The sequence below is a fragment of the Monomorium pharaonis genome, chromosome 11, assembly GCF_013373865.1.
Source record: "Monomorium pharaonis isolate MP-MQ-018 chromosome 11, ASM1337386v2, whole genome shotgun sequence".
Taxonomy (NCBI): Eukaryota; Metazoa; Arthropoda; class Insecta; order Hymenoptera; family Formicidae; genus Monomorium; species Monomorium pharaonis.
In genome coordinates, this window is record NC_050477.1 from 16,692,986 (window position 1) to 16,837,164 (window position 144,179).

Genomic DNA, 144,179 nt, shown 5'->3' on the forward strand with positions numbered 1-144,179 from the left:
CGATGCCCTTTGGTTTTGCAATAGAAACACATTGCTTCTCCGCGACACTCGTTATGCGTATGCCCTCTCTTGCCACAGTTCCTGCATGTGTCCGGATCTCGTGGCCTTGAGCCGTTTTTGCTCGGAGTTTTCTTTGTTGTTTGTGATGTTTTTGGTAAGCGGTCTCATTTTTTCGAGAAAATCTTCGATCGAGTCAGTATCCAAGGACAAAGCCGTATATCTGAAAGAATCTAGCGTGATTCATGCTGCCAACAGACTAATAGAGTCTCTTTCCGAGATATCCAGATTGTTCATTAGATCGAGTTTATCCATCGCGTATTGCACAAATGATTCGCGATTGCACTTCCACGTACAAGCTTCTATTTTTTGCATTGCTCCGTAAAACGAAATTTTGCTGTCGAATGCCTTAATCAATTTCTGCTGAAGTGCAGTCCACGAATTTGGGCCACACTGTTCACCCTCCGGATCCAAATTCGCACATTTTCGTCCTCCGTTCCTCCGAATTCCGGGATTTGGGTCACGAGCGTAGACACTTTAACCGTTGAAGAGCCCGTCTCCGCCATCCTTGATGTCCCGTTGAGATTCGGCGGCGAGTGATGTATCGAAGTCAAGTACTGCAAATTCACTTCCATTGCGAATTCCTGTTCGCGCGGCGCGTCCCGCTGTTCGGTGAGCATCTGGGCCAGCATTGTAAATTGTTGTTGCTGCCTTTGCAGTTCGAGTTGTTTAGCCGTGAAATCGGCGGTCATTGCCGCAAGAAGCTGTTTAACTTCATTCGGGAGAGAGGCAGTTTCCATTCCCCTATGTAACGTCGTCGAGTCCGTACTTTCTTCCGTACCTTCGAGAACCGAGTTCGCAGATTCGAGATTGGGGTCAGGCGGATTCTCCGCGTTTCTTTGCGCGAGAATCATCTCGATGAGTTTCTTGCGATCGACCGGTATTTTAATTTGATCAGCGAGTCCGGTGCGCGTAGCCTTCTTCTTCAGGGCTTCCGTCGATAGTTTCGATAATTTTTCGCGGTCCATAATCAGGGTTTTTCTTCTTTTTCAGACCAATTCGGAGTACACGGCACTGAGCACGAGGCGTGCGGCTGATACGCGTAATAGCGGGCCGGCGATATGCTTTGGAGCCGACACGTAGCTCGGAGCGAGACGAGATGTTTGAGAGACAATACGTAGTTACTGCAAACGTGGAGCGCGAGACGAGACCGGAGCGAAACTGATTCCGTCGAGATTCGCGAGGTATTCGAGATTTTCCCACCTACACCGAGGCCAAGGCGAAGTCCGAGAAGGCACGTGATCTAAAAGGCGGTCGAGGCACACGAGACGAGAATAGCCGAAAAGCCGGAGCACGATTCCACTTCTGATGCTGTAAGAGTCTTCTTATTCACTCTAGGAAGGTGTATCTAGGATATAGGCGGGTTTCAATAAACTACTAGAGTCACTAAAGGTAAGTATATTCAGTTTTCTCTTTTACAGTTACTACAACCACGTCTGAGGCTCACAACCGAGTGCTTGGAGTGCGCGTCTACATCGGAGTCGGAGCTTGGTCCAGCTGCGCACAGTAATAAACGGATACCACCAATCAGATTGCTGGGTTGGTTAGGGTTAGGATGAATTTATAGAGTTTGATTGGTGATGTCCGTTTGTTACTGTGCGCATCTGGGATTCACTCTCAACAGCGCCGCGCACTAACTAGCGGGCAAGTCTATATATCTAATTGTATATAATTGTATGTGGCGCCATATATAATGCTGTGTGAGTAGTGCACCCTATATATAATTATATACAGCATTATATACAACTATATACCCAGTGAACACGAGTGAGTCCCAGATGCGCACAGTAATAAACGGACACAGCAAGCTGAGTGAAACGGACACAGTAACAAACGGACACAGACCAAACGGATACAGTAATAAACGGACACAGTGCGAAACGGACACAGTAACAAACGGACACAGTGCGAAACGGACACAGTAACAAACGGACACAGACCAAATGCGCACAGAGCGAAACGGACACAGTGCGAAACGGACACAGACCAAATGCGCACAGAGCGAAACGGACACAGTGCGAAACGGACACAGACCAAATGCGCACACTGCACATGCGCACAGACCAAATGCATACACGGAAAGTCGCAAACCCATGTGATGCAGTGAATGCTTTGCACGCACACACACACACACACACACACACACACGGGGGGGTGCAAAGGGGGCCTTCGGCCCCCCTCCCGCACCTACCCCGTCCAAGTCGCTAACCTATGTGGACTTTACTCTGCTTGCAATGTACATGGATTACATTTGGTCCGTGCGCACGTGCAGTGTGCGCATGTGCAGTGTGCGCATTTGGTCCGTGTGCATTTGGTCCGTGCGCATTTGGTCTGTGTCCGTTTCGCACTGTGTCCGTTTCGCTCTGTGCGCATTTGGTCTGTGTCCGTTTGTTACTGTGTCCGTTTTGCACTGTGTCCGTTTCGCTCTGTGCGCATTTGGTCTGTGTCCGTTTGTTACTGTGTCCGTTTGTTACTGTGTCCGTTTATTACTGTGTCCGTTTGTTACTGTGTCCGTTTCACTCAGCTTGCTGTGTCCGTTTATTACTGTGCGCATCTGGGACGCTCCCGTGAACACGTTTTATAGCGGCAATATAACATGGAAGTTACATGTAATGTAACATTGTTATTCTTGTGATATGTAGGTGCTATATAACATAGAAATAACCTGTGTTGTAACATTTGTTATACGCAAGTAATATAACTGTTATACATTGTTTTGGCGTTACAGTTATGTAACAAAAATTGTATAATCGTAACATAACACGCTTGTATCAATGTTATTACGGATCGATGCGTCGTAGTTGACTGAGAAATCAGACAACACTATTACATCCTGAATGAGAGATCCATTTGATATTTAAAAAAATTATCATAAAGATGTTTTTAAAAATAACACGGTTTTGTCTACAATTTCTGCGCACAAAAAAATGCACAAAATCTAAATTTATCATATACTGAACAAAAACAGGATAATAAATGTACTATTCAATTTTTCTTAGAATATATGATCTATATAGTTAACCATCTAATTAACCATTTGAACGCTTCAAAGTATTAGTGCTAAATAGATCGCAATTTCCATCAAATTATTAAAATTATGGGAAAAGATAAATTTAACAATAAAATTAATAAGTAAATAAATTAATGCTATTTATTTTTAATGTTTTGCAAAATTTGATTGCTTTTATAAAAAATAATATAATTGCGTCAGTTTATAACATATAAGTATATGTAGACAATAACGGGAGAGGTTCAATGGCGCACAGTACAATTGGACAAGTTGCAATTGCCCACCGTGCTATAAGACACGAAACATTGCGCACCGTTTAATTGCGCATTGTTCAATTGGACACCGTTCGATTGGACACCGTTTGATTGGACACCGTTCGATTGGACACCGTTCGATTGGACACTGTTCGATTGGACACAGTTCGATTGCGCACCGTTCGATTGCGCAACGTTTAATTGCACACCGTTCAGTGGCACACCGTTCAATTGCACACTGTTCAATTGCACACCGTTCAATTACGCACCATTCAATTGCAAACCATTTAATCAAACGCATATTAAATATTCATACATTATGGTTGCGTTTGCAATGTGTACATAGGTTAGCGACTTGGACGAGGTGGGTGCGGGAGGAGTGAGGCCCGATTGCGCACATAAGCGATTGGACACAGTAGTATTTTCCGATTGCACACCGATCCGATTGCACACGGACCCGATTGTACACGGAGCCAATTGCGCACCGACCCGATTGCGCACCGACCCGTTTGCACATAGATCCGATTGCACACGATACGATTCCGCATCGCAGAATGATGCAAAAACAGCCTAGATAGCACAGAAAATTTAGAATAAATTTTTATAAATATTTTACGAATTTATTTTTAAAAAACATTTTTTAAGTTATATAATCGTTTTCATAAATTATTTAGAAATTATTATTAACAATATATAAAATATATTTTTAAAATGTACTAAAAAATATTCATGGTATATTAACTCGAAATATTTTTGTATTTTTGAATTATAATAGGATAAATATTTATTTTTAATATTTTCATAAATATTTATCCCAATTATTTTATACTTGGCAAACTCAGATATAAAAATACGTACAAAATATTTATTATAATATTTTTCTTTCTTATACATATTTTATAGTCGCAAACCTATGTGGTGCAGAAAATGCTTTGCGCGCGCGCGCACCCACACACACACACACACACAGGGAAGTGCAAGGAAAGCTTCGCCCCCTCCCGCACCCACCCCGTCTAAATCGCTAACCCACTATATGAAATGCGGAATCGTATCGTGTGCAATCGGGTTCGTGTGCAAACGGGTCGGTGCGCAATTGGGTCCGTGTGCAATCAGGTCGGTGCGCAATCGGGTCCTTGTGCAAACGGGTCGGTGCGCAATCGGGTCTGTGTGCAATCGGCTCGATGTGCAATTGGGTCCGTGTCCAATCGGGTCCGTGTCCAATCGGGGCTGTGTCCAATCGGGAAATACTACCGTGTCCAATTGCTTATGTGCGCAATGGGAACAGTCTCGTGCGGGAGGGAGGCCGAAAGCTCTCCCGTGTGTGTGTGTGTGTGATTGTGTGTGTGTGTGTGTGTGTGTGTGTGTGTGTGTAAAGCATTCACTGCACCACATGGGTTTGCGACTTAAATGGTGTGCAATTGAACGGTGCGCAATTGAGCGGTGTGCAATTGGACGGTGTGCAATTGAACGGTGCGCAATTGAACGGTGCGTAACTAAACGGTGCGCAACTGAACGGTACGCAATTAAACGGTGCGCAATCAAACGGTGCACAATCAAACGGTGTCCAATCGAACTGTGTCCAAACGAACTGTGCGCAATTGAACGGTGTGCAATGTTTCGTGTTTAATAGCACGGTGGGCAATTGCAACGTGTTCAATTGTATTGTGCGCAAATAAAGACCTTTTGACAATAACAAGTACCCATATTAATGAGTCAAATTGGCGTAGTAGGTAGAATACAAGGTTCGTCATCCTAAAGTCCCGGGTTCAAAACCTACCAGCGGCAAGTAAAAATAAAATAAAATAATATAATTTAAATTTAATTAATTAATAAAAATTTGTCCTAAGTTTAGTATGTACTGTTGATAAAAATAATTTTAAAAAATGAAATTTTTATTTTATTTTATTTTTTTCTAGTTGCAGTTTAAAGATATCCGATTTAAGAAATCTTTTAGATATCAGTTTCATGATATCTTTCTATCCCTACCGTAAATTCGGTATATGACTCATATATTAATAGTATATGAAAGACGTACGAATCATATCTGATCGTATACGAAGTATATGCAATTCTTATATGAATCGTATGCGATCATATGCCAATTGTGATATATTAGACATATGAACGTATACGACCGCATACGAATTACATATCGCTTCCAAAAATTTATGTCGGAATCATATGTGACATGTTTGACATGCAAATCAAATCGTATAAGATTGCATACACACCCAGATAGCGCAAAGACATCCACTGTATGTCCAATGGATATCCGCTTTTGGACATTCGGACGTCCATTAAGAGTCCAAAGGTCCGTCGGACATTCGATGGACGTCCATAGGATATACGTTTGGCACAACTTTGTACATTCATAGAAAGTCCTATAATGGACGTCCATGGGATATACGTTTGTCACAATTTCGGACATTCATAGAAAGTTTGAAATAAACCAAATTTTGGACCTATTATGGTTTGATTATTTCTTTTGGGCCTTTTTTAATTAAAGGGCTTGCTGCAATAGTGGATTAATCTACATTTTGTAAAAATCATCGACATAAAGCATGGACTGCGCATTTCCTGCAAAAAGCTCTTGAAAAGTGTCCGACGTAAAGACAAAGAGGAGATGTGGTCCGGGTCCATTTCTTTCTCTGTCTAGCGACCATTATGCTACTGGTTAGACAGAGACAGCTCTTGACCCGGACCAATTGCTGTGTTCCTTTTTTGGTCAGAAAAAAAAACAAAAAAACGAAAAAAAAACGAAAAAGAAAAAGAAAAAGAAACAAAAAAAAACAAAACAATAAAAAACGAAAAAGAAACAATAATATATTACAACAAACATAAAAAAAATACCAATAATTAATAATGTTAATAATAAATAAAAAAATAATACGTATTATTTTATATTATTTCATATTATATCTAAAAATAGAACAATTAAAATAAATCTTTTAAAAATTAAAAATAATATAATTTATTATTATTTATAAATTAATGTTAATTATAAATATTGTAAATAATATATATATATGTATATATATAATAAAAATAATAAAGATAAATTATATAAAAGTAAGATACAAGTGCGGACATAAATCAAATATCCAGCATAGGACGTTCTGAATAGAACATCCGTTTAAATTCCAATAATGGACATCCAATGAATGTCCATTTTATGTCCCTGGACATGCGGATTTGAATCGGACTTAAAATGAACGTCCTTGAAACATTCAGTGCTATTTGGGCAGTACATGCGGTTCTTATACGGTTCGTATGCGATCACATGGCAATAGCATTATTAGACATACAATCGTATACGATCGCATATGAATTACATATGACAGCCGGAAATTGGTAACAGAATCACATATATGATATATGTCATGCATGTTTGATTTGCGTATTTATCGTGTAAGAATCATATATGATCCTGTACAAAGAACATTCATTATGTACGATCTACGATGCGCGCACGCGTGTGTACACACAACATTCATAATTTTCTTTTTTACAAACATATGTATAAATATATGTATTACATATATATTTAATAAATATTATATATTGTTCTTATACACAAACATATTAAGAATATCGTTTAGCAAGCATTATAATTTTAATTGAAAATATAATAATCAAATACAAACTTATATAGTCATGTAGCCGCGAGTAGTTCGCAAGATCGCCACTAGGCGAAGGCACGGCGCTCCTCCTTCTTATGAGACAATTTACTTCAAAAGGCTTATAAAAGAAAACCATCACTCACGGCTTACCTAGCAGTTAGTACTTCACTTGCAGCAAAGTGTAATATATATTGTTTTTGTTACACGAAGAGAGTTTGTGGGCCTTCGCAACTCAGAGAGTTTCCGAAAATTGAGAAAATATAAAAATAAAATTTTATATAATTATATAAAATACTCACGCTTATATAAATCGTATATGACTCATCAGCATCACATGCGATTTTGTCATATATGACTCATATATGAATCGTATATCAGGCGTATACGATCGTATCCCAAAAACACATATGCCATTATCGTATACGATCACATACGATTTTGTCATATACAACTTTTACGGTAGGGTATTCTCAAAAAACGGCGCATTGGTTAACATTCTAACATCATTATGTTATCTTTTAGAAATCTCTTTGTGTTTTCATTTTCAGAAACAGGATATGCGTATCATGCGTGAAACGAAACGCATGTAACTGTTATGTGACGGTTAGATAACATGTTATACAACATGTTATATTGCTGAGTCGGAAATTGTAACTTACATGTAAGTTACGTGTAACATCAGAGTGATGTAACTTGTTATATTCGGTTACATTGCTGTTACATTGCTACTGTGTATAGCTTCACTGGGTATACAATCTGGGTATTTTATGACCAGACCGTTTTATTTATATATTTTGTTATCAGAAAAATCTGAAAAAATTCTTATATATTCTTACAATATTTTAGAACACTATCTAACAGTTTGTTTTTTATTTTATTAAATTTTAATTTTGTTACATTGAGTTAAACAAATAAAAATTTGAAAAAATGGGAAAATAGTAAAAAATTGATATCTCAGCCATAAATAAATATTAAGGAAAAATATTTTGCAATTGTATAGTACTAGTATAGACCTTAAAAAAATAGTTTGACCCTCGCAGTTTCAAAAAGTATAATTATTTCAACTATCGAAAATGCCCGAATTTTAAAGGTAGTCGCGAGTATACGCAATAATAAGCAAAAAAACGAAGTTTGATGTTATATTTTTGTTTTATTGCAAAAATACAAATATTTTAAGTTACATTACGATAGTACAGATCATTTTTATTATAAAAAATGACAAATTATTGAATTATTTGCGCAAACAATCGTGACAAAAGTGATAAAAATGATAAAAATTTATAACCTACCCAGATAGCACACGGACGTCCTTAAGACGTCCTCAGGACGTCCAGGACGGACTTCGTGGATATCCTGAGGACGTCCTGATTTTATCCCGGGACGTCCTCAGGACATTCTGAGGAATAGCAAACGAGCGCCACTTTTTAGTCCTCAGGACATCCTGAGGACAGTCTATCGGACATCCTGAGGACAGTCCATCGGACGTCCTGAGGATACCATAGGATTTCCTCAGGACATCCTCAGGAATAGCAAACAATGACCACTTTTTGTCAGATTTTTTAGATTCTTTTTTTTAGGATTTTTGATAAATATATCGATTTTTTATAAGAATTGAAACGTTTCTCAGAAAAATTTAAAAAATAAAAAATTCCGATTAATTTAGAAAATTTTTTAAATATTTCTAAGTATTTTTAACAGTTTTTGAGAATTGAAAAAAAACTTTAACAAAAAATTAAAAGTTCTAATTATTTCTACGATAATTTTGTAAGAGGAAGAAGACTATACATGTTTCAGTGACAGTTGTACCTGTTAAAGCATGTTTAATCTCTGTACCCGAGAAAACGGTCACCCATCCAAGTATCAACCATCGCCGACGATGCTTGACTTCGAAGACCATACGCATCCTAACGCTTCGTGATGATCCATGAGTACTTCTTGTTTATGCATACATATTTGTTATAGATCATTACAATAGATGTTGTCATAAGAATGAAACATATATAGTTAACTTATATTTTTATAAATAAATATAAAGTTTTACAGTTTTTTAAAATCATTTTTACATATGCGCGCGAAATAGCATGTGGAATAACTTATTAAAAAACTGTTTTTGCGCCGTTTGTATAAAATAAAATTAAAAAATTATTTAATGTCATTTTTTATAATTTTTTAGTATTGTTAATATGCCATATTGTTTCAATAAGTGTAGACATTCAATCTGACTTTAAAGTCAACATTTTTACACATTTGATTTTGCAATACATTCTAGAAATACGTACGATATTCAAAGATTTCTCATTTGCTATATTAATTTACGTTTTTTTAAAAAATTACTATACGTCCAGGATGTCCCTGAATACTATTTTAGGATGTCCTGAGGACTTTCGTAGGATGTCCTGAGGACTCTCTTAGGACGTCCTAAGGACTGTCTTGGGATGTCCTGAGGATTGTTTTAGAATGTCCTGAGGATTGTTTTAGAACGTCCTGAGGACTTTCAGGATATCATATTCTTAGAACATTCTGTGTTATCTAGAATGTCTGGTATTTATACAGTCATTATATTTAAGTTTATCTTTAGACATTTTGTAGCTAATGAAACTCTTTATACAATATTTTAAGAATAACGTTTTCAGCTAGAATACATATATCCTCAGGACATCCCAAGGATGTCCTCAAGACATGAGTAAAATTTCAATTTATATTAATACTATTACAGAATTTAACATTCTAAACTTACTTTAGAAGTCAAATTTATACATAAAATATTTACAATAATACAACTATTATATCCTGACAAGATCCCAGGACATCCCGGGACATATTCAGGATGATCCTGAGGACGTCCTGTGCTATCTGGGTAATGATCAAAAAAGACTTTTACTACATAAAAAAGTTGAAAAATTATCGAAAAAACGTTTGATATTGAAAAGTCATTACATATCAAAATACTGACACCGCAGACTGGTGTTTTCTTCTATCTAGGTCTTTGAGAACTCAAGTCAAACTTTCTTTTGCTACAGTTCAAGAGTTGACTGCCGTACACGGGCGCTACTTTGCTACTGGAACCTTAGTAAGTTTAAAATTTTTTACGTAAAAGTCTCGGCACTAGTCGCAACCTCTATTAGAAAATACACGTGCATACTATAAAACAGGCCTGTGCCATAAAGGACCCAGTGAAGGGTTTTAGAATTTATTTATGCAAATTACAAACTTTAGAGCTTTTTATGTAAGAAGACTATAATATACTATTCCATTACTATGGTCTTAAAATTTTCGCCATTAATTTTGTCATTATCTGGGAAAAAATTTTTTATAAAAAAAAATATATAAACATATATGGACATATTATATGTGTATATTTATATATGTTTTATATGAAAAATTTTTCCTAAATAAAGATTTCCGAATATGCTGTATATTGAAGCAGCGTTGTGTCGACGTTTCGCCTGTAATGTAGCTTATATCATTAGAACTGGAAGATCTGAAGATTTGATCTGATTGTAGTTGTCTTTAATCTCTTTTTTAATAATGAGAAAAGTGTGAGAAAAGAGATGTTTTTCAATCAGTTGATACTCATTCTACTATTCTATTATATGTTAACTATTCTTTTATATTTTAAACTTGATTTGTAATGTTAGTAGTTGCAAAATAAAGGAAGAATAAACCCATATAGCACAGAAGCTTTCAGCAACATTGCTGCAATGTTACAATATTACGAGTTGCAATGTAATATTGCAGAGACGTTTCAGAAACAGGCAATATCAATATTACGCTGAAATGTTCCAGTAATGTTGCAGAAATATAATAAAATTCTGAAAATATACATATTCAAAAATATGCATTAAGTGTTCCAATATACGTGCAACTTCGTGTAAGAAGACATTTGTAACATTTGTGGCATTTTTAAATAGTTTTGTGAGATTTAAATATTTGGATTTGTGTGCAATATTTATAGCAAAGATTATAATCTTTTTGAGATTTATAATAGAACAGTAAATTAAACAATTTTTTAAATAAAAAATAAAATTATCATACGTAATAATTTTATGTTTTTATTTGAAAAATTGTTCAATTTACTGTTCTATTATAAACCTCTATTATAACCGTAAATAATTGGCTATAAATATATTAATGCTAGGAAATTTATATATATGTATTCATTAATATTATTTGCTTTTGACAATAAGTAAAATAATACTACTTAATAAAAACGATGCTACTTAGATAATAGAATATTGTGTAAGTTTTTATTTCTATATAAAATGTAATAATAATTTTCTAATTTTTTACTATGCTTCTAATATATTTTAGATTTTAATATATAAACTTTGAGAATATATAAAAATATTCAAGAGAAATAAGAAAAAAATTCATTGCAATTGCGTAAATTCACAATTTTTTATCCGAATTTTAGATGTAAAAAGATTATAAAGTTACACAAATTGCAACGAATTTCTTTTTATCTCTTTTGTCTTTATATATTCTCAAAGTTTATCTACTAAATTTGAAGCATTATGGATATTTATAGCCAATGTTGGGTAGTATCTCTATACATGTATCTAGATACATGTATAGAGATACATTTTGTGTATCTAAACCTGTATCTGAGATACATTTGAATTAGAGTATTTGTATCTGTATCTAGATACAAAACACAGTATCTAGATAATGAACTGCTTTTCAGATACATTTTCAGATACATTTTTAAATACATTTTCACGTACTTTTTGTCTTTATTGGGAAAAAATGTTTTTTAAGGTCATTTTTGATTTGCTATTACTGTCGATAGCGTCATTTAGATTTGCGCAAATAGTACTTATGTATGAAATAACTTTGCTAATCTAGTCTATAGAATCATTAGATTTTGTGCATATTACATACATTATTAATATTATTATTATTATTACAATAAAATATAATTTAAAAAAAGACGAAAAACGCAAGTTTACTCAACAACTCAACAAACAAATAAAAAATTCGGAAAAGACAGTAAGAGTTCAGCGACAGGTATTTATGCGCCACACAAAAATGTAATTATTTATTTTATAATGCGCTTTTCGTGTTGCGCACAAACATTTAAATTTTTCAGATTTTTTTATTTGAATAATTTAAGAGTATCTGATACGTATCTGAGATACTTTTAAAGTATCTGAGTATCTATATACATTTTGATTTGTGTATCTGTATCTAGATACATTTTTTTATAAGTATCTGTATCTGTATCGAGATACATTTTAAAAGTATCTTACCCAACACTGTTTATAGCACTGCGTTTTAATGCATCAAATACATTGCATTGTAACATTGCAGTAGTTTTACATTGTTATATTTTTCAGGGCGGACATTTCAGCGTTGCCGCAAGCTTGCAGTAACATTGCAGAAACATTTCGCAATGTCCATGCAATGTTACAATATTTCAATATAAGGTTTCTGCAATGTTTTTGTAATCTTTTGGTGCTGTATGGGAAGGAAGATAAACTATGGGCTATATGAAATAAGGAAATCAAAGATATAATACTTTTGAGAAAATAATTTTTCATTAAAAGAAAAAACGTTATGGCGCGTTATATTCAATTTGGTATTTACATTTTCATCCATAAAATTTGGTAAGAGAAATTTCGGAATAAAGACGCGCTATCTCAACCAGCGAGGATTCTTCCATCTCTTTCAGCGAGTGTGATGTCTGTGGTGTAGTTGACGATGATAACTCTCAGACTTCTGACTCTCGACGGTAAGATGCACCAAGAAATGCTATCTATCGTTTCGCTTAACTTTTTTTTTGCCAGGGATCGTCAGAGGTCAGATACTCGGCGTATAATCGTCCGCGTCTCGGACGCATACGAAAACGCGAAGTTGATGCCGCGAGTTTTAATGCAATTTATTGCGTTACATTACTGGAAATAAGATCGAGAATTACGAGAGTGCAGCTCGTTTCCGGCTCAAGACTCTCGCGCATTGTTTGATAATTAGTGAAAATTGTGTCGGCAAGTTTATAGGTCATGGTCGATATCGTTATTTCTCCGATGGTGAATCTCGGCTTCAGTTTTGCGCTGACGTCATTCTTGGTACCTCTTTTTCTTGTCGCGTACGTAGGTAATTATCTCTATTCCAAATGCATTTTCGAACTCTCTATCAATCTTTTACATACATCTCTCTTGCGCGATATAGCGTTTTTGCGCAGTTTTTTGCAATCCTTGGATTTGATTGTTGTACCGATTCTTCTCGTGCGTTACGCACATTATTTTATTTTGGACTATATTGCAATATGTATATATTTGGTATTTTTAAGTGATGACATGGACAAGAAAATGTTGGATACGTTTCGTCAAGTGGAGATATCCACGTTACGTTGTCGTGGAGGAGAATAGTGTTCGGAGCATTTTGGACCAGGGACGTAATCACGTGAGTATCACAATGAATTTTAATGGATCGAAATGTCAATTGGGCCATAACACAATCATAATTAATTAAATCGATCGTTATGGTCTTATGGTACACATTCACGGTATGCACGTAGGGCATATGTACCCTTCTCGTACAAGGACGTTCGATCGTCAGGAATGTGAGCAGCCACTTAGTACATCTGACTTCGACAAAAAAATTACTTAAATCGGTTCTCTCAACGCGATGGGGCGTATACGTATGGGAAGAGCTCGATTACTTTTCCGTGGACAACCATCTCGCAAATTCACCTTGTTCTTTTCGAGGTCGTCCCATCACCGAGAACAATATACAGGTCGGTGCTTTGTTCTATTATTTCAGACAGATCGGCTTTCTCCATCGAATCGTTGTTTTCACGTCGTTTGACGTAGAGATTTATTTGTTTTGTCGTAGGATTATATAAGCGATGTGACATCCAAGTTTCTTCCAAGGAAATTACCGCCTTGGCAGGTACACATAGTCAACTGTTTCGTGCGAGGAGAGGAACGTCAGATATGTTTGGTGCGAGCGCATCACTTGCTTTTGCGACAGGAGCATCTAACGTTGGCGGATTTTTTGCCCTTGAGATATTCGACAGACAATTGGACTTGTCAAGAAAGCGATTCGCCTTTTACGAATCTGTACGCCCAACCATCCGCTCTCCCGCGTCTTCGACAGATGCTAATCGAGAGTTTCAGCAATTACTGGAATGACTTTCTTTACAATAATGATCCTATCGAGCGACCTGAGATTCTCAAGAAGCGTATTGGAGTATTTCAGTGCGTCAAGATCGCAGCTATAGTGCTAGTTTGCACTCTGAAAGAATTGGTCAGGTATTTAGTTGATGGTCATCTTTTCTTTTTCATTCATTTGTGCATGTAGGATTGTTGAAACGTAACGCGATAATAATGTCAAGCATGCTTAATCTCATGCCTAAATTGAGTAAGTTGATTTTGCAACTTTCTTTAGACAGTGGCGAAAATCAGAGGGAGCAATGTTTCTGTCGTTCCTGGAACTCCCATCAATCATCCACCGCGAGTCGACCAAGAGAAATTTCACTAGTCGCTTGATGTTGGATTCGGTTGCAAAATCTTTCAACCCGATCGACGTTCTCTATACGTGCGTTGCTCTAGTTTGGTATATGACGATTACGTCTCTTTTAAAAACACCTCTCTTGCTCGCCCGAGAATTGCGAGCTTTGCAGTCGCGTAAACATAGACATTGCTATCCGGATACCTTGACGTATACGCTGTCATGTTATCTTCCCCTGATGTTCCAAGCGTTTTGGGAGGCGTTATCCATTAGCTGGATCGCCGTAACCGCGCCGAAGATCATTATCGAGGAACTATTTCTCAAGCATCCGCAATCGAATCGACTGCAGACTATCTCACCGTGCGGTAGAAAGGTAGTTGCTTGGTCAGAGAAGGTTGACGTCGAGCTCATACGAAAAATCGCCAACGTGACTGGCGCAACGGAGACGGAGATTCTTTTAGCGGCTACTGTTGACGCTTTAAAAGAATACTTTAGGCACTCGGCTGTCAATGTTCCGGACGATGTATTCGCGACCATCAAGTATGTGAGTCAACGAGCGGTATTTCTACGAAATCACGAGGCCAGGGGGATTCTCTGTATCGCCTTACCCACCAAAACACCTTTGTTTGACGATGATCTCATTGAGATATTGCAGGTATGTATACAATATATAGTATTTTCCATAAGTTTGGAAAGTCTAAGAAATTCTGTAGCAAGAAACATATCTCAACTGAAAATTAATTTAGCGCTTGTTTAAAATATGCAAAGCAATTTTTATTGAGAAATTTAAATTTTAATGGAAATCATTTTCTTCTAAGAGATTATTTGATAAGGTACACATATACGCATATTTTTATTTTTGTTTTCTTTAGTTAAATAAACATTTAAAAATTAAAATTAATCGTTTTTTTTTGTATTGCATTTGTCATTATATTACGTTATGTTTTCTTTTATACACGGAGAGAATTTTTTCTTAAAAATTATCCTGAAAATCGTGGTAATTGTGAAACAACGTGAATCTCGAAGAATTTTACTATATTTCTAATACAATTTATTAAAATTTTAGTAAATTTTACTATACTTCTTACAAAATTTACTAAAACTTTGCCAAATTTTATTAAAATTTTAGTAAATTTTGTTAAAAATATAGTAAAATTCTTCGAGATTGTCTCACAATTATGACGATTTTCAGGGTAATTTTTAAGAGACAATTCTCTTCGTGTATTACTTTTATACAGTGTTTCTAAACTTATGAAGGGTACTGTACGATATATACAATTTACTCGACATGATCAGATCTCTTCAACATTTCTCAAGATTATTCAACGAAACGTGCAAGACGCTAGATCTCGACAGAGTGCAATTTACGCCATCACGGCAGCGGAAACGTCCTACGGATTGATTTCCTCTTGCGTACCGTCCATCGTTTTGAAATTACTTTTAAATCAACTATCGAAAAGATACTCTTTATGTTTAACGCACGTCGACGGGGATTTACCTGTGGAGGGCATAGACGGAGCAGTTTATTGGCGACCACCGCAAGGAAACTGCAGTACATGTCATGCGCTTCGCTTTTGTGATATCTGCTTTATTTTATTATATCGCGTCTGTTACTAGAACTGTTTTTTAAATGTATATGTATCATGCTTTTAGACATGTCTATGACTCTGCACAGGCATGGTAATGGAGTACGCCTTGGTATAATGGGAGACGCTTTGATCGGCCCTCAGCATTTTGTCGTTGCGAGAACATTCCCAAAAAGTATACGAAATCTTGCCGGTGTTTTAGGCGTGCCGGGAGGATCCAGTCGAAGTCCAAGTCCTAATCCGTTCAATCCGACTACATCTCCAGGATACTAAGATGATCAGGATGCTTTAGATTCATCATAAAAATACCATAAAATTGCAATTTTCCTTCAATCTCGTATGCTATGTGCTATTTTTTTACAAAATATGTAATAGATTATCTTTGAAACAGTGATTAATATAATTGATATCATCATATTTATAAAAAGGAATACGGTTTCATTTTAGCTCGAAAGTGGGGATGACTGATGGTAGACCGTTAACTAGACCACTAGCTATATAGACCGCTTGTTAAGTAATAATTCCAATAATTTAAGAATTTCTTCATTTATTCTTCAAATATTCACAGGTATCTTCTAAATGAGAACCGAAATTAAAAATTTAATGCGCGCATCGTAGATGGGATGGAACATCATGGGACGCGTATATATATATTTATGGAGGGACGTTGATTTATATATTTATCGTGAAGATGTTTTATGTTACATCACTATGAAATGACACAAATAAAATCGAATAAAGCTAATTTTTCCTGCGAAATTACACAAATTTGTTCTTATATGTTTTTAACAAAAATATTAATGTATATGTTATTATTCAATTGTCTATGTATCTAATCTTTGAATTAGTGCCGTTAATAAAAATTTTTTGACAAAAAAACTTGATTTGTGCAATGGGTGTAAAAATTATATTTTATAATATACAGTGTAGTTGAATCGCATGTAAGGATATCTTTAAACTTATCGCTTATTATTTGCAAAATTTGTTATACAAATGTTACTACTTTACTACTTTGTAGAACAATGTAAATGTTTGAAGTTGTAAATATATTTAAGTATTTCAAATAAAATCTATCGGAAGTACATTTTTCTATACTTCTAAATTTCTCATTTTTTGTTATAAGACTTTTTGTTATAAAATATATCTTTGATTTGATTTTATTTTATTTTATAAAAAAAAGCTATATTGGCAAACTTTTTTGTTTGATCATGTTATTTTATTCAATTAATTATTTAAAATTAAATCTATTACATAGAATTTTTTTGCAAGACGTGCTTTTAGAAAGACATTTATAAATGTCGTGCGTGTATTGATATACGCACGTACATATAAATTATTACATTTAAAACCAACGTATAATTATTATTATATAAGTAGAATTTGTTAATAACGAATAAGTTAAGTACAGAGAAAAAGTACGTGTGCAAATAGGAAATTTAAAATTTCTTTGTTGCATATATTCTGTAAAAAAGGTACTTGAAATTTGTCATTTAAAAATTCCATGATGAAGGTGACGAAAAAATTTTTTGTGTGCAAGCTGGTAGCACTGTACTTAATTGCCACGCATAGTTTGGACACGATCTGTCAGTTTGTTTATAGCAGTTGTTTACATTAGTCTAATTCAAGAGCGTTTTGTGATTTTCATTAATAAATAAATTTGTCAAGCAAAGAATTTGTCTCAAATTTTGTGTTGTCAATGAAATTTCTTGCATAGTTGAAAATGCTACAAAAAATGAGTCATATCCGTCGAAAAGCATATGCATGGCGCTTCAAAAATGAACCAAAACCCCAAAAACCACTCCAAAGTCACTTAAAAACCTTCATTGTTTTCTTCAAAAATTCGCAAAAAGAGCTCAAAGCAATTTCAAAGTATTGTATTTCGAGGACTAGGTTAAGTATTGACACATGTGTATTGCATTTGATGTGATCTACTTTGAATTAATATTGATAAATTTAATGGATACTTTTTTTACAGAAAATATATTGTACGATAAACATAGGTCACGTTCCAAAATTTACTGTCAGTACTGAAAATCAATCAAATCAACATAACATAAATTATAAATTTGCAATACTGACAATAAATTTTGGAATATAGCCATAATTGTACACTACATCTTCAACATTGCAGTGAGATTCGTTTGATTAATACGTTGTTAAATTTTTTTTCTGCAATTAAATTCATTTGTTCTATTTTGTTCTATTTAGCGTCAGTGCGCACATTATATAAACGCAATAAGTACATTTTATTCTCTATGCCAAACAATCATCGTCATTTATTCGTTCCATCTCGACTGGTCCGTTACCGAAAATCTTACGATTTTTCGTATACGGTATAATACCTACCAAGATTCCAGAGACAATAATCCAACCGCCAGCCATAAAGAAAGAAAGTTCCCAAGAACCTGTTACATCGAAGAACCAACCAGCTAGCGGAGGTCCTAAAAGATTCCCTATTCCTTGACACAATAAGCTAAGACCATAAGCAGTAGTGAATTTTTCCAAAGGTATCAGTTCCACTAATATAACGGGAGTAAAACTAAAATTACTGGCAAAGAAAAGGCCGAAAGCTGCCGAGCTTATTGATAGAAGTATGTAATGGTTAGTGAATACAGTCATTAATATAGTAGCCACTCCACATGCTATCAGGCACCAAGTGTACGTCTTGCTGACATTTATCCAAGGTTGATCGCCAGCCCAGCCTAAAACAATCTGAAAAACGATAATAATGGACGTGACAAAATGCCATTCGAGGATCAAATGTTACTCCGTCTTAAAATAAAGTTTGATATTACCATTCCGATAGTGTTCGTTATACCGATGATGCTGAGGAGATTTGCCGCGTCAGACTCGGCGTAATTGTTTCTAGTCAGATGTTCCGCCAGATAAAAGTACGGTACGATAAACCATGTAAATAGCAATATCGTTGCTAATGACATCAGTAGGAAATGCAATTCAAAAAACATGGAGAAATTCAATATACTCTTTAATAAGTCTACCAACTCGACGTACCATTTCTGTCAAAGGAAACAAAGAAAGGAAATCGAGAAACACATCTCTGACAAATCTCTTTATCCCTCCTAGAAAATAGAAAAGTTCTGCAAAATACCTGCTCATTCTCTTTCGCCAAAGTAGTCATACTATTTCGATAGATATCGGGACAACTGCTCGCTCTCAATCTGTATTTGTGCAAATTTAGAACAGCGCCGCGATACATAACAGAATTTCTGTGCACTCTGATATCCTTGAAATAATGGGTATTAGTGCTGAACTGTCGTCTGAGCCAAGGAATGGAATCCGTCCTGATTACATTCATCTGTGGTTCGACGTAGCGTCTAGACACGGATTTCTTTTTTTCAGTCGGTGCGACCTAACAAGAAAGTATTTGTTTGATGCATTACATTTTATTGTACTATATAATATGAATACGAAATCCGTAATCGAGTGAACCACTGGTTAATTACCGTATGCGTAACATCTTTTGATAGCAAGGAATTAGTTTCCTCTATCTCTTTCTTGGACATCTTTCTAGCACAAACGAGTTTCGTCGGAGCATGAACGGAAGTCGAATCTTTTTTTTGTTCGGTCGCTTTTGATTCCGTTGCTCGTTTAAGCCTTTGGAAAATTAATAGATATTAATACCATTGCATATTGTAATACAAAATGTATTTGACGCAAAAGCGTGGTGCGCAACGAAAGTATACGCCGTAAGAATTTAAGAGTATATGAAAATTTAATTTGAGAAAGAGATTTGTTAGAACCCGCATTGTAATTGTGCGTAGCAAATGCGTAGCAAATTAACCTCATTGACATCGTGACGCCGCTTTTATTACAAATCTCTCCCATCGAGTCTTGCAGCTGCTTATCGGATAAACTTCTGTGTAACAGAAGACTGGGATAATTTTCCAGAATGACAGTATACAGTCTAGAATTGGACAGTAATAACTCCAGTACTTCTAAAGGCACCTGAAATCTCACATTTAAATTTATTTATTTAAAAAATTATTTGTCGAAATTGAGTGGCTTGTCGTCTTATATTATGTCTTTCCCCCCTCATTCTCTCGTCCTTTCTTTTTCATTTTTTGTTTTTTTCTTACCTTTTCGCTTCGCTTCACAAAAGTTGGTAAATTAACTACACTCGTCGTTTGCCTTTTGGTGCCATCAATCGTTTTGGTGCTCGTGCTTAGATCTTGTAAAAAATATTGAGGCGCTTGGTCGTTTCTAAGCAGCTTTCTGAGCTCCTCGACGCCTGGAAATTCAGCCGATGAATTTCTGTCCAAGTGACCGTGCGATTTTTTCGACAGAGCTTGATCCTGCTTGTTTTGCTCAAGAATCCACCATTCTGGATCTCTCATAACGGTACCCGCGACGATCATATTAAAAAAAGTGCCAGCTAAAAGTAAACAAGCGCCTCGCCATCCGTACTCCTCGATAAAATACGTTGTCATCGGAGCGTAAACAAATGTACCGATACCAGTGCCGCACGCTCCGAGACCTACGGCTAGGGTTCGTTTCTTGTCAAACCAGAAGGCGATACTGACAACTGCGGTAACATAGCACATGCCTAGACCGAGACCTGCGATTACGCCGAAAGTTAAGTACATTATCTCGATGGTATTACTAAAAATACTGAGGATGAAGCCCAGGCCTGATATCAGACCACCGGCAATTGTCATGTTCCTGCATCCATAACGGTCGACAAGGGCGGACATAATCGGTCCGGATAAGAGAGGTACAGCCATAAAGAGCGAACCAATCCAGGCGGTCTTGGACTTTGAGGCCCCAAACTCGTGAAGAAATTCGATATAAAGCAGGCCAAAGCTGAAGGAAACCCCATCGGCTATCATAGAAATGACTAGAGAAGCTAGAACGACTATCCAGCCCCAACCGCCGTCAGGTACTTTCGGTTTCTCCCTGTCGCCGCTTTTTGCTTCTCTCGTGATAAAACTTGACAAATCCTCTCGTTCCGAAATGCTCAGGGAATCGATGGAATCTTTGATTCGTTGATTCGTCTTTATATCGACCGATACAGAATCGGTGACCGATTCCTCTTGAATCTTGTTCGGAGCACCGCTTCGTTCCATTGGTTCGATTGGCTCGATCGTGACTATTGCTCTTTCGGTCGTATCATCGGTTGAATCCAGAATAGTCTCACTGATGTCGGGTAAATCATTTTGCTTCGGGATGGAATCCGAACAAATCCGAATGGGACTTACATTGTACCAGCCAACCAACGAAGCACCAGGCGGCTGCTGGTTGTAGTTGCTCTGATTCTTCTTTGCTATGCACGGATTTTCCTTTCTGATACTCGCGGCATTCGTGGAACCATTTTGATCGTTATTGTTATCATGCTTCCTGCTTTCATCACTATTTCTCTCGTTTCTGCAACTGTTCTCGCATTCCGTTTCAATTCCTTGTAGGATGGTATCATTCTTGCTCATGATTTCTCTAAATATAGGTAATAGCCGAATGAATCCAACGACGTCGCCAGCCTTTCAGCCCTTGGAATTCAGTGCGAAGGTAACCACTTTGTCTTCCGGTTACCATAAGGACCCTCGGGACAATCTTGGACGATACACAGAAAGTCGGTCGCGCCGAATTCAGCATGCACGTACCGTCAAGTCGCTCGTTCTGTAAAAAAACAATTTTTTTTTCATGCGTTATATCCAAGGAAAATCTTTAGATTTAAAGGTCATTTGTGCCGAATTAGTAGAAATGATATTAAATAAGAAAAATACTCGTAAATCTCTCGAAACTAGGAAAATGAAGTAATAATATAATTTTCTTAATGATTCTCTTTTAAATTATTAATTATCGTATTCGAGTAACAAAAACAAAACAGAATTTAGATTACAATGCTCGTCGACACTGTGATTTGTTTCACTACTGTGTTTAATAAAGTTACATTTGTGGGAATCTTCCGGTTAAACAATAAACGTAGCCTAACGTATCTCATAGCTTGCTTTTTGTAACGAAATTTTGTCAACGCAATTGCACATGTTATCACACGTTCACGTTATTATACGTTCACATGTAATCATACATGTATAAGTGTGCTTGTGAAAGAACGTCTTGAGCAGGAACTCGGAATGCACCGGAACCAGAACCAATAACCGTTTCATAATTGGTTTTTTAGCTGGATCGAAACCGTAAACCGCAAACATATTCTGTTAAATTTATTAAATTTACAGCACCAGTTGTAGGAAAAAATTATTCAAAAATTACTGCACAGAAAATTGTCTATTTTTGTGCACAAATTTCTGTAGTTTTTACAGATTTTTGTACAAAGTTTTCGCCTTCAGAATTTTTCAGCAAAAAATTTTGCAGAATTTTATGTACATTTTTCTGAAGGCAAAAAACTTCAGAAAACATAAAATTCTGCAAAATATTCTGCAGAAAAATTCTGAAGGCGAAAACTTTGTATAAAAAACTGTAAAAACTGCAGAAATTCATGCACAAAAATATATAATTTTTGGCAAGAATCGCTTATTGTTGCCAGTAATTAAATCTAAAGGAAAGCAATTATGTAGTTGACTAACTGGCTAAGTTTCTTTATTATTCCGTTTCGATCATGGGGTTTGGTCCTTCTCAAATAATTATAAAATTAAAAATTTTTGCGAGACTACAACCATTAAAAGTCTGTGGCAGCGGATTTACAACCAATTACCGTGGCCTTTATTACCGTGTTGTAAATACTGTCAACCTTGACAGTATTTACAACACGGTAATAATAAAGGCCACATAATGTTTACTTGTAGCATTTAGATATGTATTGATGTATAGAAATATTCAGACGTTTGTCTGCGCTCATACACTATTGACAACATGTTTAATCTTGTTTGACTTCTCGTTTTAAATAATTTGACTTATCTTCAGTATATTCATCGTTTTATCCGATTAACAATAAAACTCAATTGGTTGTAAATCTGTTGCCACGGACTTTTAATGGTTGTAGTCTCGCAAAAACTTTTAATTTTGTAATTACTTGAGAAGGACCAAATCCCATGGTCGAAACGTCAGAATAAAGAAACTTAGTCAGTTAGTCAACTACATAACTACTTTCCTTTGTATATTTGTAATTTTTTGTGCAGTAATTCTTGCATAATTTTTTCCTACGGACGGAATCATAATCGAAACCATTAAATTATTTTTGGTTTATGTTTGGTACATTTTTTCGGTTCTTACAATTTATTTCTACATAATATTTTTGAATTTTATATTAGAAATTGTTTGTTAAAGCTAATAAGATATTCTGTCGTGAAGAAACAGTGTTATTTATTGTCTTTTATTTTTATTTGTTCTATATTTTATTCTTTTTATTACATTTAATTGCATTTTAAAATTTTCTTTTCTGTTTTCTCTTAATTCTTGTAATATAAATGTTTTAGGATGCTAGAAATGGAAAAAATCAGAAAGATCGGAAGAAAGTAAACATATTTTATAAAAGTATGTTTAAAAAGTCGAAAAAAGATAATTAAAAAATAGAAGAACTGTCACTATTTAAAAATAATAATTAAACAAGTATTATTTAATAAATAATATTTTACAAGTTTGTTTTTTTATTAAATTTTGTAAGAAATTACATCCATTAAATTGATTAAATTAACAATGTCATAAAAATTTATGTTCCACTATGAATAGAAGACACTATGCCAATATGGTAAAACAGTACGTAATATCCACAATGCTACGTGGATCGGCAACGTGAAATCTACGTGAATATTCGAGTGGACATTCGCTCAAAAACGGTACTAGAATCTATGTGGATGCGATCATAGATTCGATGTAGTAACTACGTAAAAATTTTACAAACTGTAAAAACATCCTCGTAATATACACGTACTTTTTAAATTTCTTGGAGTGAAACGTCACTCCAGAAGAATGAAATTTTACTCTAAGCGATAATGAAATATACGGCCACTCGACATGGAGTGACATCTCACTTCTTATAAGAATGAATTTTTCGCTCAATAAGTTATCTCTTCATTTGAACACTGGAGTGAAGATCACTTTTCTTGTACCGAATCGTTCACTCAATTAAGATGAATAAATCAAAAGTATTATGTGGCGGTCCTCTTCCACGTCGGGCAGGAAGCTAATTATTGCTTATCTTAATCGTGCTGCAAGTGAGCTTTACATAGCGCGTGGAGTGTACCTTACTCCCGAGAGAGTTACGCCGCCTATCGACGGCGCCAGGCACTGACGGACGAGCGCACAACGTTTCTCGAAATATCCATGTAAATTCCCTATAAATATTTCTTAACAGATATATCCACATAAAATCTAATAGATATTTTGAAGATAAAAGAATTCGATGCAATGATGAAAAAAGAACATTGCATCCACGTGGATAACTTGTGGAAAATCCTGCGTCTACGTAATCCATGTAAATCACGTGGATTCCACGTGGATGTCACGTAACTGTTTTATTCGGGTAATAGTACATAAACAATTTATATATAATATAGAAGATAAACACATACTTACCTGATAGATAAATTTACCAAGAAATTGAAACGACCGACTCTAAATTTTTGCAGGTAAATTATTAATCTTCCTTTTATTTTTTTATTTTCATTTGTGTTAAGATTTTCATTATTTTAAAATAAATAACTATAATACCTCACAATTATTAAAAAATTCTAAATACATGTTTTCAGGGTAATTAAAAATAATATTACTTATTAAATAATGTTTATTAAATAATGCATTATTTCTTTTTTTATTTTTGTTATATAGCTGTAAGTTTTCTTTACATGTAATCTAGATATAAAGAACTATTGTACACATTTTTCTTACTTTTTATTTGCAATTTTATGAATATTGTCTAACTACTCCTACTTTTTTCCTTTTTCCTCTTTCGTTTCTTTTATTTATTTGATCTTTTTTTGAAGCAATGGATTTATTGGTGGGATCATAAAAATTGATTCCTTTCCCCATACTTCACTATTTATAAACATTATTAAATACTAATTAATAATTAATTACTGTTACATAATTACTTAATTATGTAATAGTAATTAATTAGTATTTAATAATATTTATAAATAGTTAAGTATAAGGAAAGGAATCAATTTTTATGATCCCACCAATAAATCCATTGCTTCAAAAAAAGATTAAATAAATAAGAGAAATGAGAGAGGAAAAAGAAAAAAAGCAGGAGTAATTACACAATAGTCCATGAAATTGCAAATAAAGAGTAAGAAAAATGTGTACAATAGTTCTTTATATCTAGATTATATATAAAGAAAACTTACAGCTATATAACAAAAATAAAATTAATAATTATAATTATAGCTGTAATATATAGCTGTAATATATAGCTGTAAGTTTTCTTTATATATATAATCTAGATATAAAAAACTATTGTACACATTTTTCTTACTCTTTATTTGCAATTTCATGGACTATTGTCTAACTACTCCTGCTTTTTTCCTTTTTCCTCTCTCATTTCTTTTATTTATTTGATCTTTTTTTGAAGCAATGGATTTATTGGTGGGATCATAAAAATTGATTCCTTTCCTCATACTTAACTATTTATAAATATTATTAAATACTAATAATTAATTACTATTATATAATTAAGTAATTATGTAACAGTAATTAATTATTAATTAGTATTTAATAATGTTTATAAATAGTGAAGTATGGGGAAAGGAATCAATTTTTATGATCCCACCAATAAATCCATTGCTTCAAAAAAGGTCGAATAAATAAGAGAAGAACCCAAAACCGTTTAAATAACGGATTTTTTGGTTACAGTTTCGATTTTTAATTCTAATAATATTATTTCATAAGTATGCATTAGAATTAAAAACCGGAGCCATAACCGAAAAATCCGTTATTTAAACGGTCTTGAGTTTTTGTATTTGTCAAGAAACTGAAACTGAAACTAGAACCGTTTTCAAATATTTAATTAAACTGTAACCGAAACCGAACCGTAATTTGATTCGGTCTGGGTCCCTGCCTGAAAGAGATTCCTTTTTCATATAATTTAGCATTTATATCATTTTATAACAATTTGAATCGATAAAGAGAAAATCATACTTACGAGAGAATCATATCGAGAGAACCAAATAACATATATTTGTTGACTCGCGTGTATGTGCACAAGTGTAAGAAAGTACGACATTCGTTGACGTGAGCAATTACAATACAGCCGCCAAAAGAAGAAATTAGATTAGATAATTAGTTAGCCTTTTAATAAGTAAAACAAAATGTGCGATTGATTGTGTTCAATTTTGATTAATGAATCAAATATCAAGCCGCTAAGTTGCGAAACAACAAGTTATCAATGACAGAAAAAAATGCGTGCGTTTTGTATCAATGCACAAAAGATATTTGAAATCAATAGTATCTGACGTATTATAAAATCAGAAAAAATGTCCTAATAGCTATATACATAATCGATATATAATTATTGAGGCATTATGTGTATTTAACTATGGTATGATGGTCGTAGACTATAATTTTTCTAATAATTGCTAAATAATGTGTGTTCTTGTGATCATTCTCAAAGATAATCAATAATTACAGTAATTTGTATGCCCACATTATTTGAAATAACAATATTGTAAATATTATATCATATTTTTATTTTAAAATGTCTGCAAAGTTTTCCATGTATTCATTAAAAATTACTATAATGTCGCATAATTTATACCTAAATAGATATATTTCTTCATATTGTCTACATAGTGACAAAATTTGAAAATTAAAAATGATGGCATATATACTCAAAGATGCGTCCTCACACAACATGAGTGCTGTCAACAAAAGAAACAGATTTTCTGATGCTATAAAAATATGGCAATATGCTGCTTATTTTGCCAAAAGCAGAATGCAATCAATTCATTATTATTAAGGCAATAATTCAAATAGACATTGCTTGGTAGTTGAGCATAATCAATGTTAAACACATAACAAATATGTAAATTATATATAATGTGTGATTATATCTTTTCCCTTTTTTATTTTTTATAAATACTATGACTATCTTTCCCTCAGTTTAGGTAAAATTTTTTAAATTAAAAAAAAATTAAAATTAAACTTGGTAACAAGTTTCTTGTTTATTTACATGTTAAGACATATATTTTATTTATTTATAATTGAAAATTCTATTTTAAAAACAATTTTTTATAGTTTAAAGAAGTCAAATTTTAGGTGAAATTAACACTAAATCTAGTAATAATGCAAATAAATGTAATGTGCCAATAAAACTAAATATGTTAAATTATAATTTTTTAATTATTTTATAAATAAGTACATAAAATATGATTAAATTAATGTCCTAGTAGGGTGGCACCAGGATGGCCATCGATTGGATAATTTAAAATACAATGTTTTAATTGGTGGATACAAGAGAAAAGCTATAGCAGCAATCATCTATGGCCGGAATTCATAGTCGAATCTTATTCAAGTTCCAGCTTAAGCACGATCTTGAGACGTCAATGCTGTTATTTCATTGGTTAAGTAAGTCTCAAGTCGAAGCTAGACTTAAGACAATGCTTGAGCTTAAGATCGGTCTATGAATCCCGTCCTATGAATGGCTGTGGTTAATCCGGACGTAGCCGGATGCTCCTGTCCTAGTATCATGGCCATCTTTCATTAAAAGTTATAGAAGATGACTAATCTATGTTTTAATATTTTAATAATATAAAATTTTTATTGAATATTTTTTTAAATGTTGATTGCGTACTTTAAGTTTCAATCAAGTAATATACCAAACGCTATTAAAAAATAATATAAATAAAATTATATTTTTTGCATTTTAAGGGGATGCTGGAGTCGTCTGTTTTACCGATTAAACGCTCATTATTTTCTGACAAAGCTTGGCTCTTAATTGATTTCATAAAATTGTAAATTCTTTTCCAGAATTAAAATATAGATAATAACAAATCCTGATAGATACAATTTTCCTTAAAAAAAAAAAAAAACTTTTGTGCAGTCGTCTTGTAATTTTCACCCGTAGCACAAAGTTTTAAAGATTCTATACGTACAAAATGTAACTGTTATGCAAGGTTGTCACTATGGGAAAGAATAATAATGTGCTTTCAGAAGTGCTAGAAATTTTTGGTATAAGAGAAAAATTTATCTGAAAATTTTATATGTGTGAGTACGGATTCGGAAAAAGTTGATAAGTAGACTAATATGAAAAAAATTTTTTTGTTCTCGATATAAAATTCAATTCACAGATTGATATTAATATGTGTACTTTAATTCTAAAAAAAAAGAATTTCTAAATCTATAAAAAAAATATATACAAAATCTCATTAATGATGTGCACGAATGACTTTACATTATCGACTCCGATCAAGTTTGAGAGGCAGTCCAGCATTCCCTTAAGAAACTATGACTATCATACTCAAATTTATCTTACAACCACACATTAATTTTATAAATTATTTTCCATGTTTTTGTTTCTCTCTACTTTTTCTCATTTTATGTATGACTTTCTATCACCAAATCAAAAATCGGTTGTTTTTAATTTAAGCCATCATACAATAATATATGAAAACACATCTTCTTGATTTATGTCTCATGGCACAACACGTTTTATCCTTATTCTTACCTGTTCCTACTAGCATAGGAAATAATACTTTATTCAAAATATGTAACATATTTATATGATTTGTATTTAGATTACACTTCGAAATATATAAATATCAAATATACACAGAGAAAACTGTTTCTTTGAATTTAATATATGTATTTGTTTGAATTATATTTGTTTCGCTGGAAAAAATTTATTTCTTACAAAACATTGTTTTATTGAATAAAAATTTGATTGTTTCGTTACAATAAATCATATTGTTTAACAGAATAATCACTATTATTTGAAACAATATTTGATTTAAATAAAAACATTATTTGATTCAAATAAAATTCAATCTTATATGGTCGCAGGAGCCGCGATGTAATTCGCGGACCGCCACTAGGCGACCACGTACGTAGCACCTTTCTCGTAATGCAATTTACACTCCAAAAGTTATATAAGCAGACCACCTACGGCGACAGAAAATGTATCAACCTATGATATCGTGGTGGGCTCTCGAGGCCTACGTATTTTTTATTACGTCTTAAAGGCACATCCATTGATCTCATTAAAGTGGATATGGCATAGGACGAAATGGTGTGATCAATTGAAGGTTGTAGTCTCTGTACACAATGTGGCGGTGTATACGAATACGAACACAGTATACTGTGACAATAATATGAAGTTCCATGTAATTAATAATTATCTGTAGTACGCAGATGTGTAGCAGTTTATTCAAAATATTACTTTTTTAATAATAGAAATAGTAAAAATAGTGAGAGACTTCCAAAATGAAAAAATGTGTTTATTGTGGAAAAGGAAATGAAAATAAACAACAAACGTTTTATAATTGAATAAGGTTAAGTCTGAAAAGTTTAATAATAATATGTTTAATTTATATTAATAAAATGTTTTTTTACAGATTCCCAATAAGAAAAAATATTCACAATTATTTGAAAAATGGATTGAAAATATGAACCTGGATTCAAATATATATAAAAATATCAAAAGATTCAAGACTATGTTCAGATCATTTTGAGAAAAAACATTTTTATGTAGAAAATAAAAGTACATATTTAAAATCAGAAAGTGTTCCAACAATATTCAACAAATAAAAATCGAAATGTGCAATATGTAAAGTAAAGAAAGGGACAAATCTTCGATCTTTTCACAAGTAAGCTGTATAACTTTTTCTTTATAATTTAAAAAGTTTGTATAATTTATAAGACATTTAATTGTAAAAATAAAATTTAAATATGTAATTACAGTTATACCCTGGTGAAAATGTAAAATCGGAACGAATGTAAGTCGAATGTAAAGGGAGAGTAATTAGAAGCGTTAACAAACCTTCTACGAAGCGTAAATTGAAACAATGAAATGTAAAAGAGTATTTCTACTATACTTTTTTCTAAAAAACGCGATAAAAAAATTATCTTATTTTCTATTTGCTTCTATGCTGTGCATGTATATAGTTCTATACTTTCTTATATCCCAGTGAACACATTTTATAGCGACAATATAACATGGAAGTTATATGTAATTTAACATTGTTATTCTTGTGATATGTAGGTGCTATATGACATGGAAATAACCTGTTACGTAATATTTGTTATACGCAAGTGATATAGCTGTTATACATCGTTTTGGTGTTACAGTTATTCAACAAAAATTGTATAATCGTAACATAACACGTTCGTATCAATGTTATTACGGAACGATGCGTCGTAGTTGACTCAGAAATCAGACATTATAACATCCTGAATAACAGATCTATTTGATAATAAAAAAAATTATTATAAAGATAATGTTTTCAAAAATAACGGTTTGTCTACAATTACTGCGCACAAAAAATGCACAAAATCGAAATTCATCATGTGCTGAACAAAAACAGAATAATAAATGTATACTATTCAATTTTTTTTTAGAATTACGATCTATATAGTTAACCATCTAATTAATCATTTGAACGCTTCAAAGATTAGTGCTAAATAGATCGCAATTTCCATTAAATCAATTATTAAAGTTATGGAAAAAGATAAATTTAACAATGAAATTAATCAGTAAATAAATTAATGCTACTTATTTTTAATATGTTTTGCAAAATTTAATTGCTTTTATAAAAAATAATATAGTTGCGTCAGTTTATAACATATAAGTATATGTAGACAATAACAAGTACCCATATCGATGAGTCAAATTGGCGTAGCAGGTAGAGTACAAGGTTCGTCATCCTAAGGTCCCGGGTTCAAACCTAGCAGCGGCAAGTAAGAATAAAATAAAAACTTACATAATTTAAATTTAATTAATTAATAAAAATTTATTTTAAATGTAGTATGTGCTGTTGATAAAAATAATTTTTAAAAAATAAAATTTTTATTTTATTTTATTTTTCTTTGTAACTGTTGTGTAACGGTTAGATAACATGTAATTATAACATGTTATATTGCTGAGTCGGAAATTGTAACTTACATGTAAGTTACGTGTAATTTCAGAGTAACATAACCTGTTATATTCGATTACATTGCTGTTACACTGCTGCTATATTACTGTGTTCACTGGGATTAATACATTTTATTATGTACATTATAATATTTATACTTAAATATTAAATAAATCGATGCTAATCTATGTCTAATAGTTATCTTTTTTTACAAGCTGCAAGTATGGATTACTACAACACAAGGACGCGAGGGCAAAAGCTAACAATATTCTTTAAACTTATTTATGAGTTTATTAGTAGTATTATTTATTAGCAGGATTATTCAACAAGATGATCATAAATAAAAATTTTCGATTTTTAGACACCTGTAAAATTTTATTTTTTAATCTTTTATTTATCTTCTTATTTAATAAAATATTTATATCTTTTTGACTCAAATTATACATAAATATGTTATATATTATCAAATATTTTTTAAAATATTTTATTACAAAATATTTGTTGTAATGTCAAATTTCACTACAATTATAAAAGAATACATAATATTAAATGTTATATGTATGACATAAAACAATATTATAAAAATTCAAATAAACACAATCCAGATTAATATTTTAGAATATTTCTAATTACTAAACGTATACATTTTAATATATTTTGTAAATTAATTAATTTTTTAACTCATTTTTACTGGTTACATTGTAATCATATTTTATATTTTCACAATATATCTTATTTAATACATATATTTTGTGTTAGTGATTCAAATTTTCCGCCAAAAGCGTGTACGCTGACTACAACTTTAATGGCTTTCGGTGTTCTATTGGTCATACTTCATCACCTCAGATTATTAGGGTATGCCATATTCACTTTAATGAAATCAGTGGGCACATCTCAGTTGTCATGGCTAAATTTTTAGTTTCGGTAACGAATATTTTTTCTGCGTGATAATCACGTATTCTGTCACGAGCTTCTGTCTCCTTGAAAGAAAAATATGTGCTCAAATAGTGTTTTATGAGTTGAATAACATTAAAATTTGAATCAAAGAAAATTAAATTCTTAAAAAAAATATTTTATTTAAAAGAAACAATTACTTTGTTTAAAAATTCAAATAATAGTATTTGTTAGTTTAAACATCAGTTTCATTGGCGTATACCAATAATCAAATTCGTTTGATTTAAAGAAAATTTATTAGATCCAAAGAAACTTTTCTCTTTGTGTACAAATAAAATTTTTTTATTGCACGGCATATTTTTCGTAACTTGTATAAACTTTTAGAAAAATGAGAAATGAAAGATATTGAAGGAAATTATCGCTTTTAGTTAGCGCAATTTTTGTAATTTCTCAATAACATGTGTATATGTTTAATGTTAAATGTCTGTATATGTTTAACATTTCGAAATTCTAAAAATTTCCTACTAGTTTACTCATTATAGTTTTTGATTGTGTGTGTGTGTGCGTGTGCGCGCGCGCGCGCGTGCGTGCGTGTACGAGAGAGAAAGAGAGATTTATCGTATAAAATATGGAAATAGAATGTTTCAAACGTTTAAAAGTAACGCATTTATTATTAGAAATCTTTCGCGTCAGACAGTAATCTAATAATACTTTGATATTGCACAACTGTTGACTTGTGATGTAAGCTGAAAAATTTTTTGGCAAATGTCAATTATGTGTATTTATAAGTGTGTTTGTTCTAATGAAATATTTAATTAAATTTGTCTCAAATTTTATAAAAATACTGTTGCTGTACTAAAAAAATTAACTCGTAATTTTGTTTTATTGTAAATGTCATAATAAAATCGTTAGAACAAGTTAACAATGCCACATTTTTATATGTATATCTGTATATATAAAAATATATAAAAATAATATAAAAAATTTTCGCTTTAATATCATAACATTAATAACATACGAAAAACATAAGCAAAACTTAACTTACAAAAGTTAACTATACATATAGTAAATGTGGTTTTGTACTTATCTCGATTTGTTAATCAGACACTTTATCAAAAGCTTTCACAAGCTTTCACAAGCTTTTCTCGTGAAAAATACATAAATGGTTTTATTCATTTCAAATGGATAAAAGCATTTATGTATTTATCAATATTTGATCAATATTTGATAATCAGGATCAGCGAAAAATACATGTAAATCATGAAACATGATTTGCTTCTTCGTTAAAAATTTTCGGAGTAATGTGCAAATTTATAATCGGTATGCGTATTAAAAATTTATTGCGTAAATTTAAAAAAAGGATTAGTAGAAAAAAGGAACGTATCTTACTATTATTAACGAATTTTATGATTATATTTATCATATGTCTATTGTATGTGAAACAAGGCAGATAAATCGAGTCGTTAAAATATATCTAGTACATGCGTACAATATATGAAAATAATTGAGGGATTATAAACAAAATAATTTTATATTTCTGACATGGCATACCAAATGATTTATACTTTTTATACATTTACGCCTAAAGTAAAGCAAAAGGTTGGAAAATAAGTAGTTTGAGTAATACAAGTGTCGCCACAGGGGTGCGATCACCATGGAGACCGACCGGTCGATTTCTCTACATGGAAATATCCATCTTTACTATACATAGAGATAATTAAATTTCCAATATATAAACTTAATTTGGTAAAATCAAGGTATGTTTAGAAATTTATGTTAAAACGATTAATAATAAAAATAATAAATATTAGAAATAATTTGTGCTATTGCATAAGCTCAGCTAAAAAAATTTTTCTAGCTTTCCTTATAATAAAAAATGATACAATGTTGAAAAATTTATATTTCTCATTTGTCGCACAAAAGAAATAATAGCGTAATATTTCTAACTAATATTTTCTACAAACTTGTAAAATTTACAGAAAATGTTATTTTCATATTTGCAATTCATAATATTGCTTTTATCTTGAATATACATATATTTGTGTGTGTGTGTGTGTGTGTGTGTGTGTGTGTGTGTGTGTGTGGGTGTGTGTGTGTATTTACAGGCACGTTGAGTCATCGATTAAACATCATATCAATATTTCGATACGACGGGACATTGTCCGTGAATTTAATACTGGTGATTATGTACACTTAAGCAAGATTATATTGCAGATCAATGCATCTTGTAGAATGTGTGTACAAACATTCAAAATCTTATTTAAGTATCTTCTACTTAATTATTCTTTAAATGTTCAAAGTACATTTTACTTTTAATGCACGTAAAAGCGAGAGAGAGAGAGAGAGAGAGAGAGAGAGAGAGAGAAATAATAATAGGAGAAACAAAATGATAAAAATATATAATCCTATATATATATGTGTATATGTATATATATATATATATATATATTTAAATATGAAAAAAAATATCATTAGTTAATATTTACTGTATAATAATAATTACATATATAACTTGTTAAACGTAAAATTTAAACTATAGAACATTTTCGATAAAAATACTAATATTCTCTTCACGTTTATCGTAAATATTAATTAATCATAAATATTCTTTTTCTTATATTTACAAAAAAATTGCAACGTATCTACATCGTATCGTTCATAATGAATACACTTATGGTATATAATCACATTTCGTGCACGTAAAATTAAGTATATATTTAACAATGATTATAGCGTGTAAACAAAGATATAATTAAAAAATAATTAGAAAATATTTTATAATTTTCAAATAAAGATATTTAACTTTACAATATTAATAAATACTAAATAACGTGTTTAATCTTCTAAAAATTCGCAACAATGAGAGTGCCCTTGTTTTATTTTAAAGATGATTCATATATACGCGACGATAAATTTTGAATCGTATATCGTCGATTCGGTTCTCAACCTGTATCGTGTTACGGCATTAGAAAATATAGAATTGTTCGAGAATAACTAAAATAACTAGAATAACTAAAATAAACATGACACGCGTAATTATCAATATAGTTAAATTTATTTTATATAGATATAGCTATATATCTCGATGTTTATTAAATGAATAAACAAGTTTATTCATTATTTCAATAAACAAAAAACATGTAATTTTAGTTTAACTAAAATTTAGAATTTCCGGACTCGGTGAATCATGCGTCCGTTCAGAACAATGATAAGTGGCAGAATGCACATTTTGAGCGAATGATAAACGAGACAAGTGTCAAGAATTTAAAAGATCTATTTTTATTAGCTCAACTTCTTGCACAGTTTATCTTTTCTTTTTTTATCTTCAACAAGGAAATGAAAAGAAAGAAATTGAATCGTGCGAAAAGTTAAAAAACCTGGTCTATAGTTTTTCCAAATTAATATATACAGTATCGAGAAAGAGTATAGCTTGAAACACAAAACATTTTTAAATCGAGGCAAAATAAAAAATTCGTGGTTGTTATTAGAAATATTAATAAAGACACGATAATTGGCAATTATAGTGAAAATAAAAGCAATTAGTGAAATATTAGTAAAAGTTTATTATTAGATAATAAAAGAAAATATACAAACTTGTTTTTATACAAAAGTTGTCATTATCTTGCTCGATGCGTGCTGTTGGAGGTAAATTGACAAATTTCTGTTTTAAATGGTAAAAAAGAAATAGAAAAAAGAAGGGTGAAAGAACCAAAAAAATTAGCATACGTAAAATATTGGCAAGCTATACCGCGTCACATTGAGCTTACCAACAACGAACTCGCGCAGATCGTTATAGTCGAAGACTTAGAGTAGACTAGCACAATTTTCGCTGAAAAGAACGTCGTTTTACGTCTTTTTATCGCAACGACAAATTCGTGCATTCGCTCGCGGCCCGGCGTGTGCGTTGTCCCAGTGATATCACGCGACTGCCTTGGCTGAGGACACCCGGTACACTGCGGCGACTGCGGTTCAGAAGCCTCGAAATCCACGTCATAGGAAAGGTTCTCGCTGCCGCACCTGACTTGAACAGAGCACGCGTGGCGTCGGCTTCATCTCGCCTCGTTTCGTCTCGCTTCGTCTCACCCACCCCCCCTCCTTCCCGCCTCGTTAAGCCAGGCCAAGCTAAACTTTGCTGAGCCAAGCTTCACCTCGCGTCTCACTTCGTCTCACCCCGCCTTACCCCACCATGTTAAGTTTTGCCCCCACCAATATACCACGATTTGCCTTGACTCGTCTCTCTCGATCACTTCCCAATGCCCAAAACACAATGTCGACGATAAATTGATAAACTACGGCCAATTGATTTTAGATATCGTGACTATAAAGTTTATGCAAACCGCAATGTCAGCACAATACCCCATTGTGACAATCACATTGCAACTCTCTTCCAAAATTCATCATAGAGGATTTTACGTGTTTTTATATTAAATAATATTAAATTTCTTATAGACCATTTCTACTAACGTAGATTAACTTTAATTTCGTTTAATTTACTTGTTATCTTATTCTAGTTCTAAAAATTAGAAAAAAATTTTAAACCGAGATTAAAGTTACCCAAACAAAATTGATCATAAACATTCATAAATATTTTATAAATTTATTTAAAAAAAATATTTTTAAAAGATTATATAATTATTTTTCACAAACCATTTAGAAATGATACAAAAATTATTATCAACAATGTATAGAATATATTTCTAAAATGTACTGAAAAATATTTATGGTATATGAACTCGAAATTTTTTTTATATTCTTTCATAATAATAGTATAAATATTTATTTTAAATATTTTAATAAATATTTATCATAGTTTTTTTTATACCTGGCAAACTCGGACATAAAAATATGTACAAAATATTTATCATAAATATTTTTTCTTATAAATATTTTATAAATATTTTGTGCTATCTGGGTAATCTACATTGATAGAAACGTGCTATAATTAATTTCATAATAGTAGAGAAAAACCAGAGAGGTTTTTCTCTGATTAACACATTTTGCGAATATATATTGTTGAAAGTTTAGGAATAAAATTATAATTTAATGTACCCCATTTTAGCACTAACAAATTTGAGGATTTGTTTTACCGCATTTCTATAGCTGTTTTAATTTTATATCAATCGAGTTGTATTGCTAGAAAACGCGAGTATGCAAATAAATACAACAAAGTGATTCTACTACTCTCGTGCGAGTGTTTAAAAACGGAATTCAGGAACATAATTTTTTTATTTTGGATTTATAATTGCTGGGATTAGAGTATTTTACACGAAAATTCTTTTTTAAATTTACGAATTATTTAGGTTCCACCAAACAGTTTAATCTTTTTTTATATAAAACAAATTTTTCTATTAAATAATATGGTTAATTAAACTCCGGTTAAACTGTGGAATTGGACCTTAGTGCTCTCATAAAAGTTTGTCGGCAATGATGAGAATAGCTTTTTATGCGAGCGCAAAAATATATTTGAAAATAAATGAGCGTTCGATAAAATTATCTTCTGTGTTAACAGACGCGACGCAATATGAAGTCATTCAACGCCATCCGACATCAACCAATGCTATTCCGATACGAAATTATATTTTTACCTGTCGGTAATTCAGCAAATTTTATCTAGTCTGCGTTCTGAAAGAGCGACCGCAAAAATAGCCATTTTTTTCACCCTTGAATTTAGACTTCTATTTGATACTAAATGACTGTTTATGATGAGGTATTAATCCTCAGAAAGTTTCAAATAGAGCCGGCTTCTTATTTTTGAGATATGAAGGGTCAAAGTTGCTAATTTTACCAATTTCCCAGGTAGCAAGGTGTCGTCTAATTGACGGCATTTTTTGGTCATTTTATGACGAACCAGACGTCATAATGTCGAGATAAATTGACGTCTAAATGTCGTAAAACTGACGTACATTTATCTCATCTTAACGACGTCATATATTGACGTCAAAAATACATTATTTTCATATTATTGACGTCATTTTCAAGAAGCTAATATCGTACATTTGACGATATTTTATTGCTATTTTTATGACAAAACATAGGTTTTTAGATTACATACATTTAATAAAGACGACATTTTAACGTCATTTTTATGACTATCCCAGGTAGTAAAAGCCGTTATTTTGACGTTTTAGAAAATATTTTGGGTACATGTCCTATATATGCAGTACTTGCATTATGAAAATATTGAAATAACATAATTATAATGTAAAAAAAAAAATTTACGTTGTTTCTCAACAAGCATTGTGACCCACCCCACACCATAGTCACATTTGGAATTGCCTAACTTCCGCGGTCACCTATCCAACTCTGAACCGCCGTCGACGTTGCTTGACTTCGAAGATCGTACGCTACCTAGCACTTTGTGATGATCCATGAACACTTGATGCTCATGAATACATATTTATTATAGATCAGTTCAATAGATGCAAGAAACATGAAACTTGTAGTTAACTAATATTTTTATAAATAAATATAAATTTACAGTTTTCTTCCTGATTTTTACATATGCGAAATAACATGTGGAATAACTTATAAAAATATGTTTTTGCTCTGTTCTTTTAATAAAGCTAAATTATACATGACCTCAGACAGAACGCAATATTTATTCAAATATTTTATTTTTGTGGTCTTAGATTTGACAAATCATAAAGATTTACCATAAATATTATAAAAATATTTATGAAATATTTATAAATATTTACAAAATATTACTTATACAAATCTTTATCTTTTATTTACCATAAATATTATATAAAATATTTAGTCTATATTTTAATAATATGTTGAATAAAAATTTTTTTCTTCGTATATATAAAATATGTGTAAAATATTTATATAATATTTTAAAAAAATAAATATTAACATATATATTAATAAATATTTATCATAAATATTATGTGCTGTCTGGGATGATTCTAAAATATTGATAATATTAATTATATAAAATATTATATTAATTTTAATAATGTTGTTTATTAACCAATCTTTAAATAATATTATGATTAATAGTTATAGGTAGTAAGGTGTCGTCCACTAGACCTCAATAATTCGCCATTTGAAGTCAAATCGTCAATTATTACAAAAAATTATAGTTAACGTCAGTAATTAGTCACTAATAAAACCTTATTAATACGTCGTAAAATGATCAATTACCCACCTAGCAAAATGACGCAAACTTTGCGTGAAGTTTGCCACAAACTCGAGCAAACCTTTACAGCAAAATTATGACAAGGTGTGTCCGCATTAAGCTTAGCTTTTGCTGGCAAGGCTTGTTGTAAATAGTATGACGCATATTTTATGCAAATAACAGGGTAAAATTTGCTAGAAAAGCATAACAACAAATTTGCAGCAAGAACAAGGCAAACCTTGCTGTACACAATATGATAGCAAATTTGTGACAAGAATAGAGCAAACCTTGCTGTACATAGCATGATAGCAAATTTGTGGCAAAAACAAGACAAACCTTGCCATGCACAATATGATAGCAAATTTGTGCCAAGAACAGGACAAATCTTGTCGAAATTAAGATCAACAAAAATGAAATATTGGACTGATTAGTCCAATATCATATGTGAATGGTGCAATCGTACTTGATTCTCTGTTCTCGACGAGCCCCTTTTATTAATCCAGTAGATAAATCTTTTTCACGAGAAATGCGCTATCTCGAGATAGATAGTAAAGTCACCCAGAAATAAAGTTTAAAACCCGATAATCCAGCCCTGTTTTGCATAAAATATGCGTTATACTATTTGCGACAAGCCTTGCCAGCAAAAACTAAGCTGTTTACGGACACACCTTGTCGCAATTTTGTTGCAAAAATGTGCTTGGCAAGTTTTATTTGTTCTTGCTACTAATTTGCCGTTATTCTGTGCTTAACAAGATTTCCTGTTCCTGCCATAAATTTATTGTCATGTCGTGTAGCAAGGTCTGCTGTTATTTGCTTAAATTTTGCATTTTATCGTGTCGGAGCAAATCTTGTAAATTCTCTACGTAATATTTATGTACAAGTCTCTGTCTGTTATTTGCAGCATCGTGTGACGAAAACTTTTGCCGTAAATTTGCTCGAAACTTTTAGAAAACAAAGCAACAGACAATTACTTGTCATAAAATTGTTGTCAAAATCGAAACAATCCTTGCTGTAAAGCTTTCACGATATATGATTTTAACAGGCCTGGCTAGCTGGATTAACTGACGTTATTAATTAGTCAAGAATATGACGTCGGAAATACGTTGTAGGATAGATGAATGACTGACGTAATTAATAGGTCAAAAAATGACGTTACTATTATGTCTTAATTTGGTAGAGTGAGTCCCAGATGCGCACAGTAATAAACGGACACAGCAAGCTGAGTGAAACGGACACAGTAATAAACGGACACAGACCAAACGGACACAGTAATAAACGGACACAGTGCGAAACGGACACAGTGCAAAACGGACACAGTGCAAAACGGACACAGGATGTGCACAGCAAAAGGATACACTACGTTCTATTATTGTAAAATAGGACATTTTTAGGCACGATAGTTATACAGAATATCGAAAAATAGTTTCTCCGTTGCAAAAAGTGTCGCATAAGAAAAAACATATTAGCATTAGCAACTGTGCAATCAAAATTTAATTCACTTTGATTGTTTTTCGCAGAGCGAGAAAATTAATTGTACAATTTTAATGCTACTATGTAGAGCTATTAAAAACAAAATTTTACTTAAAACGCAGGTATACTAAACGCAGGTATACTACATTAACATAAAATAAGACTTTTTTGGACGCAGTTCTACAAAACTTCGGCAGTTTCTCCGTCGCAAAAGATGTTGTATAAGGAAAAAAACACAGCAGCAGTTTTCTCGGCTTGCAAAAAAGTACACAAGTAACACAAAGGCATTAAATTGTGATTGCAGTTTTGCCGGTACAATGTAGAGCCTATTAAAAATAAAATTTTATCAAAAAACAAGGATTCACTACACCACTACATTATAAAATATTTGCGCGACAACTGCACAAAATGTCGACAGCTTTTACGACGCAAAAAGTGTTGCACAAGAAAAAAAACATCGCATTACTCGCGAACTTTTCGTTTGTTGTAAATATTTGCGACCAAATCTCACAATATTTCAAAATGTATGCATTAGTCCTCGCTAATCTTTTTGTTTGCTTTTTCTCGCATGATTTATTCATAAATTCAATCGCAAAAATTTAGATGCCGTGAGATAAAATTCAAAAAGTAAGAAAACCATAATATAATAACGAAAATATATTTTGTAAATTTAATCGTAATACAGAAATACTTTGATAAATCAAAATAATTCCACAGATGTGAAATCCGCCATTCATGGATAGCAATCCCAACACCTACCAATTCGTCTCGAAAAGACTACCGGTGCGGACTTTGTCATCCACGGATGATGGTCCCAGCACCCACCGGTTCATCTCAAAGAGACTCTATCGATGCAGATTTTGCTATCTATAAATGGCACTTACTGCATTAATCGATATAGCAAGTACAATCTATTTGATTTACTATCTAAGAATCAAAAAAATGTATTACTAAGATTTGTTAAACGTTGGACATGCATACTTTTTGAAATATTGTAAGATTTTTCTTTACAGTCTGTTAGCTACTGAGCAGGTACTCTTCGTCAAAAAGTATTTCCTTCAAATTTATTCCTAAATAATACGTTCTTCAGCTTTTCTATTTGTTTGTTCAGTTTCTCTGCTTTTAAGTTGTTTAGCAAAACGCAGCCATTCTGCTACGATATTATCAAAATCCGATTCTGTTAAAGTGACATATTGTGAAGTCACCTATCCTAAAACAAGGACACATAAACTAGATTATTATAAATATCTTGTAGAAATACTTAAATTTATTAGTGTTAATAACTTACTTCTCATAACTTTAATGAAGTGTAAAGTACAAATTCGAAAATTTTAATTTATTGCAGTTAATCAATGTAAAATGCGTGGTACATTTTATATGCGGAATATATGCATATTGTAGGATTGCAAAGCCATTACTTTCACTTCTACGGAATGTTTAGAAATACTTTTCATTATCAATCATATTTATAGTATATTAGTAATAGTGTTTTGTATATCTGATAATAGTAAATATTTTTAAATGTTCTGCAGAAGTAAAAATGAGAATAATTTGTATTCTCGCAATGCAGGAATTTATATTTAAAAAAAATGGACTATGAATATTGGCTTTAATTAATAAATAATTTATAATAAAAGATTAATATAATACTTACAATATATATTGTGCACAATACTTCAACTTTGTGATAATAAATGTAGTGATAGCGTCGCTGCAGTATCAGTAATCAATTCAGTATAAGTCCTGAGTTCAGTATAAGTTTGAGATTAACTCAATAATAGTATACCCTTCACAAGAAAATCTGAAAATTTAAATATATATTGTATTAAAAAATTTACATAATTGTTATATATATATATGTATATTCTGTTACCGAATACCTTTTCATGATCATACAAATGAGTGTTCGGTAATATTAAGAAATGATTCTAGACATCTGATGACGAAAATCAAGATCGAGTAATAAAAAGCGAGTCTTTTAATTCATCGTTTGATCAATTGTATTATGCACAAGCATGCAGCTTTTACACAGCATAATCAAATAATATTTCTCCTTGTGTGAATTTTTATTCTTTCCTCAACTTGATAAATTGCTCGTTGCTGGAGTTTGTCAAACTTATAATAGTTTTTTCATTAGAATATTAAATTTACTCTATTAAAAATTGACAATTTTTTAATTACTTAATGTTGATAAGTATTTATTTAGAATCGTTGCAGAAAATTAATTGGTTACAAAAAAATCACATTAGCCAGTATTCGAATCTGAATAATAACAAAGGAAGAACTGTATTTGTATGTATAAGTCTGAGAAAATCCCGTCGGCTCACAATTTTTTAAGTTAAAAAAAGTATACAAATTTACACAAACAGAAATATTATTAATATCTGAGTACCAAGATTTGACAGTAGAAAAAATAATTTGTTACTACTGTTATCTAATACGAGCTATAACGCATTATGATTGCTTAGGAAAATTTTAATTTATTGCAGTTAATCAATGTAAATTGCGTGGTACATTCTACATGCAGAAGCCGTATGCAGAATACAGTCGGACCTCCCATTTAGTATACTCTCATTTAGCATAACCTCCCATTTAGCATACCAAAAACCTCCGTTTTAGTATACCACGTGATCACAGTCGCTGCGTGTACTTCAGGCGCAGTCGTCTGTATCAGGTCCGTACATACGTACTTGCCAATGCAAGAATCACATTCTGGGTGCGTTCGAAAATAGCTTTCGCTGGTGCTGGGAGAAAAAGTTAAGTTGGTAGTATTGAGAATTTCCAACGCTGCGTTTGTTATTTTCTCCCAGCTGGGAGCTGGGAGTAGTTGGAGACCGATCAAATGGGTGCATTTAGTGCAAATAGCAATAAAATATTAGGCCTGTTCTTTTTCGCTGCACTGCTGCACTGGTGCAATAAGTTAGAATGAGAAAAAAAATATTTGTCTTACTCTACCCTGTTGCACCAGTGCAGCAGTGTAGCGAAAAAGAACAAGCCAATTATGTCAGGCGCGATAACGTATGCATATATTTTATATAACCAAAATTTATCAGTCAATTCAAGATAATGTTTTTTCTTTGTTTAATAATACCCACACAGCACACTTTATTCTGAGGATATCTTAAATTATCCCAGACAGACGAAGGCGATCCCATGGATATTTCAATGAGTAGCTCCCGGGATATCCTACAAAAATATTTTAAAATATCGTAAAATATCTTAAGATATCATATGATGTCCCATTAATATATTTCGACATCCCCCAAAAATATCTTAAAATATTATAAGATATTGTAAGATATTCTATAATATCTTACAATATTCTATTACATCCAGATAATATCCCATCATATCTTTTATCTCTACAATTAATAGAGCGTAAATCAAGTGTAAAGGAAAAGTGAATTATAGGGTACGTTCGGGGAGACTATGCTCTAGTTTACACCGAGCACTTGGTACGCGTATCAAAAAGTAAATAACTAGTGAATGTGTTTAATCATTGGCTGATCAGCTTAAATTCACTACTTGATACGCGTACCAAGTGCTCGGTGTAAACTAGAACACTATTAACGCTACAAACGCTAACGCTATCTGAACTGGGGCTCGATTCTTGAATTCATTCGCAAGAAAACGTATGCGCAAATACCCGCTCTAACAGAAAAGTTGCAAGTTTATTGGTTAAAAGTCATACGATAGCCAATAAATTTTCAACTTTTCTGTAAGAACAGAATTTGCGAATACGTTTCTCTTGCAAATGAATTCAAGAATCGAGCCCCTGTTCGTGGAGCCAATGCCCTAGTTTACACCGAGTACTTGATACGCGTATCAAGTAGTGAATTTAAGCTGATCAGCCAATGATTAAACACATTCACTAGTTATTTACTATTTGATACGCGAATAGCATATGCGATAAATGCCATAATGCCACAATTAATGTATAAAGTTTCCTGTGCAAGCTAATGAAATTGAAGCAATCCAACAACAGTTAGTAGCTTACAATTTATTATCAATTTAAACTAATATTAAATTAATATTAACAAACTTATTTTTTATTTTGTAAACATTAAAACAGTTTTTTATTCTTTGTTGTTCAATTTTTATTATGATTATTTATAACTTCAGAAATGTCTTATATTATAAACATTAAAATATATGATTATATTTCAGATTCTGGATTAATTCCAATTTCCCAAATGTAATAGGAGCCATTGATGGAACACATATTGCGATATGGCCACCTGATAAGAGAGGAGAACATTTATATATAAACCGAAAACTATATCATTCTTTAAATGTCATGATAGTAAGTAAAAATTTAATTAAATAACATTAATAAAAAATAAACACAGCAAGGAGCGACATAACATTGTAGCATGGAAAGATACAATTTTAATAATATATAAAATAATTGGAAACATCCCAGTGAACACATTTTATAGTGGCAATATAACATGGAAGTTACATGTAATTTAACATTGTTATTCTTGTGATATGTAGGTGCTATGACATGGAAATAACCTGTTACGTAATATTTGTTATACGCAAGTGATATAGCTGTTATACATCGTTTTGGCGTTACAGTTATTCAACAAAAATTGTATAATCGTAACATAACACGTTCGTATCAATGTTATTACGGAACGATGCGTCGTAGTTGACTCAGAAATCAGACATTATAACATCCTGAATGACAGATCTATTTAATAATAAAAAAAATTATTATAAAGATAATGTTTCCAAAAATAACGGTTTGTCTACAATTTATACTGCGCACAAAAAATGCACAAAATCTAAATTCATCATGTGCTGAACAAAAACAGAATAATAAATGTATATTATTCAATTTTTCTTAGAATTATGATCTATATAGTTAACCATCTAATTAATCATTTGAACGCTTCAAAGATTAATGCTAAATAGATCGCAATTTCCATCAAATTATTAAGGTTATGGAAAAAGATAAATTTAACAATGAAATTAATAAGTAAATAAATTAATGCTATTTATTTTTAATATGTTTTGCAAAATTTAATTGCTTTTATAAAAAATAATATAGTCGCGTCAGTTTACATATAGGTATATGTAGACAATAACAAGTACCCATATCGAGGGATGTCCCTGGGATGTCATTTTGGGATATCGCAATATCGTTGGATATCCGTGGACCATCTGCGATATCCAAGGGATATCCAAGGGATGCACAAATGTCCACCGATTTGACATCCTGTAGATATCTTAAACGATATCCAGAGGATGTCCAAGGGATTTCCTGAGATATCATAATATATCTAGTGAAAAAATTTGTCAGAATTAAAAAAATTTTTTTCAGGATTTCTGATAAATATTCCGATTTTTTATAAGAATTGCAACGTTTCTCGGAAAAACTTTAAAAATGAAAAATTTTGATTAATTTAGAAAATTTTTGAATATTTCTAAGTATTTTTGAGAGTTTCTAAGAATTGAAAAAAACTTTAACAAAAAATAAAAAATTCTAATTATTTTTACGGTAATCTTGTAAGAGGAAAAATAACAATATGTTTCAGTCAAGCCATAGTGGTATCCGTTAAAGCATGTTTAATCTTTATATCTGAAAAAACGGTCACCCATCCAAGTGTCAACCATCGCCGACGTTGCTTGACTTCGAAGACCGTACGCATCCTAACGCCACGTGATAATCCATGAACACTTCTTGTCTATGCATACATATTTGTTATAGATCATTACAATAGATGTTATAAAAAGGATGAAATATGTATAGTTAACTTATATTTTTATGAATAAATATGAAGATTTAGTTTTTTATTCATTTTTACATATGCGTGCAAAATAGCATGTGGAATAATTTATTAAAAAGTTTGGTTTTGCTTTGTTTGTATAAAGTCACAAAAATGTTTTAATGTCATTTTTTATAATTTTTTAGTATTATTAATATATACCACATTGTTTCGATAAGTGTACTTTCTTTATGTTTTGTTTTAATTTACGTTTCTTAGAGATTTAATTAATGCTTTTGTCACTTTTTTATTACATTATAATTCACTTTTCCTTTACACTTGATTTACGCTCTATTAATTGTAGAGATAAAAGATATGATAGAATATTATCTGGATGTAATAGGATATCGTAAGATATTATAGAATATCTTACAATATTTTATAATATTTTAAGATATTTTTGAGGGATATCGAAATATATTAATGGGATATCATATGATATCTTAAGATATTTTACGATATTTTAAAATATTTTTGTGGGATATCCGGGGAGCTACTCATTGAGATATCCGTGAGATCACCTTCGTCTGTCTGGGATAATTTGGGATATCCTCAGGATAAAGTGTGCTGTGTGGGGATGAGTCAAATTGGCGTAGCAGGTAGAGTACAAGGTTCGTAATCTTAAAGTCCCGGGTTTAAACCTAGCAGCGGCAAGTAAGAATAAAATAAAAAATAACAATTTAAATTTAATTAATTAATAAAAATTTATTCTAAATGTAGTATGTGCTGTTGATAAAAATAATTTCAAAAAAATGAAATTTTTATTTTATTTTATTTTTCTTTGTAACTGTTGTGTAACGGTTAGATAACATGTAATTATAACATATATGTTATATTGCTGAGTCGGAAATTGTAACTTACATGTAAGTTACGTGTAATTTCAGAGTAACGTAACCTGTTATATTCGGTTACATTGCTGTTACACTGCTGCTATATTACTGTGTTCACTGGGATCTTTACAACTCCAAAGTAATAATCTATAATAAATCCTCCAAATATTATCTATATAATATATTATTTAAATGTAAAAGATCTTTTATAATAGAGAGCAAGTAAAGCCTCACACAATTTTCTTGTTTATTTAAGATATATATAAATATAAATATTAAAAATTTCTATTGTTAATTTTTAAAATTTTACATTTTAGGTTAGTGATTACAATGGCATAATATTAGCAGTAGTAGCAAATCATGGAGGTCGGACACATGATGCCAGGGTTTGGAATTCAGCTCGGTTATCAAGACACATGTTAGACCAATATAAAAATGGAAGGAGAAATGTATGGTTGTTGGGTAAGGCCTCTCCATCAACACACACACACACGCGCACGCGCGCGTACGCGTATACATATAGTTTATATAATTTTTCACAAATTTTTTACTGACATAAGATTTATATTTATTATGTAGGTATATAGATATTTCTTAATTTTTGAACTTGTTTTCTTTTTTAGGAGATTCAGGATATCCATTGTTACCTTTTTTAATGACGCCAAAGTTAAATCAATTGCCAAGGTCTCCAGGAGCGTCATATACAGATGCTCATATGTTAGAGCGCGATGCTCTGTAGAGAGAACAATAGGAGTATTGAAAGGGCGCTGGAGATGTTTACGTAAAGAAAGAGGTTTACATTATTCTCCAGAATTTGCAGGTAATGTTATTTGTTTATATAATTTATTTATAAAAAAATATCTTTAAAATTACTATAGAAATTTATTATTATCTTTATTTCAGCACTTATAGTAAATGTGGCTTGTGTACTACATAACATTGCCAAACAGTATAACGTTCCTGATGCTGAAATATATAGAGATGATTTCGAAGAGGAAAATATTGAAGATGACAACATGCTTGCAAGAGATATGCGTGCAAGAGGAAATCTCGTACGAGAGACAATAATCCAAAGATATTTTACATAAGCACTATTTTATTCAATTTTATTATTTTATATATTATTTTACATATTATAAAATAAAAACTTAAAATAATATCACACATATTTTATTAAAAACTAATATCACATTTTATTTATGTGTGTAATCAAAATATCTTTAATAAAATAATAAAAAATAAAACAAAAATAATATAAGTAACTCAAAATTAGATTAATATTGCATATATAAAATATATATATCAATATGTGCAAACTGTTGCAAAATAACTTTAAATTCTTATCTAAATATTTCGGAATCTTAAAGTATTTCATGTTTTTCATATTAAAGTCTCAGTTCCAGCCCATGATTTCAAAGCTGTTTTGATTTCTATTAGCTCGGATAAAATATTTTTTTGTACCTTTAATTTCTTTTTCTTAAGTTTTACTTCCTTTTTATTTAATCTTACTTTTATTTCTTGTAATTTTAACATATCATGTGACATTTTTTGCATTATATTTCCTATAATTTAAAGTTAATATTTATTAAATTAGAATTTATTATAAGATTTTTTAAGTAAGATATATACATATATGTATTAATATGTATAAGAACATTTTTATAACATATATTACCTCGTGTTATATTATTTATTTTAGGTGTATTAACTTTTCCTCTTTTTTCTATATTGTGTGATGGTATATTTTCAGAATTCTCTTCATTTCTATTGTCTTCATTTATCATGTTATGATTATTTTGCATGTCTTGTTCCGCTTCATTATTTTCTATTTGTATTGTGTCTTCTAAAATAGGATTTTCTTCTGTATAAATTCCACCTTCTGGAATGTTTTCTAGTCCGGCTGCCTCCGGTGTCAACAATTGTAAAACTTCCTCTTCAAAAGGTGAGAAAGCTATTTTAGGAGATGGACCACCACCAGTTCCTTGCACGTAACTGCGTCTCTTTGCTTCTTTTTTTAAAATATAGTTTTTCATATCTTTCCATGTCTATAAAAGTATATTAACAAAATTATGTTTTATAATAAATATATTTGTTATTTAATGTTATAAAACTAAATAATACAAATATTATATACCTTTGCCCATTCTTTACCACTTTTTTGAGGACTTTCGTGAATTGAATTAATGCCTTGTGCAATTTCATCCCACAATTTAGCCTAAAAATGTTTTTAATCGTTATTATTTCTGTAGAATTAATTATTTTGATAACTGAGTGTATTATAATTTGTATTGATCTATGTCGATCTATGATTGCATTCAAAATGATGTTAACTATTGTCATCTATCTTCGAATAACTGTCTACTACTTCAGATTGTTAATGTCCTTTAAATAAATTAAACCACGGACTTTTAAAACACGTTATTCATATATAAATATATATTAAAAACCAACAATTTCTTAAATAATTCATATTTATTTTTTAACATAATTATTTATTATTTCTTAAATAATTATTTATATGATATATATATTTTAATAACATTACCAATTTTAGTCGACTCTCGCATTTTCTATCTATTCTATCCGTTACTAATTCGGGATTGTGTTTTAAGTAATTCAATAAAGCTTCCTCCCAGGTAGCAAGCCCACGTCATTTTGACGTCCCAAAATGGTCCCAGCTAGCAAAATGATGCAAACTTTGCGCGAAGTTTGCCGCAAACTCGAGCAAACCTTTGCAACAAAATTACGACAAGGTGTGTCCGCATTAAGCTTAGCTTTTGCTGGCAAGGCTTGTTGTAAATAGTATGACGCATATTTTATGCAAATAACAGGGTAAAATTTACTAGTAAAGCATAACAAATTTGCAGCAAGAACAAGGCAAACCTTGCTGTACACAATATGATAGCAAATTTGTGGCAAGAATAGAGTAAACCTTGCTGTACATAGCATGATAGCAAATTTGTGGCAAAAACAAGGCAAACCTTGCTATGTACAATATGATAGCAAATTTGTGGCAAGTACAGGACAAATATTGTCGAAATTTAGATCAACAAAAATGATTATTGGACTGAAATATTAGACTGATTAGTCCAAAATCAAATGTGAATGGTGCAATCGTACTTGATTCTCTGTTCTCGACGAGCCCCTTTTATTAATCCAGTAGTTAATCTTTTTCACGAGAAATGCGCCATCTCGAGATAGATAGTAAAGTCAGAAGAAGTCATAGAAATAAAGTTTAAAACTCGATAATGCAACCCTGTTATTTGCATAAAATGTGCGTCATACTATTTGCGACAAGCCTTGCCAACAAAAACTATAAGCTGTTTATGGACACACCTTGTCGCAATTTTTGTTGCGAAAGTATGCTCGGCAAGTTTTATTTTGTTCTTGCTACTAATTTGCCGTTATTCTGTGCTTAACAAGATTTCCTGTTTCTGCCATAAATTTATTGTCATGTCGTGTAGCAAGGTTTGTTCTGTTATTTGCTTAAATTTTGCATTTTATCATGTCGGAACAAATTTTGTAATTTCTATACGTAATATTTATGTACAAGTCTTTCTCTGTTATTTGCAGCATCGTGTGATGAAAATTTTTGCCGTAAATTTGCTCGAAACTTTTAGAAAACAAACAACAGACAATTACTTGTCATAAAATTGTTGTCAAAATTGAAACAATCCTTGCTGTAAAGCTTTCACAATATGTGATTTTAACAGGCCTGGCTAGCTGGGGTCATATCTGGTCATATGTCGTCAAAATGACCATTTTTTTACATGGCCTAAAATTGACGTCATGATGTGACGTCATTTCGAAATCATATTTCAGTCATGATCTGACGATTATTTTCCCAGACAGCACGCATCCAAGATCGGGACATAAAGACGTCATTAAGACGTATTTTAGACATGGTCTAAAGTGGTGTCTACAATGAGATTTAAGGCGTAAGGCATAAGTATATTATATAAGCATATTATATTCAACTTTAAGAGAACTTTTTTAAGAAAACATTTAGATATCTTGGAAATGATGTCAAAATGATAACATTTATCAGAGACGTCTACTAAGAGCGGTCTTTGAGATATCTCATTGAAAATGTTATCCTTATGATATCAGCTAAACGATATCAGCTTATTGTCTCATAAAAGATATCACAATGCTGTTCGATTTTTGAGTCGTCCATGCGCGTCGTAGTTGACTCAGAAATCAGACAACACTATGGCTGCGTTCCGTTATTCACTGCCAGTACTGAAATCTATAGTTTACGTCACATATACTGTAGATTTTCAGTACTGACAGTAAATATCGGAACGCAGCATATAACATCCTGAATGAGAGATATTAAAAAAAATTATCATAAAGATAATGCCCAGTGAACACATTTTATAGCGGCAATATAACATAGAAGTTACATGTAATTTAACATTGTTATTCTTGTGATATGTAGGTGCTATATGACATGAAAATAACCTGTTACGTAATATTTGTTATACGCAAGTGATATAGCTGTTATACATCGTTTTGGCGTTACAGTTATTCAACAAAAATTGTATAATCGTAACATAACACGTTCGTATCAATGTTATTAAGGAACGATGCGTCGTAGTTGACTCAGAAATCAGACAACATTACAACATCCTGAATGATAGATCTATTTGATAATAACAAAAATTATTATAAAAATAATGTTTTCAAAAATAACGGTTTGTCTACAATTACTGCGCACAAAAAATGCACAAAATCGAAATTCATTATGTGCTGAACAAAAACAGAATAATAAATGTATACTATTCAATTTTTCTTAGAATTATGATCTATATAGTTAACCATTTAATTAATCATTTGAACGCTTCAAAGATTAGTGCTAAATAGATCGCAATTTCCATCAAATTATTAAGGTTATGGAAAAAGATAAATTTAACAATGAAATTAATAAGTAAATAAATTAATGCTATTTATTTTTAATATGTTTTGTAAAATTTAATTGCTTTTATAAAAAATAATATAGTTGCGTCAGTTTATAACATATAAGTATATGTAGACAATAACAAGTACCCATATAGATGAGTCAAATTGGCGTAGCAGGTAGAGTACAAGGTTCGTCATCCTAAGGTCCTGGGTTCAAACCTAGTAGCGACAAGTAAGAATAAAATAAAAAATTACACAATTTAAATTTAATTAATTAATAAAAATTTATTCTAAATGTAGTATGTGCTGTTGATAAAAATAATTTAAAAAAAATGAAATTTTTATTTTATTTTATTTTTCTTTGTAACTGTTGTGTAACGGTTAGATAACATGTAATTATAACATGTTATATTGCTGAGTCGGAAATTGTAACTTACATGTAAGTTACGTGTAATTTCAGAGTAACGTAACCTGTTATATTCGGTTACATTGCTGTTACACTGTTGCTATATTACTGTGTTCACTGGGTGTTTTCAAAAATAACGGTTTGTCTACAATTACTGCGCACAAAAAATGCACAAAATCTAAATTCATCATGTACTATACAAAAACAGGATAATGAATGTACTATAATTTTTCTTAGAATGTATGATCTATATAGTTAACTATCTAATTAACCATTTGGACGCTTCGAAGTGCTAAATAGATCGCAATTTCCATCAAATTATTAAGGTTATGGGATAAATTTAACAATGAAATTAATAAGTAAATAAATTAATGCTATTTATTTTTAATGTTTTGCAAAATTTAATTGCTTTTATAAAAAATAATATAATTGCGTCAGTTTATAACATATAGGTATATGTAGACAATAACAAGTACCCATATCGATGAGTCAAATTGGCGTAGCAGATAGAGAACAAGGTTCGTAATCCTAAGGTCTTGGGTTCAAACCTACCAGCGGCAAGTAAGAATAAAATAAAAAAATATAATTTAAATTTAATTAATTAATAAAAATTTGTCTTAAATTTGGTATGTGCTGTTGATAAAAATAATTTAAAAAAATTGAAAATTTTATTTTATTTTATTTTTCTCTACTTGCAGTTTAAAGATATCCGATTTAAGAAATCTTTTAGATATCAGTTTCATGATATCTTTCTTTTCTCAAAAAACGACCCACACAGCATACTTTATCCTAGGGATGTCCCTGGGATGTCATTTTGGGATATCGCAATATCGTTGGATATCCGTGGACCGTCTGCGATATCCGAGGGATATCCAAGGGATGCACAAATGTCCACCGATTTGACATCCTGTAGATATCTCAAACGATATCTAGAGGATGTCCAAGGGATTTCCTGAGATATCGTAATATACCCTAGTGAAAAAATTTGTCAGAATTAAAAAAATTTTTTTCAGGATTTCTGATAAATGTTTCGATTTTTTATAATTAAAACGTTTCTCGGAAAAACTTTAAAAATAAAAAATTTTGATTAATTTAAAAAATTTTTGAATATTTCTAAGTATTTTTGAGAGTTTCTAAGAATTGAAAAAAACTTGAATAAAAAATAAAAAATTTTAATTATTTTTACGGCAATTTTGTAAGAGAATGAAGACTATAATATAACATGTTTTAGCCAAGCCGTCGTACCTGTTAAAGTATGTTTAATAGTTTAATATCTCTATACCTGAAAAAACGGTCACCCATCCAAGTGTCAACCATCGCCGATGTCGCTTGACTTCGAAGACCGTACGCATTCTAACGCTTCGTGGTGATCCATAAACACTTCTTGTTTATGGATTCATATTTGTTACAGATCATTACAATAGATGTTGTCAGAAGGATGAAACATGTATAGTTAACTTATATTTTTATAAATAAATATTAAGTTTTACCATTTTTTTTACTTTTTTTACTATTTTTATATATGCGCGCAAAATAGTATGTAGACTAACTTATTAAAAAATTTGTTTTTGCTCTGTTTGTATAAAATAAAAAAATTTTTTTAATGTCATTTTTTATAATTTTTTAGTATATGTGGCATATTATTAATATGCCACATTGTTTCCATAAGTGTATTTTCTTTATGTTCTGACGTTTTAATCTACGTTTCTTAAAGATTTAATTTACACTTCTGTCACTCTTTTGTTACATTATAATTAACTTTCCCTTTCCACTTGATTTATGCTCCATTAATTGTAGAGATAAAAAAGATGTGATGGGATATTATTTTGATGTAATAGGATATTGTAAGATATTAATGAATATCTTACAATATCTTATAATATTTTAAGATATTTTTTGGGATATCGAAATATATTAATAAGATATCATATGATATCTTAAGATATTTTACGATATTTTAAGATATTTTTGTAGGATATCCCGGGAGCTACTCATTGAGATATCCGTGGGATCGCCTTCGTCTGTCTGGGATAATTTGGGATATCCTCAGGATAAAGTGTGCTGTGTGGGAATTTCCTCTTTTACTACAATGTAATTATGTTTTATAACTGTTTTATGGTCGTGTTATTCACTAGTTATTATTACTATAACAGCAATATAACTTAAGCGTGACACGTAATATAAGACATTTTATGTTAGTGTTATCTTGCTGTTATACAACGTGTTATGTAGAGATGTTATATTTATGTTATATTATAAATATAATAACATGAATATAACATTTACAATTCAAATGCTTCGTGCCTGCCGCGTACATCCGTGCTTTGTGCCGTGTGCTCCGTGCAATCTTCGAAACGTTCAATCTTTTCATCGAAGGTAAATATTTTTAATATTAATATTAATTGCAAATATTTCAAATAAGTGTTACTTGGAATGTATTATTATCAATATATTTTTTGGATTCTTTAATTTGTAGCAATTTGTATGTACATGCGAATGGTAGTTTGTAGATTATGCTGCATGCAAAAATTGCATTGCGAGAATACAAATGCGAGAATACAAATTATTCTCATTTTCACTTCTGCAGAACATTTAGAAATATTTACTATTATCAGATATACAAAACACTATTACTAATATACTATTATGATTGATAATAAAAAGCATTTCTAAACATTCCGTAGAAGTGGAAGTAATGGCTTTGCAATCTTAGGCTAATATTTCATGTGTTGTACGACAAGTTAATTAGACTTTTTGATTGGCAATAAGATAGAGCATTTCTAGAGACTCGAAAATCTCTCTAGTCTATGACCAATCAAGAACGTTCAAACAGCTTGTCATACACATGAAATATTAGCCTTACAATATGCGTATACAGTCGGACCTCTCATTTAGCATAGCCACGGGACCAAATATGATAAATGAGAGGTTCGTGTTAAGATTCTCACACATGAATTGACATAATCATAACGTAAGGTTTTGACGCATCGGATTGAGCGACCATAACCGTAACCTGCCGTAACCGGCTAATTCAAGTACGTGATTGGTTGAAACCTTACTGTTACGGTTATGTCAATTCATGTGTGAGGGTCTTTACCGCCGCCCAAAATAGGAGCGTACGTACATGTCGTCAGGGTATTGATCATGAACTTTCACGTGAACCTTTTCACTTTTCACTTTTCATTTTTCACTTTTCACTTTTCATTTTTCCTTTTCCCTTTTCATTTTTCACTTATCTAGATTTCGCGTGAAACTTTTCACGCATAGCAATTACGTATGTGGCTTGGATGCGTGGAAAGCATATACATAACCTATTTTCCGGTTTATTTAATCTGTAACAGGATAATATTTTATTCTATTATAATTAAACATGAATGTGACAATAAAACAAAAGCCCAGGTAGTAAGCTCACGTTATTTTGACGTCCCAAAATGGTCATTTACTGACTATTCTTGACGTCACGAAATAACGTCCTTATGACGTTAAAATGACGGTCGAATGTCACAAATTTCTGACGTCATAAAATGTACCGTATTTTGACGTCATGGAACAATATGTAGTCAAAAAAATCTCTTAAATTATCCTGTTTCTGAATATAATAACATAAAGAGACTTCTAAAAGATAATATTATAATGTCAGAATGTTAACTAATGAGTCCCCACACAGCACACTTTATCCTGAGGATATCCCAAATTATCCCAGACAGACGAAGGCGATCCCACGGATATCTCAATGAGTAGCTCCCGGGATATCCTACAAAAATATCTTAAAATATCGTAAAATATCTTAAGATATCATATGATATCTTATTAATATATTTCGATATCCCAAAAAATATCTTAAAATATTATAAGATATTGTAAGATATTCATTAATATCTTACGATATCCTATTACATCAAAATAATATCCCATCATATCTTTTTTATCTCTACAATTAATGGAGCATAAATCAAGTGTAAAGGGAAAGTTAATTATAATGTAAACAAAAGAGTGACAGAAGTGTAACAAAAGAGTGACAGAAGTGTAAATTAAATCTTTAAGAAACGTAGATTAAAACGTCAGAACATAAAGAAAATACACTTATGGAAACAATGTGGCATATTAATAATATGCCACATATACTAAAAAATTATAAAAAATGACATTAAAAAAATTTTTTTATTTTATACAAACAGAGCAAAAACAGATTTTTTAATAAGTTAGTCTACATACTATTTTGCGCGCATATATAAAAATAGTAAAAAAAGTAAAAAAAATGGTAAAACTTCATATTTATTTATAAAAATATAAATTAACTATACATGTTTCATCCTTCTGACAACATCTATTGTAATGATCTGTAACAAATATGAATCCATAAACAAGAAGTGTTTATGGATCACCACGAAGCGTTAGAATGCGTACGGTCTTCGAAGTCAAGCGACATCGGCGAGGGTTGACACTTGGATGGGTGACCGTTTTTTCAGGTATAGAGATATTAAACTATTAAACATACTTTAACAGGTACGACGGCTTGGCTAAAACATGTTATATTATAGTCTTCATTCTCTTACAAAATTGCCGTAAAAATAATTAAAATTTTTTATTTTTTATTCAAGTTTTTTTCAATTCTTAGAAACTCTCAAAAATACTTAGAAATATTCAAAAATTTTTTAAATTAATCAAAATTTTTTATTTTTAAAGTTTTTTCGAGAAACGTTTCAATTATAAAAAAATCGAAACATTTATCAGAAATCCTGAAAAAAATTTTTTTAATTCTGACAAATTTTTTCACTAGGGTATATTACGATATCTCAGGAAATCCCTTGGACATCCTCTGGATATCGTTTGAGATATCTACAGGATGTCAAATCGGTGGACATTTGTGCATCCCTTGGATATCCCTCGGATATCGCAGAAGGTCCACGGATATCCAACGATATTGCGATATCCCAAAATGACATCCCAGGGACATCCCTAGGATAAAGTGTGCTGTGTGGGTTATATCGTTTTAACATTAATAATATATAATAGGCGTAATATTGCCTGTTACTCTTGTGTTGCATAACATTTATATTCTGTGTTTGCTGGAAAAGAAATTCTTGAAGAGAATGCTTGCAAAGTTGACCTGAAAAAAAAAAAAAGTAATAGTTATATATTATAACCTTAAGAAAGGCTGGTTGAAAAAAATTTCCTGGAAAAAATAATAAAAAACGTCAAAAAAAATAAAATCCTATAACTGTATATATTTACCTGGAAAAAATCACATAATAGCGAACGAATACGTTTATTTGAGTGAGTCCCAGATGCGTACAGTAATAAACGGACACAGCAAGCTGTGTAAAATGGACACAGACCAAACGGACACAGTAATAAACGGACACAGTGCGAAACGGACACAGTAACAAACAGACACAGACCAATTGCGCACAGAGCGAAAGGGACGCAGTACGAAACGGACACAGACCAAATGCGCACACTGTACATGCGCACGGACCAAATGCACACACGGAAAGTCGCAAACCCATGTGATGCAGTGAATGCTTTGCACACACACACACACACGCACGCACGCACGCACGCACGCACGCACGCACGCACGCACGCACGCACGCACGCACGCACGCACGCACGCACGCACGCACGCACGCACACGCACACGCACACGCACACGCACACGCACACGCACACGGGGGAGGTGCAAAGGGGGCCTTCGGTCCCCCTCCCGCACCCATCCCGTTCAAGTCACTAACCTATGTGGACTTTGCTTGCAATGTACATACATGGATTGCATTTGGTCCGTGCGCACGTGCAATGTGCGCATGTGCAGTGTGCGCATTTGGTCCGTGTGCATTTGGTCCGTGCGCATTTGGTCTGTGTCCGTTTGTTACTGTATCCATTTGTTACTGTGTCCGTTTGTTACTGTGTCCGTTTATTACTGTGTCTGTTTTACTCAGCCTGCTGTGTCCGTTTATTACTGTGAGCATCTGGAACGCTCCCGCTTATTTAACCCTTTGAGTCACGAATTTTTAGACACTTTCATGAAATATAAACCATATACAGGGAGTCCCAGAGCATACTGGTCACTGTTTATAAAAAGGTAGATGGGATCGAGATGAACATAAAAGTTCAATATTGTTGTGGGTTTGGTCTGCTAATAATCGAGATATAAATTTTTTAAATTATGCGAATGAGAGCGCGCCTTGCGCGCCGAAGGAAGGGCTCGAGCCGCTCGAGCCGTAGCACGGCCTACTGTTTCAAGCATTGGCTGCCGGCGGCGGCGGGGGAAAGAAGGAGAAGCGTGGCGTCGTCGTCGTTCCCACGTCTCGCCGCACCGCGCCTAAGCTTGCGTCGATGGCTGCTACGCACACTTGCGATTACATGACGAGATTATGAATTATTAATAAAAATAGAACAAATTTAAATCGTAACAAACTTTTGTAAATAAGAAAGTCGAAAGAGAGAAAGCGATGGAAACGTATGGAACCTGCAAATAATATAATATTTGCCGCATCAAATTCTCTCATCGTTTTTTATGGAATATTAAATTAACAAAGATTTATCACGATTGAATCTTTATACATTCTCTTTTCGTAACCATCTTATTAGAAAATTACGAAATGCACGAAATACTATCTCTAATATGCACTTTTTGTAAAATAACACGATAGAAAAATATTCACGTTTGATCTAACGACTTCAGGATAAATTATTCGATACAATTTCTACGGTAATTATAGGTAATTAGAGATCAATGTTATGTCAAGTATCGTTAGTATGGTTAACTAGAAATGATTTTCTCTTGTATATGATAGAGAACTTCGAATTTCTTCTATCGTTAATACATTATAAGTCACTGAAAATCTGTCGTAATTAAATAACGCAATTAAAGGTAGAAGAAACTCTGAATTCTTTTATTCATTATTAAATTTTTTATTTACTCTTGATTCGTATGTAAAATTGAACTTTGTACTTTTATACTTTGTAATTTAGCAGGAATATCTTTTCCTTTAAAGTATTTACAGAAACACGATAAACGTCATTTTTAACAACAGTTCCAATCAATATTATTAGAGTTTCATTAAATGTCATAAAATTTTTTTAACAAGATTACTATTTTTTAACATTTTTAACATTAAACACGATACGACACTCAGAAAGAAAGTATTGTGCTGATTATTTATCGCAGTTTTAGTGATAATTTTTGATAATTTTTTTTTTGATCGTGTGTAACACTAAAAATATAAAGAAATGATAATTGTTAAAATTTTATTCAAATTACACATAATGAAAGTAGAATAGTACAAACTAAAGATGTTGTTAAACGTGGTAATATTTATTGTATTTGTGTACTACGTAGTGCTTGAGAGGGAAAGAGAGAGAGAGAGAGAGAGAGAGAAAGAGAGAGAGAGAGAGAGAGAGAGAGAGAGAGAGAGAGAGAGAGAGAGAGAGAGAGAGAGAGAGAGAGAGAGAGAGAGAGAGAGAGAGAGAGAGAGAGAGAGAGAGAGAAAGAGAGAGAGAGAGAGAGAGGGAGAGAGGGAGAGAGAGGTGTCATATTAAAATGCGCGAAATACTTATCCATAGTATGTTATACTCTTTGTAATAACACAAAAAAATATTCCCTCTTGATGTAACGATTTCACAATAGCTTAGGCGCGATGCTACGATAATTATGCTTAAAAATTAATGTTCAATATTATGTATTGTTAACATAACGAAAGATTTTCTTTTATAACCATAGAAAACTTACAGTTTCTTCTACCTTTAATTGCATTATTAATTACGACAGATTTTCAGTGACTTATAACCCAGCAAACACAAAGTTACATGTAACGTGCTTGTTAGTTGTAATTTCCCACTCAATAATATAATTGCAATATAACACACATGTTATATTACAATTACATTGTTGAGTGGGAAATTACAACTAACAGGTACGTTACATGTAACTTGGTGTTTGGTGGGAATGTATTAACAATAGAAGAAATTCGAAGTTCTCTATCATATACAAGAGAAAATCATTTCTACTTAACCATACTAACGATACTTGACATAACATTAATCTCTAATTATCTATAATTACCGTAGAAGTTGCATCGAATAATTTATCCTGAAGTCGTTAGATCAAACGTGAATATTTTTTTATCGTGTTATTTTAAAAAGAGTGCATATTAGGGATAGTATTTCGTGCATTTCGTAATTTTCTAATAAGATGGTTACGAAAGAAGAATGTATAAAGAATCAATCGTTATAAATTTTCGTTAATTTAATATTCCATAAAAAACGATGAGAGAATTTGATGCGGAAAATATTATATTATTTGCAGGTTCCATACGTTTCCATCGCTTTCTCTCTTTCGACTTTCTTATTTACAAAAGTTTATTACAATTTAAATTTGTCCTATTTTTATTAATAATTTATAATCTCGTCATGTAATCGCGAGTGTGCGTAGCAGCCATCGACGCAAGCTTAGGTGCGGTGCGGCGAGATGTGGGAACGGCGACGACGCCACGCTTCTCCCGCCGGCAGCCAATGCTTGAGACAGTAGGTCGTGCTATGGCTCGAGCGGCGCGCAAGGCGCGCTCTCATTCGCATAATTTAAAAAATTTATATCTCGATTATTAGCAGACCAAACCCACAACAATATTGAACTTTTATGTTCATCTCGATCCCATCTACCTTTTTATCAACAGTGACCAGTATGCTCTGGGACTCCCTGTATACATGGAGGAGGAATGCCAGCACTGAAAGTGTGTCCAAGATCTGTGCGAGAGAGAAAGGTATATAATGATACTTGCTCTCTCTGCGCATGCGTCAAACGCTATATGTACAATGGCTGGCATTGTATGTTTCACACACACATACAATTCGTAATTAAGTACAAAAGTGCACAAGAAGTGTTGAAATTGCGGTGCAGATAATGACGCATGCGCAGAGAGAGCAAGTATCATAATATATGATATCTCTCGCACAGATCTTGAACACACTTTCGGTCTACATGAAATCATAGCAATTCCTCCTCCATGTATATATACTCAAAGGTCATAGTGGATCCGCCATTTTGAATTTTGAAATTCTGATGTCGGATTCGTAATCAACGACCCCTAAAAACTTGTCGATTACAATTGTCATATCAATATTAATGTTAGTTCTGACATGAATTTTTTCTGCATGAATGCCCTAAATAGTAAAAAAAGGAATTTGAAAAAATGGGATTCTATCAGAGTTCCGCTGTGATTCAAAGGGTTAACCTGTTATTTTTTATTCCAATGTCTTAAAACAGCGCCCAGCTAGCAAAATGACGCAAACTTTGCGCGAAGTTTGCCGCAAACTCGAGCAAACCTTTGCAACAAAATTACGACAAGGTGTGTCCGCATTAAGCTTAGCTTTTGCTGGCAAGGCTTGTTGTAAATAGTATGACACATATTTTATGCAAATAACAGGGTAAAATTTGCTAGTAAAGCATAACAACAAATTTGCAGCAAGAACAAGGCAAACCTTGCTGTACACAATATGATAACAAATTTGTGGCAAGAACAGAACAAATATTGTCGAAATTTAGATCAACAAAAATAAAATATTAGACTGATTAGTCCAACATCAAATGTGAATGGTGCAATCGTACTTGGTTCTCTGTTCTCGATGAGCCCCCTTTCATTAATCCAGTAGGTAAATCTTTTTCACGAGAAATGCGCCATCTCGAGATAGATAGTAAAGTCAGAAATAAAGTTTAAAACCCGATAATGCAACCCTGTTATTTGCATAAAATGTGCGTCATACTATTTGCGACAAGCCTTGCCAACAAAAACTAAGCTGTTTACGGACACACCTTGTCGCAATTTTGTTGCGCAAGTATGCTCGGCAAGTTTTATTTTGTTCTTGCTATCAATTTGCCGTTATTCTGTGCTTAACAAGATTTCCTGTTTCTGCCATAAATTTATTGTCATGTCGTGTAGCAAGGTTTGCTCTGTTATTTGCTTAAATTTTGCATTTTATCGTGTCGAAACAAATCTTGTAATTTCTATACGTAATATTTATGTACAAGTCTTTCTCTGTTATTTGCAGCATCGTGTGATGAAAACTTTTGCCGTAAATTTGCTCGAAACTTTTAGAAAACAAAGCAACAGACAATTACTTGTCATAAAATTGTTGTCAAAATTGAAACAATCCTTGCTGTAAAGCTTTCACGATATGTGATTTTAAGAGGCCTGGCTAGCTGGGCGAATACGCAAGTTGGTAAAATTAGCAAATATGACTCTCTATATCTCGGGATTAAAAAACTGGCTTAGTTTAAAACTTTTTAAGGATTAATGTCTCAATGACCTAGTTTACACCCTGCCGTCCAATCCCGATTCACTCCCAAGTGAACTGTTTTTTTAGAAAACGTTTATACTGGATTGATCTTACTCATAGTAAGAGCGGAATGAAAGTAAGAAGTAACCCACACAGCACACTTTATCCTGAGGATATTCTGATGGTTATCGAGATATCCAATTGGACATATTGCAATCCCATGGATGTCCTACGGTTATTGCAATATCCCTCGGATATCTGATGGATATTGTGATATCTTGTGCTGTGTGAGAAGATAATCCATTTACACCTAAAAAATTTCACTTCTCTCCAGAGTGAATCGGGACTGGAAGGCTGGGTGTAAACTAAGTCATTATAAACAATCGTTAGTACCAGGTAGAAATCTAAATTCAAGGGTGAAAAAATGGGCTACTTTTGGGTTATTTTCGCGGTTGTTCTTTACTGCCAGTACTAAAAATCTATAGTATACATAACATACATAAATCATATATGTAGATTTCTAGTACTGGCAATGAATTTCGGGATACAGTTCTATTGTGATAACTAAATTATAATAGTCTCTCCCTCTCTAAAATTTTAAACAAGTTCTCAATCTCTTCTTTATCTCATTTTATTATTCTTTATCTTATTTATAATCAAAAAATTATATTGGAAGGTAAAATGTAATACGATACAAGTTTTTTCATTTAAACGTATCTAAGCAATTAAGTGTAAAATAAAAGCTAAAAGAAATCTAATAAGAAATTCAGGAAAAGTTGAACCTTCAAATACTTGTTTGTTTCCTATTATAAACGCATAGACAAAACTTAAAATTTGGTACAATAAACGTGAAATTTGTTGTTATGAAATATAAATTGTGAGGTGTTGAGTAAATTGTGTTGAGTATGTGACCGAGATATCATTGTGATGTACATATTTATTCGAATATCTGTTTGAAACTAATTGTAAATCTATATGCTATCAAAATGACATAAATTTTGCGCAAAGTTTGCAGCAAACTTTGAACAAACCTTTACAGCAAAATTACGACAAGGTGTGTCTGTATAAACCCTTGTCTACAGAAGTCGCAAGCAGCCAGTTGCGACTTGCGACAGCCAATGAGCGCCTAGTTTCTAGTTAAAGCTCGACAATCATTGACTGTCGCAAGACTGGCTGCTTGTGACTTCTGTAGACGAAGCTTAAAGCTTAGCTTTTGCTGGCAAGGCTTGTCGTAAATAGCGTGACGCATATTTTATGCAAATAACAGGGTAAAACTTGTTAGTAAAGCATAACAGCAAAAAGCGAGACCAAAAATATTTTTCACCACCTTTGAATTCCGACTTACATTTGGTGCTAAACAATAGTTGTATATAAGATATTAATCCCTTAGAAATTTCAGATTGACCCCATTTTTTATCTTCAAGATATGAGAGGTTAAAGTTTACATTCTGCAACGCTATACACAAAAAAAGAAAAGTGGTCTGTCTCTGGGACTCCACTAGTCAATCTTTATGTATTTTGACATGCTGAATACGAATTCGGTATCAGAATTGCTTCATCACCTATCTTTAAAAAAAAAAGACCTAAAAATTTGAAAATCGTAATAATTTCGCTGCACGCGAAAAATAGTGGGTGATGGTGCAATTCTGACACCGAATTTACCCAGCTAGCCAGGTCTGTTAAAATCACATATCGTGAAAGCTTTACAGCAAAGATTGTTCCAATTTTGACAACAATTTTATGATAAGTAATTGTCTGTTGCTTTGTCTTCTAAAAGTTTCGAGCAAATTTACAGCAAAAGTTTTTATCACACGATACTGCAAATAACAGAGAAAGACTTGTACATAAATATTACGTAGAGAAATTACAAGATTTGCCCTGACACGTTAAAATGCAAAATTTAAGCAAATAACGCGTTTTAAACTTTATTTCTGACTTTACTATCTATCTCGAGATGGCGCATTTCTCGTGAAAAAGATTTACCTACTGAATTAATAAAAGGAGCTCGTCGAGATTGTCGAGAACAGAGAACCAAGTACGATTGCACCATTCACATATGATATTGGACTAATCAGTCCAATATTTCATTTTTGTTGATCTTAATTTCGACAAGATTTGTCCTGTTCTTGCCACAAATTTGCTATCATATTGTGCATGGCAAGGTTTGCCTTGTTTTTGCCACAAATTTGCTATCATGCTGTGTACAGCAAGGTTTGCTCTATTCTTGCCACAAATTTGCTATTATATTGTGTACAGCAAGGTTTGCCTTGTTCTTGTTTCAAATTTGTTGTTATGCTTTACTAGAAAATTTTATCCTGTTATTTGCATAAAATACGCGTCATACTATTTACAACAAGCCTTGCCAGCAAAAGCTAAGCTTAATGCGGACACACCTTGTCGTAATTTTGCTGCAAAGGTTTGCTCGAGTTTGCGGCAAACTTCGCGCAAAGTTTGCGTCATTTTGCTAGCTGGGTATGTTCAGCAGCTCAAAATACATGAAGATATCATGGTCTGGTCTGTTAAACAGGTCAATTTTTGTTTGATGCGGCAGTGCGGCACAGCTATCCATAAAAAAATGGTTTGTATTACGGACCAGATCATGATGATATTTTTATGTATTTTGAGCTGTTTTTTGCGTGTAGCAAAATTATTACAATTTTCAAATTTTTTAGGCCCTTTTTTATTAAAAAAAAAGGTAGGTGATGGACCAATTCTGATACTGGATTCATGTTCAGCACGTCAAAATACACAGAGATTGATTAGTGCGGTTCCAGAGACAGACCACTTTTTTTTGTGTGCCTGTGTAGAGTTGCAGAATGCAAACTTTGACCTCTCATATTTTGCAGATAAAGAGTAGGCTCAATCTGAAACTTCTAAGAGATTAATGTCTTATATATAACTATTGTTTAGCACCAAATTCAAGTCAAAATTCAAGGGTGGCAAAAGAGGTGATTTTTGGCTTGTTTTTGGCCTCGCTCTTTGTAGCAAGAACAAGGCAAACCTTGCCGTACACAATATGATAGCAAATTTGTGGCAAGAACGGAGCAAATCTTGCTGTACATAGCATGATAGCAAATTTATGGCAAAAACAAGGCAAACCTTGCCATACACAATATGATAGCAAATTTGTCACAAGAACAGGAAAGACTCTTGTCGAAATTAAGATTGACAAAAATGAAATATTGGACTGATCAGGCCAATATTATAATATATGTAAATAGTGCAATCGTACTTGGTTCTCTGTTCTCGGCGAGCTCCTTTTATTTACCTAGTAGGTGAAATCTTTTTCACGAGAAATTCGCCATCTCGGGGTAGACAGTGAAGTCACTCAGAAATGAAGTGGTCCTTATTAAAACCCGATAATGCAACCTATTATTTGCATAAAATATGCGTCATACTATTTGCGACAAGCCTTGCCAGCAAAAGCTAAACTGTTTGCGGACATACCTTGTCGCAATTTTGTGGCAAAAGTGTGTTCAGCAAATTTTGTTTTGTTTTTGTTACTAATTTGCCTTTATTCCGTGATTGGCAAAATTTGTTCTGTTCCTGCCATAAATTTATTGTCATGTGATGTGGCAACCCCTTACGGAAAAAACACTCTAATTTTGAGAGTTTACACTCAAAATTGAGTGTTAGTACTCGATTTTGGGAGTTTACTCCCAAATTTAGGTGTATACGCTTAAATCTTGAGTATTTACACTAAAGATTGAGTGTTTATACTCGAACATTGAGTGTGTACACCCAATGATTGAGTGTTTATACTAAAGTTTGAATTTAAATACTGAATATTTAAAAGTATACTCTCAAAATTTGGATATAACACACAATAAATGAGTGTATACTTCCAACATAAAGTGTAAACACTGAAACGTTGGGGATGTACACTTAACATCTATCGGTTGAAGGTATAAATTTAATATTGAGTGTGCACTCTCAAACATTAAATTAAAAAATATTAAATAAAAACAAAAGCAAAAAAGCAACTCCAACCGAGATTAAAATTAATCTGCATTGATAGAAATGGACATAAAACAAATATCTAAAATAAACATTCAACTAGAGTGTTCAGCTGGCTTTGAGTATTAATTTGAGTATTACTTTCAACTTGGATGTTTGCCATCTAATTGAATGTTAATTTCAGTGTTATTCTTAAATTTAGGATTAACATTGAAATTAACACTCAATTAGATGGCGAACATTTAAGTTGAGAGTAATAACACTCTAATTAAAAGTAAATTAAAGAGCAAACACTCAAGTTGAGTATTTACACTGAATTGAGTGTTTACCCCTTGTCTCAAATTATACTCAACTTGAGTATTTTTTTCCGTAAGGGAAGGTTTGCTCTATTATTTGCGTAAATTTTGCATTTTATTCTGTCGGAACAAACCTTGTGATTTCACTACGTAATATTTAGTCAAGTCTTTCTCTATTATTTACAGCATCGTGTAATGAAAACTTTTGTCGTAAATTTGCTCAAAACTTTTAGAAGATAAAGCAAAAGACAAATGCTTGTCATAAAATTGTTGTCAAAATTGAAACAATTCTTGCTGTAAAGCTTTCACGATATGTGATTTTAGCAGGCCTGGCTAGCTGGAAAGGATTGGTATTGGCTAAGAATTTATAAATACATATAAAAGACTAATTACAGGGGTTCATTCTTTTAATATTTAAGAGTCAACAAAAAAATTTAAATTTGTAATGTTTTGCGTCAATATTATAGGTGTATTAGATTACATATAGGTAATACAAGGATATGGAATGCATTAGGGACGCGCTAGATCGATCTGTCATAATATTCTAATTAATAATTACAATCGTTAGAAATGTAGCTAAAGGTTGAAAAATTTTTTAAATTTTTCAGCAAAATGCCAAAATTTTTATGACTTGGCATATGAATTTCACATAATATAAGCGAAACGCTAATCATCACTTAAAACATCAATGTTTGTTGTGAATGTGTGTGCGCGCGTGTATGCGTTTCTTTCTTTTTTACACACATACGCACACACACACACACACACACACACACACACACACACACACACACACACACACACACACACACACACACACACACACACACACACACACACACACACACACACACACACACACACACACACACACACACACACACACACACATATATATATATATATATTTAAATTCTCTTTTCTACTGGAAGGAATCACTTTAAAATTTTCACTTCATTGATATTCTATTAAAAGTCCTCATTTATCTTTTCACAAGTTATTTGCGTCCCATTCTTCGTCTTAAAAACTATCGCTTAATACTACTGTTGAAAGTTGTCAAACCCCTGTGAAGGCGGCAACTTGATATCGTAAATATATGAAATACACAATTTTTCATTTTATTTAATATTAAAATATTGCTTTATACTCATTTTGTAGATGCCATGTAAGGCTGCGTCCGATGTAAAATGCGAGCGTATATATGTTGGAAAACAAATTATTGCACTCTTAGAATTTGGACTTGGGAAGTCTGGTAACCGAACATTAGTTACAAGACATAGATCGATTGTATGTAATCGGAAATATGTTTAGTCAGAATTGAAACTTTCGATCCATTATACTTTCAGATATCAATTAAATCATCTTCTATCAGTTTGATATTCTACAAATCTACAACAAAGAATATTCAAAACTCGTTATGCTGCCTAAATATTCTCTGCTTTTAATATCTGTGAAAGCAGTAAATATCTTTCGTATTTTGTTTCTCTGTATAAAGGCCTCATAATGTTATATATACGTACGTTCCTACAACTATGTAAGAGATATCTTCGAAATATAAAACTTTTTCCATGGAATCGGCAAAACCTAAAATATTGTAGAATAATTTGACTAGTAAGAACCTCTATCTCATACAACGTTGATACTCATTGCAATACATAACATTTTCGCAAACTAATATATTTACACTTAACTTAAAATCTTTTAGAATGAATATAAATTTTTCAATATTCTTTCGCGTTCACATTAACACTTTACGTTATTATCCCTACAAGCACGAAATATTGCTGAAATATTACAATATTGCAATATATTACAAACCTTGCAGAAATATTTCAAAAATATTGTAATATTTTATAAAAAATATTGCATAATGTTAAAATGTTATTTTGGCGTCATGTATTTCCAATATTCCAGAAATATTGCAAAAATATTTGGTATTCCCTATACAGCACATTGCATTTATAATTATAAATTTAAACATAATCAAAACATTACATATAAAAACAAAAACTTCCAGAAACTATTGATCATTATTTAAAGATTGACTAAACAACACTATTAATAATTAATATAATATTTTAAATAGTTAATACTATTAATATTTTATAATTATATAATTTAGCTTTATCAGAATAACAGAGCAAAAACAGATGTTTTTATAAATTATTTTACATGTCATTTTGCATATATAAAAATTAGTAAAAAATTGTAAATTTATATTTTTTAATAAAATTATTTAACTATACATATTTCATCTTTCTGACATTTATTGAAGTGATCTATAACAAATATGTATTCATAAATATCAAGTGTTCATGGATCATCACAAAGTGTTAGGTTGCGTACGAGCTTCGAAGTCAAGCAGTGTCGACAGTGGTTCACAGTTGAATGGGTGACCATTTTTCTGATCGCAGAAGTTAAGCAATGCCAGATGTAACTATGGTGTGAGGGAGCTTGCAGAGTAATAACAGAAATTGGATTTTTTAATTTTTATAAAATCTTATAGAAATATTTTATACGTTATACATTCGGCTTGTTATACCCGAGAAAAAATAATATATATAATCATATATGATTATATATAATTGACATTATATACGTATAAAAAAATGGCATTATACAATCGTATACGATTGTATGTAACCATATATAAATATATATAACCACATAACCATATATAATTATATATAATTATATATGATTATATATATAATTAACATTATATACAATCGTATCAGCTTGTATGTAACCATATATACATATATATAAATATATATAAATAACCATATATAGATATTTCTAATAAGTAAATTATAAAAGTAGTGGCAGTCCTCTTCCACATCGGACAGGAACAAGAAGCTAATTTTTGCTTGCCTTAACCACGCTACGGGTGGTCTTTATGTAGCCGATCGGCTGCACTTGGCTCCCGAGAGAGTACGCTGCCTATCGACGGCGCCGCGCACTAACTAGAGGGCAAGTCTGCATACCTAATTGTATATAATTGTATGTGGCGCCATATATAATGCTGTGTGAGCAGTGATGAGCATTAGATATAGCACTATATCTAATTGTATATAATTGTATGTGACGCCAGATATAATGCTATGTGAGCAGTGCACCCTATATATAATTATATATAGCATTATATACAACTATACAGGGTGTTTGGTAAAGATTTATGCAATTTTTATAAGCAGGTAGAGCGCATTAAGCTGAACATAAAATCTTCATCGTTTTTCCATTTTCACAATAGTTAACAAGTTATAGACTTGTAAAATTTTTTGTATTAGCCCGGCCTACCGGCAAATGCAAGCACGCCGAGCGCCCGACCGCGGCGGCCGCCCCTCCCTAGCGCTTGAACCTTGAGATTGCTAGGCGCGCGGAGGGAGTTGTTACAACAAGCGGCAATGGCTACGCACAATGTGTACGTGTACATACATGTGTACAAAAAAATATCAGTTCTAATGCTTAAAGAAGCAATTACTAAATTTATTTTTTTTAATAAATAATGATTATTTTTAATAAAAAAATTTTTTTGGTGATAGTCTTAAATGTCGTAAACTGTCATAAATTTTAAAAGAAGCTATTATCATGTGCTCAAAAACAAATTTATCCTTCTTTAAACAACATTAGAAAATTTTATCGATTAAAATGGAAATAACAACCAAATAAAATGTTTCAACTTTATATTCTTAATTTGTTTCAACTTTATATTCTTAATTAAAAATTAAATAACGAGGATATTTATATTTTTAATAAAATTAATCCTTGTGATAGACTTATAATACACGGAAAAAACTTTGTGATAAAAATTACTATGGTAAGTAGTAAACGCGTGCTAAGGAGGAATTATGAAAATTTTTATTATGTTCTTCATCAAATTACGATAATATTTACACTACTTATATGATATAATTCTCTGAAATTTCTTCTTACAGTTCGTGGTTACTACCATAAATAATAAATCATACATAATTTTACTATAAAATTTTCTCCGTGTAGATTTACGAATATATGAATTTATTAAATGTTCGGAAGCTTATAAACAATATTTATTTAATTTAAGAAAATTTTAGTATGTAATGTGTGTGTGTGTGTACTTACGCGAGAAAAGAATAATCACTTTGTGACAGGAAAATGATTATTCTTTATTTCGTGATTTTATATCACTGTTATTATTCATGCTGATTACTATAATATACAATACACGCACACGTAAAAAAATATGATTCTAGTTTTAAGAAAATCAATTATTCACTTTTAATTTTATTCTTTTTTAATAATTATCTTATCTTTAATGGTTGAAAAAAATATTCTGTTGATAATAAACACCTCACTTTACATAAAAAAAAATGTTTAACATTTTCGTGTATGTACACACACATACACACACACACACACACAATTACATACTAAAATTTTCTTGAATTAAATAAATGTTGTTTATAAGTTTTCAAACATTTAATAAATTTATATATTCGTAAATCTACACAGAGAAAATTTTATAGTAAAATTATGTATGATTTATTATTTATGATAGCAACCACAAACTGTAAGAAGAAATTTCAGAGAATTATATCATATAAGTGTAAATATTATCGTAATTTGATGAAGAACATAATAAAAATTTTCATAATTCCTTCTTAGCACGCGTTTACTACTTACCATAGTAATTTTTACCACAAAGTTTTTTCCGTGTATTATAAGTCTATCACAAGGATTAATTTTATTAAAAATATAAATATCCTCGTTATTTAATTTTTAATTAAGAATATAAAGTTGAAATAAATTAAGAATATAAAGTTGAAACATTTTATTTGGTTGTTATTTCCATTTTAATCGATAAAATTTTCTAATGTTGTTAAAAGAAGAATAAATTTGTTTTTGAGCACATGATAATAGCTTCTTTTAAAATTTATGACAGTTTACGACATTTAAAACTATCACCAAAAAAAATTTTTTTATTAAAAATAATCATTATTTATTAAAAAAAATAAATTTAGTAATTGCTTCTTTAAGCATTAGAATTGATATTTTTTTGTACACATGTATGTACACGTACACATTGTGCGTAGCCATTGCCGCTTGTTGTAACAACTCCCTCCGCGCGCCTAGCAATCTCAAGGTTCAAGCGCTAGGGAGGGGCGGCCGCCGCGGTCGGGCACTCGGCGTGCTTGCATTTGCCGGTAGGCCGGGCTAATACAGAAAATTTTACAAGTCTATAACTCGTTAACTATTGTGAAAATGGAAAAACGATGATGATTTTATGTTCAGCTTAATGCGCTCTACCTGCTTATAAAAATTGCATAAATCTTTACCAAACACCCTGTATATAATTGTATATAATTATATATGATTACCAGATATAATTATACATATATGATTATATATGTATAAACATTTTTTCCCGGGTACTCAAAAAATACCGTCAGATGAACGTTACATTTACATCATTTCAAAAGTGATTTTGACATAAACATTGAATAAAATATGATATTATTATGACGACATTTTGCTACCTAGGCATTAAGATTTTTGAAATATTTTTGCAAAATTTCTTGAAATATTTTAGGAATATTTTAGAAATATTGCAGAAATAATCCGAAATATTGTTTATTAGCGGACATTTAAATGTTACTACAATATTTTATAAATATTTAATGTAATATTTCAATTTTACAAAGACAATATTTCTGTAATATTTCAGCAATATTTTGTGCTGTAGGAATATACTTTTCGTCTGCTGTTGTAAATACAATTACGAATTGTTACAATGGTGATGTTGTGCCTTCGACCAATTTTTTTTTTCAACAAAAAGAGACAAAGAATAGTGTGTGCATTAGTATATTAGCAAAAATTATCATCAATTGATCATTAAATAAATAAAAAAATAAATATGCACACACGTGTACGCTGTAATAACGAAAGTAGTAGTCTACTTGCAGTTCGCAAAATTGATAAAGATATAAGTTTATGATCACAGAAAAGCGCAAAAATACGTTTTTTCGCTCTACACGAGAAAAAAAGAAACTTGCTATCCCAATTCATTATATCTCTAGTTTTTCGTTCCTGTTAGTCATTAAGCGAAACTTATAACAGTAATAAGCACATTGACACATTTAGCTCCGATGAAAAAATAATAAATATATAAATGAAAAATACAAACAAAATCAAGTTTAATTTAAACTAATAGCTTAAAATTGAATTTAAATATTGTTGAAATATATGCATAAATATATGTACAGGGTGTCCCAAAACAACGCTCGTAAAAAAGTAGAAGGGATCGAGATGAACATAAACTTCTAATATTGTCTTGGATTAGGTCTTGGTTAGATTAGGTTAGGCTAGATATTAATTTCCACCAATATTCGAGGTATTAATTTTTCAAATTATGCGAATAAGAGCGCGCCGAGAGAAGAGCTTGATTCGCTCGAGCTATACACAAAAGAAGAAATCTGTCGTGAATGTATGATAAGCTTTCATTAATTTACTGTTCACAATTACGATAGGAATTAAATTATTTGCAGATTCCATACCTTAATATCTCGATTATTGGTGGACCTAACCCAAGACAATATTGGACTTTTATGTTTATCTCGATTCATTCTACTTTTTTACGAGCGTTGACTCACACGTTTTGGGACACACTGTATATACACATACAGGATTGGGAAAGTTACTTTTTAAACGTAACGCGTTACCGTTAATTTCGATAAAATGTAACTTATTACCGTTACTGATTATAAAAAGTAATGCGTTACTGTTATTTAAGTAACATTTAAAATATCGTTACTTTCGTTACTTTTTTTTAAAATTCTAAGATAGGATTAAAAGGTGCTTTAAGAAAAGATGTAAATTGAAGATAAAGTAGATAGATATTTATCTTTAAATATTTTTAGGGCTGGGTAATAATTAGTTAAAAAGTTGCAAGTTAATAATAAAGTTAAAAAGTTAATAACTTTAAATTTAATTTAGTTAATTTTAAATTATTTAATTTTTAACTTTGACGAGTTATTTTTAAAACATATAAACTTTAACTTATTAACTTTTTTTTTAAGTTAAAATTTTATCTGCACAAAAAAATTATAAAATAAAAATACATTCCTGCCTGAAAACAATATTTTTTTGTTATCCCATACAATTAATATTATAACATAATATTTACAAGTAAAATATTAAATATATTATGATCGATATTGTAATTATATTGGTAATTTGATTTCAATAAATCGTATGGCTTTTTCATTAAATATAAATAAAGCTTTTCAAAATTAACTTTTACTTTAACTTGAGTTAAATTAATCTTAACGTAATTTCAACTGAGTTTTTTATTTACGTAACTTTTAACATAATTAAATTAATCCATTATTTATGACCCATTAATATAAATTTTATAATCCATTAACTTTAATTTAATTTACTAAAAAAATATATTAATTTACCCAACCCTGAATATTTTTATTATTATTTTATAATTAATCTTTTTTGCAGTTTCTCGTGCTTAATAGCATAAACTATTGATTATTTTATAAATGACGGTCCACAGTTTCCACTGTTTCTAATGACATATTATATATAGATATACCAAACAAAGCATTTTTATTATTTCATTGATTATTAAGGTTGTGTTCCGATGTTCACTGTCAGCGCTGAAAATATATACAAGGCGTACAAGAGCCATCGCTCAGACCTTTTCATAATTGCGGCCATAAAAAATTGAACAACGCAATTGATCAGTTCGGCTGAATGGCAGAACTAAGCAATGCGATTGGTTGAAATCTTACAGTTATGTAAATGCACGTGTTATAACGTAAACTATAGATTTTCAATACTAGTAGTGAATATTGGAACGCAGTCTAAAAAGTAACGATAACTCGGAAAAAATGTTTTATATAAAAATATATATAAATATATATAAAATATGTCCATAATTTAAAAAATAATTTTTGCATTGCTTTTCTTAAAAAAGCTAAGTATGAAAAATTGTCCATATATAATTATATATGTATATTCCGGAATATATATGATTATATCATAGAACTTATACTAATGGAAGGAGAAAAGAACCCGTACAAGTGTGTCCAAGAAGGTATAGGCTATTCCGCTTCCATTAGTATAAGTTCTATGGATTATTCTATGGACAATTTTTCATACTTATAAGGGAACCTCGCAAACCCGAAAATTCTTATTTTAATGAAATTTGGCATAAATGTAGAGGGAGTAAATACATAAATTTAGAAATTTTTAGTTGGTGCTTATAAATGGTTTGAAGGGGTGAAACCACCCTTCAAAGTTGAGACATTTTTGCGTTTTCTCGATATATGTATATCGCAAACTAAACAAGATATTAAAAAATGTTTCATACAAAAGTTTTACAGCATAAATACCTCTATTTAACTAAGCTGTTTATTTTTCGAAAAAAAAAAATTTTTTATTAAAATAAATTTTCAATAAAATTGACTTTTATGTATATAGCATTTATAAAGTAATTATACTATCTTATACTACGTTTTATTTATATCATCTATGTATATATTAAGTATGTTATATATTATCTATGTTATAATACTATACATTTATATTATCTGCATCCCTGTATGTATTAGTTTTTATCTAACAGTTGAGCAATATTAGAGTAGTCACGTTTTCACACAATGTTCATTCTGTCTACGTCACATATTTCACATTCAAGTTTTATATATTATATGAAATGGAAATCACGTATTAATAAAAGTTTGGTATCTTTATTAATGATGTTACGCGTCATTTTCACATCAGTATCAAGTCTAACGTATGATTGATTAGTACATTAATGTCATCTAATATGTGCTTGATTTTTCTGTTAGATTATTTTTAATTAAGCGAAGCATAATGTTACACATAAATGTTGCAAATGTTCTTAATATGTTAATTATTTTATTTCAAATTATACATATTCCACCAACGCCTATAGATGAAAGAGAAATACAATTACGTGATGTGATAAAGAATATTATAACAAATGCAGTGAATAATTTATCATTTAATGTACACACTGATAATGCTTTAGAATTTCAAAATTATTAGGAAGTGGATTTACCTGACATAGAATATGTAACAGATGATGAGGAAGAATTTAAAGAAATGATAATTGTGGTAGGGACTTCACTTTTCTGAAGCGACGTTGCACTCCTGAAAGAGAGTATCGGTCTTTTTTCCACTTTTCCAATAATCGACGGCTTTCCTTTTATAGCTACTATTTAAAATTTCGTCTTCTAGTTCACAATTATTTTTATTATCAGGTTCATAATCATCATCATTTTCTAAAAATTCTTCCACTTCATCTGTTACATATTCTATGTCAGGTAAATCCACTTCCCAATAATTTTGAAATTTTAAAGCAAACTCTGTGTGTACATCAAATGATAAGTCAGTCACTGCATTTGTTATAATATCCTTTATCACATCACGTAATTGTATTTCTCTTCCATTTATAGACGTTGGTGGAATATGTGTAATTTGAAATAAAATAATTAACATATTAAGAACATTCGCAACATTTATATGAAACATTATGCTTCGCTTAATTAAAACCAATCTAACAGAAAAATCAAGCACACGTTAAATGTAATACTGATGTACTAATCAAGCATACGTTAAACTTGATACTGATGTGGAAATGACGCGTAACATCATTAATAAAGATACCAAACTTTTATTAAAATGTGATTTCCATTTCATATATGATGTATGCCGTGACATAACGAATAAAAAACTTGAATGTGAAATATGTGACATAGACAGAATGAACACTGTGTGAAAGCAACGTGACTACTCTAATATTGCGCAACTTAGATAAAAATTGATACATACAGGGATGCAGATAATATAAATGTATAGTATTATAACATAGATAATATATAACATATATAATATACACATAGATGATATAAATAAAACGTAGTATAAGATAGTATAATTACTTTATAAATGCTATATACATAAAAGTCAATTTTATGGAAAATTTATTTTAATTAAAAAAAACATTTTTTTTTCGAAAAATAAACAGCGCAGTTAAATGGAGGTATTTATGCTGTAAAACTTTTGTATAACATTTTTTTATATTTTATTTAGTTTACGAGATATATCGAGAAAAGGTAAAAATATCTCAACCTTGGAAGGGTGGTTTCACTCCTTCAAACCGTTTATAAGACTAAACAAAAAATTTTCTGATTTTAATGAAACTGGGCATAAATGTAGAGGAGGTAAATACATTAATTTAGAAATTCTCTATTTTGGGTTAAAAACGGCTTACAGGGGTGAAATCACCCTTCAAAATTGAAACATTTTTGCGTTTTCTCGATATATCTCGCAAACTAAACAAAATATTAAAAAATGTTTCATACAGAAAAAAATTTTTCATATTAAAAAAAATTTTTTTTCTGAAAAAATAAATAGCATAGCTAAATAGAGGTATTTATGCTGTAAAACTTTTGTATAAAACATTTTTTAATATTTTATTTAGTTTGCAAGATATATCGAGAAAACGCAAAAATGTCTCAATATTAAAGGGTGGTTTTACCCTTTCAAACCGTTTATAAGCACCAACTAAAAATTTCTAAATTCATGTATCTGCCCTCTCTACATTTATACTAAGTTTCATCAAAATCAGAATTTTCGGGTTCGCGAGGTTCCCTTGTTAGCTTTTTTAAAAGAAGCAATGCGAAAATTAGTTTTTCAATTAGTTTCTATCTTTTCAGTACGAATATTATTTTTGTTCAAACCAAAATTTTACAAAAGAAAAGATACTAATGTAAACATATATGGACATATTTTATATATATTTATATGAAACATTTTTTTCCCGGGAAAATAACGATCAATTTCGTTACCGTTACAAAAGAAAATGTAACATCGTTACTTTTTCGTTACAAATAAAAGCAAGTAACGGCGTTACTAAATCGTTATCGAAAAAAGTAACGGTAACGATTATCCAAAGGAAAGGGGATAATCTGTCAATTGTCAACTGTATGTACACTCTAACTTCAGAATACAATTTGTTAGACGAAGAAATAACGACTACAAGCATGCACAGAGCTTATACATTTTTTTGATACACGCAAATCGGGATAGATGCATCGATTTCGACATAATATATATATCGATTGCTGATAATATCCTGAGATTCAAAATTATACTTATTGTTAATTGTTGCCGTGCGAAAAAGGTATATTATATGTTCGGATAAGATATAATCATCGATGACAACGCGTAGCTCGTAACGAGCTTCCCGCAGGCCCTTTGCCTTTATATTATCGCAAGCGGCATGTTCCTAATTTGTACATATATTACTATATAATATCGCTCGTAATATCGTTATCTATGCTATTGAAAATATTAAAAAAAGAAGCTATACTTGTATTCTTAAAATAATTTTTTTGCACAATGTCTAAGAGATGTCTTAGAAAAACAAACTGATATATTTCTTAAAGATTTGCTAAAGCATTAACTAATAATCACGCAAAGTCGTAATTTGACCAATGCGACTTGCTATCATTTTTACTTTACATAACATTTCTTGAGTCACTCATATTAGTTATTTTTAACGGAGAATCGATAAACCCGCAAAGGTATTTCGACAAACTATAATTATAACTATGTAACCACAGCCGGCTCGAGCAACTCGTGTACAGCATCATGTCGCGGAATGACACTACACAAAATTAAGGGGTGCCTATAGCAATTTTCGCAATCTGTATTGCTTTGACACCGCCATTATAATTACAGAAACAACCATCGGTTATTTGTCTCTGGCTAGTTCCTTTAATATCGACAATCAAACTAATATTGGCATATTTACACATTGTTTATCGCATTAAAATCCTTGTCGGTAGTTACCCCCCTGAATTCGTTTCGATACTTTCGATACAAACCAATCAAAGGCATCACTAATAACAATACGCCGCTTAACGCAATAAACAATCCCGCTAAGTAGAAAGACAGGTCGTACGTGCCCGTAATATCGTAAAGCCATCCTGAAAGAGAAATCATTGTCTCAAACATGTTTCTTTGTTTACAAATCAAAACCTGCCGTTTATTTATATACTATATTCTATTAGCCAGAAATATTCAATTCATTTTTTTATTACTATAACACTTATTATTGTAACGCTTGTGTTTTACTTTAATTTGTAGTAACAATAAAATTTAGCCTGAGGATTACCAGCTAATGGAGGGCCCATGAGATTGGCGATTCCTTGAACGAGTAATAGAAGACCGTAGGCGTTCGTAAACTTCTCCAAGGTGATCAACTCGACAAGAATGATGCTGGTGAGACTGTAATTTGCTGCGATGAATAATCCAAAGGCACCAGAGATTGCACATAGAGTGTAATAATCGCTGACAACTATCGGTATCAGAGCGGTAACGGTACCGCAGAGAGCCATGCACACTGCGTAAACAATAGATGCATTCACCCAAGCCCTATCGCCAGCCCAACCTAGAAGAATCTGCAAAAGAGATTCACTTTAATGGCTAAAAAAAAAAAAAAAATACCAGATCTCAAATACGGAATTTATTTAAGTTTAACATCTTCACCGCTGCTTACCTCACCGCCCATGTTGGCGATTCCAATCACAGAGATCAGAATAGACGCGTCCGTCTCGCTAAATCCAACTTCGATCGCATTATCCGTCAGATAGACGTAAGGCACGTCGTACCACGTGTGCAAGAGAAAGTTGCTGACTGCGAATAGCAGGAATCTTGGATCGGTAAAGTATGAAAAGTCTAACATATCAACGATCAAATCCCAAAATTCCCAGAGTCCAGCGTACCAGACAAGCTTTGTCTTGGCGATCGTAGTCATGGAATTTCTGTAGATATCCGGGCAGCTGGAAGCTCTCAAACGATATCGATTGATATTGAGCATAGCGCCTCTGTAAGTCAGACTATGTCTATGCATCCTGATATCTTTTAAATAAGCAGTGGGTAGCCTTCTTGGCTGTTCCAATGTGCTAGATCGCCTTAACGGAGTGTCGGAATCGATTTTCTTCAGCCACCATAAATATGCCGGTTCTACCGACTGATGTTGCTGCTGTTGCTGTTGTTCATCGCGCAAAATTCGATCATCATTGGCCTTGTCCTTACCTTCAGCTCGCAATTCAACTAATGGACTCGGCGTAGATATAAATCGGGCCGAGGGTGTACTTAGTTGATCATGCAGCGCTCCGGAATCGCTGAAACTCCTCGACGATATTAAAAGACTTGGATAGTTTTGCAAGAGGACATTATAAACGGTCTTGTTCGTACTGAGCAGTTCCAACACCTCCAGAGGCACTTTCTCCCCGTTCTTGACAAAGGTAGGCAAATTTACTAAACTAGAGAATAACTTTTCACCACTTTCTTCGTCACATCCATCCTGCGGCCGAAGATTCTCGATAATCATCGCATTGGCCGATGCAAAACCTCTTTTGGAATCACCGTGAGGCGTTTGCATGGTCGTGTTCGCAGAACTGGTGGCGGAAAACGAGTCTGCGCTGGAGCTTTGTATTTTAGATCTCTTCTTTTCCCGATTCTTTCTTCTTTCTTGAGTTTTCGCTTTTGCTCTAGTGGTGGTCCATTCAAGGTCTCGCATCAGACAGCCACATACAGCTAAATTTGAAAACAATCCTGCCAGAATCAGTGTGGTACCTCTCCAGCCGTACTCAGCCAAAAGATATTGTGTGACAGGTGCGAAGATAAAAGTTCCAATTCCGCTGCCGCATACCGATAAACCGGTAGCAAAAGATCTCTTTTTGTCAAAATAATATGCTACGATTACTACCGCCGCGACGAAACACAAGGACAAACCGAAACCTGCTACGATACCAAATGTGAAGATGAGTACTTCCATAGAACTCGCATAGGAACTTACGACGAAACCGGCCGTTGCCAAAATGCTACCGGCTATCGTCACTTTTCTACATCCGTACCGATCGGTTAAGAAACTTGCCACTGGTCCCGATAACAATGGCATTGCCATGAAAAGACTGCCGATCCACGCTGTCTTAGATTTGCCCTCGCCGAAGTAATTGAGAAATTCTACGTATATTACACCAAAGGAAAAGGTAATACCATCCGCGATCAAGTTTACCATAAAAGAAGCCGCTACGACGATCCAACCCCAACCTCCGTCTGGAGGCCTAGCTTCGCAAAACTGTCCTAAGCTGGAATTGTCTTCGGAACTGCTTGTGGTAGATGTGGATATTGACGAACTTGGATGCGGTCTTTCCTCGTCGGGTGTGTGACGGATATGTAGCTGCTGCTTTTGGGACTTTTTGTTGAATTGCACGTGATACTGTTGCTTGTCCTCCTTAGGAGACTTGCCGTTCACGAGTTTTTCGGTAAGCTTCTCTGTTGACGAATGATCCTTAGATGACAAAATTCTGGTGGGGGACCCGAAAATTGATTGACTTCTCTCATTGAAAACATTTTTAAGCTTTTGCGGATTAGATGCATCTTCCTTGTAAAGACTGTTGGGTCTTTTAGGTGAATTTTGTATATTTTGCGAGGCTTCTTTTAGTTCTTGATGAGCTTCCCAACGTATTTTTGAGCCCGATTGTTCCGCTTTTTCCGGATTGTTATCTACAAATCTTACTTTATCTTCCTCCTCTCGTACATTTTCTAATGACTCTAAGTTGTTTTGAAAGTCATTGATGTACGGCGATTCCCGAACCGAATTCGAGTCTACAATTCGAATCTCTTCGTAATTATCATCACAATTGCAATTGTTTTCATTGTTTGCCATATGTAATTCGCCTTCGTTGATAATTTCATCGTCGCTTGTTTCAGTATACGATCGTCTTATAGTCGTATTGTTATTCGTTTGTTCGTCGAGTTGAATCTGTTTGTCTCCATCATTAAATCTGGTCCACTCGGCCATATTGAAGAAACGAAGATTATAGGGAAAGAGTATTCTTTTTCGGGATTTACTTTTCTTCAAGATATTAAAATATTCAATTTTCTTTTTCGAAACCGATCCCGTACAATGCACATACATAAACACATACAATCACACACGAGTAACAAATGCGAGCATCTGTATTTGCCAGAAATTTTCAGTGGTCTTTCTCTTCAATTGGAACGATCGATTTAATAAAGGTCTAATTTCGTCCTTGACTTAAACAACGGTAAACAAGGCCACTCGTAGAGTTGTCTGCTAAACTGACGACGCAACGGTAATAAAGATGCTGACGACCAGGTTGATGTAAAGTTGATTGGCGATTGGTAGTCGGCACCCGGTCGACCATGTAATGGGCCACCACCATTGCAATTGCGGCCTCGGATTCTCCAAATCCAAGTAGCACTTTGATTACTTGGGACCACCTCCTCCTCCGCAAAACGTTCGTCAACCCAGGCACCCATGCGGCGAAACGTACTGCTTCGATTCTCGCGTTGTATTCTACAATTTAAAAAAGTCAGTTATCTCATCATCAATAATGCATGCGTCGTGTTTAGACAAAGTTAATCAACGCTATCATGGATAAAATAGTACGGCTGGATAGATACTTAAGTATATATCTAAGTAGCAAAATGACGACTAATGTCAAAAAAAGAAAAGACTATATAAAAGCATATCTCAATTTTCTACACGTTTCTCTAAAAATTAAAATTATTGCCAAAGCATTAACTTTCTTTGTTTTATCATTATTTTGTTTCAACTATCATTTAAATCAAATTAAACGATATATCCCATTATTGTTACCTAAATGCGCGATAATAACATGATCAAAGTGATGCACACAGTCGCAAAAAAGTGTCTCGCTCAGCTATATTTACTCGCTAAAGCTATATTCTTAAGCATTATAGACGTTCCAAGTTCGATGTTTGGCAAAGATACTTGCGGTAGTGTGACTTGCTTCTGGCATTTCGTAATCGGCCGAAGTAGCTCGAGTTAAAGTCAGCGATTATAAATGAAGCTCATTGTGTATGAGTTGCTATCAATTTAAGGATTTAATGGTGACCACGATGATCACGCGTGTATCGTGCGATCTCTTTTCTTTCTTCTTTTATATCTTCCATCTCTTCCATGCTGATTGCAATTTGCTTTTAAAATTCGATTGCTGGCAATATGGTATAACCAAAAATTTCAAGTGCGTACAGATTTTAAAGGATCAGTGTCGATCTGACGCGTTGTAACGCAACGTAGAGCAACATGTCGCGATATATAAAAGAAAAAGTGATACTATGATCTCTTCTCTCCCATTTACATTTTGCGCAATAACTTTCTTAATAATTAATATATTTAATTAAACATTTAACATATTTCTATTCACTAATATATTGTTTTATCGGATCTATGGTCAAAATTATAAAATATTTAATAATATTACTTTTTTTAATGTAAAACACTGTATAGAGAAATAGGTGTAGTAATATCATCCTTTCACTAAAATAGATTTAAAAAATTGATTTTGTTTAAAAAAACAAAATATTTTATTATAAAATGTTATAAATATTATAAAATTATATATTTAATCAAAATAAAGAGAAAATATTGCAGAATGTATACAAATATATGTACACAATCTTTTTAGCATATAAATATTAAACATTTATAATACATATAATGTAAACTATATAAAGCAGTAGAACTACAACATATTTATTAAATAACCATTTTATATGAAGACTTTGAAAAAGAAATTATGTTAGACCTGTTAAGACATCACATGCATAGGGGGCTACATTAGCCTACAAAATCCCATGTTATTGTCCAACTTGTGTAACAGAATGCGCGCACGCGCGTGCCGTGTGTATGTGTGTGTGTTTGTGTGTGTGCGCGCGTGCGTATAGCCGAATAAAATGTTATATAATAAAATAAGAAAAATACTCATACATATAATCGTATGATAATATTCCAAGTTTAAAAAGAATGAGAAAGTATGTGTAATTTAACACTAGAATCAGCATTAAATGTATAGAAGTGAAGGTGGTAAAAATCTAGTTGTATAAAATGTAAATAGGTGCTAATAACCATTTATTTACATTTTATACAACTAGAACATTACCACCTTCGCTTCTATACATTTAATGCTGATTCTAGTGTTTGAACAGAATTTGAATTTTTTTTATCTATCATCACGTGCATGCTGGCCACAGAGCATGCGTATGGCCACAGAGCATGCGCATATATGGTCACGGGGCTATGTTCAGTCGCAATATTTTGTCGGTATGATATGTATCGTAACCTACCAAATCGTCAGCTTTAACGATTAATATCTCGCTTCGCGGAGGAGAACAACGCTTATTTCTTCTAGATTCTTTTGTTTCATTCAAAAACGCATCGATTGAATGTAATTCATTGAATTATATAATCATCAAAATCGGAGTAGAGCCCCTTACGGAAAAAAACTACAGCCAATAAATACCCCGATAGGAAAAGATTTATAAAATTGTATGACAAAAGAATTGTTAAAGATTTATAATCCGTCATTATAAGGACATAGTTGAGAAAATAGATGTAGAAACATTAACCTTTCATAAAACATTAATAAATGTTTGCGCAATTAAATTTTAAAATGATATTTGGCATAACAAAGCGATATGGCGACTCATCTTAACAGCACATTTGCAAAATTAAATTGAGAAATAAATTATGCAATAATTGAGAAAAATATTTCAGCTGTAAATGTTTAAAACATTTAGAAATATAATTGTGCATAAAAGATTTAAATTATTCCTCAATTATTCCTAAATTATGATGCACAAATATTGAAACATGGAATGTATAATATTGCATATTTCAAGATTTGTGCATTATAATGTAGGAATGATTTAAGAGTTTCTAACCGCTAAGTATTACTATCAATGTAATACTTAACTCTCCAACAGACGCAACTAATCAGACAAAGTGCCTCTTTTTCCATCTTTACTAGAATACTACATTACGCGCGCTTCGCGCGCGCCATTTAGCCTTTTTATATTGAACGTTGCACTTCTTCTTCTTCTGTATTTATATTCAGTTTATATGCAAATAATTTTATTCTCGAATGTTTTTTATTTATTCTTATTTCTTATTTCTTCTCTCTAAAACTCGAATCTCTTTCTCACTCGTTGTGTCTCCTTCTAATTACTTGCCAAACATAATCTCTTGCTCTATATTTTCATGTTGTTCAATATTACTCTCACACACTTTACCATATTTAATCTCTTTCTCTATCTCTCACGCTCTCTCACCCCCCCCCCCCTCTCTCTCTCCGCGAAACAAGAAGCGCGTAAAAAAGTATATTTTATAAGAATATATTAATGTATAACGCATTACCACCCCAAATTAAACATTGTGATCGTTTAAATGAATGTTGAAAGAGTTTGTCATAAATAATGTAGCGTAAGATTGTATATGTATGTATTGAAAATAGCTGAGAAAGCTAATTAAAAAATAATCAATCTCTCTCTCTCTCTCTCTCTCTCTCTCTCTCAACACTTTCCTTTCCTCTATCTTTTAAATAAAAATCATCCTCTGCCAAAAACGTAAAATACGCCATGTGTTAAAAATTTAAAAGATATATTAAAAAGAAATATATATTTATTTAAAGCTACCTGTTATTTCTCCTTATTTTTTATCTCTAAAACTCTCTGACTCGCTGTGTCTCCTTCTAATTACCTGTCAAAAGTAATCTCTCGCTCTCTTTTTTTCAAATTCTTAATTTGTCTATCTACATATCTTTTTCCAATCAAACTTCTTTCTTTCTGAAAAATATATTTTTAAAAAGTAAATTTTTTAATTAAATTATAAATTATAATACATTTTCAGGTTGTTACCTACTTTAAACTCCTTCTTTGTCAGTCAATGTACGCTTATAAACTATATATCTATCTATCTCTTTCCTATCCTACTAAGGAAAGAATACAGAAATATTTTTACACAAAATGTCAAATTCTTAAATACCTAATATTATACCTTATTATTACAACATCTTCTACCTCTCACACTCAAACTCTTACACTAATCTCTTTTTCTTTCTCTATCAAATTTCTTTCGTTTCTTAAATACGGAAACTGGCTCTCTTTCTCTTTCTTAATCAAATTTTGTTTCTCAAATATTTTTTTCTCTTTTTCAAATACGGGTAACTGTCAAAAGTTTTTGAAAACTGTCAAATGCGGCGAACTGACAAAAGTTTTAGAGCAGCAGACGACAGTATGAAACAAGTCATACAGCACTTGACAACCAATCAGCATCGCAGAAAAGCGGTGACAAAATAAATAACACCCCTTTTTTAAAAGTGGACTAGAATAACACAGGCGCGCGCTACGCGCGCGCTATTTAGTTTCTTACTTTTTAAAAATAACAATTGTAATAATAATTATATAAATAAATAATTATATACAAAAAGAAAGAAAAAAGAAATAGAGAGAGAGAGAGAGAGAGAGAGAGAGAGAGAGAGAGAGAGAGAGAAAGCATACTTACATACATTAATTTATTATCTAATTTTCTTTCTTCTTTAAAAATATCATACACATAAAAAAAGGAAAAAAGAAATACAATATACACAACATACATAAATCTTCTTTAAAGTAATATGATTGACACTGAAATGTAACGAAATGTTGTCAGCTCTGATTCTTCTTCTTCTTCTTGTTTTTTTTTTCTTTAATTAGCATTAGAGATTGACGACATAGTTTGAAAAACAAAATTACAATTGTTAATAAATTATTAAAAACTTTGACATTATATGTGTACCTTTCCATATAAAATGAGATCAACAAACTTTTGCAAAAATCAATACAGAAAAATAACTTTCGAAAATCTTCTGTTCGAGTAAAATACAATGTACAAAAAAAAAGTTACAATTGTTAATAAATTATTAAATATTTTGACATTACATGTATCTTTCTATATAAAATAAGATCAACATTTTTTGGAACTTTATATACATTAATTAATTAACTATTATTGCTAGTTATAAAATAATATTGTGACATATGCATGCACACGTACGCGTGCACATATAGAAATTAATAAATTTAAAAAATAACCAAATAAAAAATAATCAATAGAGAAAACTAACTTTCGAAAATCTTTTGTTTGAGTAAAATACTCCACAGTGTATACACGCACGGATGCACGCACCTCTCTCTCCCCCCCCCTTCTCTCTCTCTCTCTCTCTCTCTCTCTCTCTCTCTCTCTCTCTCTCTCTCTCTCTCTCTCTCTCTCTCTCTCTCTCTCTCTCTCTCTCTCTCTCTCTCTCTCTCTCTCTCTCTCTCTCTCTCTCCGTCTCTCCCGGTCTCTCCCGAACCACGTATTTGATTGGAATAACGTTAAGATATTAGATTCTGATACCAAAAAAGGTTAATTTCAGAAATGATCCATATTAAGGAGCAAGTTAATGGCATTAATTTGTAGAAGGACACGGAGTGTCTTGACAATTCTTATTATTGTTTATTTGACATTTTGTCGAAAATGACTAACGAAAAGTAAGTTTCGCTCATTCTATCTTTGACTGCCAAACGTTACACTGGTCTTTAGCGCTTTGTAAAATACTCTGTGTGTTGTTGCTCGTTTTAATATTGTGGGTTAAGATTTGGGACAACACATATAAGCTTACAGTTTTCTACAATACGCATATCAGTTTATGTTATTCATAACACGTTTTCTATCGTCTTTGATCTTATAGATTTATTTTAATATGAAAACCGACTTACGAAAAGATTTCATCATTTTTCATTTTATTATTCATTTAATTGTATTATTTATTGGTTCACGTTTTTGTTTATTATGACACATTCTGATACGAAATGCGTTGTTTTATGGTTATCATTTTTAACTGTTTAATTATATTTTCGTGTCCATTATTTCATTCATGTTTAAGTTCATACATATTGGTAATTTATTATGACTAAAGAGGACTAAAAAGGGAACCTCGCGAACCCGAAAATTCTGATTTTAATAAAACTTGGCATAAATGTAGAGGAGGTAAATACATTAATTAAAAAATGTTTTATTTCGGTTCAAAACCGGATTGAAAAGGTGAAAGCACGCTTCAAAGTTGAGACATTTTTGCGTTTTCTCGATATATCTCGTAAACTAAACAAAATATAAAAAAATGTTTCGTACAAAAGTTTTACGGCGTAAATACCTCTATTAACTATTCTATTTATTTTTTCCCAAAAATTTTTTTTGCAAAAAAAAAATTTGTTTTTGAAAAAAATTTTTGGGGAAAAATAAATAATATAGTTAACTAGAGGTACTTATACTGTAAAACTTTTGTATGAAACATTTTTTTATATTTTGTTTAGTTTACAAGATATATCGAGAAAAGGCAAAAACTCTAAATTTTTGAAGGGTGGTTTCAACCCTTTAAACCATTTATAAGCACCAACTTATAATTTCTAAATTCATGTATTTACCCCCTCTATACTTATGCCAAGTTTCATTAAAATCAGAATTTTCGGGTTCGCGAGATTCCCTTGTAAGTATAGTCGAAACATTTCGAAATTAAACATTTTTTAACACAGTATTATTAGTCGCGTGTATAATTATATAATAATTATTTAATAAATTATAATGTATTAGGAAAATTTGTCTTAGCTTGATATATTGACCTGTTTATCGTATTATCTCTGTAGTTATCACAGAAAGGATCACGGTAATCTGTAGTTATTACACGCTGTTGTTACTACAGTGCGTGCAATCCCTGTAATACGGAATACACGTCTAGCCCATGAAGTGTGTAATCCACTACCTGTGTAATATACTACATGTGTGGTAAGTGACTTGTGTAATAGACTACACGTGTAATCCACTACATATGTAATATACTACACGTGTAATCTACAAAATGTGTAATACACTACTAGGGTAGATGTCCCAATTACTGCCAGTGTCCCAGAAACTGCCCAGCAAACACAAAGTTACATGTAACGTGCCTGTTAGTTATAATTTCTCACTCAACAATGTAATTGTAATATAACACACGTGTTATATTACAATTACATTGTTGAGTGGGAAATTATAACTAACAGGCACGTTACATGTAACTTTGTGTTTGCTGGGTGCTGTTTTGTTTATTGTACTTGATAAAAACTAAATTTGTAAACAAACATGTTAAACAAAAAATTTATTATTAAATTAATACTTTAATTTATATAAAAATAAACAAACGAAACATATTTGTTTAGACTTAATATTTAAAAATTAATGTTAATTCGGTTTTATATCAAAAGTACGATTACATAAATAACAGGCGATGCAAAAATCATATTAAAGAAAGGGCAATAATTTTATTATATAACCTACATTGATCACACATGTAAAATGAATTAATAAGATATATAAGAATCATTTTAATGAAATAATGTATGAAATAGGTGATATTTTATGTTAAATTATTATAATTAATGCTGACAGTAATAGGGTCAATATTTTTTTGTTTGTTCGTTAAACTGCCGTCAGTGTTCGGGACAAAAAACGTGTTACAAGTACGTATAACTGACATCTACGAGATTCTATGAAAGAGACTGGCAATTATTGGGTGTCAGTAATACGAAATCGGCTGTCAATCATGGAGACAATTCTGTATATTTTTACTTATTATTAATTGTGTATTTATATCAAATGCATAATAATTTTTTTATGATAATAGAGTTATTAAGTAATATTATGATCAAAAGTGAAACATTTTTTAGCTTTAGCAATGCCCAAAATTGTTTAATAAAGTTCGGCTATAAGCTTAAGGTAGCAGTAATTGAGACATTTATCCTATATGCGTGTAATGCATTAAACGTGTAATGCCAGCAGTCCATGAAATTTGAGATAGTGAGTCTTATCATATAAATTATTTCCATAAATATTGTTCATGGAATTTATTAGATTTATTATATCACTTTTTAACCACATTGGTACCGGCCATGAACAATATACAAATTTCATACACGTAATTTTTAAATAAATGATTTTTCCATTATTTTACATGATATATACTTTTTTCTATGTATAATTATACTTTACAGATTATTTTCCTGTAATCCCGCTGTGATATTACAGACTATTATTCCGTAATCTCGGCAATATATTAAAAGCAATATATTACAGGCTAGATATTACAAGTAAGATATTACAGGTTATTTTCCTGTAATCCGAGCGTGTAGTGCAAAAATATTACAGAATTTATATTACAATACTTCAGCCTGTAATTTCGCGTAATCCTTTTATGTAGTTCTTGTAATATAATTTTCTGTAATCCGCTGTAGTTTCTTTCCGTAAGGGTCGGGTCAAAGTAAACATTTATCCTTATTTTTTCTTAAGTATTTTTAATTTTTTCTCTTTCTTTCTCTCTCTCTTTTTTTTTCTCTTTCTCTTTCCTTTTCTCCTTTAGGATACACACACACACACACACACACACACATAGCAGCAGCAAACACATGGACGAGCACACACAGCGTATACACGTACGCACGCAAAAATACAATTACTTTATTTTACTCTTCTTCTCATTTTTTGTTAACTAATTTTAATTTTCTCTGTCGGTCTCTCTTTCTTTTTTCCTTTCTTTTCCTTTTCTTAAAAATACAAGCCTTTCTTCGTTCACTGTTATTTTGTATGTAATATTTTCAAAGTTTTAGTTTTAAATTAATCAAAATTTATTCACGCTATATTCATTAAAGTATTGTTCATTAAATTTTAGATTTAAGTTATGAAATAAATATTTACTGCTAGTAAATACTGCATTATATATTATTTATAAAAATATAACGACACTGCATAATGAATCGAAGAGAAAAAGGGATGGTAATATGGCCACCAGAAAAATAAATGTAAAAATTGATTTTGTTTAAAAAAATCACAATATTTTGTTACAAAATTCTATAAAATAAAGGTAATTATTTACATTAGTGATTTCTCACCGATTTTGATGACCTTTAAATATGTTGTCAGGGTCATTATTCTGAATAACTTTTCTCTATACATGTTACGTCGCTTGCCTTAGTTTCTGAGTTATACAAAAAAATTTTTTTTTAATTTTTGCTTCGATTTCATTAGTTTTAAAGCAGGTGGGAGAGTGGGGGGGCAAAAAACGTGTGGGCGGGGTGCAAGGGAAGAAGCTTCGTCTCTCTGCCCTGCTCTGTAAGCAGAGGTGTGGGTAGACTTCGCTTCGCGTGGAAAGTCACAAACATTATTTTGCTCCATGTGATACAAAAAATGTGTGGAGGAGGTGCAGGGAGAGGGGCTTTCACGCTTTTCACGCCAAACAAGATGTTTGTTTCCACATTGTTCTGCGCCACGGAGAATTCTCTGCTTTAATCAAAGTCTGTTGTGTTTACAATTATTCGAGTTATTCTCGCTTCATCGTTTATTGAACTGTTAGTGTTGTTCGATATAACGAATTATATATTTTGACGTGGTTTTATATTAAAAGTAAGATAAAATTATATGAATTTTTGGATATTTGCAATAATTATGATAAATTAATTGATTTTTTAATTGAACGCAAAGTGATCCATGGTTCTATTAATTGTATAAAATGTGGAAAGGAAATGAAATTTAACACAAAAACATATTAACAAAAAAAGTTTAATAAATACAATATGACACTTCTTTGCTGTGGCCACACACACACACACACACACACACACGCGCGCGGGTGAGAAGCAAAAAAAAGCCTTTGGACCCCCTCCCGCATCCATCCCGTCGGTAGGGATGCCCAGGGGTAGAAGTGCGCAAAAGTACGGTACGTACTTTGTTGATAATAAATTACGATTTAATTGACACAGTTATTTCTTAATAAAATACGCATTGTACTTTTGCATACTTTTACCCAAGGCATCTCTACCGTCGCGACGGGATGGGTGCAGAAGGGAGGTTCGCTTGCACCCGTGTGTGTGTGTGTGTGTGTGTGTGTGTGTGTGTGTGTGTGTGTGTGTGTGTGTGTGTGTGTGTGTGTGTGTGTGGTTGTGGCTTCAGCGCAGAAGTGTTGTATCGTGTTTATTAAACTTTTTTGTTAATAAATTTTTGTGTATAACTCAGAAACTAAGGCCAAGCGGCGGTAACGTGTATGAGGAAAAGTTGTTCAAAATAATGATCCTGACAACATATTTAAAGGTCATCAAAATCGGTGAAAAATTGCTAATGTAAATAATTACCAAAAAAAATTTTTAAGTTAAAAAAAAAAGTAGCATAATTGTGAAGAAAGATAACGGTAGATAGACTTACATAAAGGTAGGATTTTTTAATCTCTTCCTTTTTTGCGATAATAATTTATACATGTTACGAATTATTGGTTAACAGTAGGATGACAATCGATATATTAAGAAATTTTTTCGATGTAGAAACGATCGCGACGGTAACTATTACCAGCATGCTTAGGTAGCTGTATTAACCCATTAACGCTCAAGTTGATTTTTTAACATAATTTTCAGCGATTTAATTCGCAATCTTAAAGGTCTATAAAAAATTTAAAAAGTATTATTTCTTATTTTACGTTTTTTCAGAATCTATCGTCCAAATTTGTGTAAAATAAAGTTCAAAAAAGTTATGGCGATTTTTAAGTAGAAAAATGCAAAAAAATTGCAAAAACTTTTTTTTAATATTTTTTTTTTCACATCGAAATAGTATGAAACTTCAAATCTTTTTGCAATCATCGGTGCAAAAAATAATTGTACTTTAAGGGTATATTCTTTAAATGTGTCAAAATTGTCATTTTTATTAAAAAATGGCGGCTAAATTGCAAAAATTTACGAATTGTATTTTTTTCACAATAATTTCTACATTTTGGATAACTAACAGCTTATTATTACTAAAAATAATCGGATTGATATTTACAGTTTATTTTCAATCAAATTCATAATTTTTAACATGGCAGATTCAATATGACGACCAAAATTTGCGAAAATTGTCAATTTTTCTATATTTTTCCTAAATTTCTTCATGAATCCTTTTCCGAAAACTGTTTTATGCACGATTTATTATGAATTTATGAATTTATTTATTAGTATATATCAATGGACATAAATTTATAAAGTTGTAAGGAAGTAAATTTAAAATAGTAGAAATTGCTGGCTATTAATTCATTGAAGTATACATTTTTTCTTACATGTGGTTTTTATGGAATTTCTTATACATGGGTTTTTGGGGTCGCTGATTACAATCTGGAGTCAGAATTGGAAAATTTTCCAAATTGAATATGGCGAATTCAATATGATGGATAAAATTAATAAATAATAGGCTAATTATTTATTTCAATTTGAGTATTTAGGAACTTTTGAGATCGCTGATTACAAATCTGAAATCGAAATTAGAAAATTAAAAATGGGAGACACAATATGGCAAAAAAAGGTTTTAAAAAGTGGTCGGATTTATTTATAATTAGATATGTATTTGAATTTTGAGGGTATTTAGGCATTTGCGTCTTTGTTCATAGTAGATTTGTAAAATCTGCAAACTTTTTTTGTGTATTACTTAGAAAAAGAATTAGGTTTCTTCCTTTCATATAAATAACATTGTAAAGCAATAACTTTGCAATATTACAGTATCGATTTGTTCAATTTACAATTTTTGATTTTGTAATTAGCAATCTAAAACTTTCATATACCGAAATTTAAATAAATTAGCTCTTCTTTTCAAACATTTTGTTCGTCATATTGGATCCATTATTCTAAATTTTTTTATTTTGAGTTCAGATAATTGGCGATCTCAAAACTCGCAGATATCCGAATTAAAATAAATTAACCCACTTTTCAAAAACTTAATTCACCAAATTGGTTCTGCCGTTTTAAATTTTAAATTTGGATTCCAGATTTATAATTAACGATCCTAAAAACCCCCAGATACTCAAATTAAAATGAATTGGCTCATTATTCATTAATTTGGTACACTATATCCGCTATTTTAAATTATGAAAATTTTCAAATTCTCCAGACTTAAATTCAACGATCTCAAAAACCCATCTATATGAAATTCTATAAAAAACGCATGTAAGAAAAAATGTATGCTTAGGATTAATAGTCAACAATTTCTACTATTATAATATTATTTCTCGCTATATTGTGTCTGCCATTTTTAAGTTTCTAATTTCGATTTCAGATTTGTAATCAGCGATCTTAAAAGCTCCTAAATACTCAAATTGAAATGAATAATTAGCCTATTATTTATTAATTTCCATAATATTGAATTCGCCCTTCTCAATTTGGAAAATTTTCCAATTCTGACTCCAGATCGTAATCAGTGACCTCAAAAACCTATGTATACGAAATTTCATAAAAAAACGCATGTAAGAAAAAATGTATGCTTCAAAGAATTAATAGCTAACAATTTCTACTATTTTAAATTTACTTCCTTACAACTTTATAAATTTTCCATTAATATATACTAATAAATAAATTCATAAACTGATAATAAATTGTGCATAAAACAGTTTTCGAAAAAGGATTTATGGAGAAATTTAGGAAAAATGTAAAAAAATTGACAATTTTTACAAATTTTGATTGCCATATTGAATCTGCCATGTTAAAAATTATGTATTTGATTGAAAATAAACTGTAAATATTAATTCGATTATTTTCAATGATAATAAGCTGTTAGTTATCTGAAATTTACGAATTATTGTGAAAATAATACAATTCGTACATTTTTGCAATTTAGCCTGGATTTTTCAATAAAATTGACGATTTTGACAGATTTAAAAAATATATCCTTAAAGTACAACCATTTTGTGCACCGATGGTTGCAAAAAGAGTTGGAGTTTCATAGTATTTCAATGTGGTAAAAGAAGTTGCTATAAATTTTTTTGGACTTTATTTTACACAAATTTTAATGATAGATTCTAAAAGGGCGTAAAATTTTACGTAAGAAATGATACTTTTCAAATTTTTTATAGATCTTTAACATTGCAAATAAAGTCGCTGAAAATTATGTTAAAAATGCGTCCGATTGGACGTTAATAAATTAACAAAATGCTGTTATTGTTTTTTTTTTTGTATAATTCGAAATGTGTACAGTCAAATAAAAAATTAAATAACAAAAACATATTCGAGTGTACATACATTTAAGTAACAATGTGTTTAAGTTTAAAAAGAATGAGGAAGTATATGTATGTAAATATTAAAATATACCTTAACTCTTTGCGTCAGTGAGTGACCCACCAGGTCTCTAGTTTTTAATTACTTTAACGATTTTTTAACCTTTTAAAAACGGTCTTTTGGTTTTTGATAGTTCAGGATACCTTAAGGTATGTTTAAAAAATATATATGACCACAAATTTGTATGTATAATACTTACGTGCTATTATACAAGGAAATTTCGCAAACCCGAAAATTCTGATTTTAATGAAACTTGGTATAAATGTAGAGGGGATAAATACATGAATTTAGAAATTTTTCGTTTGGGTTTATAAACGGTTTAAAGGGTTGATCCCACCCTTCAAAGGTAAAGACATTTTTGCTTTTTTAAAAATATATCTCGTAAATCAAACAAGATATCAAAAAATATTTTATACAAAGTTTTACAATATAAATACCTCTATTTAACTATGCTATTTATTAAAAAAAATTTTTTTTAAATAATTTTTTTCAAAAAATGAACAGCATAGTTAAATAAAGGTATTTATGCTGTAAAAATTTTGTGTAAAATATTTTTTGATATTTTGTTTAGTTTACGAGATACGTCGACAAAAAGCAAAAACCCTCAACTTTTGAAAGGCATGCTTTCAATCCTTTAAACCGTTTATAAGCCCAAACAAAAATTTCTAAATTTATATGTTTACCCTCTCTACATTTATGCCAAGTTTCATTAAAATCAATTTTTGGGATTGCGAGGTTTCCTTGTTAGTATCAAGAAATTTTTTGGCAAGGTTGGGAAGTAACGCGTTACTTATAATGTCGTTACCGTTACAGTTACTTTTACTTGGTAACGGACTGGTAACGGTGTTACTTTTTTTCTGTAACTGTAACGGTAACGTAGTTACATTTTTTTAATAACGGTGACTAATTTAATAGTTACTCTTATCGTTACTTTTTATAGTTTGAATTTTCTACTTATGACGTATAATAATTTTTATATTTTTAATCTTTATTCAACCGATATTCACATTTAAAATCATCTTATAAAAACAATTTTACGATATCATGAATTAATGGGCGCGTTTAGCAGACGGAGCGAATCAGTGAGTGCTCAGTAATTCTTTTTATGATTGGTTTCTGCTTCTAAATTAAACGAAGAACTGAAGACAAGAACTAATCATAGAGAATCACTGAGCGCTCACCGATCCGCTCTGTCCGCTGAACGCGCCCAATTACAGAACCGTAACTCTTATGAACAAACTTTATAAATATCGACTTTTAAGTTTTGCAAGATTGCCCAAAACTAAAAAAAAAAACTATTAAATTCAATGCGACTTTACTAAGTAGCGCAACTGTTGAGATAATGTTTAGCATTAGTAATACTGTTTTATCACTTTGTAGAGATAATCTGAACGATGATATAATGGAATATTAACTTTCATTAAAAATTAATAAAAATTATTAATAAAATTTAACGAATTTATATTTTGTAGAATAATTGATAATCCTATATCCTAATCCGAATAATCCTTGTAATTTTATATATTTTAAGAAAACAATTATAAGTTTAATAAAATTATATCAAGAATAAAAATATAAATTTGGTTATATTTATAAATTTAATTAACTAAATCTTTTTTATTTACATTTAAAGCATTTTGAAACTTTATTAAAAAACTTTTTTTATTTTGCAGATTAAAAAAATATGTTGCTTACATTAATATTTTAAATAAAAAAATATTTTACAAATTTTTTATTTAATCTTGTTTTAGGATTAAAAAAATAACAGAAAAAGTAACAAATCGTTACTTCTTAATATAAGTAATGATAATGAGTTACTTTTAAAAAGTAATTTTCCTATCTCTTTTTTGGGGTGCTGATTACAAATCCGTTATCAGAATTTCAAAATTTAAAATGGTGGATACAATATGGTCTGCATAAAATTAAATATTCAACTAATTTCCGTGAAATTTAGATCGGTATTCATATAGTCGGATTTTATATTAAAATCATCTTAAGCACTGTCTTAAGATACCATCAACCAATCACAGAGCCGTATTGGCATCTTGAAACATTACTCGAGACAATTTTGAAATAAGATTTGACTATGAATACCATTCTTAATATCTAGGAGTTTCGTTCTATTAAATCCGCCATTTTAAATTTTGAAAATTTGACAATGAATTCGCTATCAGCAACCAGAAAAACACCTAGATATTAAGTTTCATAGGATTTGGTTTAATTTTTAGTTTTACGTCCACCATATTGAATCCGCCATTTTTAATTTAAAAAATCTGACATTAGATTTGTAATGAGTGACCCAAAGAACCCCTGGATACAGATTTTTATCGAAATTGGTAAGCAAAAATAATTTGTGGCTCAAAGGGTTTTGAAATTTTCAAAATTAAAAATGTCTTATAACAAAGTTGGCTATTGTGTATTGTCATATTAGCGCCATTTCATAAAGACAGGCTACTAAACAAATAATTCCATAAGTAATTACTAGAATTCGTCAGCTAATAGCGAAAATAATACAAGTGGTCATATTATTTACAGTGGTCATAATACCACCTTCTTCTCTATCATTTTTTAAAACTTCTTTACATATTATTCCATGAGCGCAATGTTTGAAAAATATTTTTTTTAATGTTTGAGAAACATTTTTAAAAACATTTTTAAAAACATTTAAATAATGAGATAAGTCCCCTTTTTCTCATGAAAAAAAAAAGTTTATTTTACATTTAAAAAGTATTCTGTTATTATTTAATAAAAAATTAATTTAACGTTTAAACAAATTCTATTTTAAATATTGACTAAACATTTGCTTAATGTCTTAAGAGTAAAAAATTGGTTACATTATTCAATTATAATAATTTTGATAAAAACGTAACTTTACCAGTCTAGCATCGATCAATTTCTACGATAATTTAAGGGAGAAGACTTATACATGTTTCAGCCAAGCCACAGTTGTACTTGTTAATGTTAACATGTTTAATTTATACGCCCGAAAAAACGGTTATCCATCCCACCGTTAGTGACCGTCGACGTTGCTTGACTTCGAAGAACGTTCGCAACTTAACACTTCGTGATGATCCATGAATACTTCATGTATACATATTTGTTATAAATCACTTCAATAGATGTTGTCAGAAGGATGAAACATGTATAGTTAACTTATATTTTTATAATTCAATCAAAGTTTTAAAGTTTTTACTGATTTTTACATATGCGAAATAGCTGCATGTAGAATAACTTATGAAAAGATCTATTTTTGCTCTGTTTGCGAAGAAATAAAGGATACAGATCATTTCTTATAATTTTTTAATATTTCCTGGTAGAAATTTAGTACAGCTTTTGATTGGTTATTGGACAGTTTTATTGGTCTTTGTCTAGTAACTGAATAGCAAACTATCTAGGATACCAATCAAGATGTAACGCTTTTCTCATAGTTATTGTATAGAAAAAGTGTATAATATCCGAACTCAGTTACTTAACAGTTACTCAACAGTAAAAGTACCTTTTAACCTCTTAATCTCTCTTGAGACAAGAAATCTACAATTTTGTAACAGAACTACATATTTGAAGTTGTTCAAAAATTAAAATAAAAAATCAGGTCAGTTTCTAGGCAGTATTTTTGTATACATATAAAGAAAAATCATGAATATTAGATAGTAACAAATTAAGTCAGTTAAACTGTATGAATTTCTACTAGGGTTGTTAATATGCCATATTGTTTCGATAAGTGCAATATATATTGTCTTAATCTCCACTTTTTTTATGTTCCAATGTTTCAATTTGTGTCACTTAGAGGTTTCATTTATACGCTTTTAACACTCTCATTATATAGATTCATTGTTCCTTTACACTTGATTTACGCTCCATAATTAGTGAAGCTTACTAACCAGGAGTCAAATATTTTTTAAAATATTTTAAACTTTTTAAATGTAATATAATTATTACATAAACATTACATAAATGTTACGTAAATATTATTTTAAACTTTTTATTAAAATGTTAAGTTAATATTATAAAAACGTCAATTAAATATTATATGTATAAATATTTGACCTAAATCATTATTTTAAATGATTAATTATTGTTACATAAATATTAAATCAATATTAAATTAATATTTTTTTAATGTAAAATAAATATTATATAAATATTAAATAAATATTACTTAAATAATTTTCTTAAATCATTATTTTTAATGAAGAATCAATAATTTATAAATATTAAATAAACGTTAAATAAACGTTTTATAAATATTTTTTCTAATTCATTATTTGAAATAAATAATTCATATAAAACAAATGCTTAATAAATATTAAATAAATATTATTTGTACAATAAACGCTAATAATGTAAAAATAATTAAAAATAAATATTTAAAAAACGTTTAAAAAATATTGTGTGCTCATTGTGTGGAATTGCACATATCGAGAAATGTGTGTGTGTGTCAAGAAAAATAAGTTTTAAGATTAAATTTACTTAATGTGTTTACACATATAAAATAAATTGACGCCATTAATTTTAAAACTAGTTCTATTAAATATCTCTATCACATTGTACTTTGTGTCACGTTGTGTATCTTGATAAATTAAATATTACAGACTAATGTTAAAAAGCCAGTTAAATATGTTACAACTTGTGTTTGGCGTTTGTCAAAACTAATCGTTGACCTAGATCTTGTCGGGTTACTTAACTCAGAGGAAGACGATTATTTAATTTTTTGCGTGGAACTTTAATACGCTACGCGCGAATACTACGCGTGAACATCCGAAATATAGAAATTCACGAAAACGAAGCGTGAAATGCGAAAAGAAAAACTACTAAAAGCTCAGATAGTTGCTTTTATATTACACAAATGTAAAAAACTCGACATATATATTCCAATAATGTAAGATATTGTCAAACATAAGAATATAATTTTATTAATTAATTAATCTATATTTGTAGAAGTAACTCGTAAAATAGATTTTAATAATAAACCATATATCGATATTTTAAAGAATTAACAAAGAATATTTATAAAATGTAACAAAAATAAAAGGTAAGGTATTCAATTAAAGGACAAGCTATCTTCACATTAAGTTAAAAAGAATTTGATAAAATTAATATGTCTAGTTTCTTATTGTAGAATTGCGATATAATTTATTAAACGTATTAGCGCAAGGTAACTTATCTTATTTTGGCGACAGCTAATTAAACTTTTTACTACTATAGATTAAATTGCCGTTTTTTTCAGATTTTTAAAAATTCTAAAAATTCCCTAGAGATAATTCAAATCTTATTTACTTGTTCTCGTAACCGCGTCGTTTGATCATACTCGTATCATACGTAAAGATGAAGAAATAGACGTCTTTGGCCGAGAAAATTTTGCGTAATTTTGGCATCGTGCCCGTGGATGGGTAAACCAAAGTACGACGGTAGTTCACGGTCCAAATTCAACGCCAGTACGGCAATTATATCGTTTTCGCATTAACGTTGCTGTGATTTCATCGATTTTATCATCCTATACGAACCGCGGTGCGAGAGATAGCACATTTTAATGTAAATTTATGTATATTTTACCTGTTCCAAATTGTTGGTCACAATATAGTTGTAATTTTACTGGAATTTATTCAGGGTTAGGAACTAACGAGTTACTTGTAACGAAGTTACAATTACAGTAACTTTTTTTGGTAAATAATAACTTAACTTCGTTACTTTTCTCCTTCTGTAACTGTAACTTAACGCAGTTACATTTTTTTGGTAACTAATAACTATTTTGATAGTTACTTTAATAGTTACTTTTTTGGAATATGCGCTAAAATGTTTAATCAACAACCGCAAAAAGTCGAGTCCATACAAGAGGAATTGTATCAATTCTTAAAATCGAATAATTCCAGTATTAATATGCTAAATAATTACACTGCAATTAAGAAACTTTTTATTAAATATAACACAGACATTCCAAGTTCTGCATCTGTGGAATATATGTTTAGCATCGGTGGCTCTATAATGACGGCACAAAGAGGTTTTTTACGATGATATATTTGAATATCAAATTCTATAAAATTAAATTCTATAAAAATTTTTATGAAAATTTTGTAACAAAAAGAAATGAATCAATGTATGACAGCCAATGTATCGTTATATTTCATTTAATTCTGATAACAGTAATATACGATTTAGAGTTTTACCTTTACAAAGTTCTCATTTAGTGTACATAAAATAACTTGTTAAAGCACATAATATACGACAGTTAGTAAAGCATAAAATGTAAGATTCTTATTTCTTATATTTAAAATAATGTACGATTATTTAAGAAAAAAGTAACTGAAAAGTAACGACTCGTTATTTTTTTAGTAACTGTAACTGTAACTGTAACGAGTTATTTTTTAAAATCGATAACTTGTAACTGTAATTAGTTACTTTTTCAATGAAAAAACTGTAACTGTAACTAGTTACTTTTACAAAATAACTTTCCCAACCCTGAATTTATTCCAAGCAATGTACGCTCGTAAATCGCAAATCTTAAGAATTGAATTTAGTAACTATATCGAGAATAAATTGAGAATAGAACGATACATGTAGTATATTATAAACATCTTAGTACGTATCAAAGATTCATAAGAAAATGTTTAATTAACAATCTTTAATGATTTGTGATTGAAGTACGTGAAATGCCACAGAAATGGTATTAAATATACAGCTTCTCTATTTAATGCTATGTTTCGGGATTTATTGATCAATGTTACGAGAAATCACATTCGACTGAGAAAGTGAATGTTCGTTAATGAAGTTAATCGTTATTGGCAGAATTGAAGGAGAACGAACGATAAAGAAACTGGCACCATGTGTCAAGATAACGTGCGCTTATTCACATCAAGCGTGAATATCGATCACACTTGTGTTAAGCATTAAACATTAATTATGAGCGTTAGATACTCTCGATCTGCTTTTACATATTTTACAGAAAAATGGCAAAGTTATTTTATAATTGTTATTTTAAAGTTGCTAAACAATAAACTTGAATTCTTAATTAGACATGTAGAATTTCAAATTAAATCTGTTTGGTAAGGCAATTCTGAAAAGTATGACGAAAATACAGTGGAGCCTTGTGCAGTCAGGCGAGTATACATGCATATAAAGAGATAGCATAACGTATGTGCTATTTCTAATTAGTATATTATTAAAATGAACAAGTTTCAAATGGATTAAACGTTTTCAAAGACTATTCGAATCGTACGTGACGATTAATAAAATTAAATATCGAATAAGCGAACGTATCTTTTTTACGTTTGTCATGAAACTTGCTGAAAAATCTATGTGGCACACAACTCATTATAAATACTATCGCGTTTTTCGTGCTATATTATCTTGAACATCGTTACCATTGAAAGATTTATCGTTGAAGACAACATATTATCTCGCATATACATACACATTAATTTCATTTTTCACTTTAACGCCATAAATTTTTAAAATATCATATCGCAATCTCAATGGCAATGGCCTGTGTGAAGTTAGCACCGCATCTTTCAAAATTGTAAGTTTTATCAAGAGTACTATTTGCACCCCAAAGAGTACTAGAGTTCCTGATAGGTATTAGCAAGAGTACCGCCGAAATATTTAGAGAAATTGCAATTTGAAAATATGAGGTGCTAACTTCCCGTGGCACCGCAACATGAAAAATATATTGTTTTAAAGATCCTATCTTAAAGTACTCGAAAAGTACTACAGTTCCTGATACATTTTAACAATAGTACCAACCGCCAAATATTATAAAAAAATTGTTGAAATTTGGAGATGGCACCGCAAAATGAAACAAATATTGTTTTAATGATCCCATCTTAAAGTACTCAAAAAGTACTAAAGTTCCTGATACATTTTAACAATAGTACCAACCGCCAAATGTTTTTAAAAAATTATTGAAATTTGGGGATGGCACCGCAAAATTAAAAAATCATTCTTTTAATGATCCTATCTTAAAGTACTCGAAAAGTACTAGAGTTCCTGATATATTTTAATAATAGTACCAACTAATAAATACTGAAAAAAAAATTTTTTTAAGATTACAGCCTATCTTTCATAAAAGTGGCCGTAACTCCTTTGCCTTTAATTTCACAGCTTTGTGCCTTAATAACTTTCGAAAGTACTCGCTGGGGTGCCAAAAGTACTTCAATCAAAACCCGGAAATTGTAAAAAAATTTCACCTCTCTGGAGGACTAACTGTATCTAAAAGTGACCGTAACTCCTTTGCGTCAAGTTTCACAGCTTTGTGCCTTAATAACTTTCGAAAGTACTCGCTGGGGTGCCAAAAGTACTCCAATCAAAACCCGGAAATTGTAAAAAAAATTCACCTCTTTGGAGGACTGACTGTATCTAAAAGTGGCCGTAACTCCTTTGCGTCAAGTTTCACAGTTTTGTGCCTTAATAACTTTCAAAAGTACTCGCTGGGGTGCCAAAAGTACTTTAGTCAGAACCCGGAAATTGTGAAAAAATTGTATCTCTTTTGAGGACTTAACATAATTAAAAGTGACCGTAACTTTTTTGTTTTTGATTTTATAGCTTTGTACCTCAACCTTTAAAAGGCCGGCAAATTGTACGTTATATATCAATCTATTTTTTCCAAAAACTTGTATTTATGTATATATATATATAAATTTTTTTACAATTTCCAAGTTTTGATTGGAGTACTTTTGGCACCCTAGCGAGTACTTTCAAAAGTTATTAAGGCACAAAGCTGTGAAACTTGACGCAAAGGAGTTACGGCCACTTTTAGATACAGTCAGTCCCTTAGAGAGATAAAATTTTTTTACAATTTCCGGGTTTTGATTGGAGTACTTTTGGCACCCCAGCGAGTACTTTCGAAAGTCATTAAGGCACAAAGTTGTGAAACTTGACGCAAAGGAGTTACGGTCACTTTTAGATACAGTCAGTCCTCCAGAGAGGTGAAATTTTTTTACAATTTCCGGGTTTTGATTGGAGTACTTTTGGCACCCCAGCGAGTACTTTCAAAAGTTATTAAGGCACAAAGCTGTGAAACTTGACGCAAAAAAGTTACGGCCACTTTTAGATACAGTCAGTCCCTTAAAGAGATAAAATTTTTTTACAATTTCCGGGTTTTGATTGGAGTACTTTTGGCACCCCAGCGAGTACTTTCGAAAGTTATTAAGGCACAAAGCTGTGAAATTAAAGGCAAAGGAGTTACGGCCACTTTTATGAAAGATAGGCTGTAATCTTAAAAAATTTTTTTTTTTCAGTATTTATTAGTTGGTACTATTATTAAAATATATTAGGAACTCTAGTACTTTTCGAGTACTTTAAGATAGGATCATTAAAAGAATGATTTTTTAATTTTGCGGTGCCATCCCCAAATTTCAATAATTTTTTAAAAACATTTGGCGGTTGGTACTATTGTTAAAATGTATCAGGAACTCTAGTACTTTTTGAGTACTTTAAGATGGGATCATTAAAACAATATTTTTTTCATTTTGCGGTGCCATCTCCAAATTTCAACAATTTTTTTATAATATTTGGCGGTTGGTACTATTGTTAAAATGTATCAGGAACTGTAGTACTTTTCGAGTACTTTAAGATAGGATCTTTAAAACAATATATTTTTCATGTTGCGGTGCCACGGGAAGTTAGCACCTCATATTTTCAAATTGCAATTTCTCTAAATATTTCGGCGGTACTCTTGCTAATACCTATCAGGAACTCTAGTACTCTTTGGGGTGCAAATAGTACTCTTGATAAAACTTACAATTTTGAAAGATGCGGTGCTAACTTCACACAGACATCTCAATGTCTCTTACAGCGTTTTCGGCCTGGGTTAATCGCTCCGAGAGCGATTAATGACGTCATAAGACCAATCACAACCATTCTTCTGAAGAAGGGGATAACTGCGATTGGCTAGTTCTAGAGGAAAAAAACCCGAGATGCATTAACCCAGCACCGGTCGAAAACGCCATTACATTAGTCTGTTTTTATGGTGAGAATGAATAGCTCAATCGCGAGCGATGCACGATGGTATGATGTTTGGATATGGAGCGGTATTTACTACGATGCGCGATTTCTCAGCTTACAAGATTAAAGTTATATTCTATCTTTATATGTGTAAGAGTTATAAATTCAAGTGAAAAAGTTGAGAAATCTTAACGACAAATTATTCATGTTTACGATGACCTTTGACGTTATCGAAACTCTATTTCCTGCTCGATTTTATTTGGAATCAAGATCATTTTACATGTGAGCTTAAATAAAGCATTGATATTTGTAATGGCAAAAACATAAAATAAAGTTAAAAAATTAACGAACCATAATAGATGGTGCGGATGGGTTACATTACATTAGTCAGGCATTTCATTTCCATTTGGCGAAACGGCACGTTGAAGTCCAAAAGTGTGAGAAACGTCGCGCTCTAACATCGAACTAATATTGGGAAGTTGCGCCGTTCGCTCGCTTGCGTGCGCTACCGCTTGGCCTTTGCACGAGGTCGAACACCCGCATTTGCGAGACGGCAAAATCTCCAGGTCCCGTAAAATCTCATCGCCAGAGAGAGAGAGAGGGAGAGAGAGAGAGAGAGGGAGAGGGAGAGGGAGAGGGAGAGGGAGAGGGAGAGAGAGAGAGAGAGAGAGAGAGAGAGAGAGAGAGAGAGAGAGAGAGAGAGAGAGAGAGAGAGAGAGAGAGAGAGAGAGAGAGAGAGAGAGAGAGAGAGAGAGAGAGAGAGAGAGAGAGAGAGAAAGAGAGAGAGAGGGGGGGGGAGAAAGAAGGAAGAGGAGAAAGAAAAAGAGCGAAAAGAAAAGAAGAAAGAAAGAGAGAGAATGTATGCGTTGTCAAGTTGAGCGGATGGCGACGAACCCAATCACCCACGAGCGAATGTGTTAACAAATGCGAACAAGTGTACGATTAAACGAGTGATTATTTGGTGAACGCGATCAGTAATGCTCAAGAAAAAGAAAACGATCGTCGAAGGTGAATCATGATCAGTAATGCGTTATTGCGATTCACCGCGAAACAATGTTTTTCATCTTGGATCGCGCAGTTTTTTTCCGCGCACTAGATATCAAAGCATTTCTCGGTTGCGAAGAGACCTCGCTTTCTTGCCGCGCGCGATCGGCATTGCGCGTGTCTTGTCTCGCGCGCGTACAGAAAGATGACCGGGCTAATACTGATAGCTGGTACTCGCTCTCGCCGATACATATAACCATTGGCTTCGAACGCGTTTCGTCACGACGTACGTGTGTGCGTGATGCCAATCTTAAACGTACCAAGACGCAGCGATAGTTTATTCCGTGCGATGTATGGAACTTCATACGTTAATCATCGAGAAAATACATTTTTAATCGTCAGTTGATAACCGTTTAAGTAATCCTTCAATCACTGATCCATTGATTTGTTTCTATTAACGAACCATATATATATATATTTTTTCTAATTATATACACACACACATATATATATATATATATATATATATATATATATAATTTGGCATCGAGATAATTATGAATCACATAAGACGACATTTAGGAAACATGAATAAATGGAAAGTGATAACTGAACAGAAAGCTACAAACAAGCGTCTAATGTCGTCATAAAAAAAGACTTGTCATGATTTTCTCTTATAACATGTAAAGAGCTATAAAGTTGATTACCGATATGGTGTGATAAATCACAAACTCGTTGTATGAATCCGACTACTAATTTATTATACATATCGAACGAAAACGAGCGTGAAAGATGCGTTATCTTTAAAATGCTGTACAATCTAATAACGTGGCGAATAACTACATAACTTCCACGTATGAAAAGCTTATCACACAAATCGTAGAATACAGATAAGAAAGTTTTCTTCTCTCGCTTGTACTTATAAAGCGTATTGACTTTTATTACACATGTTTTAAATTTTAATAAAAAAATTTTTTTTAATAATACGCACTCTACTAATCAATCAAATTCTTGTTCGTTTAACCATCATTAAAGTTGAGTTTTTTTTCCTTTTTATTTGAAATTGTAATTGAGCGATTATGAAACTTTATAATCTTGTCATATTACGTAACAATAGATTATTTCCAAGTAACGTTTACGTATGGAGAGTAAATTATCTTTATTGTTATTTTTTTCTCTCTGCTGTGTTCTTACATTATAACTTTTCTTACATTTTTACATGATATTAATGTCGCTTTATAAAAAAGTTCTGCACCACAAAACTGCATTTTCTCATATAGAGAAAATGATAAAAAGCTTCGGATTCAAAGCTTTAGAACTAGCCAAAGATAAGGGCGTAATAGCATTTAATATCTTATCTTTATAAGTGCTTTTCAGAAAATAACTATCGAATAAGTTCTACGTGCAAATTATGTGTATGTCGATCTAACTAGTATTTTACTATTATTATTATTATTATCATTATAAAGGTCTGTATTCATTAAACTTAATTTCAAGATTATTTCAAGTAATGTCTTAAAATGTTAATACGGTTCTATGATTGATCTATGATATCTTAAGGTTATACTTAAGATAGTTAAGATAATCTTAAATATATGTAAAGAACGGATTATGAATACCGGGTAAAGAAACAAAATACTTGAAAAGAGAACAACTTATGTACCGTTATCATAGATATTAAGATAGACTGATGAGGATCGAAACTCTAGGTGGGGGTGTCCTCCACAAAAAAAGAAGAATAAACGAGTTAGTTGGGCACTTTTCTCTCTGACGCATTTTAGATTAAAAAGAGAAGCTGCCCTACTAATTCGGTCCTCTCCTTTATGGAAGACATCTTCTCTTACCTCATAAACAGTTTATCTTAATATGTCTATATTGACTAGTATTCATAGTCGAATCTTATATTTAAGATCATCTTAAGTACTGTTTTAAGATGCCATCAACCAATCACAGCCGTATTAGCATCTTAAGATACTTGACATTACTTGATCTTAAAATAAGATTCGACTATGAATACGGGCCTATGATCGTTATATGATATATGCTTGTAGACAATCTAAAGATAAAAACACCATCACATATCGGGAAATTCCGCGTAATTTAAAGACAAGCTAAATGATGCGATAACAACATTCTCGTTTATTTTAATCGTACAATAGTGAAATCTTTAAGACCGCATAAACCTAGGAAGTTTCCAAAGATACATGCATTTCCACGTAAAACATTTCGCAAGACAGAATAATTATTACAACACCAATATATAAGACAAGCATGTATGTTTCAAGAGTCGTCGGCCAAATCATCGAACTAATTTTTATTCAACGACAAGCTTGGATTTCGTGATTTTCCACCGATAAATTGACGTAAAGTCTTCTACCCAGGTAGCAAAGACAAGTCATTTTGACGTCAAATTTTGGTCATATTGGTACGAATGACGTTCTATGACCAAAATGCGACCATGACATTTAAATGACGACATATTGACGTTATTTAATGACGTCTTTATGACGTAATATTTTGGTACTATTTCTCGCCAAAGATTATATCACCATCAATTTCTATATTTAGAATTATCCCAGACAGCACACAATATTTATGATAAATATTTATAAATATTTATAAATATTTTCTAATATTTATTTTTAAAAAATATTATATAAATATTTTATACATATTTTATATATAGTATATGAAGAAAAAAATCTTTATTCAACATATTATTAAAATATAGACTAAATATTTTATACAATACTTATGGTAAATAAAAAATAAAGATTTGTACAAATAATATTTTGTAAATATTTATAAATATTTTATAAATATTTTTATAATATTTATGATAAATCTTTATGATCTGTCAAATCTAAGACCACAAAAATATTCATAAAATATTTGGATAAATATTTATAAAATATTCAAATAAATATTATAAATATTTTGTAAATATTTTATAAATATTGTGTGCTGTCTGGGATATAATTTGACTTTATCAAAAGAACAGAACAAAAACATATTTTCATAAGTTATTCCACATGTTATTTCGCATATGTAAAAATCAATAAAAAAACTGTAGATTTATATTTATTTATAAATATTCTTTAACTATACGTTTCATGTTTTTGACATCTATTGAACTGATCTATAACAAATATGTATTCATGAGCATCAAGTGTTCGTGGATCATTGCGAAGTGCTAGGTTGCGTACAATCTTCGAAGTCAAGCAATGTCGACGGCGGTTGAATGGGTGACCGCAGAAGTTAGGCAATGCCAGATGTGACTATGGTGTGGTGGGGATAACAATGCTTGTTGAGAAACAACGTAAATTTATTTTTTTTTTACATTACAATTACGTTATTTCAATATTTTCACAATGCAAGTGCTGCATTTATAAGACATGTACCCGAAATATTTTCTAAAACGTCAAAATAACGGCGACTTTTACTACCTGGGATAGTCATAAAAATGACGTTAAAATGTCGTCTTCATTGTGACGTCAACAGTTTGTGACATTAAGCCGTCATTTTAACGTCATTAAGACATCAATTAGTGACGTCAATAATAGTCAGGGAATGACCAAAATTTGACGTCAAAATGATTTGTGTTTGCTACCTGGGTAGTTCCATCATTAAGATAATTTTATAGAAGCGCAATTGAAGTGTTTATGGTAGATAAATTAGATCGCAGATATTTATTCTAATTATAAAAGAATTTTTATACAAGTCACAGAAAATTTTGTAGACAATGCAGATAAACAACGCGCATAAGCCTGTATGAAAAAAGAAAATTGACTCTGCACATTACGATGACATTGCATATGTCAGATCATTTGACGGACGCACGCATGTGTGTTTTACTTCGTTATTACAATTAGATATATTACTTAAATGCCAAACAGATACAGCATTCACGCATCTTCCTATCTATTCGGATAATACACCCGTTTGATAATAATTTCCAATGCAAATAAAAAGAGTAAGTAAAGGTTGATGCATATATAAAAATAAACACGCTGGTAATTAAAAGATGTGATATGATATACTAGATACTTTAATCTTCAACTTTATGAAAAGTTCAATCAATTTGAAGTACATCCGAGATATTTAAACTTACGCACGCACGCACGCACGCACACCTAATAAGGTTCATATTCGATTAACGTACTCATTAATATACATATATTCCCGACAGATGTATATAATGTAAAACATATGTAATTAGTATTGTATAGAGAAATATTTCTTCTTTAAATATAACTTTCGTGTATGTTTTGCATGCAATTGAGGTGGATTTATCGCCCCGATCAATAAATCAGATAATACTAATCAATACACAAAATTAAGTTTAAAGAACAATTAACAAATTTAATCTTTTGCAGGTCAAAAATATCTGCAATTAATAATATAAAATAAATAAGTAAACATACTGTTAGCTATAAAATGTATACTATCTTACAAATATTGCATACGAAATGAGACTTGACATTTTTATTTAAAATAATAAAAATAAAAATATATTTACCTTTAATAGTGATAATGTATCTAACAATATTATATAAACTAATGATTGTAAAAGAGAATGTAGGGAAGAATTGCTGAATGTGTACCAGTCACCTAAATCGTACAGCTTTAATATTTTATAGTTTTATAATTAATACAACTCACCCTCGCGGGATGGTAAGGGTCATAGAAAGATGAGACCTTTGTCATTTAAGAATTTTAAAGCCAAGCGGTGCTAGAGAATTGTCTTCGGTTGGACGGACGCGACGCAAAACGCTGTCAGTCCTAAGAGATTGCAAATAAGGGTTGAAAAGGGATGGAGGTATCAGAGCGCACCAGAGACATTCTGAGCGACACTTACAGTACCGGCTTAGCTCATTTCCGAATTTTCCGGACGCATGGAGGCACCTGCGAGTGCTGATTAGTGTTAGGGGTGATTGTCCAACTCACCCTCGCGGGGTGGTAAGGATCATAGAAAGGTGAAACCTTCGACATGTAACGGTTTTACAGCCGAGACGTGCTAGAGAGTTGTTCTCGGTTGGACGGAGGCAACGCAAAACGCTGTCACCACTGTCAGTCCTAAGGGGTTGCGAATCAGGCTTGAAAGGGGATGGGGCTATCAAGGCGCATCAAAGACTCTCTGAGCGACACCTACAGAACCGGCTTAGCCCATTTTCGAATTTTTCTGGTTCGTTTTTCGTATCAGATTGTCCTGTCCTTTCCAAATTACAACCTTGCAACTTTTGTTTTTGACCGGGAGTTGCTTCGAGGGGGAATAACTCCGAAACTGCTGGACCCACAGCGGGGAGATTTTGCAGAGGTCAAGTCAACACTTTGGGCTACATCATATAAAAAATTTAGATTTTTTGCTCAACTTTTACGAACATGGCGCTACTTCAAACTTTTGTTCTTTTAATTTTGTCCTGTAGTTTATCTTAATGCTCCGCTATAATACTACATTTTCGCTATCGCAAAAATCACAGATAATAATAATTTTTATTCTCTTCAGCACTCATGGCCAAGAAGAGAATCCTACATAAAATACGATATAATCTTATCTAAACACTTTTTTTGCCACTAACTTTCAATCTTCACTTTGTTTACAGTCTTCTTTCTCTCAAACTATAACTATACACTCTTATAACTATTCTCCCTTACTTTAGTTACTAATCTTTCTACAAAAATTTTTCCCTCTTTTCTTTCCTCCTCTTTTTCCCTAAACATTTCTTTCGTCTTCCACTACTAAAAATTATTTCTACAAATCCTTACTCCTAGATTCCGTACTTCGTTAGTTGCTTCTTTTTCTTTTCTTTTCTTAGCATCTTTAACATAACATTTTTCATTGTACCGTTCTCGCAAAAGCTCTACCTATATTACAATCTAGTCATATCCCAGACAGCGCAAAATACTAAGGAAAAGACAACAAAAAGACATCTTTTTTAGGTTGTCTATTAGGAAAGAATAAAGATAACTGTAAGACATCTTTTATAGTATTGTCAAAAAGACAACTTAAAAAAAACGTCTTTTCGTTGATTTTTTATAGTTGTCTTTTTGGCAAAAAGTGGACTAAAAGATATCTTTTCGCTCGTCCAGTTGGCGAAAGCAACACGCCACGTGCGGATTCGCCCGCTAGTTATGGTAGTGCGTGGCGCCGTCGATAGGCGGCTTAACTCTCTCGGAAGCCGCCGTGCAGCTGATCGACTACATAAAGACCACCCGTGGACGCAAAAATTAGCTTCTTGTTCCTGTCCGATATGGAAGAGGACTGCCACACACTACTTTTATGATTTACTCATTTTAATTGAGTGAACGATTCGCTACAAGAAAAGTGAATTGTTCACTCCAGTCGAATGAAAAGTTCACTTATCGAGCGAAAAATCCATTCTTATAAAAAGTGAGATGTCACGCCACTTCGAATGGCCGTATTTTCACTATTGCTAAAACGACTAAGGGTTCCGGCAGACCAGAGCAATTTTGCGATGCACGATATCTAATAAAAGCTTTGTTTTTTCGAAAAAAAAAAAAAAAAAAAAAAAACTCTCATTGGATATCGCGCATCATGCGTCACAAAATTGCGCTAATCTGCCGGAGCCCTTAAAGATGTTTAATATCAGACGTCTTTTAGTCATTGGTTATAAAATGACTTTTTGTGGGACATAAGTCGTCTTTTATACTGCTTTTTATTTATCTGATAGTGAGACTGAGTCACTCAGTAATGTGAGTATTTTATACTCAGATAGTGACGTCATTATTCAATGATTTAAAGAAACATGCAAGTGATCACGGTTATTTTAATGATAAAATTATCTTAATATATAACCTCACTTCTAAAGTGAGTATGCAAGACTCAGTAAAGCATACGGTCTTGAAATTGCTCAGATTGTAGAAAAAAACTTAGTTGAATCTCATTTGTAAGAATGCAAAAGGAACGTGCATTTAATTGAGTTATGACGTTACAAGTGAGAATTATCTAATGTTTCGGTTTCGTCTTGACGAGACGAGACTAACTTGGTCTCGAACTCAGTCTCGGTCTGTTTTCGAAATTCTCGTCTCGGTCTCGCCCGATCAAGTCTCAGTCTCGTCTCGATCTCGAGTCAAGAGTCTTATTGGTCTCGACCATTTTTATGCACGTAGTACATTTATTATTCTGTTTTTGTATTCAGTACATGATAAATTTAGATTTTGTGCATTTTTTTGTGCGCAATAATTGTAGACAAACCGTTATTTTTGAAAACATTATCTTTATGATAATTTTTTTTAATATCAAATGGATCTCTCATTCAGGATGTTATGGTATTGTCTGATTTCTGAGTCAACTACGACGCGCATGGACGGCTCAAAAATCGGACAGCATTGTGATATCTTTTATGAGATATTAAGCTAATATCATTTAGCTGTGATATCATAAGGATAACATTTTCAAGAAACTTAAATAAAACTCTTCCATGAGATATCTCAAAGAGCTCTCTTAGTAGACGTCTCTGATAAATGTTACCATTTGGACATTATTTCCACGATATCTAAATGTTTTTTTAAAAAAGTTCTCTTAAAGTTTTCATTCTGACAAGCGTGTTGTCTGGGTAACTTCTACCATGAAAATAAATGTTTCATACAGCTCTGGAAGTTTAATGGATACCTAATGAACGTCTATCTAACTTCCATCATGGAAGTAAATGTTCCATAGAGCTATGGAAGTTTAATGGATCCTTAATGGACATCTGTCTAACTTCCATCATGAAAATAATGTTCCATAAAGCTATGGAAGTTTAGTGGATCCCTAATAGACGTCCATCTAACTTCCACTATGGAAGAAAACATCCAATGGAGTTATGGATGTTTAATGGATCCCCTAATAAATGTCTATCTAACTTCCACCATGGAGGTAAATCTCCAATGGAGCCATGGACGTTTACTAGATCTTTAATAGACGTCTGTCTAACTTCCGCCATGGAGGTAAACCTTCAATAGAGCCATGGAAGTTTACTGGATCTCTAATGGACGTCTATCTAACTTCCGCCATGGAGGTAAACCTCCAATGGAGCTAAGGAAGTTTATTAGACCTCTAATGGACGTTCATCTGACTTCCACCATGGACATAGACGTTCCATGGATCTATGGAGGTTTAATGGACGTCCATTGGACATTCACTGGATGCCAATTTCTATGTGGGATTAAACGTTATGACATAATGTCTGATAAACATTAAAAAAATATTATTTAATAATATTATTATCCTAATATTAAAAAAGGTAAATATACCGATCAGGGGAGCCCGCCCCGATGACTTTGGCCTTGACATATGTTGTCAAGGTCACTCTCCTAAGTGACCTTGAAAAGATTTTAGGCGTCGCTCGTAATTCGTTAAAAAGTTATATAAAAAAAGTTTTATAAATACGACATAATTATTCAGTATAGGAGTATATCAGATAAGTTTGCAACTTTCCACATGTAGCGAGGTCCGCTTCCTCCTGCTTACAGAGCGAAACGACGTCCACGCTTGTACTTTACCACAAGGGTTTGCGACATTACATTCGAAATTGTGGTCAAATAGCGAATTTGAAATGTTTGGGTTAGGTTAGGTTAGAAAAAAAGACGAGGAGGGAGTGCAAGGGGAACCCATTAATAATAATGTTATTGAATAAAGTATTTATGTACTGTATCATATGGATTTTTGACTTTCTACGCGAAGCGAGATCCACCAACATCTCTTCCTATTTACAACGCGTGAAAGTCGCTGCTTTACCAAAATACAATTAACATATACATCTCTACAAAAGATCCACACTGTTCGTTTTCAATGTTTTTGCATTATGCAAATAGCGACATAAAATTGGTTGGGTTATTCTTAGAAAACGCGTGGGCGGGAGAGGGGCTCCGCCCTGCAGCCCCTCCCCGTCTTTTTTCTAATTTAACCCAAACATTTTAAATTCGCTATTTGGCCATAATTTCAAATCTAATGTCGCAAACCCTTGTGGTAAAGTACAGGCGTGGACGTCGTTTCGCTCTGTAAGTAGAGAGGGTGGACCTCGCTACACGTGGAAAGTTGCAAACTCATCTTATATACTCCTATACTGAATAATTATATGTTGTATTTATGAAACTTTTTTTGTTAATGACTTTTTAACGAATCACGGCTAAAATCTTTTCAAGGTCATTCAAAAGGGTGACCTTGACAACATATGTCAAGGCCCAGGTTATCGGGACGGGCCCCCTGATTAGTCTATTTATCTTAAAAAATATTCTAAAAACGTGAGGCACATGTGTTTTAAATGTTATTAAACGTTATAACATAATTTTATAAATATTCTTAAAATATTTAATAATATCTAAATATTTCTAAATAATTTTACAGACGTATAAAATATTTTTAACGTGTTTATAATACGAATTATGTTATATGAATTATTTAATTTTTATATTTTGCTCACACATATTTATAGTTTTACGGCTACGACTGACTTAACCTGAGATGTCGCTCTGCTTGCAATTTTATGATCGAATACATTTAGTCTTGAAGCGTAAACATAAACTGGCTAGATGACAATAAAGACACGTCCCTGAATTTCACGGAGTGGGAGTGAAACCAAGTAATAGGAAGTCACCCCGCGATAGCGGACTGAGAGCCCCGAATAGTCTGCTAACGTGGGATTCCACTGTAATTATTTCGATCAATATATGCGTATACAGGGTGAGTTTTAATAGCTGTCCAAACTTTTTACCATGAGAGATGGAATTACCGACTGCATCTTAGTACACACATGTACGGCATTTGCACATGCATATGTCGTACATGTGTGTACTAAGATTGCAGTCAGTAATTCCATCCTTCATGGTAAAAAGTTGAGACAGCCATTAAAACTCACCCTGTATACGCATATATTGATCGAAATAATTACAGTGGAATCCCACGTTAGCAGACTATTCGGGGCTCTCAGTCCGCTATCGCGGGGTGACTTCCTATTACTTGGTTTTACTCCCACTCCGTGAAATTCAGGGACGTGTCGTTATTGTCATCTAGCCAGTTTATGTTTACGCTTCAAGACTAAATGTATTCGATCATAAAATTGCAAGCAGAGCGACATCTCAGGTTAAGTCAGTCGTAGCCGTATTCCCTACACTTCTAATCTATTATTATTTTCCAACATATAATCTATAAATAAAATATTATCAGACCAAAAATCCAGCTTTGATCGCAATCGGTGTTCCTTTTTTTATGTGATTACATTTTATGAGCATTATCTACGTACTCTAGGAATGTACTTAAACAGGATTAAGATACCCAGACAGCACATGTAGATTATGAGAACAATAATAGGATATTGCGAAAGTATATTGCAATATTCGTATAATATTAGAGATACGTCTGTGATATGGCGAGTATATACTCATAACGTACTATGTCCGCGTTGCCTTATCCCATAGAATTTCGCTGGCAGTTTATGAGAATATACCGAATATATCTCAAGAATGTTATACGTATGTCTAAAGTATATCTTCAGTATATTCACAATATGTCTACAGTATGTTCGCATTATATGGGCTCATGCATAATGAGAGGAATAAGGAACAAGGAATTAAACATACAGAATTAGCAAGAAGAAATAAGAAGAGGAATTAATCATTTCGCACATCAGGAAGCTATCGCAAAAAATGAAGCGTAATATCTGTTGAATACGCTGGGGTGCTTTGGGAAATTATGCTCAGATAATTGTAGGTTATAACCTAAATAATATATGTATATATACAATATATATATATATTATTATAGTTTACGTTACTATATTATATCTTATGTACATACCAGAGTTATCTGGGCGTAATTCCTGAGAAAACCACGTTGTCCGTGAGTTCGTGTTCGCACGTTCACACCCTACACTTCACCACGTGTCTGCATCACACGGCAGACGAAAATGCGTAACGTTACAGATCATAGATAGCGTTGACATGATTCACTTTCGATATTACGCGGATATTTTGGAAATATGTGATAGATATACATGAGATATATCATAGGATATTTTACGGATGTTTTGAGTATATTAGATATAATCTCAGTATATTCAGTAGGAGTTGCGAAGTTCAGTCGCTATATTCTAAGTTTATCTTGAGGATATATCAAAATGACATTCTACTGAGACGTTATATGAATGTTTTACGTATATTCGGTATGATCAAAGTACATTACGTATGAGAGTATAATATTCGTACGATATCTGGTGCTGTCTGGGTATATTAAGCATGAACTATTTATCGTGAGCATTACTTGCGGAATGCACTTATAGAGGATTAGAGATATATTTCTAATGTATATTTTCCATTATCTTGTTTTTAAAAAATACTTTACATTGTTTTCTTTTGAACGTACGGAATTTTCCTTTTCTTTTAGTAAACATACGTCATTTTGGCCCTATAAATAAGGCACCCTGCGACTGCAGCAACAGTTCTCATAGTTCTCTCAGTTCTTTTAAAGTACTCTTACAGTTTTCTCCGAAGATCTGAATCACGTAGTTATAAGTGATAATTGTAAAACTTATTAAATAAAATTGTTTTATTTATATAAAGGAAAATCGACAATTCTTACAATTTAAACAATTTACTTTAAATTAGTGTTGGCTATTTTATTTACATTTGCGTGAATTTTTCAAATCTTTAGGAACACGTCGTAACTATATACTTACATACTACGCGACTGCACTGCTATCCCCCACTTAGGGTAACGTCCCATGGCGCGTATTACGATACGCGCGTATCGGGCGTATTAAATTTCGACCAATGACAGACGATCCGCGGTTTTTGATACGTTGACGATCCGCGGAAATTCATAATCGAGCGGATCGCACACATACATATGCACAGTCGTATATTGTTACCTTGGTTTGTCTACTTCGAATTGACTCGTCCCTCACTTTCTTTCGCCGGTTTATATATCCAATAATTCAGTACCCAGATAGCACAAGGACATCCATTGTATGTCCAATGGATATCCTTTGGATATTTGGACATTTGGACGTCCATTAAGAGTCCAAATAAGGTCCGTCGGACATTCGATGGACGTCCATAGGATATACGTTTGTCACAATTTCGGACATTCATAGAAAGTCCGAAATAAACCAAATTTTGGACCTATTATGGTTTGATTATTTCTTTTGGGCCTTTTTCAATTAAAGAACTTGCTGCAATAGTGGATTAATCCAAATTTTGTAAAAATCATCGACATAAAGCATGGACTGCGCATTTCCTGCAAAAAGCTCTTGAAAAGTGTCCGGCAGAAAGACAAAGAGGAGACATAGTTTGGGTCAATTTCTTTCTCTGTCTAGCGCCCATTATGCTACTGGTTAGACAGAGCCCTAATTTACACCGAGCACTTGGTACGCGTATCAAGTAATAAATTTAAGCTGATCAGCCAATGATTAAACACATTCACTAGTTATTTATCATTTGATACGCGTACCAAGTGCTCGGTGTAACCTAGGTCAGAGATAGCGCTTGACTCAGACCAATTGCTGTATCCCTCTTTTGGTCGGAAAAAGAAATAAAAAAAGAACCGAAAAAGAAAAAAAAAAGAAACAAAAATTAAAAAAACGAAAAAAAATATATTACAACAAACATTTAAAAAAATTCCAATAATTAATAATGTTAATAATAAATAAAAAAATAATACGTATTATTTCATATTACATATTTCATATTATATCTAAAAGTAGAACAATTAAAATAAACCTTTTGAAAATTAAAAATAATTTAATTTATTATTATTTATAAATTAATGTTAATTAGAAATATTGTAAATAATATATATATATATATATATATATATAATTTACAATATTTCTTTTAGATTACATAATAAAAATAATAAAGATAAATTATATAAAACTAAGATCCAAGTGCGGACATAAATCAGATATCGAGCATAGGACGTTCTGAATAGAACATCCGTTTTAATTCCAATAATGGATATCCTATAAATGTCCATTTTATGTCCATGGACATGCGGACCTGAATTGGACATAAAATGGACGTCCTTGGAACATCCAGTGCTATTTGGGTAGTTGGATCAAAAGAAGGGGAGAATTGCGTGAAGGCGTAAATCGGTCAGTATTCCAAATTATTGCTTAGACAGCAAGTGCTATCTAAGGAGCATTGCGCTAATTGTCGAGCGGATTGCGCGGTACCTCGCGCAATGCGCTCGATACTGACTGCTGCAGCTGACCGACTTACGTCATCGTGCTACTGACACCTTTCTTATCGTTATGAGTGTGTCACTCATAACATGTATTTCCACAATTTTATTGTATTTTCAGGCTTCAAATCTATTTCCTCTCTTTTTTTCCTTTTCTTTATCTTGCTTCTGCTCCAGAAAGCTTTTTAATTTACTCCTCTTCTCTATTTGATCCTCTCTCGTAATTCTATCTTTCTTTCGCCTCCTTAAAATTCCTTACATTTTCTTCTTCTCTCTTGTACAGCTTCTATTTTACCAGACCTTGTAATTTATTCTTTTTCTTCCATCTACACCTTTCTTTATAGTTGCTTTTTGGACCGTTTCCTATAATTTCTTTGAAAATTGCCTCGTTACCCAGGATCTCTTTTCATTTGCCTTTTTCGCTTTTTCCTCGTACGCTTTGCTTTGTCGTCCTCTCCTATTTTTTATCTTCTTTCTGCAGTTATTTCCTCCTCTTCTTCTTCTTTTTAAGTTTATTGCCTAGGGGCTGCGATCTGAATTTTTTCCTTCTATAACTCTAAATTTCTTAATCTTATTTAAACCTTTTCATTTACTTGTTGTGAGTGTGATGCACTCACACCAAGAATGTCGCAAGCGATAAAAGTGTCAAGTGACATCTCGCGCGTGCAACATCGCCTTACATACCGGGCGTCGCATCGGGCAATGCACCCGGTTGCTTAATAAATAACACCTAAAATCTTTTGATTTTGGGGTGGAATTTGCATAGCCTGCAATTGCTGGCTAAGCAAGTGCACTGACCGAAGGCCAATGACCGCGGAAGTACTCTCCCCGGTTATACGCCAAAAATCGATGTATATAAACACCAATGTAAAGATAACGAGCGGGCTCAATCGAATTGCGTACAGCGACGTGTGTCGCTTGACATTACATATTTATCACGGGTTTATTAAGTGACTAATCAAGTCTTGTAACTAAGTTGAAAGAATATATATATATAGTGTCCATTATCGGCTTATCTCTCACGGAACCTGATCCGAGGAGTTATGGCAGGAATTCCCAAATACCGTGTCTCTTAAATAAGGGGCACAACAACTCTGGTGGCAGCGGTGGGATTTACTGCCGAAAAAGCTATCGAAAAGGAAACTACTCCCTAACGGACTCAGAACCGACAGGAGAACAGCCGAAAAAAGAGCGAAAGCCGATCAGAACAAATAAAACTCGCCAAAGATCCTACACAACGCAGCCGAGCCGATTAGCTGATCTGCGTACCCGAGATCCAGCAAGGCAGACAGTTATCGAGCCAGAGCTGCGTCATCGGACAGCACAACAGTGATAGCGGCGTAATCGGAGAAGACACCGACCTACCGCATCGTGACGCACCAGCCCAAGCTACGAAGCGACGGACAACATGCAGCAATATACTGCAATACTGTAAATCCGCAAACTACTTTTGTAAGCGAAATGAACTATAACCGAGCGCGTCCAAAAACCCGAATTACGTAGGTCCCCGGTAACTTAGTTATCAAAAAATAACATTAGCAAATAATTAACAATAGCAAATGTCAGACGATCAAATCTCGCCGATATGAAACGAATCATGGTTATTTAGCGAAGCGGCGGCGCGATCTATACATTACTGCAAGCGAATCTTGCATGGCGAGCGGCCCAAGCCTTTTGCGAGGAACGAGATAGCGTTCGTAGAGCTTTAGAATATCCCCCCGAAGGCAATAGCAAGCTACTTGAGCACGTCATACGCGAGCGAGAATTTCCGTTCGCGAGTCTCGATTCTAGTCTATTTGACAACGCGACACAACAAGACCGCGAGATCAGACGGACGAGACCGTACGTTAGCCGAACTCTGAGCCATGTATCCTCACGAGGTGAATTTTCATTAACCTCGTACGATTTCGATATATTCAACCCCGAAGAAAACCTCGAAAGATACACAATGAACACTGACGAGCAAGCGGAAGCACAACAATCGGAAGCCCAACAATTCATTGCCAACGCCGAACAAGAAATACAATAAATTCATCAAGAGATAACCAAAAACTCGGCCGCACAAACCGCATAACCTAACGTGGCGCGTGAACGGGATGATAACATTCGAGCCACCCTGCGAGCTTTGATACAAGAAATCAAAGGAATACATATAGAAATTGACGCTTTACGTGAAACACAATTACAAACATAACGCATCCGCGATTTTCGATCATCACATCACGACAGACGTGAAACAGCAAAAATTCTGAAGATAATGCGCAACACCAAAGAGGCCGCGGAATTCTGACTTAAAAGAGGCCCGAAATATGATCCCAAAGATCGACGGTACTTCGAAAGACCGAGTACGCAAATTTCTAAACGCAAGTACATATGCCATAAAAAATATTCATTTTGCTGACGAGTATAATCTACTTGAAGCCCTATTTTGCACGAAATTTAAGGTCATGGTGGACTTCCACACTCGTGACGTAGAAAACTTTGAGCAGCTAAAAAGGGAACTAGAGAATGAATATCTGGACAAGCGTAGTACCTCCCATCTACAACTCGAATTCAATTCCCTAAAGCAAAAATCCAATAAGACCGCTCAGGAATTCGGGCGGCGAGTGAATAACCTCGCTATGGAACTGAGTCCATGAAAAAAGAAAAAAACCACACTACGGAACAGCAAAGAGCGATACTGGAGAATATTAAGGAACAAGCTTTCTATAATTATCAAATAGGCTTAAATAAAGAAATAAAATTATTGGTACGTGCACAGCGCTACCACGCGCTACAAGAAGCCATCGCAGGAGCAAGCGCAGAAGAAAAGGTCAAAAGAGACTAAATGCGAAAACCAACGGATACAGAAAAGATGCCCAAACCGCCTCTCAAAATGATCGGAATCCGACTCTCCAATGCGGAAAATGCAGAAAAATCGGTCATGACGGACGAGAATGCCGTAGTAGTCGATACGCGAATCGCTTTGTATTACCGCAACCTGAGAAATCACGCGTTAATACAGTAGAAAAATTTTTCAAACACTGCAAAAAACGCGGCCACACCCGAAACGAGTGCTGGCACCTAAACGGGAAGACTGTAAATAAAACGTCAAAAAACCCTCGGAGACTACGAAATAATAATATGAAAAATAATAATACGCAGAAAGCAATTGGACCGTGAAGGAAAAAGAACTTCGATTCTAAGCAGAATAGCGACGAAGAAGGAAAGACAAAGAACAAGAAGAATAAGAGCGCGCGGTCATATCAAATCGCGCCGGTAACTCGAGCCGCCCAGCGGAGCTGCAACCTCGACCAAGTTACACTTCCGATACAGAAAACGCGGTCGGGAGAAATTAACATGCTATTTGATTCTGGCGCAATGATTTCGCTAATAAAATTAAACAAACTAAAAGGGAAAACCAGAATTTCGCCCGAAAGAATCACCTTAACGGGGGTGACTGACCACCAATTGTATACGATTAGAAGTATGCAGGCACATATTAAAATAGGCAAACGAGAAATAAAGCACACCATGTATGTGGTAAAAGATGACTTCCCGATGGAATACAATGGGATACTAGGTCTCGATTTTATGAAGAAACATAAAATAGCCCGCGATTACGGCAAAGAGAAACTGTAAGTTGCAGTCACCTTCAAACTAAAGCCATACGGAAAAATCACTCTGAAACCGCGCAGTAAGACCATCGTCCGAGGTACAATCAATTGAAATCAACCCGGGGTGATACAAGCTATAGAAACAGAGCTCGGAGTATACATCGGCCGATGCATGGTCAAACCCAAAAAATTAACGTGCGCAATCAGCATATTAAATACTACTGATAAACCGATAAAAATACGCACGTGATCATTAAAGATCATGACGAAAACGATCATCAAATTTTTGCGGTTATTCAAGATGCCGAATATACAGATAAACGGCCACGGAGCGAGCGGATCTGACAAACATTACGCACCCGGCATCTCAACTCGAAAGAACGACAGGCTCTCATACGGATATGCAAAGAATATCAAGATATTCCACCTAAGCGGAGAATCACTAACATGCACCGCAGCAGTGAAACATGAGATACGTACACAAGCCGACGCATCGCCGGTCAACGTATGACCATATCACCTTACCGCGAAGCATAGGGAAGAGGTGAATACGCAGATAAAACAAATGCTACACGATGGCATTATCAGAGCCAGCACGAGTCCATGGAATGCGCCACTGTTAGTAGTACCCAAAAAAGACGATTCGTCTGGGAAACCAAAGCTTCGAATCGTAATCGATTTTCGAAAGCTCAATGATCTAACAATTGGCGATTCACTTCCCCTACCCAACATTGAAGAAATATTAGATCAATTGGAAAACGCCAAATATTTTTCGACGTTATATTTAGCGTCAGGGTATCATTAGATACCGATGGTTGAGCACGATAAACCTAAGACAGCGTTCTTAACGCCGTATGGACATTATGAATATAATCAAATGCCTTTCGGATTAAAAAATGCACCAGCCACATTCCACATTCCAGAGACTGATGAATTCAGTACTCATGGGGATACAAAGACTCCGATGCTTAGTATATCTTAAATTAACAAAAAAAAAACGGAAAAATTTGCGTGGGCCGCCGAGCAACGAATAGCACTTAACACACTAAAAGAAAAATTAATGACGGCACCAGTACTTCAATATCCAGATTTCACCAAAGAATTTAATGTGATCACTGACACGTCCGATTATGCAATCGGAGCTGTATTGTCACAGGGACTGATAGGCAATGACTGTCCCATTGCTTACGCGAGCAGAATATTAAATCGCGCAGAGCAAAATTACAGTACCACCGAGAAAGAATTACTCGCGATAGTGTGGGCTGTAAAACATTTTCGACCATATGCATATGAAACTAAGTTCAAGATTCTGACTGATCATAAACCTCTCATGGTTGTTCAATGTAAATGATCCCGGATCAAGATTGATTCGATGGCGATTAAAACTGGAAGAGTACAATTATGAAATCATTCATAAGGCCGGTCGAGCGAACGCGAACACCAACGCGCTAAGTCGTAATGTGAAGTGGGAAGCTCACGTTACAGAAGCAGCTGATAAAGTCCTCACGCTACATGAAGACGGCGAACACGCATATACAGTGGAACTCCGCGTTAGCGGACTGTTCGGTTCTCTAAGTCCGCTAACGCGGGGTTATCTCCTATTGCTTGGTTTCACTCCCACTCCGTGAAATTCAGGGACGTAACGGTATTGCCATCTAACCAGTTAATGTTTACGCTTAAGACTAAATGTATTCGATCATAAAATTGCAAGCAGAGCGTCTCAGATCAAGTCAATCGTATTTATAGCCGCCCGAAAAACTCACATCTCGTACCTCTGTAATAAATTATATTCTCGAATATTTTATATTCCCTACACTTCTAATTTATTATTATTTTCCAACATATAATTTATAAATAAAATATTATCAAATTAGAAATCCAGCTTTGATTGCAATCGGTGTTCCTTTTTTTATGTGATTACATTTAAACAATTTAAATTAGTGTTGGCTATTTTATTTACATGTGCGTGAATTTTTCAAATAAAAATTTATATAAAAATATATTTTTATTTATATTACACGAATAATATTTTGAAACAATTTTTTGAGATAATTTTTAATGACCATGTGGACAAAATAATAAATTTTTAAATTTAAAAAAATATTAGCCATTTCTTAGTCTTAAATGAATTAATTACAGATTAAAATCTTGCACAAATCTTTAAGAATACGTCGTAACTGCTTACATACTACGTGACTGCATTGCTATCCCCACACACGCTACTCATGTGGGCCGAGTGCATATGGAGAGGATAGTTTCCGCTAACGCGGAGTACGCTAACGTGGGGTTCCACTGTACATCTACCGAAGATGAAAAAGAAGAAAACAACGACTGCGAACTAGCATATACAGAAAAAAAGAAGAAGCAAATTTTATATGAATACCATGATGCACCTACAGGAGGGCATCAGGAAATTGAAAGGACAATAAAACGCATACGATTAAAACATAATTGGCCTGGATTGACGGCCGATGTAGAGCGGTACATCAAAAATGCGAGCTATGTCAGAAAACTTTCTCAAAGAATAAAGGCACCTCTTGTCGTCACAGATACGCCTAGCCGACCCTTCAAGAAATGTGCGCTTAACATTGGCCACTAACATTAAGGGGTTACACCAACCTAGCGGAAAAAAAAATTCGATTTTTTTTTTATTACATTTTCTTGAAGCTTCAAGTTTCGAGAATATATCCTGAAAGTTTTATGTTGATATCTGAAAAAATGCCGGAATTACAGAGAGTTGAGTAAAACGGGATCGAGCGTTCGAGTGCTCGAATTGGAGCAATATCAACATAAATCGCCACTGGACGATGATGTGATTAAAGCCATTCGTCCAATATTTGAAAACAACTTTCTAGTGATAATTTACTGGAGAAATGCGTCGGTGGATTTACGCAAAATGTTAACAAAAGTTTGAACAATCTGATTTGGCGCATAGCGCCAAAAGTGCAGCACAGCCGTGCACATGTTGTGCAAATTGCTGCCAATATTGCTGCATACACATTTAATGAAGATGCTGCCGCATATTTATTAATGATAATAAAAGAATTGTGCTGCATATTGCGAAAATCAAGACCGAGCGCGCATCGATGTGGCCAAAATACGAGCGCAGAAGGCAACGCGCGAAGAAAGGATTGGTCGCTGTCAACAAAAGTCTTCACAGAGCGCTGCTGTTATTGATGTGGAAGGAATCTCATATGGCTCCAGAATTGTCGACTAGAGGTAAAGTGCAAAATTCGGCTATTAACAATAGTAGAACTAAACTTGAAACTTTAAACGCGTTTTTCTCAAAACATGGTTTTCAAAGTCGGTGACCACCAGATCTCAAAAACTAATCGATGGATCGTTTTCAAATTTTTACACAATACTCTCAGAAACATTCTTTTGTCGGTGACGATCTATTTTTTTTTTAATCGGTCTTTATTAAAAATTAAAAAAATGAAAAGGACAAAAATTTTTCGTTTTTTTTTTTAATTTTAACTTCAACTCATCGCCATTTTGTAACAAACGATAAAATCGACAATCGGCGATCGTCACCGACAAACCACTACTGTTAATTTAAAAACACCATTTTGTTTTTTTGTTTCAGATGGATCGTTTAGACGGGACAGTGGTCACCGCAAAATGCGTTTTTCCAAACCTCAATGTGTGTCGGCGGCCATATTTCTGCTTTCCGTCGCCATTGTTTAATAAAAAAATTTTTTTTATATTGTCGAAACATAAGTCAATAATCACCCAAAACTTCATTTAATTCTCACTACCCGTTTAGGAGGAATAAAATATCAAAGTTAGGCCTGTTTTTCGACCGTCTAGGTTGGTGTAACCCCTTAACAAAAAATCAAAATCGGTACCTAATAATCTTTCAGGATCATCTTACGAAATTTAGTAAGGCAATACCAAACCAGAAAGCAAATACCGTGAGCAAAGAATTTGTCACGAAAATTGTCTTGGAATACGGAACGCCGGAATAGGTACTAACAGATCAAGGCACAAACTTTATGAGTGAGATATTCAAAAATATGTGCAAACTACTAAAAATAAATAAAATTCAGACTACCGCCTACCATCCCGAGAGCAATGGACTTCTCAAACGATCGCATCGGACTCTAATCGAATATTTGCGACATCATATAAACAAAGATCAAACTGGGACCCATACGCGATGCACACGTATAATACAACGCCTCACATGGCGACAGGGTACACACCGTTTGAATTAATATACGGTCGACAGGCAGAACTGCCGACAGCCTTAACGAAACAGCATAAACCCAACTATAATTACGACCAGGGTTCTAAATAATGCATTACTTTTTGTAATACATTACGGTTTCATTAAAAAATATTTTTTCAATAACTAATGCGAAGATCCTTAATTACGCATTACTTTTTTAATAAGTAATGCGATTTTTCTTATTACGCATTATTTTTTTAATAAATAATGCGATTTTTTTCATTACGCATTACTTTTTTAATAATTAATGAGTAAAGAAATAATTATTTATTAAAAAATTAATAAGTAATGCATTATTTTTTAATTTGCATTTTCATTACCCTGATTACGACAATTATGCAAGAATTAAGGGAGAGGTTAAGGGCCGCAAATTGTGTCGCACGTGAAAATATAAAAAAAGAAAAGGCCAAAGCCAAAACGCAGTATGATAAAAAGACGAAGAAAATTCAAAATCGGCGAAAAAGTACTATTATATGATGAAACGCTCCGACGTGGACGATCTAAAAAACTAGACGCACAGTGGACTAGACCATATACCGTAACCAAAAAACATGCTGATGTAAATTTACAATAAAAAGAGAAAGAACGACAACCCGCGTGCACGTGAATCAATTAAAAGCATTCATAGAAGCGTATATTAAAATTTTAAATACGTATAGGTACGATTACAGACGGTCAATTTAGCGCATGCAAGAGAGCGCACCCTTTAAGGTGCATACTTATGTCGGTATCGTTGTATTAATTTATAATAAAGAAAAAAAATCTTTATTTTTTAAATAGTGCGATATACGACAAGGCTTTAAACATATTGCGATATATATATGTATGTATGTGTATATTAATGTGTGCGATTAATGTTAAAAATAAAAATAAAAATTTTTTTTCTCCCTGCGAGGGAAGGATGTGGTAGCCCACAAGTATAACTTTGCATTTTAGCCTATAACACAAGATTGCAATTTTATGAATAGCGTTCGTTCACAGTGGATACAACAATACCAATTTATCTATGTATACGTGTACACATGTAAAGAAGAAAAGATTCCTTTTTAAGGCTACAAATTATGTAACATTATATTGCGCGGAAAAAATTTTTACGCGAAAACATTATATTGAACACTTTGCGAAAACTTTTGCGTAAACGTTTGCGAAAACTCAGCCTCCTCGTTTTCTTTTTAATAAGAGGGAGGGATGTTGTGAGTGTGATGTACAAGAATGTCGCAAGCGATAAAGATGTCAAGTGACACCTCGCGCGTGCAACATCGCCCGGCCTACATACCGGGCGTCGCACCGGGCAATGCACCTAGTTGCTTAATAAATAACATCCAAAATCTCCTGATTTTGTGGTGGAATCTGCATAGCCAGCAATTGCTGGCTAAGCAAGTGCACTAGCCGAAGGTGATCGCAGAAGTACTCTCCCCGGTTATACGCCAAAAATTGGTGTATATAAACACCGATGTAAAGATAACAAGCAGGCTCAATCGAATAGCGTACAGCGACGAACGTATGTCGCTCAATTACATATTTGTCACGGGTTTATTAAGTGACTAATCAAGTCGTGTAACTAAGTTGAAAGAATATATATATATTGTGTTAAAACCACTATCGGCTCTTACGGTACCTGACCCGAGGAGTTACGACAGCGATTCCCAAATATCATGTCTCTTAAATAAGGGGCACAACATATTATTATGTATGTATTTTATTTTGGCCCTCCTCTATCCCCTTTTACTTTATTCTTTTCTCCCTTCTCTATACATTTTCTCGTGCTCGCCTATGTATCCTATCCTCTCTAACCGTGATCTTTCTGCCCATCTTCTATCCTTTTTTTCTACTTCTATTGCGTTTCCTTCAATTTCACAGCAATTTTATTCTCCTCTCTTCTCTTTCACTTCTATTTTTTCATGTTAAATCTCTAAATATTTACTTAACGGTATCCTATCTCAGGGAGAAACGCGAGATCGGATAGACGTCAAACAGACGTCTATTAAATGCATCTAAGCTAGATCGATAGACGCATCTAGATAGACATCGAAGTAACCTTTTTTAGACGCGTATAATAGACGTCTAATAGACATTCTGTGTAACTGTATTATAGATGTATAATAGATCTACCTTTACACGGAGAGAATTTTTTCTTAGAATTTACCCTCAAAGTCAGCGGTAATCGTAGGACAACACGAGGTTTGAAGAATTTTTTACTACACTTTTAGTAAAATTTGATAAAATTTTACTAAAATTTAACCAAAACATTTCACATTGCAGAATAATTTAGTTAGATTTTATTAAAATTTTACTAAATTTCAATAAAAGCTTAGTAAAATTCTTCGAAGTCCGTGTTGTTCCACGATTACCATAATTTTGAAGGTAAATTCTAAGAGAAAATTTCCAGCAAACATAGAACATTGCAAGCTTTCGACCGCAAAAAAAGGTTAAGGGACACTAGAAGAGAACACGCACAAATATTTTCACGAGCCTATATAAACTACAGGACAAAATTAAAGGAACAAAAATTTGAAGTAGCGCCATGTTCGTAAAAGTTGAGCAAAAAATCTGAATTTTTTATATAATATAGCCCAAAGTGTCGACTTGACCCTTGCAAAATCTCCCCGCTGTGGATCCAGTAGTTTCGGAGTTATGCTCCTCGAAGCAACTCTCAGTCAAAAACAAAAATTGCAAGATTGTAATTTGGAAACTACAGGACAATCTAATGCAAAAAACAAACCAAAAAAATTTAGAAATAGACTAAGCCGGTTCTGTAAGTGTCGCTCAGAGTGTCTCTGGTGCGCCCTGATACCCCCATCCCATTTCAACTCTAATTCGCAACCTCTTAGGACTGACAGCGTTTTGCGTCGCGTCCGTTTAACCGAGGACAACTCTCTAGCACCGCTTGGCTTTAAAACCGTTAAATGTCGAAAGTCTCACCTTTCTATGACCCTTACCACCCCGCGAGGGTGGATTTGGCAACCACCCTTAACACTAATCAGCACCCGCAGGTGCTTCCATGCGTCCAAAAAATTAGGAAATGGGCCGAATCGCACCCGTAGAGGTCTCTGGCACTCCTCCCTAACCATGCAATCCACCCCTTTTAATCTCTACCTGCTACTTCTTTAATCGGACAGCGAGTCGCGATTACACTAGGCTACAGGTGATCGCTTCAGGGCACGATTTGCATTCAAGATAAAAAAAAATCCTTGTTCTCTCCAGCCATTTTCTTTTCATCCTCTCTTTTTGTGTTAGGTTTCCTTCTCTTCCTAGATTTTCCTTATATGCATCTTTCATCTGCGTTTTGTTTGTTCCTGATTGCTCTTTTCGTTTCCCTTAAAAAACGCATTACTTTTCCATGTAATCTCTCACATTCTCTCCATTTTTTTGTTTTTTATGTTGCTTGTGAGACAGCAAAACATTGTTAAAGCAAAACAAATACAATCAACAATTTGTTTTGCTTATTAGTGTTAGGGGTGGTTGCCCAACCCACCCTCGCGGGATGGTAAGGGTCATAGAAAGGTGAGACCTTCGTCATTTAAGAGTTTTAAAGCCAAGCGGTGCTAGAGAATTGTCTTCGGTTGGACGGACGCGACGCAAAACGCTGTCAGTCCTAAGAGATTGCAAATAAGGATTGAAAAGGGATGGAGGTATCAGAGCGCACCAGAGACATTCTGAGCGACACTTACAGTACCGGCTTAGCCCATTTCCGAATTTTCCGGACGCATGGAGGCACCTGCAAGTGCTGATTAGTGTTAGGGGTGATTGTCCAACTCACCCTCGCGGGGTAGTAAGGGTCATAGAAAGGTGAAACCTTCGACATGTAACGGTTTAACAGCCGAGACGTGCTTGAGAGTTGTTCTCGGTTGGACGGACGCGACGCAAAACGCTGTCAGACCTAAGGGATTGCAAATAAGAGTTGAAAAGGGATGAGGGTATCAGAGCGCACCAAAGACACTCTGAGCGACACCTACAGAACCGGCTTAGCTCATTTCTGAATTTTTCTGGTTCGTTTTTTGCATCAGATTGTCCTGTCTTTTCCAAATTACAACCTTGCAATTTTTGTTTTTGACTGAGAGTTGCTTCAAGCAGCATAACTCCGAAACTACTGGATCCACAGCGGGGAGATTTTGCAAGGGTCAAGTCGACACTTTGAGCTATATCATATCAAAAATTCAGATTTTTTACTCAACTTTTACGAACATGGCGCTACTTCAAACTTTTGTTCCTTTAATTTTGTCCTGTAGTTTATTATTTAAGTTGCATTTGATCAAAAGTTTTATCTTAGATTTGTGATTCTTTTTGTTATAAAAAAATATCCCTTAGGTTGAATTTATCAAAAGTATTCTTGAATTTTGTGACTGTTTTCCTTAAAGGAAAACCACACATTTGGCACGATTTTTTTACCTTTTTAGAAAAGATAATTTGGTTTGGATATTAATATCATTATATAAAATAAATTTTATACCGAGAATTAATAAAATGTTTTTCAAAGTGCTCTTTTTCTAACCTATATCCGTTTCTGCACGCACACATACATATGAGATTTTCAAATATAGTATTCTCCTATACTAAAGCTCCTAGCTCGTTTCTGAAAGTACTGCCTTGTTCTTTCTTGTAATGTCGATTCTGATGTCTATGTGTCTTATACGTACAAAGTCTAAAATTTTTATACGTAGCAAATGTTTTCATAAATTGACCGCAGGAGTCGATAACTAAACTGTAATTTTCTAATTTTTTTTCGTTTTTCGTATAAAATTGTAGCAACCGGACTGCGCTATTTTCTATACTTTAATTCTGGAAAAGAATTTTTAATTCTGTGTAATTAATAAAAAGACAACCTTGTCCGAAAATAATTGCGTTTAATTACTAAAACAAACGACTCCAGCATCCTCTTAAGGCAGTACTTAAGACGATCTTAAATATAAAACTTGTCTATGAATACCGGCCTTACTGACGTCTTTTGGCTTTAACGAAAAGATATCCTTACTCCTAGTGGAGTACTCTGTTCAGACAACTTTTTTTGTGTACCTGTGTAATTGTTGCATATTACAACAAAAATCATATTTAATGTCACAGAGGAATTGTGTGATTATAATTTATAAATCTTTGATAAATAATTTATTCAATTAGAGATAGGAAGAATAGAAAAAAGAAAGAGGAATATTAAGTAATAATATTGTGTATGTTTCTCTCTCTCTCTCTCTCTCTCTCTCTCTCTCTCTCTCTCTCTCTCTCTCTCTCTCTCTTTCTCTCTCTCTCTTTACGTCTCTCTCTCTCGTATTTGATTTTCTAAAATTATTTGTATATATGCAATATTTATGTTAGGAATACAAATTTTTTTTTAATAAAGCAAATTTAAAGATTTTATATATGTAAAATACTATTTTATTATATTTTTAATAACTAAATCATTCCCAGCAAACACAGAATATTGCAGTAACATTGCGGCAATGTTGTAATATTGTAGCAACATTACAGCAATATTTTAACATTGCCGCAATGTTTCTGCAATATTTTGTGCGTGTGTGTTTGCTGAGTTATAAAATATAAATTGTAAAAATAAGATATATACAAAAAATAAAGAAAAAAAGTTTAATAAATAGCGCAAAATACACATTTGTATTGTCTAATTTATAAAAGTATGCCATGAGACTAAATTACTGGAAAAAATTACAAAAATTTTAGAAGATCGATCATTTAATTTTGAAAAAAGGCATGTTAATGATTTGTCATTATTTGTTCGCGATACTAATTAGTTTTTAGTTGTCAAACTTGTGCTTTGTGATTTACTTTACTTTGTGAAATTATAAACATAATTTTAATTAAATTGTATAAAAAGCAAAAAGAAAGAAGGAAGAAAAAAAAGATAAACAGAGAAAGAGAGAGAAAGAAAAATAAAAAGTTAAGCTATGTGAACTTAGAACCGACTTTACAAAAATTGAAAATTGACAATACAACTTGTTTATACTTTTTTTGTACCCGTTTGTATCACCTTTTATTTTGTTTGTACCTCAAAGGATAAACAAATACAATATGGTTAAAAAATAGCCAGAACCCCACTTTAAGATAATTTAATTTAATTTATGCCATTCGAAAGATAATCGTTTGTATCCGTTTGTACCTCCATTGAAATCGTTTGTACCTCAAAGGGACCGGAAGTACAGGCTTTTCAAAATTTGCTCAAGCGGTAACACAGTGAACACAGTAGCAATGCAACAGCAATGTAATCGAATATAATAGGTTACATTACTTTGATGTTACATGTAACTTACATATAAGTTACAATTTTTGACTCAGCAATATAACATGTTATATAACATGTTATCTAACCGTCACATAACAGATACGGTAACTGATATTTAAGATGATCATCTTATTAATCCAGGTAGCAAACACAAGTCATTTTAACGTGAAAAAAATTGAAATAACATAATTATAATAAAAAAAAAATAAATTTATGTTGTTTCTCAACAAGCATCGTTATCCCCACCACACATAGTCTTATCTGGCATTGCCTAACTTCCGCGGTCACCTATCCAACTCTGAACCGCCGTCGGCATCGCTTGACTTCGAAGATCGTATACAACCTAGCACTTCGCGATGATCCATGAACACTTAATTGATGCTCATGAATACATATTTGTTATAGATCAGTTCAATAAATGTCAGAAACATGAAACTTGTCGTAACTTGACGTCTGAATGTACTGATGGCTTCATACCGGTCATATACATGATGTCGATGGTACGTCATAATAAGATCATTCTACTTTTTTATAAATAAATATAAATCTACTGTTTTTTTACTGATTTTTACATATGCGAAATAACATGTAGAATAACTTATAAAAATAGTTTTTGTTCTGTTCTTTTGATAAAGCTAAATTATATCTCAGACAGCATACCATATTTATAAAATATTTACAAAATATTTATTATATTTATTTGAATATTTTATAAATATTTTCGTGGTCTTAGATTTGACAGATCATAAAGATTTATCAGAAATATTATATAAATATTTATGAAATATTTATAAATATTTACAAAATATTACTTGTACAAATCTTTATTTTTTATTTACCATAAATATTGTATAAAATATTTAGTCTTGTGGCGGAACTTCGCTCGTTCCGGCGTGTTCGTTCTCTTGTCGCTTGGAATAGGTCTTCCGCCAGTGAACTAGGCCGTAGTTAGAAACAAAATTTATATTTTATCTTAATATACACTATGTACATATATACAATATATTCTGTTTTTGTATATTCAAGTGGCCCTGACAAGGGCCGTTTGTAAAAAAGGCTTTAGGCCTTAGGCTTCCACCGTATTGGCGGTTTGGTTATTGTAACCCGGTACGCTGGCTCCTCGTTGTTGCAGTCGGTCTCGTTCTTGGACGGCGTAGCAGCAGTCTCCTCGACACGATGTCTTTTTGCCCGGGATGGTCTCTCCTTAGATAATCTCCGTTGTTTGGCCTTCTTCCGTTTCGGTTTGCCGGCCCGACTACTGCAGTTGGTTTGCGTTCCGCACGTGGCGGTGGCTCCAAGGTCCGACTGTGTCGCTCGGTCTCTCCTGCGGCAGTCTGTGGTGTCCGTCTGCGTGACGATACTGCAGCTGTCTTTGGCGAGGTTCTCCTTTTGAGTATATATACATGGAGGAGGAATGCCAGCACTGAAAGTGTGTCCAAGATCTGTGCGAGAGAGAAAGGTATATCATGATACCTGCTCTCTCTGTGCATGCGTCAAACGCTATATGTACAATGGCTGGCATTGTATGTTTTACACACACATACAATCCGTAAATAAGTACAAAAGTGCACAAGAAGTGCACAAGAAGTGTTGAAACTGCGGTGCAAATAATGATATTAACGCATGCGCAGAGAAAGCGAGTATCATGATATACCTTTCTCTCTCGCACAGATCTTGGACACACTTTCGGTCTACATGAAACCATAGCAATTCCTCCTCCATGTATATATACTCAAAGGGTTCTCCAGTAAGTCCGGCAGCTGGTACCGTGGGGAGGTGTACCTCCAGATCCTCAGATCTCCTTCAGCCAGCAATACACGAGGTGGCCGCGTGTTCCGGACCGGTAACAACGTGAGCGCCCGGAGTCTCCACTGTAGCGTCTTGGCTTCTTCCTGAGTAGTCGCCGTGGTATCTGCACTGGCGGTAAAGCGTAGTGCTTCCCGCTCGTAAAATGACTGTCTGCTTCAGAGCGCAAAGAGTAACTCTCCGGTTCACTGCTGCTCCTTATAAAGGCTGGTAACTGTCACTTCACTCTTGAGTAAGGAGGGCCTCTAGTGGTGAACGCGCGTAACGCGTTTTTGGAAAGTAGGATCTCGAATTTCTTACTGTGCCTCTGTGGAAGCCTACTGTCAAGGGGCGCGTGGTCCTGTTTCGCTAATAACGTATTGTGGTGGCGTACTGTCAGGGGCGTTTAGTCCTGACTCGCCACAAGTCTATATTTTAATAGTATGTTGAATAAAGATTTTTTCTTTATGTACTATATATAAAATATTTATATAATACTTTTAAAAAATAAATATTAAAAAATATTTATAAATATTTATCATAAACGTTGTGTGCTATCTGGGATAATTCTAAATATAGAGATTGATGATACATATATTACTATTTTACGTATATTACGTACATATATTAATATATATATATAGATCGAGGCACTTAATTGAGTGATGTTTTTGAACGCAGCTCAACAGATATATGGATTATTAAATTGATCTTATAAATAATTCATAATTTATAATTATAATTTATATATATATTAAATTTCACTTGACATCGTTCCGTAATAACATTGATACGAGTGTGTTATGTTATGATTATACAATTTTTATTACATAACTGAAACGCCAAAACGATGTATAACAGTTATATTACCTGCGTACAACATATGTTTACATAACAGATTATTTTTCACGTTATATAGCACCTACATATCACAAGAATAACAATGTTACATTACATGTAACTTCTATGTTATATTGCTGCTATTCTCTGGGAATTTTGAAATTTTTGGAGATATTAAAAAACGGCCAAGGTTATTCGAAAGAAAATTATTTGTACCCGTTTGTACCTTCGTTAAAATCGTTTGTATCTCAAAGGGATCGGAAGTACAGGCATTTCAAAATTCGCTCAAGAAGTAATTTTGATATTTCTTGAGATATCGAAAAACGGCCAAGGCCATTCGAAAGAGAATCGTTTGTATCCGTTTGTACCACTTTTCATTTCGTTTGCACCTCAACCGGTTTGGAATTGCGCTATTTTTTAATTTTTCAGTATATGGCAAAATGACACTTTTGCCATTTTTTGAGATATCGAAAAGCGGCTAACGCCATTCAAAAGAGAATCATTTGCATCCGTTTGTACCTCCGTTAAAATCGTTTGCACCTCAAAGGATCGGAAGTAAGACTTCAAAATTCGTTCAAAAGGTAATTTTTGAAAAACATATACTTTCGGTCCTTTTGAGGTACAAATGATTTTAACAAAGGTACAAACGGGTACAAACAATTCTCTTTCAAATAGCCTTGACCGTTTTTTGATACCTCCAAAAATGTCAAAATTACCCCTTGAGCAAATTTTGAAAAGCCTGTATTTCCAGTCCCGTTGAAGTACAAACGATTTCAACAAAGGTACAAACGGGTACAAACAATTATCTTTCGAATAACATAAATATAATTAAATTATCTTAAAGTGGGGTTCTGGCTATTTTTTAACTATTTTGTATTTGTTTATCCTTTGAGGTACAAATAAAATAAAAGGTGGTACAAACGGATACAAACAAAGTATAAACAAGTTGTGTTATCAATTTTCAATTTTTGTAAAGTCGGGTTACAGGTTCATATAGCTTGAATGTATGGAAACCCAAAGTTCGTCAGAAGGTTAACAGAAATAATTAACAAAGTGTGACGTGGAGACGGACTATTGGAGCGATGGAAAGAAGAAGTGAAAGCGTCAAAAAGGAGATAAAGAGAATATAAAAAACTACAGAGGAATAAAACGCACCGTTTAAAATATTTTTTTTACGGTATAAAAAAGCGCTAAGTATACGCATGAAACGCCCTCAAAAATCTTTTTTTGTACAAAATAATTTTTATTTGGCATTATAAATGTACGCTACAAAGGAAATTTTAATAAAATTGTCTTTTATCCAAAAAAGAACAAAAAGTTTATTTTCTCTACCAAAATTATGGTATAAAGAAAATGCGCCAACTATGAAAATGGATGTTCATACAAATTAAAACATGGGAGTGTCCCGTTTGCCCACGTCAATATTGGCCACGGTCCCGATTGGTCACGTCAATATTAGCCACATCAATATTAGCCACGTCAATATTGACCACGATCCCGATTGACCACAGGGTGAATTGGCCACGTCAATATTGCCCATGTCAATAATAGCCACGCGTCAATATTGGCCACGTCAATAATGGTCACGTCAATATTGGCCACATCAATATTGGCCAAACGTGATATTGCCCACGTCAATATTGATCACGCGTCAATATTGACCACGTCATTATTGTTCACGCGTCAATATTGGCCACGCGTCATTATTGGCCACGCATCATTATTGTCCACGCGTCATTATTGCCCACGCGTCATTATTGCCCACGCGTCATTATTGCCCACGCGTCATTATTGCCCACGCGTCACTATTGGCCACGTCATTACTGTATATGGTTTGCGACTTGGACGGGATGAGTGCGGGAGGGGAGGCGAAGTCCCCCTTGCACCCCCCATGGGGTGCAAATAAAGTAAATCATTTATACATGTAAATAAATTATAATTAATGTGTAAATAAATAATTTAATATCTCAGAAAATGCTAGAAAGATTGTTATCGTTTAATTGTTATATAACTTTTAGAAATTTATATCTGACAGCATGCATATTATAGAATATAATATCTACTTTTTTATAGAAAAAGCAAAGAATATTATTAAAAAAAAATAATTTAACTAGAGATAGCAAGAGAGAAAAAAGAGAGAAACACCAAAAAATTTTTGATTTCGTCAAATATATAATTTTACTTTTGACTTTCTGCAAATTTTTTGTGTTTATTAAAAACTGCCAACGTTGAATAAATTACAATTAATTTGTTACAATTAACGTTAAATACATTGAATTTTTACAGCTATCAAATTTTTATAGATGATTATCTATACAATCATCGTTGCAATTTATTTTTAAAAAGTAAAAAATAAAAAATCAATTAGCGCGCGTCTGTGGTGTATTGTTACAAGTTCATCTCACACATCTAGGTTTAGAAAATGATTAAAAAAATGAATACTTCGGTGTAAAGAGAATGGTAAAATCATGAGATCGCGTATTATTATGAGCACTCACTACATTCATTTAACTCTACGAATATATTAGCATCTAAATTTTGATCTGCTTCGGTTTATTGAACTTATTTTAAAATTATTAACGAGGTAGCGCAAGTTTTTAGCTTAAATTTTATTATTCTCTGCTATTCTCTGCTATTATTTTACTATTATTTGCTAAGCGCAGCAAGCGCACGCTGCGATCACCCGAACTACGATTCGCTCTTTATCGCAGTCTGCCTTGATGTTATCTTTCACTTTTCAGTCTGCCTTTTTGCATATTATTTTCTAAACGTATAAACAATTATTATATTAATTTTTAGTCTTGAATCTTATGATTTTTTTTACTACTAATTTTTCGCCACTTTGAAGTGATCTGCCGACACTTTCTCTTCCAGCAAACAATCTGCCAATAATTATGACATCTTGTTTCAAAAAAACACTAAACATTCCCGCAGATTTTATGCTTGAATCTTATTCTTTTTTTTTGTCATGAAATTTACTATCTTTATCCGCCCCCCTCCCCTTAATCTTCCTGACCGCTCAGGCAGACTGGCGATTTAGTGTTCGGCAATACCAAAGGACTCTTTTTAGCTAGAGACTTTCCATGATGCTTATTGATGCTATTTTTATGTAGCTAGCTCTCGGTCTATATAGCAATGGCCCCTCCATTAATACAAGCTCTATGGAGAGTGTACGATTTATCCCGACTGTTTCCTCCGAACCGATATGTTTCGTTGTATAGTTGTATGTACATATAATATACAAATATTCATAACCGTTGGAAGGATCATAAAATCATACAAATACTATAAAAGTATTGTAACAAACAATGTTAGTTAAGTATTGTAAAAATATTGTGAAAAATATTACAAGAGAAGAGATTATGAGACTCAGACTTGCGACAATTGCAAGGGTCCATAATCCTGAACGTAAGCAGTATAATTTTATACGTCAAATACATCCTCACATTAGCATTCAATCATAGCGTCAAGCATTAAATTCAATTGTGTTATATAAAAGCCATATTAAAGTCCTTCAAATTACACTAATGTTAACAAGTTAATACTTGACATATTATTCAAAATAAGGTAAAGAATAGACACCAATAGAACTTTCGGTTACTTGCAATACTGAAAAGCAGCTTTTATAATAACAAAATAAACACTAATGACCAGTGGTCATGTTATAATGTCAAAACTGTATGTAAAGAAGTAATTCGGACAGTTATCTTCAAAACTCAACACAAAGTATATGAAATATCGCGAATTTCGTAACTCTACATATAGTTCACAACCACCTTCTCTCCACTAATGTTTTATTTGTATAATTGCACATTTATACATCAATTAACGTAAAAATTAATATTTGTACGTAATGTACATTAATATATAAGTATATAAGTATAAATAAAATTATTATTCAAATCTCATTCAAAGTTCATATTTTAATTGAATTAATTTATTATTTAATACATTTATTCATAATTTTATGTAAATAATTAAACAATTATAATAACATAAAAACAAGATATTAAACTTTATTTTTAAAAATATTCTTATTTATTACTTAAAGCTTCTTATATTATGTGCATTGTAACGTTATTAAAACTTTTAATCTTACAGATATTAAAAATATTTTATATAGTTACAAAATTTTTTATTTTATATATTTACAAAACATCTAACAAGTATATTTATCTTAGTATAGCATTATTATTTTTGCAAACTTAAACAAAAAATCAAATAACAAAATTATCTATTAACCCTTACTGTATACACTTCCAAATAATTGAATACTGTACACAAAGGGTCTGCTGGACTCCAACGATTAAAACAGCTGCTACACATGTTGATTGTGTATTGAAAATTTCGGTTCGAAAAAAATTAAGGATATTTTTAAAACTCTAGAAAATAAGGTCCAATAATATTTTTTAATAATTTTTAATATTTACATAATGAAAAAATTCACAAAAGATAAAAAACGGGAAAAATACCTTTCTTATTAAAAAAATTATATTTTACGTAATATTTATGATAAAATTTTTCGGGGTTCATATTCTTAAAATACTACATTAAAAAAAAAAAAAAAAATTAGTCCAGAGTTCAACGCTGAAGAAGAGGTATTTATTTTGACATATGAAGGAGGAAATTTTGGGAAAAAATTTAATATCTGAAACCAACACATATACATGATTTTTATTATTGTCATAAACAATTTTTTAAAATGTTTATTAGTATTATAGTAATACAAAATACTTAAAAAAATAAAATATACTTATAAAACGTTTAATCTACATAGTCCAGGCACATACTTACGCGGTGTTGATCGCACACGTAGCGTTCACATGAGGTACATAAATATCTTGTTTTTCTGTCCAAATTTCTTGGACACAAATCACATCTGTGTTTAATTTTTGCCATCATTAGCCTTTTATTTTCATTTTACCTCTCGCCTCGATTGATACCGAGCACACCAGCGATGCTCAATTTCAAATCGATACGGATGTTCATTATATTGTATCGTTGACGTAAATAATCCGTAGATAAATGCTTATAGAGACGTTTCAAATAAAACTGAGGTAAGATGAACGTCGTATTACCATCGCTGATGGTACGTTCACCGAGACAAACTTGTATTTTCCAACTCCTTCATATCATCATATTCGTCGGCATCAGATTGTTCCTAATTTGAGTCCTCGGAGACATGATCCACCTCGTTATCCGATGCCTCTTCTCCAAAAACTTCATTTTCTTCATGATCTGTTACGAGCACTTGTTTTCTCAGTCTTAGATTGTAAGCCTGCATCTACACAATATAATAAAATTACAGTAAACTCTCGACAAGTAGCCACGGCGCTATAAGAGAGGAAAATTCTCAGAAAATTCTAGTATAATTTTTTTTAATACTTACGATTTTTATAATAAAAATTACTCAAAGAGAACGATTTAAAAAAAATCGAAAATTTATTCGGAAATGTTTGTTACATCACTGACGAGATACTATATTAAAGACCGTCGGCCCTGAGCAAATTTTCGTCCTTACCAAAGGGGCGCCGGGAGCACGAGGATAATTGAAGAGCGTTGATATTATCGACTGTTTTAGCTGCTCTGAGGATAAATTTCTGAGGATTTCATTTTATGCAATCACTGTTTTATCCACAGAAATGTACGTACAAAAATCTTTATTAAAAAGGAGAAGGATAATGCAAGGTCTACAATGTCAGCAGGAGTAATGGAGTAGGAATAAGAAGTAAGAAATGAGATTTGCCCATTTCATTTACTGCCAGTTTTTAATTGGTTAATTGTTATTCTTACTTCTTACTATATACATTACTCCTGCTGACATTGTAGCCCTTGCAGAAAGTTAAGAATTAGCATATGAGTTACCATAAATAGAAAAATATTTTATAATTTTTTCAATATTTGAATTTTAATTTCTAATCTTTGTCCATTTTTGTCGGATAAGAAACTCTGCAGAGGTCCGGCCCACATAGAAATTGACATCCAGTGGATGTCCAATGGACGTCCATTAAACCTCCATAGATCCATGGGACGTCTATGTCCATGGTGGAAGTCAGATGGACGTCCATTAGAGGTCTAGTAAACTTCCTTAGCTCCATTGGAGGTTTACCTCCATGGCGGAAGTTAGGTAGACGTCCATTAGGGATCCAGTAAACTTCCATGGCTCCATTGAAGGATTACCTCCATGGCGGAAGTTAGACAGACGTCCATTAAAGATCCAGTAAACGTCCATGGCTCCATTGGAGGTTTACCTCCATGGTGGAAGTTAGATAGACATCCATTAGGGATCCATTAAACATCCATAGCTCCATTGGATGTTTTCTTCCATAGTGGAAGTTAGATGGATGTCTATTAGGGATCCACTAAACTTCCATAGCTCTATGGAACATTATTTCCATGATGGAAGTTATACAGACGTCCATTAAGGATCCATTAAACTTCCATAGCTCTATGGAACATTTATTTTCATGGTAAAAGTTACCCAGACAACACGCTTGTCAGAATGAAAACTTTAAGAGAACTTTTTTAAGAAAACATTTAGATACCTTGGAAATGATGTCCAAATGGTAACATTTATCAGAGACGTCTACTAAGATAGGTCTTTGAGATATCTCATGGAAGAGTTTCATTTAAGTTTCTTGAAAATGTTATCCTTATGATATCACAGCTAAATGATATCAGCTTAATATCTCATAAAAGATATCACAATGCTGTCCGATTTTTGAGCCGTCCATGCGCGTCGTAGTTGACTCAGAAATCAGACAACACTATAGCATCCTGAATGAGAGATCTATTTGATATTAAAAAAAATTATCATAAAGATAATGTTTTCCAAAATAACGGTTTGTCTACAATTACTGCGCACAAAAAAATGCACAAAATCTAAATTTATCATGTACTGAATACAAAAACAGAATAATAAACTATTCAATTTTTCTTAAAATATATGATTTATATAGTTAAAATTATCTAATTAACCATTTGAACGCTTCAAAGTATTAATGCTAAATAGATCGCAATTTCCATCAAATTATTAAGGTTATGGAAAAAGATAAATTTAACAATGAAATTAATAAGTAAATAAATTAATGCTATTTATTTTTAATGTTTTGCAAAATTTAATTGCTTTTATAAAAAATAATATAATTGCGTCAGTTTATAACATATATGTATATGTAGACAATAACAAGTACCCATATCGATGAGTCAAATTGGCATAGCAGATAGAGTACAAGGTTTGTAATCCTAAGGTCCCGGGTTCAAAACCAGAGGCAAGTAAGAATAAAATAAAATAATTTAATTTAAATTTAATTAATTAATAAAAATTTGTCCTAAATTTAGTATGTACTGTTGATAAAAATAATTTAAAAGAAATAAAATTTTTATTTTTAATTTTTATTTTGTCAATCATCCATCGAGGCTCCGTGAAGCCTCTATTAATGATCCACGAAACGTCCGTAAGTCATCCATCGAGGCTCCATGAAGCCTCTGTTAATGATCCACACAACGTCTAATAGACCTCTTTGACGACCTCTATTGAAGGTCTAATAGACGTCCACAGTGCGGAACTGTGGATTTCTAATGGCTCTATATAGGACGTCTAATGGACGTCCACTGGAAGTTTAAACTTCCATGGCAGACGTCCATTAGACGTCTACTGGAGGTTTCATTTCTATGTGGGGGGCTTCCTCCCCTCTTTATGGGACCATAGCGGTGCACATGCGCGGCGCCGGGCGCACATGGGGACCGAGCGAACTGGCAGTAGCGTAGCGTGCATGCGTGCGTGCGGATATATACAGAGTTTATAATACAGAAAATAAAAGAGTTCTTGAGTATAACAATTCGAGTGTTTATTTCTGACCGTACCTCAGAGACGACGGTCCTACAGGTTACGGGCCCAGGGCACGTGTCCACTGCATAGAAAAGTGCGACGAAATAACACCGGAAAAAGCTCAGTGCGTTTTAGAGAAAAAGGCCTAAGAGAATTCTAAAAGATAAGTATACAAGATCTCTGTTCTGACGAAAATTGAGAACGATACTTATAATAAAATTAGAGAATTCTAGAAAATTAAAAGAATTCTAGAAGGTTAGAGACCCTAACAGCACATGATATCCTACATATCATGCCATTTTAATACTCAATGTACTGTGATCATCGTAGAATGTTGAGATCATCGCTATAATATCTTTTACAGTATTATTCGATTTTCTTTCGCGCGCGTATACTCTCAGGTTGTACTCAATGTACGAAAATAATACGTACGGCTTTTTACTGCGCGCATAAATTCTCAGGTTTTACTCAAGATACGGAAACGGTACGTATACGAACGACATTTGCATACGTAGAATCATCACTGTTCCAGTCTCTTTTCTACGGACTCGTGTGGTAATATATATTAATTATATTGAAGCGTAATTGATATAAAGGTAATTTTTTTTTATAACTTTTATTTCATAAAATATTGAATAAAGTTAGCGAAACAAT

General features: G+C 32.5%; 4 protein-coding genes and 3 long non-coding RNA genes across 14 annotated transcripts in view; 3 read left to right on the top strand and 4 right to left on the bottom strand.

Moving 5' to 3' along the window:
* The first annotated feature begins 11,366 nt into the window (after positions 1-11,366).
* Positions 11,367-16,858, top strand: LOC105837513. 3 transcript variants are annotated; one of them, XM_012682365.3, is made up of 7 exons: positions 11,367-13,034; positions 13,231-13,343; positions 13,459-13,677; positions 13,776-14,194; positions 14,331-15,048; positions 15,690-15,945; positions 16,047-16,858. In XM_012682365.3, exons 1-7 carry the CDS (start codon positions 12,941-12,943, stop codon positions 16,250-16,252), a joined length of 2,025 nt encoding a protein of 674 aa, XP_012537819.1. In that variant the 5' UTR covers positions 11,367-12,940; the 3' UTR covers positions 16,253-16,858. The 3 variants fall into 3 exon arrangements, with proteins under 3 accessions (XP_012537819.1, XP_012537820.1, XP_012537822.1); XM_012682366.3 differs by having other exon boundaries at positions 11,368-13,034; positions 15,711-15,945; XM_012682368.3 differs by having other exon boundaries at positions 12,938-13,026.
* A 315-nt stretch (positions 16,859-17,173) lies between these two features.
* On the bottom strand, positions 17,174-35,888 carry LOC105837511 (monocarboxylate transporter 5). 3 transcript variants are annotated; one of them, XM_012682364.3, is made up of 8 exons: positions 35,616-35,888; positions 35,443-35,484; positions 20,077-21,610; positions 19,782-19,945; positions 19,444-19,594; positions 19,089-19,349; positions 18,775-18,996; positions 18,233-18,691 (listed from the first exon to the last, which is right to left on the bottom strand). In XM_012682364.3, exons 3-8 carry the CDS (start codon positions 21,418-21,420, stop codon positions 18,233-18,235), a joined length of 2,601 nt encoding a protein of 866 aa, XP_012537818.1. In that variant the 5' UTR covers positions 21,421-21,610; positions 35,443-35,484; positions 35,616-35,888. The 3 variants fall into 3 exon arrangements, with proteins under 3 accessions (XP_012537816.1, XP_012537818.1, XP_012537817.1); XM_012682363.3 differs by having other exon boundaries at positions 35,443-35,509; XM_012682362.3 differs by lacking the exon at positions 35,443-35,484 and having other exon boundaries at positions 17,174-18,691; positions 35,616-35,887.
* On the top strand, positions 23,488-29,841 carry LOC114254161. Its single transcript, XR_004964994.1, has 3 exons — positions 23,488-29,373; positions 29,437-29,688; positions 29,783-29,841. It is a non-coding gene; the product is annotated as an uncharacterized LOC114254161 (long non-coding RNA).
* Positions 35,889-40,342: 4,454 nt separating the features above from the next.
* LOC105834824 lies at positions 40,343-43,093 on the bottom strand. 2 transcript variants are annotated; one of them, XR_001138924.3, is made up of 4 exons: positions 42,322-43,093; positions 42,096-42,242; positions 41,730-41,867; positions 40,343-41,651 (listed from the first exon to the last, which is right to left on the bottom strand). It is a non-coding gene; the product is annotated as an uncharacterized LOC105834824 (long non-coding RNA). The 2 variants fall into 2 exon arrangements; XR_001138925.3 differs by lacking the exon at positions 41,730-41,867 and having other exon boundaries at positions 42,322-43,080.
* Positions 43,094-48,273: 5,180 nt separating this feature from the next.
* Positions 48,274-49,088, bottom strand: LOC118647847. Its single transcript, XM_036293545.1, has 2 exons — positions 48,721-49,088; positions 48,274-48,607 (listed from the first exon to the last, which is right to left on the bottom strand). Exons 1-2 carry the CDS (start codon positions 49,076-49,078, stop codon positions 48,426-48,428), a joined length of 540 nt encoding a protein of 179 aa, XP_036149438.1. The 5' UTR covers positions 49,079-49,088; the 3' UTR covers positions 48,274-48,425.
* A 91-nt stretch (positions 49,089-49,179) lies between these two features.
* LOC105835407 lies at positions 49,180-105,497 on the bottom strand. 3 transcript variants are annotated; one of them, XM_036293544.1, is made up of 4 exons: positions 105,201-105,497; positions 79,468-82,299; positions 79,084-79,369; positions 49,180-49,260 (listed from the first exon to the last, which is right to left on the bottom strand). In XM_036293544.1, exons 2-4 carry the CDS (start codon positions 81,895-81,897, stop codon positions 49,256-49,258), a joined length of 2,721 nt encoding a protein of 906 aa, XP_036149437.1. In that variant the 5' UTR covers positions 81,898-82,299; positions 105,201-105,497; the 3' UTR covers positions 49,180-49,255. The 3 variants fall into 3 exon arrangements, with proteins under 3 accessions (XP_036149437.1, XP_036149436.1, XP_012534122.1); XM_036293543.1 differs by lacking the exon at positions 49,180-49,260 and adding an exon at positions 77,717-78,895 and having other exon boundaries at positions 105,201-105,496; XM_012678668.3 differs by lacking the exons at positions 49,180-49,260; positions 105,201-105,497 and adding exons at positions 77,717-78,895; positions 82,603-83,383.
* Positions 105,498-143,241: 37,744 nt separating this feature from the next.
* The window catches only part of LOC118647891, a 4,836-nt gene continuing 3,898 nt past the window's right edge, over positions 143,242-144,179 (top strand). The window contains exons 1-2 of the long non-coding RNA XR_004965050.1: positions 143,242-143,303; positions 143,358-144,179. The exon at positions 143,358-144,179 is cut by the window's right edge and continues 3,898 nt beyond it. This is a non-coding gene — a long non-coding RNA (uncharacterized LOC118647891). The remainder of the gene's footprint in view (positions 143,304-143,357) is intronic.

Excerpts from the sequence above, each read along its gene's own strand:
- LOC105837513 (XM_012682365.3), top strand. The coding sequence starts at position 12,941 with ATGGTCGATATCGTTATTTCTCCGATGGTGAATCTCGGCTTCAGTTTT. Across the intron at positions 13,035-13,230 it reads TTTTCTTGTCGCGTACGTAG|TGATGACATGGACAAGAAAA; the intron begins GTAATTATCTCT and ends GGTATTTTTAAG. Across the intron at positions 13,344-13,458 it reads TGGACCAGGGACGTAATCAC|GGCATATGTACCCTTCTCGT; the intron begins GTGAGTATCACA and ends GTATGCACGTAG.
- LOC105837511 (XM_012682362.3), bottom strand. The coding sequence starts at position 21,420 with ATGAGCAAGAATGATACCATCCTACAAGGAATTGAAACGGAATGCGAG. Across the intron at positions 19,350-19,443 it reads CAAAAGATGTTACGCATACG|GTCGCACCGACTGAAAAAAA; the intron begins GTAATTAACCAG and ends CTTTCTTGTTAG. Across the intron at positions 18,692-18,774 it reads TAACGAACACTATCGGAATG|ATTGTTTTAGGCTGGGCTGG; the intron begins GTAATATCAAAC and ends ATCGTTTTTCAG.
- LOC118647847 (XM_036293545.1), bottom strand. The coding sequence starts at position 49,078 with ATGAAAAACTATATTTTAAAAAAAGAAGCAAAGAGACGCAGTTACGTG. Across the intron at positions 48,608-48,720 it reads AATAAATAATATAACACGAG|GAAATATAATGCAAAAAATG; the intron begins GTAATATATGTT and ends TTTAAATTATAG.
- LOC105835407 (XM_036293543.1), bottom strand. The coding sequence starts at position 81,897 with ATGTATGTGCATTGTACGGGATCGGTTTCGAAAAAGAAAATTGAATAT. Across the intron at positions 79,370-79,467 it reads TCGCCAACATGGGCGGTGAG|ATTCTTCTAGGTTGGGCTGG; the intron begins GTAAGCAGCGGT and ends TCTCTTTTGCAG. Across the intron at positions 78,896-79,083 it reads CATGGGCCCTCCATTAGCTG|GATGGCTTTACGATATTACG; the intron begins GTAATCCTCAGG and ends TTTCTCTTTCAG.